The 122,846-nt window shown below is 39.2% G+C and overlaps 1 protein-coding gene and 1 long non-coding RNA gene across 3 annotated transcripts in view; one reads left to right on the top strand and one right to left on the bottom strand.

Annotated features, from left to right (window-relative positions):
- The first annotated feature begins 13,296 nt into the window (after nt 1-13,296).
- SLC44A1 (solute carrier family 44 member 1) lies at nt 13,297-113,125 on the top strand. 2 transcript variants are annotated; one of them, XM_034410663.3, is made up of 16 exons: nt 13,297-13,935; nt 36,361-36,450; nt 37,824-37,966; nt 49,953-50,089; nt 66,008-66,101; nt 81,119-81,288; nt 84,301-84,390; nt 90,119-90,258; nt 92,420-92,606; nt 93,800-93,965; nt 95,514-95,670; nt 97,675-97,758; nt 99,054-99,191; nt 103,840-104,076; nt 105,399-105,479; nt 108,219-113,125. In XM_034410663.3, the coding sequence occupies exons 1-16, from the start codon at nt 13,906-13,908 to the stop codon at nt 108,240-108,242; spliced, it is 1,968 nt and encodes a 655-aa protein (XP_034266554.1). In that variant the 5' UTR covers nt 13,297-13,905; the 3' UTR covers nt 108,243-113,125. The 2 variants fall into 2 exon arrangements, with proteins under 2 accessions (XP_034266554.1, XP_034266553.1); XM_034410662.3 differs by lacking the exon at nt 108,219-113,125 and having other exon boundaries at nt 13,445-13,935; nt 105,399-105,752.
- A 5,560-nt stretch (nt 113,126-118,685) lies between these two features.
- Nucleotides 118,686-122,846, bottom strand: part of LOC117661625 (uncharacterized) — an 8,116-nt gene continuing 3,955 nt past the window's right edge. The window contains exon 3 of the long non-coding RNA XR_004590080.3: nt 118,686-118,829. This is a non-coding gene — a long non-coding RNA (uncharacterized LOC117661625). The remainder of the gene's footprint in view (nt 118,830-122,846) is intronic.

Below are 122,846 nucleotides of genomic sequence, written 5' to 3'. Positions count from 1 at the left end.
TCTTGGACAACTGCTTATATATCTTTGATACCAAAAGAACAAGTTGGTCCTAAAAAACCAGAGAACTATAGACCAATATCTCTTTTGAACACAGACTATAAAATTTATGCGAAGGTATTAGCCAACAGGTTGATGCCAGTAATCCAAAAGGTGATTCATGCGGACCAAGCGGGATTTATTGAGGGCAGATATATGAAGGACAATGTAAGGCAAGTAATAGACTTATTGGAATATCTTGACAAGAATAAACAGATTTCTGCAGTGCTGGTTTTTTTGGATGCGGAGAAGGCCTTTGATAGAGTGGATTGGAATTTTCTACTAAAGACTTTAAAAAAGATGGGCTTTGGGGACCAATTTATACAGGCGATCTCAGCAATTTATCAAGAGCAAAAAGCACAGATTATTATTAATGGAAGTTTGACGACAGAGTTTAAAATTGAAAAAGGAACAAGACAGGGATGTCCGTTGTCCCCACTTTTATTTATTTTAACATTGGAAGTCTTGCTAAATACAATACGGGACTCAAAAATTTTGAAAGGCATAATGATAAGGCAAGAGGATTATAGAATAAAGGCATTTGCAGATGATCTGGTGGTTACCCTATCACAACCAATGGAATCAACAATCCTGATGAACGACATTATACAAGACTATGGTAGAGTTTCAGGTTTTAGAGTGAATTCAAAAAAGACTAAAATGATAGTCAAAAATATGACACAAGATCGTAAACATGAGCTTGAAAGGAGGGCAGGTTTTGAAATTGTACCTAAGGTAAAATATCTTGGAGTTCAGGTTGCAGAATCAAACATGAAATTGTTTCAAAATAACTATGAGGTGTTGTGGCGAGAGGTTCAGAAAGACATGGAGACTTGGAAAAAGCTGCAACTGTCTTTACTTGGAAGAATAGCAGCAGTTAAGATGAACATTTTGCCAAGATTTCTGTTTTTGTTTCAAATGATTCCGGTGCTTAAAAGTGATAAACAACTGAAAGTTTGGCAAACTGGACTTAATAAGTTTGTCTGGAACGACAAAAAGCCGAGAGTGAAATTGAAAATTATGCAAGATGTTCCAGAAAGAGGAGGCCTTAAACTTCCAAACCTACAGTTATATTATGATGCAGCAGCTTTAACTTTAACAAGTGATTGGTTTGGAAGTAAAAAGGCTGGAATATTGAATGCAGAAAGTTTTGATCTTGAATTTGGATGGCATGCTTACCTATTTTATGATGACAAAGTTGATAAAGTATTTAAAAGTCATATACTTAGAGACTCTTTGATGAGAGTTTGGAAGAAGCACCGACTCAAATGGGATTATAAAATACCGCTATGGCTGGATCTTGGTCATACCTTGTGGAATACAAATATAATGTCACTCGGGGGGTTTTTATACAAAGAGGTTCTTTTTACAGATGCGGGTAGATGGCAGCTGAAGACCTTGCAGACACTGTTGGACGAAGGGATTAATTTAACTTGGTTACAATATAATCAATTACAATTGAGATGGAAAGAGGACCAAAAAACTGGTATTATGTTGCATGAGGAAGAATTGGTTAGACATATAAGACAGAAAGGTCCAATGCATATTAAAAGGCTTTATAATGTTTTGCTAGAAAGGTATTCAGAAACGGAATTAGTTAAAGATTGTATGATTAAGTGGGCACAAAATTTTGAAGAACCAGTGATGTTGGAAACATGGGAAAAAATTTGGGTTCAGAATGTTAAATTTACACAGTCGCAGAATCTGAGGGAAAATTTTTATAAAATGTTTTATAGATGGCATTTAGATCCTAAAAAGCTGTCATGTATGTACCCTAATGTTCAGCCAAAATGTTGGAGATGCGAATGTTTGGATGCTACGTATTATCATGTTTGGTGGACCTGTAGGAAAGTTAAGGCTTTTTGGATAAAAATATGGTGGGTCATGCAGAATGTTTTGAAGAAAAAAATTCAATTTTCTCCACAATTGTTTTTATTGGGTATAGTTAAGGGTTTTACACGGGGTGAAATAAAATTAATATTGTATATGATAACAGCAGCAAGATTGTTGATAGGTAAATATTGGAAGAATGAAGCTTTGCCTACTATCGAGGAATGGACTTTGAAGATGGCCAGTTTTGCAGAGATGGCGAAGATTTCAGCATATTTAAAAGATTGTTCACAAGAGACTTATGAATGGGAATGGAAAAGGTGGATAGAATATGTTCAGAACAAATACCAAACTAGAAAGTACCAAATAGCTTTTATTTGAAAATAATGTATTAGAAATATCTTAATGTAAAGAGATAAAGAGGGAAGATAATATAGGGGGAGGGATGGGTTCAGGTATATATATCAGTATTATTAGTTATGAGTACATAATAGGGAAGTCTGGGGGGGGAGGGTTAGGGAGGGTTAGGGAGGATGGGAAGTTTGGGGAGGGAGGTGGGGGGGTGAAAAAAGGGGTGAAAATGTAATTGTAAAACTTTTGCAATAAAAAAAAAAAAAAGAATGCTTCAACCGATCCATCAATGGAGAGGCTGCTGTAAATCAATCAACACCCAAAAAAAAAAAAAAAAATACAACCAGAATGCAGCTTGGCTAAAGGAGGTGAAAATGAATAAAAATGAAGTTGAAATAACTAGTAATAACAACAGAAATGGTGGAGAAAAGAGCAAGGAATATATAAGAATATATATATACAGCAGTGGTGGGATTCAGCCAGTTCGCACAATTTCGGGAGAACCAGTTGTTAACTTTCTGAGCAGTTTGGAGAACTGGTTGTCGGAAGAAATCATTAGGGCAGAGAACCGGTTGTTAAATTATTTGAATCCCACCACTGCTATACAGGTAGTATATGTGTATGTATAGGTCTACATATGTATACTGTACATCAACTTACAACCACAGTCGAGGCCATAATTTCTGTTGCTAAGTGAAACATTTGTTAAGTGAATTTTGCTCCATTTTACGACCTTTCTTGCCACATTTGTTAAGTGAATCACTGCAGTGGTTAAGTTACTAACACGGTTGTTAAGTGGCTTTGACTTCCCCATTGACTTTGCTTGTCAGGTCGCAAAAGCTGATTATCTGACTCCAGGACATTGCAACTGTCGTAAATATGAGTGAGTTGCCAAGTGTCAAAATTTTGATCACATGATCATGGGGATGCTACAAATGTTAAGTGTGAAAAATTGTCATAAGTCATTTATTTCAGTGACATTGTAACTTTGAACAGTCACTAAATGAACTGTTTTAAGTCAAGGGCTACCCATGTAAGTATGTGTATGTATGTGTGTATCTCTCTCTCTCTCTCTCTCCCCTCCCTCTCTCTTGTTCTCAAATATAAGAATGAATTGTTGATATAACTTATCTGAGTACCTGGAACATTGGCTGTTTTTCTATGCACATATGCACTTTGTATATCCATTAGATCTATCTACATGGGTAGAATTTGGCTGGCTGGTTTTTAGTATCAAAGAATTCTTGCTTATAATCAGTAAACAGTGAAAGATCTTACTGGGACATAGCTAGCATAAAGGTTGTCTTATTCTTACTTGATTTTGCCTGATTTAGTTAAAAGAACCTAGCAAACATTGGGATACTTGAGTCCACTGTGTTTCACAAGGAATGGAATAGAATGGAATGGAATAGAATAGAATTCTTTATTGGCCAAGTGTGATTGGACACACAAGGAATTTGTCTTGGTGCATATGCTGTCGGAGTACATAAAAGAAAAGATTCATTCATCAAGAATCATAAGGTACAACACTTAATGATAGCCATAGGGAAACAGTCAATATAAATCTTAAGGATACCAGCAACAAGGTTACAGTTATACAATCATAAGTGAGAGGAGATGGGTGATAGGAACGATGAGATGATTAATAGTAATGCAGACTTAGTAACTAGTTTGACAGTGTTGAGGGAATTATTTGTTTAGCAGAGTGATGGCGTTCGGGGAAAAAAAATACAGCAGTGATGTATTGGATATCAGGTGTCGCCTTTTCATGCTCTCATGAAAAAAAATGCTCATTATAGCTTTAACTGAGCTAATTACATGATGTAGATCATGTACACTTTTCAGATCATTTACAGTAAGTCTGTGGGATGAGCAATGAATAAAGGTTGCCTGGGAATACTTGCTGTGCTCAGATCGCACCTTCTTATTTGGCCATACTTCAATAGCTATCATAGTCTCTAAGCATCTAAACTGCTGAGATCCAATCCCAAATTGAAGGAAAGCAGAAAAGACTTTGTTGGCTATGCCTATTACAAGTTGATCTCAAATTAAAATAAACCCAAGACATATGAATATTGTCATAGGATTTTATTTCTCTTTTCTTCTTTGTGCCATTATACAAAGTTCTTAAAGGCTTTAACAAACTTCCTTTGTATACCCAGTAGGAAAAAAAATTATCCAGGTCACTTTCTTGGTTTGTCATTTATATTTCTTTTTTAATTTTAAAACCTCAGCCAGACTTTTTGGTGGGGGGGGGGGTAGATCCAGTGAAATATTATTTTCTATCATTCTCTTGGCCTATCAGATGTAAATCCACATTCAATAGCATCTCTATCTTGTCAGATAAATTTCTTTTACATCCAACATTTCTTCAGTAACATCCTTTGGATCTAGTCCAGGGGTGTCAAACTTGCGTTGTCATGGCGGCATTATGTGACATATCAGGACTTTTTCCCTCTTGCTAAACTGGGCTTGGGCGTGGCACATCCAGCCCGCAAATTTGACAGCCCTGATCTAGTCCATCCATAGAGGCAGCAATCATTACTGACATTGTTGACAATGTCTGTACTTACTTTCTGATTCCATTCTTCAAAAATCTTCTTCAGTATTTTTATTGTCATAACCATCTTGCAGGCCTATATATCTTTCTTCTGCCTAAAATCTTGACTCCCCCTTGCTATCCAGTTTTTGAAATTATCAAATTATTTATCTATGCTGTGTCTTGTAAAATCCAAAGCAGGATCTATTTCTCATTTATTCTTTGTAATTAATTCCAAAATCTTATTGTAAGAATTTCAATATCCTAATTCTATCTGGACCTAGTCCAACCATAACTTTCTAAGATCAAAATCTTATTTAACTTTTTGCTACTTATTTCAGGTTGTTTAAATCCCTAGCAATAGCACTTAGATTTATATACCGGTTCATAGGGCTTTACTGCCCTTCCTAAGCAGTTTACAGGATCAGCATACTGTATGCTCCCAACAATTTGGGTCTTCATTTTACCGACCTTGGAAGGATGGAAAGCTGAGTCAACCTTGACTCAGGATCGAACTCCTGGCAATTGGCAGAGTTAGTGTGTAATACTGCATTCTAACCATTGTACCACCACAGCTCTTAAATTTATAATTAACGTTTTATTTTGTTCATGATTAAAGGCACACTCTCTTGATATTTCAAATTTGTCATTCTAAAAGTCTCTAATTGCTTAGAAATAGTTAATGGGAAATTTTCTAAAGTGATTAGAACATGAGTTTTGCAAATTTAGTTTTCTTTAAAAGTCTCCATTCAGTTGTGAGCAAAATGGATAATCCCATTGTTCCCTAGCACTAAAACCAGCAGAAAAGCACTCTTCTATGATCTTATGGGGAGCAGTCATCCGGAGCACATGTGGGCAATCTCCCTTCCTCTTCTTATCTGGAGAGATCCCAAGGGACTAGTCTACTCATTGGTTTATTGGTTTTTTGCTGTGGTCATTGGTTTTGCTTTCATAGCAAAGTGTTCACATTTCAAGGTGTTGGTCATCACCTTTAAAGTGCTCCATGGCATAGGGCCTAGCTATCTTCGAGACCGCCTGCTGCTACCGACGACCTCCCATCGACCCATGCGCTCCCACAGAGAGGGCCTCCTCGGGGTGCCATCAGCCAAACAGTGCAGGCTGGTGACCCCCAGGGGGAGGGCCTTCTCTGTGGGGGCACCTACCCTCTGGAATCAGCTGCCCCCAGAGATAAGGAGAATCCAAGACCTCAGTGCCTTCCACCGTGCCCTTAAAACCCATTTTTTTCAGCAAGCCGGGCTGGCTTAAGAAGAAATTTTTAAATGTTTTAATTGGTAGTGATTTTAATTGTTGGGCCAAATTTTTATATATTTTAATTGTTTTTTTAATATTTGTATTGCATGTTTTTAATTCTGGCTGTACACCGCCCTGAGTCCTCAGGGAGAAGGGCGGTATAGAAATTGGAAATTAAATTAAATTAAATTAAATTAAATTAAATTAAATAGAACCATCTTCAATTCACCATAACTTCCCTTGAAGCCATAAATTGACAATATTTTGGATATATAAGCCTATACAACATTATCCTCCCTCATAATTTGCTCAAAGAAATATTAGTACATTCTATATCTTTGTGGACGGTCCTTTCCTAGAAAATAAAAAGCACTTTTTATATAATTTTTCTGAAGCTCCCACAAGGGATTTATAACTTGTTGCTTTAATAATCCCCTCAACACTATCAAACCAGTTACTAAGAATGCATTACTATTAATCTTCTCATCGTTCCTATCACCCATCTCCTCCCACTTATGACTGTAACCTTGTTGCTGGTATCCTTAAGATTTATATTGACTGTATCCCTATGACTATCATTAACCTTATGATTCTTGATGAATGTATCTTTTCTTTTATGTACACCGAGAGCGTATGCACCAAGACAAATTCCTTGTGTGTCCAATCACACTTTAGTCTATTCTATTCTAATCTATTCTTGACACCATTTTCCCATTCATAATATAGACTACAGATAGTCCTGACTTACAACAGTTCATTTAGTGACTGTTCAGGTTTACACTGAGAAAATCGACTTATGACCATTTTTCAGTTACAACCTTTGCAGCAGCCACATTTATTTATTTATTTATTTATTTATTTATTTATTTATTTGTTTGTTTGTTTGTTTGTTTCAATTTGTATACCGCCCTTCTCCAACAGGACTCAGGGCGGTGAACAGCCAGAATAAAAACAGAACATACAAAATTTAAAAACAATTTAAAATAATTAAATATTTTTGGCCGCAGTTTAAAACAAACCCAATTTAAAATCAATTAAATTTAACCCAAAACTATGGGATCAAGCCAGCCCGGCTACTTGATCATGTGATCAAAATTCAGATGCTTGGCAACTGGCAATTCAAATGCTTGGCAACTGGTTCATATTTATGATCATTGCTGTGTCCCAAGGTCATGTGATTATCTTTTGCGACCTTCTGACAAGCAAAGTCAATGGGGGAGCCAGTTTCACTTAACAACTGTTACTAACTTATCAACTGCAGTGATTCACTTAACAACTGAGGCAAGAAAGATTGTAAAATGGGGCAAAACTCACTTAACAAATATCTCACTCAATAACAAATTTTGCGCTCAATTGTGGTCGTAAGTCGAGGACTACCCATACTAGCTGTAACCACATATAAACCATTGTGTCACCCACTTTTTGAACACTCTCCTGCAATTTTGGTAAAAATCTATATTTGGTGCAACTTTTGGTAATAGGAATGCTCTGTATCCCTCTTCGTATTTTTGACTGTCAGGATATAAGTAGAACACAGAAACAATATTCTTTCAAAACAGCATAATGTATTAACCAGTGCAAATATTTAGAAAGCCAAGCATGGAGAAATGCTCTTGGGCCAATATTGCCATGCCTGAAGTCATAATGTTCTGAAACAGTCCAGCTTTGTTTACATTTTGACATATTCCATTGGTGAAATCTTGGCCTGACAAGTTGAGGTCAAATCCTTTGCTGAAAAGCCTTGAGCCATCCGGATTTATTAAGTATCCTTGATTGTAAAATTGACTTTGGAGGTAGAGCGCTAGGTGAATTATTACATTAAGAACTGATTCTAATTATATTGTAAAACTGAGTTATGCCATTTTTATTTGGATTTAATCCATGAGCTGCTTAACTAACTCTTAATATGATTACATATCTGAACATTAAACTGGTTTCCATTGTTTGAAAAGCAATGCACTCCTTTTTTTAAAAAAAAAAATGTAAATGAGAGATTTAGGGAGAATTATCCATTTAAAATAAGCCAGTTTGTGTTATGTACTTATGTAACAAATCTGACGGCCTTCTTCAGGTTCTCATTTAGGATATAGCCGCAAATACTGTATGTGAGAAAGCTTTTTTCCCTTGGCTTTCCACCCACTGTTTCCCATTTGTCTTCTTCCTTCTAGATTAAAAATAGGTGGGCAGTGGTTGAAGACATAGGAGGAAGGTATTTTCTCCCTCCTACTCTGCACAATACTGATCAAACTTAAAGCATGGAAGGCTACCATCCTTCTAAGTGTTGGTCTCATTGGTTTCTTAATATATCACACCAAATAATTTATCTGAATTGTTTTTTTGTTAGGAAACAACCCCCCCCCTCAAACAAATGAATTTGGTTTGTTTAGGTTGATATGAGTAGGAAAAGCAAAAGTAAGGAGGCAATAGCGGAAGCAGAATGCTCCATCCCATATTTGGGTAGACCAGGTTGCCCTGATAGACCAGTCTCACCGGAAAAAAACACAAAACACTTAAGGAGGCAATATTTTCAAGCATGTTAATATATGCTTGAAATAAGTGTTTTCAAGCACATTTCATAAAGCGAGAGTGAGAACTGCCTTCTCTTGCCTCCCATGCAGAAGGCAAGGCACTTTGCTTACCTTAAATTTACCATGTTATTTGCAATGCAAGCAGGTACGTTTTTTTAAAAAAACGTCAGAACTTGTTTTTCTAGCAATTTTGCAACAAGGTGCTAGAGCTAATTCTGTGGAAGTGAAGCGATTTGCTGTTAGCACCAAAGGCTTTTTTTTCCCTCTGTGATTCATCCATCACATGCAAATCTGTTCTATTTAAGATGACTGTGAACTGAACCAATTGTCTTATCATCTGGTATTCCTATCCAGTACTTCCAACTAGCCCCGTATTTATAGAATGGCTATAATGATAACCAATCTGGTTCTGAATACTGTATGCCTATTGCTGGTAGGTTTGGTTGTGCTGCCTTAAAACAAGATGCACTGACTTGTATTCTAGACCGGCTGGACTTTCATCGGCCATTAAACACATTCTGAGTCATGCAAGTAGCAGACAGGAGGGATCTAGCTCTGCAGAAGCTGGAGGAGATCCAAGAGAAAAGGGAGTGTTGTTTTGCCTACTGTTGTGAATCCTACCGATGTCTTGAAAAATAGGGCTGGGTTGATTTAGTGTTCAAAGCTCATCTTTTCGGTGAGAACTGGAGCAGTATCCTGTCTTAGAAGCAGGCTTCCAGGCATTACCAGATGCTCTGCAAATGCTCTTTCTTTCACCCTAGCTGGGAATTTACAGGAGCCTTGAAGGTGATAGAACTACAGATTTGACTTCATTATTTTATGAATATGAAATCCCAGCATGGGAACGAAGCGAGATTTAAAGCTGCAGTCATAAATATATTTACTAAGGAAAAAGCCCCAGGAAATACAGGGGAACTCATTTTTGAGAAAATATGCACAGTCGTAAGTCTTCTGACTGTCATGAACGCTCTTCCTCACAGCACTCTTTAAGGTAGCTTCCCTAAAGCCAAATGGAAAGAATACAGCAATCTTCTAATGATGTGTGGTTTGACAGCCCCTGAATTAATGTTGATTGATTTATTTGTTTGCAAATTTTACATGGCAGCCAATATTATATAAAACTACCCTAGGCAGCTTACAAATACATCATAAAAATACAGGATTAAGACTCTTAACACATCACCAGTGCTACTATATTGCCCTTTCAAGAAAAACACCAAACAATGCTAGGCTCCCCTCCCCTCCTGTCCAGTGTCTGAGGGAAAAGCCAGGCCTCAACAACCTTCCAGCTGAAACAGCCAGAAGGGTAGGTAGCCTTTATTTTGAGAATTTAATTGCCCTAAAAATGCAGATCAGGGGGATCTTCTAAGTAGAACAAATGGCTATTATTGGAGTTCACATTTGTATGCGGCAACCATTGGCTGAGTATATAAATTGACCACTAGAAGCAAGAAATACAGAAACAGAGCTTAACAGGCTGTTTACTTTGGTGTGAAGACTGAAAGAAGGCCATGAATCATCCTGGCTTATTCCAAGGTTAACCTCCAACTTCATATCAAAAATGTTTGCAACTTCTGCTGACATAAGGAGCTTTGAGGTCATTTCCAGCACTTTATTTCATTCTGGTAACGCCTCCACTCCACCAGTCACTTATCTTCATGGCCATTTTGTCTTGGACTGCTGCCTCCGTCCCATCCCTCCCCCAAAAGAAACTTCTCACATAAAGACTGAGTGCACTTTGCTTTACAAAGCATGCCTCAGGCCTTCTGTCAGCCCCTTGTGTATATGAAAACGCTGATGTTTTGGAACACAACACACAATGGTTCCTATACAGGTGAGGCACTGGTCTGCTAGCACTGAATAGTTCAAGACTTTCAGCTGCCATACACAGGTAATATAGTGGCTCCTTTCACTTGCATGTTAGTCATGCAGAGAACCATCCCAGTAAGTGCCAAAGAAGTAGCGCAACAGTGCCATATTTTCTGCTTTAATGCCGTATTTGGCCAGAGGTTTACCAGTCTTACAAAAAAGTGATGGATTGGTAAAAAGGTTTGCTATACTTCCTGTCATTTGGGCTTTCTGATCAATAGGCCTATGTTCAAAAATCATGACACGTTACTGGTATGTAGCACCTCTGCATAGCTTATTTGTTGCTTGGACATCATGAAAGGTAATTATAACTTGCTTATTTATTTATTTATTAAATTTATTGGCCGCCCATCTTACCTCAGGGTAACTCTGTTATATCCCATAGACCCACCCATACTAACCGAAGTCTACCACAACAAGGTTGTACTGCTGCCACCAGCAATGCCATCAAAGGAGGCATTCCACACTCAACCTTTCTCCTCCCCCTGTATGGATAAATCTTCTATTCTGCTTTGTTGCCAAAGCAGAGTTGAAAATGTGATCAGCACTTCTTTTAAGATATTATAATGTAAACTGGCTCCTCCACTGGATAATAGCATTTTAGTGCTATCCAGAAGAACTCGGCTTTCCTTGTCTAAAAGATTTGCTTTATTTGCTTTTTTGTAACGTGCCTCTTTGTTAGACTGATATTCTCATGGTTTTCATCACTTCTTCCTTCTCCCAGTTCAGCTCTTTCCCTTTCATTTTGACCCTGTACAGTTCAGGTTATTTATCCAACTCATTTTCCCTCCATAAAGGAAAATACCTTTTAAGCTCTTAACCGGAGATAAATAACATGTTTTTCTTATCACTGTTATCTTTAAAAAATCTTTAAGGATCTTCATATTTATTTCATTTTTGTGAGGGCCACAGTCTCAAGATGATTTTCTTAGAAAGTTTAGTCCAAAAGTTACTATTTCTCATCCATGCATTTTTCCCACTGTATGAAGCTTTTTTTTTTTTTTTTAATAAAAAAAAGTTTCTGCTATCCATCAGCAAGAAAGCTGCCTCCATACTGGAGAAAATTATTTTTGAATGAACTAATGCAGCATGTGTCTTAGCCCAAACCACAAATCTTTTGAAGTTGAATTTTGCAAACTATGTAGTATTGACTTGAAAAAACTGGTTGGAATAACATGTAGGATTCTCACAGAAATGGCATAATCTGTGCATAAAAGGGAAAGTGGAATGAAAGTTTAGGAGCGTGATGTACAGTATTTCTCTTCTCAATTCTTTTGGACTTCAATCCTTATCCTTTGTAACCACTGACAAAGAAATGCAGGATTTGTAGTCCAAACATCTGGATAACACCAGGCTGCCTACTTACATTTTAAATACCTATGCCATAGTATTAAAAGCCCAGATTTTGGTGCTGAAAAGAATTTATTCTTTAAACATTTTGTGTTTACTTGGGTGACCTTCCTATTCATTTCTGAGCTATTTCTAACAGGCTGTTCTGAACCTTTATTAGTTGCTATATGGAACTTAGCATTTCTCTAAAATATTCCAGTTTTGAGGAAACTTGATTATATGAAAAAGCAGAAAAAGGAAATGAAAAGGAGAAATATAATTCTACTGTTACAAAGCATTCATTGTACAGCAGTATAATTGTAAAAAAGTGACAAATACTGATGCCAACATATCTGAGAACAGGTCTGAGAGATGTTAATTCAGGGGTGAAAACTCATCTCTGACTGTTGCTGAGCTACAACTCCCATTATACCCTGCTATTGTACAACCACTGGAGGACTATAGGTTCCACAGCACTGTTCCAGTTGCTCATCTATGGTAATATATGTATTCAGAAAAAAATACTACTTTATTCATATTGGGTTATTCATAATATCTATCATCTATCTATCTATCTATCTATCTATCTATCTATCTATCTATCTATCTATCTATCTATCTATCTCTACCTACCTGCCTGATTGTAGCAATCATGTTCTTTCCTTTTTTGAATCCTGTCTTTCCGGAACTGTTTGTTTTTCAGGAAATCTTTACACAATTCTTATTGCAACTGAATTGTGCATGAAAATGAAATGCATACATGTTCTTCCCATTTATGCTTTACTTCATTTCTATCTCACCCTATTGGTCTGTCAGTCACATACTAGACATAATCTCCATAGGAGAGGCTCTATCATCTTGCTATACATTCAATCCTTTTCTTGGCAATAATCTTTTATTTAATCATATTAATAATAGCTTATCTTTATTTTATTGTAAATTCGTTGTTGTGAGCCATCCAATCATCTAGAGTCAGGCATGCAAGTTTAATCCTCATCGTCATCCTCTTCTTCTTAACCAGAACAATCTTTCCAAAATGAAAAGAAACATGTAAAATACATGTACATGTAAAATACCTACTGTTTTAATTTACCAGAAACAGTAACTCTGTCTCCTTTCCAAACCTGGTCACTGGACGAATTGCCGTATTTTGCTATAAGGTGTGTACGTGCAGCTATTCATGCTTGTTCGGTTATTCTGCAGCTTTTCCGAGTAGCAACAAAGGGTGATATAAAGGTCATCATATGATCAAAACATACAGATCTTTATGAAGGACAGGAAAAGGAAAGTGCCCAAGGTCACTGGGAGATTTAAACGAATAACAACGGTCAACAGAACAAACCCTGGCTATCTACTCAGAAGTAAATCCTATTGATTTGCCTGTGATTAAGTCGTTGATAAACGGAGACACGGTTGCAGTTTAAATAATTAAACTTTCTAAGTTTATGCGCTAATTACTTCGCCCTAACCTTCTCCACAACGGAGAGGTAAGAAGGGGAAGCACAAAAGAGAGGTACTACCAGCGAAATACAAACCGGAAGCGAGTCGGGCTCTTTTAAAGAGGGGGACAGTAGCAGGGAAGGTTTCCCTGACGGAGGTGCCAGCGAGTCCTTCGCCTGAACCGCAGTAATTTCAGCGGGAAGGTCGGCGTCGGTCCTGGCGCTCCTCCTAATTCAGCTCGACCGTCTCCCGCGACGCCGGCAGCGTCGTTCCGGGTTTGTTTCTAGGTCGCGCGGCAGCCTGGTTGGTGGAGCCCGAGCGAAGCGAAATCTCAGCGAGCCGGCTGCCTGCTGGGGGGAGGGGGAAGGGGGGCTCCTCCTCCTCCTCCTCTCCTTCCCCCGCCCCATCCCTAGCCCCGCCCTCGGAGGCGCCGCGCGGCGCTGCCGTTGGGATGCGGGTGGAGGGGTGAGGGACGAGGAGCCGTCGCCGCTGCCGTCGTCTCAGAGAAAGGGGGTTGAGGCGCCGCTGCGGACTCGGAGCGGCGGTTTGAGCTCACGAGCGGCCCCTCCGGCGGCGCAAGCAGACCTTCCTCGTCCCCCTCCCTTCCCTTCCCTTCCTTCCTTCCCTCCGTCGCCTCGCTGCCGCCGTTGCCCTGGGGCCGGGCGGGCAACCGGGAGACCGCGGCGCTTGGATGCCTGGAGCTCGCGGCAGAGACCTAGCCCCGAGCCCGCCATGGGCTGCTGCGGGAGCGCCGCCTCGCAGGTAAGCGCGGGAGAGAGGCTCTCATGACAGACACCCCCCCCCCATCACAGCCCTGGCATCCTGTTTTTTTTTTCCAGTCGGGGCTTCTCCCCCCCCCCGGCGTTTCTGTCCTCTTGGGGGGGGGCTCGTTTATCTCCCGACCGAGTCTGCCCCCCCTCCCCCTTGGCTGGTTTTGTTTATCCGGATTTCTCTCTTTTCTTACCCGCCTTCCGACGGGCTGCCAGTAACTTATTGCGACCTAAAACTAAATTGTTTTGGAAAAAGTGCCCCGGACTTCCTGAATCGCCACCCCCCCCTCCCTTCTTTATCTGCTCTCCTTTCACGTTTGGTTCTCTCCTCTGAGCCGCTTCTCGGGGTTGCAAATCTGGAATCGAGCACAAGATAATGAGTCGGATTGCTACCACCGCGGCTACTACCTTCGTTTTGTTTGATAAAGGTAGGCTCTGCTTGAGCTAGAAAACGGTGTGACACATATTAAAGAAAACGCTAGGAAAGCATTTGTCCCGCAGAGCCTTTGGGGTTCTTTTTTTCTTTCTTTCTCATAAACATTTTTTTTAAATAATTAGTAAGAGAAAGATGACAGCTGTCTGATTTCTTCAGCATCCTCCCCGTCTTCCGGTGTTGGCTTTTGGTATCCTTGTCTCTGCTCAGTTCTTTGTCCTTCATTGAACCAGAATCTGAACTTTTACTGGCCTGTTGCTCGCTTTTTCCACATTTGGTTTTCCTCTGGGTGTGGAATGTCTTAGAACATCTTTTGCTCCGTGGAAAGCCTCTGGTTTGGAATGCCTTATTTTGAATATGCTTCTGGATATTAAGAGTATCTTTTGTTTCTTCCTCCTTTCCAATCTTCTGCTCCTAGTTTGCTTTTTACATTATTGTTTAATAATGACCTAATATTTGATTTGGGTATCATTTCTGCAAGTCTTAAAAATTCATAACTATCTTTTCTTTAATTTGGGCAAATCTACTTCCAAATCTGTGTCTCATCGATATCCTACAATTCCTTTAAGTTCAATATGTTTGGTATGATATGACCATTTTATCTTTGCAAAAGTGTGATCAGTAGGTTACAGCTGTAACCCAGTGAGGATTACCTACATCCAGATAAAATATTGCAGTTCCTGTATCATATTGCTTTCTTCCAATATCCAGTTGTCTTGTCTTTTATGTGCTCTTAAGATCCCGGGAATGGCTATCATAATAATCTCTCTGTGTATAATTTTTGTAATAGTTATCTGCACAGAATAAGGATAGAAGTCATAACACATTGATTTGATTCATTTGTGTGTTGTTGGGGGTGCATTCATAGTTTTATTTTGATTCAGTATGAGGATGGAATTTGTTGAAATTGAACATTCGAAGCCCTCAATCACTAACATTTTCTTGCTGGAAGAGGAATTGCTCTAACTTCAAAATACTGAAAACTGTCCATTTTGTGTTCAAAACACTTTCTCACTCATCAGGATGGTTATGAAATGTAACATTAGAAAAAGTTCAAAACAAATATTTTACACGCACCTATTCTTAATTTGTATTAATATTTATGGGCACAAGTTGTTAGAAATGCACTAAAAACCTTTCCAGGAGAAGTAATCTCAAGTGAAATAATTATCTTTGCAGGTATGTTCTCTTGAGTTTTCCAGGCATTTTTGTAGTTTTACACAATGTTTTACTGAACTATGGGAAATTTTCTTTCTCCAATGATAGGCATAGTTAATTAGTTCCAGACTACCGTACTTTCTCTGTTTTTCTGTGCCTGTCTAAATAAAAAGCAGTTTGTCAGTGTTCTATCTCTCCCACTATCATTTTCCATTTATGGCTGTAGAGGGTGGCAGTAGAGAGAAACTTCAATCAAAACATGGAACTGGTAGTTTATTACATAATAACACTTCATATATTTGGGTGTGGTTGGAAACTATATGTACCGTAGTAGATATTCCACATTCCAAATTTTGTGGTTTTAAACATATAATGAACCAGCATTGTGATGACTACTGTGTCTTATTCGAATGGAGGTATGTGAGGGAGAGAAATCAGATCATCTCTGAAGATGAAGTCAAGCTATTGTGGTAGATCATAAAGTACTCTATTCCTTCTTGCTAATTTAAACTTTTTGTTTTAATAGATGAACAAATGAGAACTAGTCAGTAATTTTTGAGCTTGGTATCAAACGTACTTGTCTTTTATTTCTTCTTTGTCAAAATGCCTGTTGAAGTATTTTGGCCTTTCTTTTGTTATCATTTGATTTTTCCGAAACGAACTGCTTGTATTAGTGTCCATTACATAGTGTTCATGTACTTCAATAATGAGATTGTGCATTCTGTAGTTTTGGATTTTGCAGTTCTTTAAATAGTCATGCCATGTGGCAGCAGTAGATAATGAGCCATTAGATGGGGGTGGGGTGGGGTTGTTCACCTCCAATAACTATGTTCTGAGATGACTGAAAAACAGCAATGGCTTAATCAGCTTTAACAAATTCTTGATGGGTGTTGATTTAAAGCATAGCATCAATTCTTCAGACTTGTATTATCTTTTCTACCCCCCCCCCCCCCAATTCTTTACCTCCTTACCAGCTTATCAACACATTGGATTTTCTTTTCTTGTGGAGCTTTCACTTCAGGTTGAATTGGTTCTCTGTCTTTTGACCTATTTGCCAGTGTCACTTCTGTCAAATTGCTAGATTTTTCTTACTTAGACCACCACCATTGTAAAGAAAAACAGTGATCTATTCCGTGCATTCACTAATAATAACTGCATCCAGTTCAATCTTTGTGCTTAATACAAAGCTTTCTGCAGGTAGTATATGCTACATCAATTCTTGAACCTTTTGTTCATATGTTCTGTCTCCAAATGATTGTTTTTCTTTATGCTTCACTCCTTCAGTGTTCCATATATATTAATCTTGAATATAAAGAGCATAAAGGACTTTTCAAAATATCCTGATTTATATTTAAATATTTAAACTATTATCTACATATGAATTTAATGACTGCTGGGAAATTGTTGGAAAAATTGCCAATGCATTTAGAATCATCTGTTTACGTAAAGCATTTTAATAATTATCTCAACATACTGTTTTTATCTCTGTTTTTTCCTAATACTTTAAACTCTATCCTGATATTTTTTAATCCAGCTTCATTTGAAATATTGTCTATCCTACTCAATTCATTCTGTGGAAATAGTTCAGTCAAGTTTTGATACTGCCATTTTATTTTTCTACTTTGCAAAATGTCAAATCTCATTTTAAGTTTCCATGGCTGGATTTTTTTTCCTATAGTTACATAATCTTTAACAGTTATTATAAATTAATAATAAATTTTATTATTTCATTTCACCTTGCAGCAACATATTTGTAATGACTAAAATGAAAGGGAAGGTTCAAGCCTGTCTGAAAACAACAGTCTTCACTCTCACAGTATGTTTGTTAGGTGAAAAACCCAATGTATAAATGAATTAATTTAGCCACTGAAGAAAATCATACGTTGAAATCCTTGAAGGGGTAAGATATAGCCATAAATCTTATTCTTATTCCCTGATGAACAGGTACTTGTTTGCTTTCTGGAGAAATTTTGTATGGTACAAAATGATATGAAACAGGAAATTCAGGAGTCCCTAACTTTGTAGGCCCCATGAGAACATTTGAATACTGAGTGCCTGATACTTCATCAAAATTGCAATTCAAATGTCACCAATCACCCACAATACCAACATATTGAAGGGCAAACAATCAACTGAGCAGCACTCTTCAGTTTATTTGTTAAGAATACGGTATTTCTGAGACACAGAGGCATTGATAGCATTATAGTACAGGCCATGCTTGAAGCTTCCATGTTTTGCAACATGGAAGTTTGGCATTTGTTGCAGTTGTTCTGGTTGCTTTTTAATTGACTAAAAAATCAGGAAGGATGGAGAATTTAATCGTGCCAAGAAACATGTTTATAAATATATTGTCATACCCAAAAATCACATTGGAGACCCAGATAATAATTTATTATTATTGCCTAACAATTGGGATACTATTTGATTTAAGTTAACTAATTTAAGAGAGTTTGGTGTAGTGGTTACATCCCTAGGCTAAAAACGGGGAGAGTATGAGTTCTATTCCCGCCTCAGGCAGAAAGTCAGCTGGGTGACTTTGGGCCAGTCACTTTCTCTCAGGCCTAGGAAGGTGGCCATGGCAAACCATTTCTAAAGAACCTTGCCAAAGAAATTGCGGGGACTTTTCTAGGCAGTCTCTGAGAATCAGATACGATTAATTGGAAGCAAAAAAACCCCCAACTAAGTTAGGTCATTTAGAGCTTAAATTTATTTTTTTCTAGAAATCCCAACTATTTGTGTGTTTTAAATGTAAAAGTGGGGTGCATATGACACATACCTTAATAGTTGCACATTTTTCTAAAGTCCTTGACTGTGACATCTTTGCAGCATAGAGCTATTAGGAGCAGCGAAGAAATTATTTTATTATTTTAATATCTAAAGTTGTTTCCTGCAGAGAAAGACAGCATAAAGTTCTCATCTAATTTACAAATCAAATATTTTTTCTCAGTCTACTACCCTGGAAACTTCCTTTACTGGAGGGATTAGATACACAAGTGTGTGAGCATATACACAGTGTATATGTTTTGTTGTTTGGTTCTTATTTTTCTCTTTGCTACTAATCTATATTATTTAGTTTATTCTGCCAGCTATTTATTTGACTTCTGCCACTTAGGCATTTAGGACTAAAGATGGTGGAAACAGTGCAGTATGTGCAGGTCTAAGGATGCCATATATTAGTTGAAAGTGATGGCAAAAATTGCCTCATGGTACAAATGGAAACGTATGTTTGACTTAGGCCATTTTTCTGGCAGCTAAAAAAAAAAGAGTATTGTTGTCTTAAGTGGGAAGGGCAATATACAGAATGTATTATATAAACCATAGCTATCCAGGATACATGGCTAGCAGTAAGATAATTGAATTTGTTATTTTCAGAAGTAAAATTTTCATGGAAAGCTTATGAAATGTCTGGATTTCCAACAGAAAGTATGCATATTTGTTGGTTTGCTTATTCCTTTTCCATTTTTGCTAGCAAGTTGCAGGATCCAATTTTTGATTCCGAATTTGGAAATAAAACTGAACATGCAGAATTAATACTATAATAGCTGTATATCAATGCTGCTTCTGTAGGCTATTATCAGCAAGTATATCAGCCATACAATACAGCATATGTCTGGCTATTTTATAAATCAGTAAGGATTTCTGGTGCCTAATTATTTAACAATGATTATAGCAAATGACCCCATCTATCATTATATTATAAGTGGAAAAGGCTTGAGGTAAACAAAATGTAGTTGCTTTTTGTGTGATCAATGAATTTTGCTCAGAAAATGAATGCTGCATTTCAGAATTCTTAAACTGAATATAGAATCAGTGAATAATTCTTGATATTTTAAAGTAAAACACAGATCCCGTGTAGTGAAACGAAAGATCTCCTTGAATGTTGTTCAAGCTTTTTAGAGAAAAGATTGGATATAAATCTAATGAATAAATAGTGTTTCTAAAGTCTACTCATAATTAATCTAAACAATGAATCTACAAAGGGTATTCAAAATTATAGAAATATAATGTATTACTTCTGAAAATGTTGTACTGTTTCAAAAGCTAATAGGATTTAATATAGTTTTCTCATCCAATTTTCCTGAGAGATCTAGATTTATATTACGTATATTTATATTTACAATACATTTTTTTTCAGGTAAGCAGTTTGCCAACTTGTTATTTTTCTCCTATACTATGGTTATCATAGAATTATAGGATTAGAAAAGACTTTGGAGATCTTCTAAACCAACTGTCTGTGTAGCGCAGGAATCTTGAAAATCTCTAGTGATGAAACGCCGATGATTTTAGTAGATCGGCTATTCTACTGATTAATAACTCTCACAGTTAGGAAATTCTTCCTTGTTTCAACTTTGGATCTCTTACTGTAAAGGTTTCACCCATTGATTCTTGATTCCAGTGTTCTGGAAAATAAATCTACCCCTCTGCCCTGTGACATCTGTTCATGTATTGGAAGACTGTTATCATGTGTCTCCTCAGCCTTAACTTCTTTGTGCTAAGCATACCTAGATCCTACAAATTGTTTTTTTCTGGGACTTAGCTTCCAAGACATTTACTATCTTTGTTGCTCTTCTCTGCCCTCTTTCAAGTTCCCCAGTGTCCTTTTTTGTATTAAGGAGACAAGAGCTGGATACCGTATTCAAAGTGTGCTCTGAACCAGTGCAGTCACAGAATGGTTTTATCATTTTCCAATATCTTGACATTGTAAATCACTAGGAGTTGCTTGGCTCTTATCTGATTCGTTTTTTATTTTTTTTAAAAAAATATTTATATCCCACTTATTATTATTATTATTATTATTATTATTATTATTATTATTATTATTTACAAATAACTCAAGGATATGAATATATCCAACATAACTTCCTCCTCATATTTTCCCCTCAACAACAACTCCATGATGTGGATTAGGCTGAGAGAGAGTGACTGGCCCAAGGCTGGCTTTCATGGTAAAAGCAGGACTTGAACTCATGATCTCTTGCTTTCTAGCCCAATGCCTTAAACACTGGACCAAACACAAATGGGGCTTTCAAAGATACGGCTGGTGGTCAAAATCTAAAATTGTATTTAAAAAGGTGTCAAAAATTGCCCCAACTACAAATGGAACTGGAAAATATTTCTTGAGGATAAGACAATAAAAGTCTATGCTGTATTAAAGTATTTTACAACATTCACAGCAGGAATATAATAAATTAAGAATGTATGTTGTAAATTCAAGTATAAATTTTCATATTAATATGCAGTTTTTAAATATGTGAGCCCCCCCCCCTTTATATAAGTAAGATTTAAAGCCACATAAAACAGGGGAGCCATCAGAGCCAATAAGGTTTCCTTTCTGGATCCTTGTTATCAAAATACAAAGATGAATCTAATTCTGATAACTGTGAGACTGGACTTTAACACACTGCAACAGAGCAAAACACAGGAATTTGCTTTATTGTCCATTTATTTGAAATGGCCCTCCCCTCCTTATGTGAAAGGAGAGATATGAATGGTTTTAACTTCTAATAGCCATGACATAAAAATAGTAGAAGACATTAATAGAAATCATAGTCCACTTGAGTGGATGGCTATCTTAAAGTTAAATAATAACTTTAAATATGTAAAATACTTAACCCAGTCAGAGCACTTTTTCTAAAACACTATACTAAGCAAGTCATTATAGGTTCAGATTGTTGTCTTTTTTCATAGTATTATTTACAACCTCCTAGCCTTAAGTGGTAGTTTTTATTCATTATTAAACATGTTGATGGACTGTGTATGTTTCTCCATATGAAACCTACCCCAGATTTATATTTCCTTTACTTATAAATTACTTCTATAGTGTAATCCATGTTTTCTAAATTAGAAAGATGGATTCCTTTTGTAAATTAATCCAGTAAATCTATGGGACTACTTAGGGTGATATTTAATCCTTAGTTTTTAGAGAAAATTAAATAATTTGCAAATACAGAACATGTAGAAAATAACATTGTTTTATAAATTTTTACTGACTGCTAAAATTGTTCTTGAAATAATCCAGAAACATGAAAATGCACTATAAATAAAGCACATAAACTGATATGTTTTCCTGACTCGCTGCTCCGACAATCCTACTCATCGGTTCTTCTCTTCTGATTGGTTCCACTGAGTGCTCATTATTTTTTCTCTGCAGTCCTAGTCCCGCCCACTCTGCTTCAGACTGTCAGTCTTTTTCACTCAGTGGAGTGGATCAGACCTGAGTGCTTTGTTTGGATAGCCTACTATTGGAATTTTGCTAGATTTCTAAAATTTGATCACCTCTGTTGTTAATTTGGTTATTTTTATTAAAATTGTTATCGGAGGGCTGCGTGCCGTGGGAGTCTTTACGATCAGTTTTGAGTGAGCTGCGGCTTTGGGTTGCGGCCGCGAGCCGCCGATCCGCCATTTTTATCTCCAGCGGCCAGCTGAAAGGCGCAATTTACCTTATTAAATTTGATGTGCCGCGGGTGAAGGAGCTGATTTCCTGGCGTGCCGGTACAACCGCCCTCACCCTCGCAGCTTCTCCAGGTAATTAGCGGCTCCAGGGTCCCTGCCCGTCAGAGGCATACCCTGACGTTGGGAGGCAGCTTCGCGGCAGTTGAGGGTTCCCGCCACTTTGACTGACAGCCCTGATAGTCGGCTGGGGGTAAGCAATTTATCCACCCATTTTGCTGCCTTTTGCTTGCCGGTCAAATTTCTGTTTGCGTTTCCCTGCAATTAAGCGGCGTATGCGACTCCGCTGAAGCAGTTGTCATTGCGCCCGCCATTTTTCTGGCGCCATTTCTTCGGATTGCCATTTTGGAGGAGCGTTTCAATTGATAGCTCGGCTTTGATCATTACCGAGCGTACAGCAAAGCGTGGCATTGCAGATTGAATTCCTGCATCCATCTGCCTCCCTGACTTCTATTACCTGGACGTCTGCTGTACTAAAGGGAAGATCCTTTACAATTTTATCATTTATCTGCTACTTACTTGGGCTGTTTGGTCAGCGTTATGGCGGACTCTGCTCTGTCATCCGACATTGAGCAAGATGTTTCCCCTCCTAGAGCCCCATCTCCCAAGCCCGCTGGGAAGAGAAAGGCTAAAACCAGGGGCATAGAAAGGGCAGGTTCCAAATCCTCGTATCACGCTAAAGGGGCCATGGATAAGGACGCCATTAGACGCCATAACGCCTTGGAGAGACAGTTTAATAAGGCTAAGGTTGCTAAGCAGAAGGAGTCTCTTCCTGTCTTAATTGTTGAGGACAATGCGGCTCAGTCGTCAGCGCCTCCTATGTCAAACCCTGAGGTGCCTAATATAGTGACTTGGCCACAGGGCGATATTATCCTTGTCCCTCAGGGCCACGATCTAGGAGGTATACAAGGGGACACCATGACTCCTTCTTCTCTATCTCCCCAGGCCCCAAATGTGGCTCCGGAGACCATTCTCACTCCTGCTGCGGGGGGCTTATGAGATGGAGGGGGCCTTAGTTCAGGTCAGACCCTGGACCTTCAATCAATTCTGTCCCAGGCCTTTGCCAGTATTTTCCAGGCCGGGCTGCAACAACAGGCCCTCGTGAACGCTACAGGGGGTACGTCTAGTGCACCTCCTGTTGCACCCAGGGTTCAGTCATCCTCTTCAAGTCAATCTTACTACCACTTGGAGGATTCAGTTCAAGAGGAGGATTTCCTCGAGGACTTTGAACTTTCCGACGATGAGAATATGTCAGAAAAACTGGCATTTCCAGGGTTTTTCAGACCTGCCCTCTTTAAATCACTCTTGCACAAGGCGAAGGTGGCTACCAACATGGGCAAAGTTCTTGATTCAGCTTCATCGTCACAGGATCAGTCCAACCCTAATGTGTCATTATTCAAGTTACCTCAGCCTGAGATTGACTTTGTACCTTGTCCGGATTTGTTTTCTCAGGTGATTCAACGACCATGGGAACGCCCAGGGTCTCTTTCTGGACCAACTGGACATGACAAAAGAATGTATTGTGCTGCTCCAGAATTAGACACTTTTTTGCAGTTGCCTTCTGTAGATGATCCTGTCTCAGGTCTCATTTCTTCTTCTGTTCTCGCTGGTGATGTAGGAGACGGTCTTAAGATGGAAGATAAACGTGCAGAGATGTCCTTAGGAAAACGCATCAGGCGGCTGCCTGGGCCATCCGTGCAGCGACTTCTGCCTCATTTTTTAACAGGGCATCACTAATCTGGCTTCGCCAGCTTCGAGACAGATTGCCTCCAGAAGAGGCCCAAATCCATCAGGATGTGACTAAGCTGATAGCAGCAGCTGAATACTCGGCCGATGCCTCGTTGGACGCTGCTAAGTTTGCATCCAGGGCATTTGCCTCCACTGTTGTTTCCCGTCGTCTCTTGTGGCTTCATCATTGGTGGGCCGACATGAAGTCAAAATGGAGGCTTACCATGGCTCCTTATAAAGGGTCGTCCCTCTTTGGGGCGGCTTTGGACCTGGTATTGGTGGAAAGACAGGATAAAAGAAAGGTGCTCTCCACATCATATAGGTGACTGGATCTTACACCCGGCCGCCCTTTCGGGCGGACCCAGGACCCAATGGGTCCTTCTTCCAGCGATCTTCCGGCCAGGGACAATACTCATCGTACGACCGTTCCACCTTCCGTGAACGAGGCAGGCGTCAGTCCAGTTTCAAATGACCTTTCCGAGGTACCGGATTTCGTTCCTTCCGCCGCGGCAAGTGATTCGCCATCCCCTCCTTCTATCGGCGGCAGGCTCCAGGTGTTTTACCACCAGTGGGACAACTCGTCCACGGACACCTGGATTCTCCACACTGTCACCAACGGCCTTACACTGGAATTCCCTTCCCTTCCCCCGAACCGTTTCATTCAGTGCCCCTTGTCGGACTCTCCTCAGAAGAGAAATCTCATGGATCTCGAAATCCAACACCTGTTGGACATAGAAGCCATCGAGCCGGTTCCACACGATCAGATTCGAACCGGATTCTATTCAATTTTGTTTCTTGTCCCCAAGGGCTCGGGGGGCTGGAGGGGAGTCCTCAACCTGAAACAGCTAAATCTTCACATCTTATATCGCTGCTTCAAGATGCATTCGCTCCGGTCCATTCTCGGCTGCATCCGGTGCGGGGATCTCATGCAATCCATCGTCATCAAGGAAGCCTACCTTCACGTGCCAATACACCCGCTTCACAGGCGCTTTCTACGGTTCGCTTACAACGAGCGCCATTTTCAATAAAAGGCCATGCCGTTTGGTCTCTCGTCGGCACCTCGGACGTTCACGAAGGTCTTGGCCTTAGCGGCTTCGTTGCGGGAACTCTTTGTCCGCATAGTTTGTTACCTGGACGATATTTTGCTTCTCTCGGCCTCCCTGGACCAGGCACACTGAGACAGACGGACGGTGCTTCATGTCTTACAGAGTCATGGCTTTGTTATCAATCTGGATAAAAGCCATCTTTCTCCAACTACATATATTCTCCACCTGGGGGCGATAATAGATTCGGAACACGGCCATGTATTTCTTTCTCCGGACTGACAATCCAGTATCAGGGACCTTGTGCGCCAAGTGCTATCTAAGGACTCTGTTCCAGTTCTCTTGCTGTCCCAGCTGTTGGGGAAGTTCATATCTTGCATACAGATCGTACCGTGGGCACGCCAACACTCCCGTCAACTTCAGTGGTTCTTGCTGCCTTTCCAACGGACAGGACGAGCAGAAGTGATTACCAAAGTTGTAGTTCCTCTTCGGGAGACGGAGTCTCTTCGTTTGTGGATATCTCCCACCCTTCAGTCCAGGACGTTTTTTCTCGAACCCCAGCGTGTCACACTTACCATGGATGCCAGCCTGTATGGCTGGGGCACCCATCTGGAGTCGCTTCTTGTGCAAGGAACTTGGTCCCCTCTGGAACAACAACACAGTATCAACTGGTTGGAGCTCCCTGCAGTACGGTTGGCCTTGGCTCAGTTTCTCTCTCAGGTACACAACAAACAAGTTCTCGTTCTAACAGACAATATGGCCATAAAGGCCCATCTCAATCAGCAAGGGTGCACGCGGTCCAGGGAGATGATGGCGGAGACGGAGAGGTTGATGTCTTGGGTGGAACTGCATGTCCTCTCACTAAAAGCGGAGCACATATTGGGCAAGTCCAACGTTCAAGCGGACTACCTCAGCAGTGGCCACTTGGATCCATCGGAGTGGCAATTGAGTCCTAACCTGTTTCATGAGATTTCAGCCAGATTCCGCAGGCTCTGCAGCGTTATATTCAACGTACCTCATCATTTCGGAAAACGGAGGCTTTGCTCGTGTCCTTCTTGCCTTCCTCCATGGGACAGAAAGTCTCCTCTGCTACTGTAGGGCACTGGCTTAAAGCCTGTATTTCCAAAGCTTATGAGTTGCAAGGGGCTACTATCCCGGGTGGGATCTTACCACATTCAACATGGAGCGCTGCCACCTCGGCAGCCTGGGCTATTCAGGCCTCTATAGACGACATCTGTCGGGCGGCAACTTGGTCCTCCCTTTCCTCCTTTGTTCGACATTATCGTTTGGATGTTTTTGCTTCTGCCGATGCTTCTTTCGGCAGACGTGTTTTGCAATCTGTAATTTCCCCACATGCTCAGGGGATGGCTCCGGTTCCCTCCCAGGAGTCGTAAACTTGGGCATGTCCCACGAGTAGGATTGTCGGAGCAGAGAATCAGGAAAATGGACGTTGTCCTACCTGAACATCCCTTTTATGCTCGCTGCGACGACAATCCGGCCCGCCCGTCGGTCAGCCATCCCCAGCCATGGTCGGGTTTTTTTTCCTTTTCTCCCCTCTGCAGTATTGTTGGAGTTCGGAAGTATTATTCTTCAACTTATTTAGTCTTCGCCTATTCGAGATACTTCGTGAAAAAGACTGACAGTCTGAGGCAGAGTGGGCGGTACTAGGACTGCAGAGAAAAAATAATGAGCACTCAGTGGAACCAATCAGAAGAGAAGAACCCATGAGTAGGATTGTCGTCACAGCGAACATAAAAGGGACGTTCAGGTAGGACAACGTCCATTTTAATTGTATAGAAATTTATGTGTCTCTCCTCATTACTGTATTCATACATTGTCCTGGTCATAATTCTCTTTGAACTCAGTGAGACTGATTTCTGAACAATCAGTTCAAGGTTTTAAGAGATATGCGACATAAAGTGAAACACATATACCCAGACATTCATTTTCTCTTTTATCCACTCACTTGGAAACCCCCCCCCCAAAAAAAATACATGCTGAATAATAAATAAACATGGATGGGTTTGTGAGTTGTAGAAACTGATTTTATACATGCTTACCTAGAACTTTTTAAACGTTGTAGATATATTTTCCATTAATTACAAATTTTAGCATAGATCCCTAATAAAGAGATAATAAAGGGAGAGACAATTTGATCTAATGGTTAAGGCATCAAGTTAGAAAGCAGGAGACCGTGAGTTCAAGTTCTGCCTTAGTCATGAAAGCCAACTGGGTGACTTCAGACTAGTCACTGTTACTCAGCCCAACCCACCTCACAGGGTGGTTGTATGGAAAATAGTAGGAAGATTGATTGGACATGTATGCTGCCTTGAGTTAGGCAGGATATAAATAAAACAAAATAAGCATTTTTCATGTATTTACCTATTTTTCGGTGTATAAGATGCATTCCCCCCCAAAAGTGGGTGGAAATGTCTGTGCGTCTTATACAGCAAATGTTGCCAAAGCCCCACCTACCCACAGGCCCCCAACCTTTAGCTGTTTTCGGCCTCCTCATGCCCCGTTTACAGCCTGTTCCAGGCTGTGGGGATCACCACAGACCATCGCTGCCAATGGCTGCCTCCACGCGGCACGTTTTTGGCCTACACACGCCCCATTTTTGGCCTCTGTGCCTTGCATTTTCGGCTGGTTCCAGGCGGTGGGGATCAGCGGCAGCGATCCCCACCGCCTGGAACTGGCCAAAAATGTAACATGTAAAGGCCCAAAACGGGGCATGCTAAGGCCAAAAATGCAATGCGTGATGCGTGGAGGCCAAAAACATGGACGCCGAAAATACGATGCACGGAGGCCGAAAATGTGATGCGCAGAGGCCAAAAATATGGAGGCTGAAAATGCGTTGCACGGAGGCGGCAATAGGCAATAATGTGCTGTGACGATCCCTGCAGCCTGGAACGGGTCTAAAACGGAGTGTGCGAAAGCCAAAAATGGGACGTACAGAGCCCAAAAACGCGACACACAGAAGCGCTGATGGGCTGTGGCGATCCCCGCAGCCTGGAACAGCTGATTGGCGGTATTCTGGGATGTAGATCCAACCGCCAATCAAGTGCTCGTGCTGAATCAGGCTGCGATAACGTGCTGAAGCTGACCTGGCTGTTTGCTGTAAGGACGCTAGCCAGAAGAATACTGATGGATGCTGGTAGGCAGAGGCAGAATTTTTTTTTCTTATTTTCTGCCCCAAAATGTATACTCCGTAACGTCTTATACTCCGAAAAGAACATTCACCTTAACCAGTGATAACAACAAAAATTCTTCTTTGGAGCAGCTTTGTTCTCTCTCCCTTAAATTAAAACCCTCCTGTCAGGAACAAGACTATTTAGTTGTTTTGTAGAGAACATGTTTAGCGTTAAATATTAATATTCTGCAGTACATTTCATCTCAACCTCTATTTCAACCATATACTGTAAATTATTCTTCCAATATTCAAAAGACAGCATAAAATGTCTTGGGTTTATTCACTGCACTGAGTTATAATGAGTTCTTTAGTTTTTTTATTTAGTATATTGTATTACCCTAACCAATTTGATTGAGTAGTTTGCACAAAGATGTGCAAAATGGAGCAGTTTGTTTCTAAAACATTTTGGGTTTTCTTTCCTGGAATATTGTCCTTCCTTCCCAATCTTAGCATTACTGGATGGTTCGGTTCATTCATTTCCATGTATACATTTTTCTGAAGAGGAAATGTTTCATGATGTTTCAGACATTATTAGGTTCAATGGTTGTTCTGTTTTGCATATTTTTTTTATTCATTCTATAGCTTTTTTTCTTTTAATGACCCTGCAATCCCTTGCTTCAGGGTGGGGGTGGGGTGACTAATTGGAGCTGAGCGTTTACTAGCTGGATGCCCTTCCTGGTGCCTATGCAGACTTCTCAGCGGACAGTTACAAATAAGAAATGGTGCATGGTGCAATAGTAAAGACATGAGGCTAGAAACTGGGAGACCATGAATTCCAGTTCTGCACAAAGCCTGCTGGGTGACCTTGAGGCAATCATTCTCAACCCAGGGAAGGAGGCAAGGGCTCATCTGAAGAATCTTGCTAAAAAAACCATGGCCAGACAGTCCCAAGAATCAGATACAATTGAACTGAAGTAAAAAAAAATACTTCTTTGGATAATTGAAGTTCAACTAGCTGAAATGCTCTGTGGACACATTATATGTGCATGAAAAGGGGAAGGGGGAAGTATTTTGTTTCAACCCAAAATAAATACATTTGAGAGTTTTAGCAAATCATTCTGAGTTGGATGTGGTTTGGTAGAACTGATTCTGGAACATGTTGGTTGTTCTTGGGGCAAATCAAGATTCAGAGGGTTCTTGTAGGAGCAAGCAGGGTGTCACCCCTTCTTTTCTCCTCCTCTTCCTCTGCATGGCCAGCCTGCTGATCTTTGCAGCACCTTAATTTCCCTTCCTTCCTGAGCCACATCCTTGTCTTCAAGAAAGTCCATGCCCTTGTCTTCACGCATAACCAGCCAGCTTGCCTTTCCCACATCATCCCACTGTCTGTCTTTGCTTATCCCAAGGATACCAGTGGCAACAGCTAATAGCGGTAGGGAAAGGAAAGCACTGGGAGGATTACAGATGGGTAGGCTGATTGGATATGCTGCATTTGAAGCCAAAGACAGTGTCATTATCATCATCAGCAGTGGCAACAGGAACAGCAGCAATTAATTTGGCTTCAAGTGCAGCATATCCAATTTGTCCTTTCCTGTTTCTCTCTCTCCCCCTCCGCCAATGCTTTTCTCTTCCTGCCTCTTTGCTGCTGCCTTCAATGTCCATAGTTTAGGCGTGGCATTTTCAGGTAACCCTTCCATCCCTCTTCTAATCTTCCCAGCACTTTTCTTTTACTTTACACTCCCCCTCCTTGATGATGTCTTTAGCTTTACCCTTTTTCTTTCTTTCTGAAATCATCTACTTGACATGAACAACCCATGTTCTGTGCATGGAAGATTTTTGCATATCCCTTGCTTCTATTAATAGGTAACCAGGTGGGGAAACTTCAGATTAGCTATTAAGGTGATATGGTATTACTTTATCAATCTCTGTTACTATAATTTCAAATTTCTAAATTAACTCTCGTGGAGCATACTCCTTAATAGAATATAGTTTTCTGTAGCGTTTAATTGGGTTAGATAAAACTATGTTGATGATACATGAAGGATTTGTCACAACTAATTATCATGGTGTGAACATACTGACTCTATACCCGGATTGTGGGGGCAATAAGCTGACTTTGTATAAAAAAAAACACCGCTTAGGGCCCCCCGAAAACCCTACTAAGCAGGTATATATAAAAGTATGAAGGCTATTGCTTAACGCATTGTAAGCCACCCTGGTCTCCGGAGAAGGGCGGCATATAAATCGAACCAGTAAATAAATAATAAATAAATAAATAAATAAATAAATGGTACTTTGTAATCTACAGAGTACATAGTAAATACTAGGGCTGTGCAATGTTTGGAATTAGATTCTCTGTAGATATGTTAAAGAGTTTCTAGTGGCCCAAATAACCACATTTTCTTAACAGGTTTTGTCATACATTAGAGATTTTGGTTCTCCAAAGCTCCAGAGGGTAGAACCTGTTAGGAAATGAGTTTTACCTACCTTGTTGGGTTGGCAATATATAAACCATCAATATAGCTTTAAGACTGCTGTATTGCATCACACTGTGTCCTGATTGGTTAGCTCTGTAGCCAATCTCCTTAAGAGGGAGTTAGAAACATGGTTTGCTATTCTTGCTCTCTGATATCTCTGTATGCTACTGTTTACAAATCCAGAAGAACTGTTTATTGTGAATGACTACGACGACTGGTAGGAAGACTTTGTTATTGGATTATCCCTGGACTGTTGTTTTGCTATCTCCTGCTTTATATGTGTATGACCTGGACTGTTTATTGGACTGTGCCTTACTATTTCCTGAAAGTAAACACAACTCAGTGTATCTGTGTGTTGACTGTGTTTATTCGTACCTACTCTCAATTGCTTTCATGTACAGACCCTTGCTATTCAAGGGTTACTCTGCAAATTCCTTAACAGAACCAACTGGTTGAAGCTTTTCAGAGAGAGATCCAAACTAAGGAAGAATTTGACTGTGAAAGCTCTTAAACATTGGAAATAGTCTGTTATGGGGGAATCCATCACTGGATGTTTTCAATCATTTTTAGATAACCATTTTTATCTCCTTCTAAAAGTTAAGTTCCAAATAAAATAGTTCTAGAATTCAGTGTCATCACAGAATACTTTTGTATGAATTCACAAATGGTTACTTAAGGAGTGAATATTTTAGCTGTATGAAAAGTTTCTTATGCTGAGAGGTAATTCATTAATTCATGCAACGTCATACCCTCAAATTCTACTTATTTTCTGGGCAGCATTATCAAATTAATATAGAAAGGTGAGAATTTCTTTAAATAATAGGAACACTGGAAATGTTGTCTTATTTAATTCTTTTCTAAGGCAAGTAATCACAGTAAAGAATAAGGCAAGGCAGGGATGCAACCTCTGTGCAGAATTATACAAAGTTTAATACTGCATACATCTGATTTGATACAGCAGAGTAATTGATTGGATATAATTGGATATAACAGTCCTTTATGAGTCAGTGAGGTCAGCTAGGAGGTGGATTCTATGATATAATGGGGGCAGTACTACAAAGACAATGGTTTATTGAGAGAACAAAGACAACATTCTATGAACATACAGTAGTTACTTTCTAGGCTCTAGAGGCTCATTTTAAGAAGTTTATCTTAAACTTTCCTTGGTTCCCAGAGCATAGGCCTGCTCCTAGTATCTTCTAGGTTTATCATCATTCCTTGGCTTTCTATCTTTTATGGCTGATCTGACAGTTTTATTATTTTTAATTCCCTGGGAAAGTAATTAGGGAAGAGGGATGTTTTCCTCTGTTTTACTTCCTCAAAAGAACGCCATATTTTCTCCTACATAGAACTACAGATTGCACATTTATACTGTATAGTATGTCCCAAAGAAAATAAATATATGGACTGATTGCACTTAGATTTTTCTGTAACTTTTCATTCAGACAGAAATAAATTTCTATTTAATCTCTCTAATCTTTAAATGAAAAAAAAAACTATAGCATAGTGCTTGTCTTCTTTTTTGTGTTTCCGTTCTAGCCACTTGCTTGCATTATTTGTAAATAAGTATCTCTATCTTCCACAGTGCTTTTATTTCCTGACTATAAAGCAATCTCTTACTCAAAATATAATTATAGGGTAAAAACGTCCGCTTCATTTTGGATAAATATGATATTGTAATTCTTTGATGGCATGATGTTTTATAATAAAATGTTATATGAATTTGTTTTGTCAATAATATTTCCCATACAGTAGCACAGCAGAATCTAAATGTTTCTATCAAAGGAAAATGATTAAAAATAAAAGTAAAAATATGGTGCCATTCTCTGTACTATATATTGCAATATGCAGAGCTGTCATAACAGTAGGCACCTGAGCTGAAAAGAGAAATAAAACTTTTTATTTTGAACATAGGAATTCATCCTAATTTATTGAAAATTACTAAGAAGTAAAATTGTTGTAAATCCAGTGGCAGAAATTGCAGTAATTCATATTGAACTTTTATAACTGAAGAAAAGAGAAGTAAAAATGTGTTTGGAATAAAGAAAACTGTCAGACATTTAAGAACTGTCAGGTTTAAAAATTCTTGCAAATAACAAGTTTTAGACAGAAATAAATGGGCGAGTACAAAGAAAATTCTAAAAGAAAAACAACAAAGATAGGCATGGTTTTTGTCACATCTGTAATTTTGTCACGTGATCTGAGACAGGGTTTCCAGCTAAGTCAAAAAATTCAAGACAGAAGTTGTAGTTGAATGATCAAAGCCACACTGCTTTTGCACATTCAACTTCGTTTGCATGTAGAAAAGGGCAAAGCTTCAGTCCTGCTGTTGCAGCCACCATCTTGATTTTTATCACCAACACCTTGTGGATGCTGCTAATATGAACATTCTTCTAGTAGTGAAAGGTGAACTGTGTAGTAGATACATTGTTCAATTGTCATATGTTTAAGGTGGATAAAAGAAAAATGTAACGGCTCAGAGTATATCAGCACAGGTTTCTCGCTTTCTTTTTAACTTGCTTTTTCTCAACTATTCGACAGGATTAGGAACTTTAAAAAATTCTTAGCTCACTCCAATTCTAAATTGCATTTCTGAAGTTACGGATTTGGGCAGAGCAGCAGATAATGTATGTAAAAAAAAAACCCTGAACTCTATTTATTTTTGTCTCAAAAGATATTCTCAGGTTCTGAAATTTTTAATACTTTTCATGTTAGGTACCAGTTGGTAGATGCCAATGTTGTAAACAAACAAGCAAATAAAATTAGTTAGCTTGAGATTTTCCTGGTCTTTGGCCTTTTTTGGTTTTTGTCACTATTTATACTGTTAACTTGATTAGATTCTCTTTCATGTTTTGGAAATAAAGGCTAAAGTAATCTATTCCTGCATCCCCAATTCACTCTGCTTCTTACATAGAAGTAGGGAGTGGGAGGGAATGTGAAGAAAAAGATAAGGAGATAATAACAAGGGAGCATGAATGAGAGAGAGAGAACAATTGTCCTGGCTAGAACTGACATCCCCCCCCAATTTATGTACAGATGAATGTGGTCCTTGGGATGAAAGATTAATCAAACAGAAAACATTGAAGAAGCTGCAAGTATAAACGTGCAGTAGTTACTGAGTATATTTGTATCAAATTAAATGTTTTTTGTATTTGACATTTTAGTGAATAAGACTACAACAGTTTGCATATTTTAGTAATAGTGCTTCTAACAGAAAATAGTTACACTATGACAACTAGTTGGGGAAACTATCATGCTTATTCATGTTTTTATGCAGAGTGGGAAGGCGGAAATTCATTTGGGCTGCAGGCCAGGGTTGTCAGCTGCCGTTTTTATGGTGCTTCAGTAGTAATGGGGCAAAATGAGCTACTGCCAGACTGCAGAGCAAGTAATAATAACATTTGGATTAAAACTATGTGATGCTCATAAATGAAATGTTAAAGGTACTTCGGTTTGCATAATTATAAGAGTAAAAGTATTTTACATGCTTATCACATACATGATTTCATTTCAGTTCCTTAGTGTCTTAAAGAAAAAGTTGGTTAAATAGATTGGAAGAGAAGTATTATCTATAGGTTTAATCATAAAGATGGCTATGAATATAATGTGATATACAACATTGAAATTCTAGGTGAAGATAGTATGAATTGTTTTTATTTTATTTTTAATCCCCCCCTTTTTTTTGAACATGCCATTGTCTATTAACTAATCATAATAAAGCTGCTGTACTGATTGGACTTATCACTTAGCTTCTTGGATTCTTGTCCATTTTTCAACTTTTTTTAAAAAAAACTTATCATGATAGCGTTTGCAGTGGAATGCAGTACAAAAAAGAAGTTTACATATTTATATCAAGAGAGCCAGCTTGGTGCAGGATTTAATGTATCAGGCTAAAACCTGGGTGACTTTTGAGTTCTAGTCCCTCTTTAGGCAGAAAGTCAATTGGGTGACCTTAGGCCAGTGTCACACACATTTATCCTATGAAGGAGGCAAGAGTTTTTTTTCCGGGGGGGGGGGGGAACTTTGCCAAGAAAACTATAGGGACTTCTTCAGGCAGTAGCCAGGTGTTGAAAATATCTGGTTTTTGTCCTCCCCGTTTAAGACTTAACAATATTAAGATCTTGACATTGAGCAGAACAACAGAGACTACAGTGATAGAGAAGTAATAAAAGACAAGTAAAGAATGCTAATATATTACAGTCTTAGAGGAGCTGCTTCTACAATAGGAATTTTAATTCTAAAAACTATTTCTTTTCCTAATTCTTCCCATGCCAGTATTCAGCCTCATATTGTAAGCTATTTTGTAGCTCATTCTTGTTCTACAAATTTGAACTTGTTGATAACTATCTTCTTATGCATGAGTAGGGTCATTTTGCATAAATAAACAGAACATTGGAAATGGTGGGAACAGTTAGAATTGGAACCATTTCCCTTTGTTAGATTCCATAATGCTCAGATCAAGAATTCTGTGACAAAGTGGATGGACCATAATGGAGCCCAACATTTCTATTATTAAGCAAGACAGTTGTTAAGTTAGTTGTTTTGCTTCATTTTAATAATCATTTTTCCCAAGTTATTAAACGAATCACTGCAGTTGTTATGTGAGCCATGCAGTTATTAAGTGAATCTGGCTTCCCCCATTGGCTTCCTTGTGAAAAGCCAGCTGGGAAGGTTACAAACGATGGTCACATGACCCAGGACAGTGCAACTCTTATAAATACATGCCAATTGATAAGTGCCCAAATTTTGATCACAAGACTATGGGGATGCCACAATTGTAAGTGTGAAAAATTGTCATAAATCACTTTTTTCAGTGCTGTTGTAACTTCAAACAGTCACTAAATGAATGGTTATAAGTCGAGGACTATTTGTACTCTTCAAAACATCATAACTGCCAGTTCCTTTTGACTGTATGTCATGATTTCAGCACATACTACTTCTATAACATATGTAAGACATATGTTGACATATGCTGACATAAACATCTAATTTATTTATAAATAAATCCATCTATTTCCAAATGCCCCCCCGCCCCCGCCCCGGTCCACAATACACTTGGTTTACAAACCACTATGGCTATATTCATAAATATAGTAAGCTAAAACTTTTATTAGGATTTAACAGAATGAATGCCACTGCAGACTTAGCTAATAGGTTGTTACTGGATTTCACCAGGGCCAATTTTAATAGATGAATCACATGATTTGTATAGCATTACATGATTTGGATCAGATTAAAATAGATTTTAAATAATGATCATCCAATTTCCACTTGGAAAACAGTAAAAAAAAATAATAATCCTGTGGCATAAATAGACATTGATCACCTCTGTGATTGAAGAAGAAACTTGGTTTTTTCTTTCCTTTTGTTTTTATACAAAACATGGAAAGGTTAAATAAGTAAATTTTGTTTATTGTAGAAAAGTCTTGAAAATATATTCAGTACTTTTATGACATTTGACGATTAGGAAGCTGTGTTCAGTTTATGTGGTTCTTTGATATCTTACGGAGAGTTCAATGTATATGTATACATGAATAATAGAACACAGATGATCATGGACATGAAAGTCTCTTAAAAGTACTTCTACATGTTTATAACTTGGGGCAGAAAGCTAAAGAAGTCTGGAGTGGTTGAATTGAATATTAATTCTAATTCAGCTATTGATTGGTTGACAGATTTTAATGAATTTTCGGGGATTCACCTAGGGTGCAAATGGAATGGTTATCTTTTTGAGACTTGAACCATTTGCATTCATTATTGTATTGTATATAATAAATAAATAAAAATATAATATCTAAGTACTTTTAATTAATGAAACCTAGCAGAGCTAGAACCAAAACAGTGGGAAGTCTTCAGTAATCTATAGTAATCATTTGTATTCACAGTGGCCAAAGTATTTTATTCATGTTTTGTTCCAGATTTTCATAACCATTAAAATACAAAAATAAAAAAAAATCTTCATATTTCTTTTTCTTCCCCTGTCTCAATTCCAAACTTACAGAGTTCCAAACGAGAGTGGAAGCCTCTGGAGGATCGCAGCTGCACAGATATCCCATGGCTTTTGCTGTTCATTCTATTTTGCATTGGCATGGTATGTAACAAAAGACATATCTAAAGAAACATTTTTTTCTTCCCCCCAGGAACTGGATGATGATTTCACAACTTGTCAGAAGATTCATTTATTTTTATATATGTGCTGTATTAAGCAGCCAAGTTAAAATATTAAATTGACACTTTTCAGCACATTGGTGAGATTAATATACACTGCTCAAAAAAATAAAGGGAACACAAGCAGAAGACATCCGAGATCTGAATGAATAAAATAGCCTTATTAAATACTTTGTTCGTTACATACAGTAGTTTTGGGTTCCCTTTAGTTGTTTGAGCAGTGTATAAACTACTGCATGTAAAGAACAAAGTATTTAATAAGGCTATTCCATTCATTCAGATCTTGGATGTCTTCTGCTTGTGTTCCCTTTATTTTTTTTGAGCAGTATATTTTATCTGTATGTTAGTATTTGAGTTTAAGATTTACTTTCTGTAGACTATGTGTCTCTAATTATTTCTGGCCATCCCATGAGGACCAACAGAGGAGACAGCTTCGGATCGCTTTTGTTAAGTGTCATCTTATGCAGAGAATAGCATCCCTTTTGTTACTATAACTGCTTTAGCATCTCCTCTGAGATCAAATAGGTGCCGGGCCACTTTTATGATATATACGCTGCATATTAAAACAACAGCAAAATCACCAACAAAACACTCCTGTGTTTTAGTTTTTGTTGGTGATTTTGCTATTGTTTCAGCACAATATGTTCACCACCCCGAATCACATAGCTAGCAGGCAGTCTTGCAAAATAAATAACTAAATAAATTAAGAATAAATTGGTAGCCCCAATCTAAGTTACTGTAGCATGAACTAACAGCCCTATTTCTTTCAGATATATTCTGCTGTGGTCTTTTAATTGAAAGATCTCAAATGAATTCTATTCCAGCGTAGAATCGCTTAGAGTATAGATAAAAATGGTCAGATCCTTATCAACAATAAAGGTTTGGATCAGACTCATAAATGTGATTAATCAAACATTTTTAGTCAGTGTTGCCATCTGAGCTTCTGTATAGCACTTTGATTCAAAAACAATTTCAAGGCCATAATAAAGACATGATATCCTGGACTTATAAATCCATTATATCTATGGTTCTAATGCATGAATTTGTCTTGGATGCTAATTTTACAACATGCATGTCATACATATCATGATGTACACATCTGATTTTCCTATTTTCTCTTGGGCAATCATGCCTTTACTTTTAGAAAAATTATTGTATTTCAAAGGAAAGAGAATGAAATTGGAATAGAAAAGGGAATGAAGTTTTGTATGGCAACCTAACAGAAAGACATAGTTTTGAAAATGGCATTTCTCTTAGAGCATGGCACTGAAAGCTTTCTCAATTTATTTCTTCCAGGGTTTTATTTGTGGCTTTTCAATAGCTACTGGAGCAGCTGCAAGATTGGTTTCAGGATATGATAGTTACGGAAATATCTGTGGACAGAAGAATGTAAAAATAGAGGGAATAGACAACAGTGGCCTAGATCTTACAGAAAAAAAGTAAGTATATAAGCTAAGGACTACTATTTCAATTTTTCCTCCTTAATTCTTTCTTGAAGACTGCCTGGATAAGTGCTGCAGTTTTCTTGGCAAGATTTTTCAGAAGTGGTTTGCCATAGCTTCCTTCCTTGAACTGAGAGAAAGTGATTAGCCCAAGATCACCCAGATAGCTTTGTGCCTAAGGCGGGACTAGAAATTATGGTCTTCCAGTTTCTAGCCAGATGTTGTCATTTTGGTTCACAAGATTAAGTAAACAATAAGTAAAACATTTTATTATAAGTTTAGACCCTGCTGTTTTAGTCAAGGAATTCACTGTTTCTCGCATCTTTACTTTACATAAGCTGTCCTGGCTTTTTATTAGATGCCCTAAGAAATTATTCCAGGTACATCTGATGCAAGATCAGACTATTTGCATTCAAAGACATTTTGAATATTTAAAATGTAAGTTGACCTCTAGCGAACTATATTTAATTATGACTAAGGCATATTTCCACTGTAAATATAAGGACAGCTAATTGAAAATTAAGCCCAAAGAAAGATTGATGATTGAACTCAAAGCAGAGCCAGAATATTCTGTTTCTAATACTTTAAAAATTAGAATTTAGTTGCAACCTATACAGATGCTTATCATGTATCTTGGATTTAGCATAATGTGTGAATGACATCGTGACTTATCAACAGTGATAATAATTACAAAATATACAGAAGGGAAGATAGGCATTTTTAAAAAAAAGTCAGGCACCTTTTTTAAAAAAAAATTGGCACTGAGGTGATATGTGCACTCACACAAATGATTAGTTTTGCAGCATGTTAATAAAAGTTTGTGAAAGTGATGGTACAGGAGAGGAAAGTCTGATATCACAGCTGAGTTATCACTGAGTTGGGATGATATTTCATCACTTTGTGGCTATGAGAATTGATGAAACGTGGATCTTCTGGAGTAGTCTATGAGTTGATTGGAAAGTTGAAGCTGCTAGGATCACCAAAGCAGCAGCGGCACCAGTAACAGAACAGGAACAACAATAGCTGTTTGGCACTGGTTTGACTACTATCTAGGTACTGTTGCTCAGCTGATGAGGATTTGGCAGCGTGGAGATGTCAGTGGAACTGTGTTATGTTCTTTTCCGTTGCGTGCTTAGTCAATTCATGTCTGGGATTTCCTCGCCTGCTTGTCAGGGACTGAGCTTAATATTTCTTTAAATTTGCATAGGCCACGCCTCCTTTTCCCCCTAGATCCTCAGTTGTTTTCTCTCAGTCTTCTTGTAGGGACCTATTTCAAACTGCTCTGGCAGTTAGTTAATTAAGTGTTTAGAGAGGCTTTATTCTTGTATTATTTTATTATTTTTGTTATTTTATTTCTTTTGTTATTTTATTTGTGGGAGCTGAAGAAAGCAAGGCTTCTGGCTGAATTAGCAGCTGGAGCTGCTTAAGGCTGCTCGTGGTGGGTGAGTGGCTCTGGGGCTCCAAGTCACCACCCCCACACCTCAATTTAGCAGCAAGTGGAGTTTTATCCCGGCTGGGATACTCCAAACGGCGTTGAGCCGTATAAGTAGCCATCGGTGAGCTCGTTGGTCACCCGGTACGCTGGATAACTGCGGCCGCCATTTTGAGCTCCCTTTAGTGTAAAGGCGGCTCCAGAGTCACTGCTCGGGGCTCCGAGACAAACTCTGAGGTAATTTCTGATCGCTAACACTTGAAGAGCAATTAGCTCTAGCACTTTGGAAGCCTTGGGACCTGGCCACACTGAGGATTGGAGTTTGGTAAGAGAGGCTGGCCGCAGAGAAGCGCGACAAGCCAGTGGATCGTTTCGCGCCATTTTGATGCCAGGTTTGGAGGTCCCAGCAGCGTGAGGAGATTGGTAGCATCTTTACCGCTGATTATTAACTGCACTGAGAGGCAGTAATCAGAGGGTTTAACCCACGCCGAGATTTGAAGGCTGCTGGGTGGCAGGATTGGAAGGAGGCTTATTTAAGTATTTTACAGCAGAGCAGCAGAGCGCTGGGAGAGCTCTGCGCCATTTTGTATCCTCCTGAGGAGGAGCTAATGGTTGATTTGGGCGCCAATTCTGCTCTTTCTTCAGAGGCACAAGTATCTTGCAGAGACTCCTATAATGGCTGACCCAGAGTTCTCCTCAGACAATGAACAGCCTCAGACTCCCCCCAGAGCAAAAAAGACCTCTAAATCCAGGTCTAGGAGCTCTGCCTCTGTTTCCAATAGGAGAGAACCTGACCAAGGGGCTCCTAGGGCTACCATGGAGGACAGAGACGCCCAAAGACGGCATAATGCCCTTGAGAGACAGTTTGAACGGGCCAAGAAACAGGTCCAGCCTATTACTGCGCCAGCTTCTGCCCAATTAGGGAAGGGGAAGTTGTATTTTTTTTTAAAAAAATTAGATTTATATGCCGCCCTTCTCCGGAGACTCAGGGAGGCTTACAATGCGTTAAGCAATAGCTTTCATACTTTTGTATATTTTATACAAAGTCAGCTTATTGCCCCCACAAACTGGGTCCTCAATTTACCTATCTTAGAAAGGATGGAAGGCTGAGTCAACCTTGAGCCTGGGGAGATTCGAACTTGCAATAATTGCAGACAGCTGAATGTTAATAACAGGCTTTTAGTCTGTTGAGCTATCCAGGCTCCTATTTCAGCCTGTGGCTGTCAGGGCTCCTTCTGTTTCAGCCTTAGAGCTTCAGGGATGTCAGGAGAAAGATTCAGGTCCTGTCATGGAGACCCTGAGGGGATCACAAGCAGTACAGCCAGGGGCCAGATTGGCACCAGAGGCTACATTTACCCCGACCGCAGCGGGGCTCCACGTGGGGGATGGGCAGGGACAAAGCCAGTCCTTTGATTTTCAGACTTTACTGACAAATGCTTTAGCCCAAGCTTTGGCCTCGGGGCTTAATCCACAGGGTTCTATGCCACCCAATGCGGCAGGTTGTCAGTCTCATGTCCCCATACAATTGAGGCATCAACCTTTACTTGTCGCCCAACATGAATCAGTCAGTAGCGAGGATTCATGGTAGGCAGAAGGGGACCCAGAGGACCAGGAATTTTCGGAGACGAGGGAGCGCTGCCAGATAAACCGGCTTTTGCAACTCTCTTTCGTCCATCTGTTTTCAAGACATTGTTACGCAAGGCAAAATTAGCAACTAACATGGAGTCAGTAGCGATCTCAGGGGATCAGGTAGAGGGGTCGCAGGTGCCTCAGAACGAATTTTTTGCTGTTCCCGCCCCTGACTAGGAGTTTATTCCATACCCGGAATTATTTTCCGAGGTCATTAAGAGGCAGTGGGATCACCCTGGGGCTTTTTCTGCTCCCACAGGACACGACAAGAGGACTTATTGTGTGGACCCAGCATTAGACAGGTTGTTAGCTGTTCCCACGGTGGACCCACCTGTGGTGAGTTTGACTTCCTCTACTGTTTTGTCTAATGATGCTGCTGAAGTGTTAAGAATGGAGGATAGACGAGTGGAGGTTTCGTTTAGAAAGACACACCAAGCAGCTGCTCGGGCAGTGAAGGCAGCAACCTCTGCCTCCTTTTTTTAATAGGGCTAATTTAATCTGTCTGAGGCAGTTGCGTGACCATCTTCCTCCAGACGATTTACGTATCCAGCAGGATATCAATAAAATGGTGGCTGCTGCCGAGTACTCAGCAGATGCTTCCCTAGACGCTGCAAAATTTGCGGCTAGGGCGTTAGCTTCTAATGTAACATCTAGGAGACTCCTCTGGTTACCCCCTTGGTGAGCTGATTTAAAATCCAAAGGGAAATTGGCCTCTGCTCCCTATAAGGGAACAGATCTGTTTGGAGCAGCATTGGAACCTATTCTTGTAGAGGGGAAGGATAAATGGAAGGTTCTTCCGGTATCCTATAGGAGACCAGACCGCAGGTTTACCCTGTACCCTCAGAAACAGCCCTTTCGACAGGATTCAGGACCCAGTGGGTCCTACTTCACTAAGCCTTAACCCCAGGGTTTGACAGGAATGCAGATAGGCAGTCCTTTCGGGACAGAGGTAGATATCACCCTACCTCAAGGAGACCCTATTGGGGAGCAGGATCCAGACCCATTAGGTGAGGCAAGTGACTCACAACCCCCTCTTTCCATTGGTGGATGCCTCAGTCATTTCATATATCAGTGGGAGACTACTACGTCCGAAGATTGGATTCTTTGGACGGTGAGGCTAGGTCTCACCTTAGAATTCAGGGCCACCCCTCCCGACCGCTTCCTGTCCTGTCCAGTTGCCGGACAGCTAGAGAAACATCAGCAACTGTCCAAGGAAATACAGCATTTGTTAGAAATAGGAGCAATAGAACCAGTTCCAGCAGGACAGGAAGGGACTGGGGTTTATTCAATTCTTTTTTTGCTCGCCAAGTCCTCGGGGGGCTGGAGGGGCATCTTGAACCTAAAGTTCATCAACAAATTCATTCTGTACAAGAGGTTCAAGATACATTCTCTCCGGACAATATTGGCCTGTGTGAGACAGGGAGATGTAATGATATCTCTAGATTTGCAGGAAGCATATCTACATGTGCCCATACATCCGCAACACCGCAGGTTTCTGAGATTTGCCTTTGCCAGCAAACATTATCAATATCAGGCCATGCCGTTCGGCCTGTCATCGGCCCCACGTACTTTCACAAAGTTGCTGGCAGCGGTGGCGGCTACGATTCATCTCGTCCCGATTTGACTGTTGTGTTACTTAGACGATATATTGCTCCTGTCTCCCTCACATCAGCAGGCCTTACGAGATCTACAGACTGTATGCCGCATCCTCACTCTTCACGGTTTCTCCATCAACCGAAGAAGAGCCCACGACGTGCATTACTCACCTTGGGGCTTTGATCGATTCCATACAAGGCCAGGTCTTTTTGTCGCCCGAAAGGCAGCAGGACATCAGGGCTCTGGTGGGCCATGTTTTAGCCAAGAGGCAGGTAACGTTGCACACCTTATCGCAACTGCTCGGCAGATTTATTTCCTGTATTGCAGTAGTGCCCTCGGCGCGCAGACACGCCCGCCAGCTACAGTGGTTCCTGCTACCAGCGCAGAGAGCCGGCCGCAGTGCATCGAATGCCGAGGTGAGATTACCAGACAAGGTACGTGCTTCCCTCTGATGGTGGGCGTCAGGGGCCATCCAGAAAGGGTGCTTTTCCAGGAGCCCAGTCGGTTAGTGGTAATATCAGACGCGAGCCTGACCGGCTGGGGTGCTCATCTGGGGGATCAGATGGTCCAGGGACAGTGGTCACAAGTGGAGGCCAAGTTCAGTATCAATTGGCTGGAGCTGAGGGCTGTCCATCTCGCCCTCCGTCATTTCCAGGACATTCTGTTACATCAACATGTTCTGGTCTTAACGGACAATGTGGCCACAAAGGCCTACATAAATCGAGAGGGGGGCACTCCCGATCCCTAATGAAGGAGACGGACAATCTGTTGCGCTGGGCAGAGAACCACTTACTATCTGTTCGAGCAGAGCATATTTCGGGGGCCTCAAACGTTCGGGCCGACTGGTTGAGCCGGACACAGCTGGACCCATCGGAGTGGATGCTTCATCCGGACCTGTTCCAGGAACTGGTGAGGAGGTTCGGCCAGCCGTCTGTCGACCTGTTTGCCTGACCGGACAACGCACAACTCCCAAAATTCATCTCCCGTTTTCCGAGCCCAGGGGCAATAGTCTACAATGCTCTGTGTTTCCCATGGCCACAGGACTTGCTATACGCTTTCCCTCCAATCCCCCTCCTTCCGAGAGTAATTTGGAGATTGGTGACCGAGAGGGCGGAGATTTTACTAATTGCTCCTCATTGGCCGAGATGCCCATGGTTCGCCGACCTGGTGGGCCTGTCTGTGTCACAGCCCTGGCAAATTCTTCAGGACAGGATCTCTTTCAGCCAGGGGGCCGTATTACACCCAGAACCCCAGTGGCTGCAATTAACCGTGTGGCATTTGAGAGGATCCTCCTGAGAAAAGACAATTTGTCAGGGAAGATGATTCGCACCATCCAGGCTGCCAGGCGGCTTTCCACCACAAGAATCTATGAGGCATCGTGGAGAATATTTTGTTTTTGGTGTTCGCATAACCATGTGGACCTTACTTCAGCTTCTGTGCCTGTGCCAAATTTTTTGCAGGAGGGCGTAGACAAGGGACTGGCTCCAGCAACCCTGAGGCAGCAGGTGGCAGCCTTGTTGACCGTTTTGTCCCGGGACGGTTCCCACTCTTTGACTCAGGATCCAAGGATTCGGGGGTTTCTGCGGGAGGCCACTAATATCAGGCCTCCAGCAGTCCACAGGTTTCCCACATGGGATTTGACATTAGTCCTGCAGGCCCTTACGGCTTCCCCATTCGAACCCCTGGCGTCAGTTAGTCTTAGGCTTCTATCACTTAAAGTGGCATTTCTCCTGGCAGTTACATCGGCCAGGAGAGTTTCTGAACTGGCTGCCTTGTCGGTCAGGAAGGATTTGTGTATTTTCAGGCCCAACACAGTTGTTCTTAGGCTAGACCCTTCGTTTATGCCAAAAGTGAATTCCAGCTTCCATCGTGCCCTAGTTTTACCGGACTTTTGTCCCTCCCCCAGGCATCAGTTAGAGGTCCAATGGCACATGCTGGATGTTAGGAGAGCACTCTTGTGATATATAGCTAGAAGGGCCTCCTTTCGTAAAACAGAGGCTCTCTTAGTGTCCTTTAATCCTATCTCAATGGGACAGAAGGTTTCTTCTAGAACAGTCGCATCCTGGATTAAAGCTTGCATATCATTGGCTTATAGTTCCAAAGGCAGACCAGTCCCAGGTAGGGTGTGGGCTCACTCTACGAGAAGTGCGGCTACCTCGGCAGCCTGGGCTACGCAGGCATCGGTCCTGGACAATTGCAGAGCTGCTACATGGACAAAGTTGACTCCGTTCGTCAGACATTATAAATTAGACGCATCAGCCGAAGTTTCCTTTGGGCGTAGAATCTTGCAGCAAGTCCATTCGGATGCAGCCGTGGGGTGCAGTCAGCCTCCCTCTCCATAAAGTGTGTTGCTTGGGTATATCCCAGATATGAATTGACTAAGCAGCGTAACGGAAAATGGACATTGGCTTATCTGAACATCCTTTTTCGTTGCGCTGCGTCTCAATTCATCCCATCCTTTCGGCTGACTGGCCTTGGGGGCCGGGGAGTGTTCTCTTTCTTCTTCATATGTCACGTTAGTGGACGAAGCCTTCATGAAACAACTGAGAATCTAGGGGCAAAGGAGGTGTGGCCTATGCAAATTTAAAGAAAAATTACGCTCAGTTCCTGACAAACAGATGAGGAAATCCCAGACATAAATTGAGACTCAGCGCAACGAAAAAAGACATTCAGGTAAGCCAACGTTCATTCGTGGTTATGGGAAAGACAATGACAGTGAAATATTCCTGGACTGGCCTTGAGATACTATAGTTGGTTTGGACTTTTTTTTTTGATGTTCAGGGATGAGTGTTGATTATTGTGTGGTCCCCCATTCCCCCTTGCATGAGAGTTGAGGGAGAAAAGTGCACGCCAGCTTATATTACCCCATGAAGATTGTTATTTTGTTTACCTTTGATTACTTGGGTCAGTATGGCACAGCTAGGAGGAGTGGTATCATCTGGTTTTTGATGAGGTACAGATATGGTGTGGCACAGAATATAGGCTGCTGATTAAAATGAAGGCTATGGAGTCCTGGAAAAAGGTACCTTTGTAACATCTGACCATTAAGCTAATTGAATGGTTGGTGTGTTATGGACCCTTGGAGAAAGAGTAGGGGTGGGTGGTTGGTGGTTTGGGGGGCCCCAGAAAAATGGCAGGTGATAATATTATGGTAGTGACAGACAGAGGGAGATATGGCATGCTAAACCCCACAATGGTAAAAGACAAATGCAAAGAAAGGCAGTGTTACTCATTTACAATAGTTTGTGCATCCTTAAAAAGTTTACAAGGCAAGTTAGTATTCTGAATGCATATGCATTTGAATGCACGCCTCAAAGCAAAATGAAGAATGAAAATTCTCCACAGATTCCATAGTGTTAGCCGCTCTGCATTCATGGTACAAAACTGCATGTCCATTTCACACCTTTTAAATTGATACTTATGGTGACAATGTTTGAATAGAAGACATTTTATTTATCTTCAAGAAGGAAAAGAGGCTTGTTGTATTTCAAAGTACAGTAAGTCTTATTCTATTCATCTTATTCTATTTGTTATATGGACTAAATTGGTCTGAGCCCCTCTAGCTCCCTCTGCAAGATTTACTTATGTTTCTTGAAAAAAATCTTAGATAATTTTACTTTTTTCCTAATATAAAATTTTTTTCCTAATGTAAAAAATTCCTTTAAAAACCTAAAGATTTATAATAATCATTTAGAGAAAAAAGGGAGCATGAAATAATTATGTGTACAATTCATGAACCTGCACTAAAACCATCTGCTATCTTGGCTGCTGAACAGATGGAGAAATTTGTGTGGCAATCTCAGGGAAATGAAAAAAAAAATATGTGGAATGTAATAATAGTTACACTACATTACAGCAATACTATTCATGAGCCAAGATAGAATTCTAACTTTCTATACTTCAAAATATGACAGATGCATTGTAGGATGTAAGAAACAACGCATTGAACAAGCAATTATAATATCCTGTATCATATAATGGTATATTTTGTAGTTAAACCAAGTACACCCAAAGAGCTATTGTTACAAGGAGAGTATTCAGTTCATATGAAACAGAAATCCAAACTCATCAATTAATTCCTATATTTTGTTGTCTTAAAATTTCATTTTTCGTGAAATGCTTAATTAACAAATTAATAAATGTGTGTGTGTGACTTGGTCTAATGATACATCGATAGCTTTAATGAATCAACAGGAGCCAAATTATTTAGTTTAGGCTGAGATTTTATCTGCCTTGTCTTTTCTGCTTCTTCAAGACCTGAAAATAAAAATCAAAAGTGTGAAAATTGTATTTACACCTGGAAGACACACAGTAGCCTTTATCATTTTAATCCAGTGCTAAGGTTTATTGAGTGCAGAAGCAATGTCCATTAGTAAAGGATTGGCTAGTAGAAGAAAACTGATTTCCATTATAATGAGGTAGTTCATTCATATCAAAGTAAAAAATGGAAAGTTTTTTACAGAAAACTTTCATACTTTTATGGAAAGTTTGAAAACATGTTCAAAAATATTTTTAGCCCAACATTTTCTTAATATTTTCAAGTTTGGCATCTCAGTTTCTAGACACACACAGGGATACCTAGAAGATCCTTCATAACAACCCCATAGATGTTCCCATAGTTACACCTTTACCCCAAAAGACCTAGTCACCTAAAACAGCTTTCAACCTACTCTATTGGTGCAATGAGAGAAAAAGAAAAAAAAAACCTTACATTTTGCTTCCCTTATCGTCATAAGGTACCTTAGAAAGGCTCTTACCTCTGTTTAGACAGGCTTACTCTGCATAATACATACAATGTTGGCTCGCTCGTCCACAATTAAATCATGGATAAGGAGAGTGTTATTACAGTTTATTGTACTTTAAAATAGCAAGGGCAGGAAACCAGATCACTGGAGCACTGGTGGGCAAGCATTGGGGCAGAACAACAAGGGGCTGCGTTCCGTGCCAAATACTGAGGCAGCTTTCTCAGCATTTTGTTACTGTTAACATTCTTTGCTTAGCTCATTCTGGGCATTTGTGTCCCTGAAAACATGTCTAGAGTTTGTACTCTTTTCTAACCTGACTTTTTACTTTTCCTGGATGTGTCTTTTTTCTTTTTTTTGATCTTCACTAAACTTCACTAATGCAACCATATTGACTTCTTGTGCAGTCATACTGACTTTTTGAGCTGTCCTCTATTTTTTCCTCCTCTTGGGAATTGTTTGCAGACAATTGTACTTATCTACTGTACTTATTAAAACCTACATGTTACAGTATGTTTGACTTTGCTCAATTTTAATTTTCTTAAAATGAAGAAAGCCAGTGTTATGTCATTTTCCGCAACATTCTTGCTGTTTCTACTTGCTTAAATATCTTGCTTATTTTCTATATGTTGTGCAAGAAATAGACAATAGTTATGACTGTTTTATTTGCTTTTTTTGAGTATTCTTTGAAAATACGTATCCTAATCTTTATGGTCCTTTGTAAAGTAGGCCAAAAGAAAATGCAAAAAAGTTGGTTGACGGATGAAGGGATAATATTTCAGGCATTAATAGCAATAGTGATACTAATAATGGGTGGGTAAAGTAACTAAGATACCATTATTTCATGTGCTTTCTGTGTAGTTCTATAGTATATAGCATAAATCAATATAACATACTATATTCTGAAATAGCAAGAAAAATGCAGGTGTGATATCACTGATCCTAAGAGCCCTCATTTCTGCATTGAGATCACTTGGTTTTTTTTGGTTTCCAGATGTGTTGAGGATAGCAAAATTGCCAATGGAAAAGTTTCTAAGGTGAGCAGTTTGGGAACTCTTATTTCATCTTAGAGGACTACTTCATGGTGCTGATCACAGCTAAATAATTACTTTCCTGCAACTGTTACAGTACCCCAAACCATTCGTCAAAATGGCTTCCAAAGAAAAATTCTTGACTTTTAAGACCTTTGTCAGGGATGCTTCTCAGAGTTCCCCTTTCAGACAAAAACAAAAAAGAAGTCTTTTCAATTGTGTGTCAAGCATATCTGCAAGCCCCAAAACCTCACTCTATAAATAAATTGTGGACAATACAGGTAGTCCTCAACTTACAACTATTAGTTTAACAACTGTTCAAAATTAAAATGACACTGAAAAAAGTGATTTATGACCAGTCCTTGCAGCATCCCCATGTTTGTGAGATCATAATTTTGGCATTTGGCAACTGGCATGTATTTACAATAGTTATGGCCTCCTGGGATCATGTGATCACCATTTGCGATCTTCCCAGCCAGCTTCCGACAAACAAAGTCAATAGGGGGAGTTGGATTTGTTGAATGGCCACTTAATTCACTTAACAACTGCAGAGATTTGTTTAACAAAGGATATGAAAGGAGCCCCCAACTGGGCATCCCTGGGTAATGTTCATGTCACCAGCTAATCCTTTCAATCCGGAAGCGCCTCAGAGCTTCTGACACGCATGCAATGTGAATGATAATTGGAGTACTATATATATTGTGAATTTAAAGATCACATTCAGAATACAGTAGGCTCTTAGTTTCTCAAAACCTATAAACAAAGACAAGCAGTTTTTTTGTTGTGAGGGTTACATTTAAAAAATAATATTGCTCCTTAACTGCCTCAAAGTACATGATAGTGATGTAACTTGACAGTACAGGATGAACTTTGTTAAAGTTGGTAAATCAGGTGGGATGGTAATATATAGTATGATTATTCTGCAGCCTTTGATATGAAATTGCATTATGTTCAAAAGTGGAAATTGTGAAGCTTCCAGAAGTTAACATGTTGGGACCATTCTGTAACAGTGGATATATTGCTATGTTTCTGAATGAGATAAAATAAATACATACTTTAACAGACTTTCTTTCAATGCTTGATTACTTGTTCCCTGAATTTAGCTCTTATTGCATTCATTCAAAGGAAAATGCAAGGTGTTTAGCAAAAATATAGCCATAGATAGATAGATAGATAGATAGATAGATAGATAGATAGATAGATAGATAGAAAGTACATGGGCAACCAAACTTTTTGTTTATTACCTAGAAATGCATTTTAGGAATAGTATAGTCAGATGTAACTAGAAAAAATGCTGACTATTCAGAAAGACATATGTTGCATGTGAGTAGATATCACATGAGTTGCTAATGGTTTTCTTTGTGGTGATTCCATAATACTAAATATAGATATTTAACATCCATCATCATTACAGAGAGGCACCACTTTAATCTTAAGTGGAAGTGTATAATTAAATAAATGGTATGTTATATAGTGCTTTTACTTCTAAAATTTGAAAGTTCTGTTTTAGGTTCTTTATCTAAATCAACATGTATGTGCATTTTTTCCTTAAGGTTTGTGTTTTTTCTGGAGCCATGCAATGTAGATTTAGTACGTCGGAAGATCAAGTCCATTGCTCTCTGTGTATCAGCATGCCCACGTAGTGAATTGAAAACTCTGGCTGATGTTCAGAAATTTGCAGATATTAATGGTAAGGTGAATACAATTTTATTTCTCATTTTACTAAAGTATTATTTGGAAATAACTAATAACACATCAAAAAACAACCATCATGCATTGTGTTAAAACAGTCTTTTCTTTTTCTCAGAATGAAGTGCTTCATCTACAATAGTTGCAAATATATATGATCTTATAAACTTTACATCTTAAAGAAACAAAACAAGATGATGCTGTTTTTCTTAGGTGCTCTCTTTTCATATCCAAATGTTATAGATTTAATTGGACTAGAGGAATTAAAGCTCATAAAATTATTCAAATTTTCCTTAGTGGGTGACAAGCCCACACCAACCACAGTAACAATGTTGATACAATGTCCAAGTTTTTGTTCTGAGGCTCTGCACTGGTTCTTTGATGTTACACTTTATAAAATGACTGATTGTCCAAGAATGGGTCCGGCAAAGATAATTTTGATGAGAAAGATAGATTATGTATTTGTATTTATTAGATTTAGACCCTGCCTTTTCTCTACAAGCTCAAGGTCACCAGACCGAAATTCAGATGCTTGGCAACGGATTTATATTTATAATGGTTTCAATATTCGAGGGTCATGTGATCACCCCTTCTGACAAGCAAAGTCAGTGGGGAAGCCAGATTCACTTAACAACCATGTTATTAACTTAACAATTGCAGTGATTCATTAATTGTGGCAAGAAAGGTGGTAAAATGGGGCAAAACTCACTTAACAGTCTCACTTAGCAACAGAAATTTTGGGATCAATTATGTTTGTAAATTGAGAGCTGTCTATAAACAACATTTCCCTTCCCTCCCCTTCCTCTTTCCATCTTTCCTGGAATACTTGAGTGAATTACTTTCCTTTTACATTACTAGGTGCCAGAAATATATGTTATTAATAAATACTGATATATTCTGATATATATGGATAGACTGTTCCTAAAGTGCAAATATGTTTGGAGAAAAGTGCTTCTGAAAATTTATTTGTATGCTTTTATTTAAAACAAATATATTAAAAGAATTAACAGAATTTATAGAGGAATAGGAGTCTTATGTGGCATTCCCCAATGCATCATACTGCACTAGAATGAGAGCTGACAATATGAAAAGTTTTCTGCACATTAAAATGCCAGGTGCTAAGAAGAATTCTAGTCAGATTTATATTCCAGAATGCTGGTTTTCAATGTCTAAGAAGGTTTTTAGAAGTTATCAATAGAATATTAAGTGATGCATTAAAATCTACATTTCCATAGATGTGAGTCAATATGGTTTGATGTTTATGCCAGTTTGACAAAAATGTGCCCTAAATGATATCAGGTGAGAGGAAAGTGACACCATGGCAACACCATAGCATTATATGCAAACTGTGGTATACTTTGTAGTATTTTAGATAAAATACAAATCCGGAAAAATAGTTACCTTTAATTTTGCTTACAGAAATGGAAACTGTTTGGCCTCTTCAGGTAAACTTCAGGAGAATTAAACAAGCTATATTTCTAACCCTATTCCAATAAAAATATTCATTGAATTTAAAATAATACTAATGCTAGAGTTTGATATTTACATTTGTCATAGTTTTAAATTATTTTGTGTATTTATGAAGTTTAATTCTGTTGCACCATCCCATTAAGGCTTTTAAATTAGCATCATCTTCTTAATCCAGAGCATTAGACTTTATCCGAAAAGACAGTTCTAATCTTTTTTCAACTTATGCAACCTAGAGGAGCAGCTGCTTGTCCTCAAAGTAAGCATATTAGATGCTAGACAGAAGAACAAAATGGTATTAATAAGAAAAAAGAAAGATTATATTATTATGGGAGAAGATTCCTCAGTTGAATTTTTATTACACATTTTAAAGATGATACATAAACAAACAAAAAAGATAAATGAATAAATAAGGAATTAAAATACCATAAATATGATAATTTTCTAGCATAGTTAATTATGAATAATTGAATATATATCAAGATTAAAAATTGTTATTAAGTTCTAAGCTAAACATGAATATCAAAAAACATAGTCAACACAGTATATAATTTACCAAGATTATGTGCTGCAATAAATTCAATCCACTTTGCTAAGAATCTGCTCTAATTATCTTGTAAATTTAATTATCTGGTAAAAGTTATATATGGATTCTGTTCATGGAAAAATCCAAAATTTTGATGGGTATTGATTGATTGGATTTATAGGGCTTCGCAACTCAGCTAGTGTAAATGATGTACAGTAAGAAATAACAATAAAGCAAAATAATCACATAACATTAAAAGCATATGCAAGATATAAAATGAATGTGATAAAACATGCAAATGGAACAATCAGAAGGGGACTTCTGATAGCCAAATCTGGCCCTAGGTTCTGCCTCAGTTTACCTTCCCAATAAGAAACTGAATCAGAAGGTCATTTAAAAGCATTTAATTGGGGTACCCCTATAAAAAGGGGAGAGCCTCAAGACCCATTTTACATTCCTTTTTATAGTTAACACGAAGAAAATGCAAGAGGGAAGTTGATTGGATGAGATAAAAATAATCTCCCCTTTGCATAGGAAATCAGTTACATGTTAAATATTTGCATCCCATAATATCCCACATATTCATTAAAATAAGGTCTGATGTCAAAAAGGTTGCTTGGAGTTAATGAAGAGACAAACCAGACCCTCATTTGCACTAACAAACTTTTTTTTAATCAGATAGCCAGTTTATCTTTCCAGTTTAGGAAAAGCTATTGATCAATCCGTACAGCAATAGGATAAAAAGTTTTCCTACATTCCAGGCTGTAATTAGATGTAGTACCATTTTAAAAGAGAGAAAAATAAGTTAAATTAAAAGACAAAGTAACTGTGTTAGTTAACAAATTACAAAATCCATGTCATGCGCCCCTCACTTCTCTCAACTGGACCCAAGCACCTGGGGAAAAAGTCGGGTTGTGATGTATGGATGTTGCACAAACCCATATAATATAGTTGAGGAATGGTTTCCAATTTGAATTGAATTCTATTTCAGGTTTACTTTTAAGATTCTAAATACTGAAGCATACTCCCTCAACTTAGCTGTTCTTCCAATATTAAGATGAAACAACCATTCCAAATAAGAAGCATGATTGTAATACTGTGCAGCAATTTGCAAAACAAGCCTAATTCAGCATAAAGGAATTCAGTTTGAAGGACTATATAGTTTTGTAAAATACAGTAAGAATATCACAGGTTGAAATAGCAACTTAACTCAAAAACAAAAGTCTTGCCTTGCTGGGTACAATTTTGTATGTGAGCAAGCCTATCCTATTTGAATTTAGTTAAATTTTTGCTGTACACATATATAGTCAATTTCTCAACTGCTACATATCTTCCAATTTTGGTCTCACAATCTTGTATCGTTGGCACATTTTCTCTTTTCCAATGTTATGGTGAATTGACTCTTGCCATTGTCAGCATATATTTTTATAGGTTATGATATTTTTCATGTATACTTTTTGGAATCATTCTTAGTAAATATATTTGCAGTTTTAATTCAAATATTTTCAATATTCACAACATGTCTGTAGTATAAACCAAGATTAGGGAAAGCTGATTTGCCTTTCTTTTGAGATTTGCAAAATCATTTTTGAATCTTACTCTTACCATAGTTTCATCAATAATTAATTAAATTAAATTAAATCAATTGTTCTTTACCAGTCCTGTAAATTTCTGCTACACTGCCCCAGGTTGTTAAAGGCCTTTTTGCGGATCTAAAATTATTACTGCTATATTCTGTTTTTTATTATTATTCTCCTCCATTATCATCATATTTTCAAAGAATATAGTTCCTTGAAAAATTATGCAACTGCTATTATTTCTGATTATTTATTTCCTGTGATTATTATTTGTATAAATAATTCAAAATGGTTAACACATACAATACTCTTTCCTCCATTATTTTGTGAATTGGGCTGAGAGAGAGTGACTGGCCCAAAAATGTAAAAAGTATGTATGTAGCAGTTTATTCCCTTTCTCTTGCTTTCTCTCTTTTTTTCTGAGTTGCTATACCAAAGGTTTCTTAGTTGTTTGCCTTTTCCAAATGATTTTGACATTTTACTTTCTTTTGAAAGTTTTTCATATCCAATAAATCTAAATGTTATAATTTTATTTGACTTTGTTTAACTCCCTCAGTTAACCAGTCTTCTTGGACTGGTTTTGTGGATCTGTCCTGATTCTTTTATTTTTCTTTCAGTTGTGATTTCCATCTATTTTCACATAAAGAAGCTTCTGTTTGTTGTCCTAGCAGTTATTTCTTTTGTCCCTAACAGTCTTCCAATTCTCCATGTATATTTAATGTTTAGTTCTTTGTGCTTAGTTCTTAGGACTTTTGCAAGAAATATGAATTGTCTCCTTTTTTTTTTTAACATACTAGGGAAAACATTTTCAAATATTTGCATTTGCTTCCCTTCTACAGTTGAGTGTGCCTCAATCTGCTGTTTTAGAATAGCATCTCTCCTTCTCTTGTGCAAAAACCTTAGGAATATATCCCAGCAGACATCTTCTTTGTGCAAATATAACATTTATTCTGAAAAATTATTTAATATGTAGGAAGTATTTGTTTTTGCTGAATTTTTAATATTTCTATTGGTGGTTCTTCCCCCCCCCCCCCCATTTTTGCCCCTTTCACTCATGGGCTTCAACTCTCTTGTCCCTTGTCTTGACATCATTTGTTTCTTTTCTCTTCTTTCTTTGCAAGTAGTAAAAATATTTTCCATAGACAATGTTTTCTTGTTCTACTGCTGTAACCAACCATTGCATCTTTCTAATTATTCCATTTAATAATAAATCATGAATCTTCTTTGCCTCTTGTAATATTTCTCCTGTTGTTACCTTCTTATAACATTCTTAATTCTGTTTATTAACTTCTTTCTATGACAAGCTTCTAATGAACCATAAATTCCAAAAAAACCTTTTACTCACTTTTTTGCTTTCTGTCTGCGAACCACTCCATAATTTCTGCAAGTTTATCTAAAACTCTATCTTGTATGTAAATTCTGTTGTGCAAATTCATGATCAACAGCAAGGATATATGCAATCCTTAAATCCATTTAATCTTTTAATTGGAATGTGTCAATTTAATATATGTTCTTTGGAGCCATCTAGTAAATCAGCTTCTTACATGTTGGAATAGAAAAAATGAGCTGACAAGTGACTCAAGGTCAGCCTCCACCCAAACAGTTTCCCCCACTGTTGTTGTAATTCTTTATGAATCACAAGTACTTACAGTAGTTATTACTTGAAACCCACAACTTGTTCCATTAAGATATTAGTAATGCAAGTACAGTTCTTAACTTAGATCTAACTGCTATATAAAGTCAGCAGAATCTTGTTTTGTTACTGCAAACTCATCCTTTCTCCCTTTCTTTTCTTTCACCTCAGCTCAGGAGTCATTTGAAGTCGTCAAAATTGTAATTATAAAATCCAGTGTAAGAAAGTAATTGTAATTGTAAGATCCAAAAGAGTGGAACAGTACAAAGAAACAATAATTTAATGGTTGGATCCGTGAGAGATTTGTCAAATGTTTCTGTCAGGAGAAAAAAACTAAGAGAAGTTAACCATGGTTAGCTTTGAACAACTGCATCTATGTGACTGCTAGATGGTAAAATGTGGCCTTGACTAAGGCATCCAAGTATCCCCAACCTTGTTTTCTTAAATTAACATGTGGCTTAAATACTTAAATAAGTATTTAAGTATTAATAGTTGAATCTAAGAGGACCTGAATCTTGAACTTTCCATATTCTGTCTTATAGCCAAAGGAAGAAAGAATGACCAAGGATAATCCTTGAAATATAGAAAATTACATTCGGAAATGTAATTTATACAGTGAGAATCATAAAGAATGATCTTATGAAAGAATATGATTTAATAACTTCATACATTTTTATTAAATAATGTAAAGGAATACAAATATGAAAGTATTAAAAATAAATCAATGAAATTCAATATCTCAGGTATATTTATTTTGTTCCAAATATACGAAGGCATTATGAATACTCAATCTAGATCATGTTTATTCATGAACACAATTCGAATTAAATTTGTATTTATTAGTTGAGAATGCTTTCTAAGACTGATATCAAATGAAAAATGTTCTCCCTTCAGATTCTGTAGCAGACTCTTGCTTCAGAAATCTGTTGAAGGCCTATATCTTCCTACAGGACATCTATAGGTAAATATTAAATGAATATATTTTTGTTTCTCCCAATTTTTATTAAAACATCTGCCTTCATTTTTAGTATGTACTAGCTGATAACCTGGCTTTGCCCGGGTATTTATTTATCGCCAGCTCCCTCCACTCTGTGTGTGTGTCTCTCTCCTCTCTCCCCCCCTCTCCCCCTCTCTTTATCTCTCTCTCTCTGTATCTCTCTCTCCCCCCCCTCTGATTCTGATACGAGGTGTCATGAGGCACAGTGAACTTGGGCACAATGGGGGAGATGGGATCCCCTCCTCTTCCTGGAGCCCATTACGATGTGAAGCGACAACGTGATCCTGCCCCATTCGCCCCTAGCAACAGGACGCTTACAGCTCTAAGCCTGAAGTGGCAGGAGGACTGCCTTGAGTACAAATGTGGCACGAAGGCAAGTACAGGGTTGCTTCGCTCCTGCACTAAGGCTCTGGCCATTGCCTTGCTGTGTCCCCCGCCAGGCAGCTTTTCGGACGAGCGCGGTGGGCGTGAGCTCCAGCCCGAAGTGGCAGGAGGCAAAGGCTGCCTTGAGCACAAATGTGGTACGAAGGCAAGTATAGAGCCGCTTCAGTCCCTTCAGTCCTGCACTAAGGCTCTGGTGGCCCTCCTCCTCCTCTTCCTTCTTCTCCTCTCGCAACCCCTGGTTGGCTGTGGCAGGGCCGGTGGGTGTGCCATTACCATGGCAACTCCACTGTGCTGTACAGTAGAAGCCATTTTAAGGCACAACAGGCTGTATTTTAACAGAACACCCCCCCCCCAAGGGGTGTTAGGGGTGTCTTACCCCCACAGTATTTCTTTCCAGGGAGTAAGTCATCTATGTACCATGTTTGGTTGAAATTGCTCAAGGCGTTCCAGAGTTATGCTGACACACACACACACACACACACACACACACACACACACACACACACAGCCATTTTTATATAGAGAGATGTTGTTTGAATTGTTTTTAGTGTGTATTTTTCATTTTACTTACGTTCATTTTACTCTTTTTAAACCAGTTCAGAAGTGACAGAATCGCATATTAAATCTGTCTGTCAGTCGGTCGGTCGGTCGGTCTGTCGGGCTGTCTGTCTGTCTGTCTATCTCATCTATCTCTGACTTGTTTGCCATCCATCTCACTTTGAGGTGACTAAATAATAATAAAACAGAATACTTTGTGAAATTGCAATAACAATAGCACTCAAGTAATGTCAGGTATGATTTATCCTAATTTATTCAGTAACCAGAGAATATACCAAATTCTTGTATAAGATTAGAGAAATATATATATAAAATATAAGATCATATACATACAAAATTATCTATTGTTCTATCAATTTCTTTAATCTTTTCATTTTTTCTGATAATACAAGCAAAAGGTTCTAAGATCAAATAAAAAGGAAGAGAAAGGGTATCCCATATATCAATATAACTTCTAAAATGAAAAATCCATCATTTGTAATCAAGAAGCTGGATAAATTATGTCTTGAAGATATAAAACTTTGGAAGAATTCATAATAAATCAAAAAGCACTTCATAAAGTTCCACCAACCCATAACCAAAGTTTCCTCAGCTTCCCACATATTCCACCATTACGTAGTTCAAGTGATTGTATCAGTTAGAAATCCAATATTAATAGAACTGTGGTAGCCTCATAACTGTGGTATGTTCAAAGCAACAGGTCTTATGTACTAACAAACAGTACCTTTTAGTATTCATGTTTATCAAATAATTAACTTTATATTTGGAACACAGAATAAGATCCACTTTGAGATGAATCAGGATATGAATTCATTAAAAACTAAGAGTAAGTGTTAGAAAAGAGTTACTCGTAACACACCCGCTCTTAGAGGCAATGCCTTTCATCTCCAATTCTAGGTAGGTCATGGCTGGGTGGCTCAGTGGCTAAGACTCTGAGCTTGATCAGAAAAGTTGGCAGTTCAGTGGTTTGAATCCCTAGTATAGGTCTCCTGCATAAGCAGGGGGTTGGACTAGATGACCTCCAAGGTCCCTTCCAGCTCTGTTACTGTTTCTAAATGTATGTAGCAAGTAATTTTAACAATGTACAAAGGAAATGAGGAATGGGAAAATAGCATAGAATTGGTGGTCGAAATTTCTGTGGAAAATTGGCTTCATAAAACTTTTAAATATTTGCTAGATGTAGCCAAATATTACTACTTCAGTTGAAATGCAGTTTTGAAATTTATATATAGTGTTTGGTTTTATATTTCACACTTGAGTAGGTTTTTGAGTGGATACTTTTGGAGTGACCTTTGCAGTGTAGAATTATCTGCAGCTGACATAAGTGGATGTCATATCCACTTTTACAGTCCATATAAAATGGCTTGGAAAAAAACATGAAATAATGTTTTGTGCCTGACTTTTGGAAGTGAGAAAATCTTTGAATCATGAATTGTGTTTACATTGCTGTCTTTTAAAAAACTGGTAGTCAAAAAGTAAAACAAAGGATTTTTTTTACAAAGTCCAAAACAACTGTTATCTTACCAATGAAATTTTCATAGATTACAGCTAACTTTTTTCCATAGCAAAGTGTTATTGTGAACGTGCAATGGAAGGCTTGTGTTTTGGTTTGCTCACTTAGGAACAACAAGGTTTAGATGATATAAATATAAATATATAGGTTTGCAACCTTTTGGCTAAAATCAAATACGCTATCATTTGGAAATAGATAATGACCTTGGAATGAATTCTACTGGAGATTTATCTTGAAAGAATGATCGCAAAAAGTTACTGTTTGGAGATTCATTTAAAAATTATTGTTTATCAATGTTAGTTTTTAAAGCTCCTTAGGGCTCATTTGAAGTTACTAACATAATTCCTGTCTTCTCATGACATGCAGAGCTCCGTAGATAATGTGTCGTGTGTGTTGTACATTCTTTGATATGTCCTAAACACACTTGTAAATCTTTTTTTGTAAAGAATGCAGTGGTTCAAAAAAAGGATGCAGTGGTTCACAAAAGAAAATTTCCCCAAAAGATGGAAACTTTGGGTTTGATTGTTCTCCATAGTGGTGGAGATAGCAACCAGGAATGAGTTGACCTCGTCTGCTGGCTGTTTGGACTGAGTCTGTCAGAGCTGTGAGAACATGCCTCTGTTGCTAACATTCCCCAGCTTTTGACTCAGTCCTTCAGCTAGGACAGACGTGTCAAAATTCCTCCGGTTTCTGACAGGAGCATTTCTGAACTCCTTTTGACAGTACAGGATATTTCTGGACTTCAGATTTGTGAGTTCTTACAACCGGCTGACTCCCGATCCTCCGGTAGAATCGCTGGGTTTATTTCAGCGGTAAGGGCTTCAGCTCGAACCGCTGAAGCCCACCAAGCTCCGCTGAAGTCAGGGGTAGCGTGAACCTAGCCCCTGTAACTTGAAATGTAATGGAGCTTTAATGAGCATAGGAGCTTCGCGCTCCTTAATCTAGCGCATGAGATTTGCGCAGTCGCTGGAGCTTTCGCGCTCCTCATTTGACAGCTCAGGAAAGTCCAGCCGCCGCAGGAGCTTCGCACTCCTAAACTTATTGTGAGTAGCGTGAATGAGCTTTGCTTCACACCACTACCCCAGGGGCTCAGGATTGCTTGGGAGCTGTAGCGCTGCAGCCTAAAGAGCCCAAGCAGCTGGAGTTCTAGGAGCTTTGTGCTCCACTTTGAAGTGTCCAACTGACTGGTGCAAGTACTGCCTGAGAGCAGAAAACTGCCGAAACTGCCAGAGAGTCTAAAAAAGGCGAGAAAGGGCGCAAAAGGCTTTTAAGCCTCCTGATCACCAGAGCATTGGGGAAACGGCACAAACAATCCCACAATTGCCAATTTATTGCCTTTCCTCAAATAGCGAGCCTCCAACAGTGAGTGTGAGCGCAGAAAGAGAGAGAGAGATAGAGCGCCCTCTTTGACACCAGCCTGCCGTTACAACAGTAAAGGTGGAGGAGGCAGTTGCAGGCAGCAGCATGAAAGTGAAGGCTGCAGAGGCTTCAGCATTGCAGGTTGATCCTGTGGGCCCTGGCAAGAATACTTCATCAAGGGCAGTGGCAAAGCACACCTCAAAATCTGGAGGCAAGGCTGTGTCTGCCAGTAAGGGCTCAAAGGCAGCCGAGAAAGATGAGTGCAGGGGGCAAAAGGCTCTTGAAAAACTGCGCTAGAGCTGACAGTGAAAGAAACCAACTGTCAGAAATATGTGGTGAGCCAAGCCATCCAATATGTCCTAAACACACTTGTAATTTTTTTTTTTGTAAAGAATGCAGTGGTTCAAAAAAAACACAAAAGAAAATTTCCCCAAAGGATGGAAACTTTGGGTTTGAATGTTCTTAGTGTGGGAAACATAAACTATTGGGGTGGGGGAAGTACTGAAAGGTTTGTTGGAGAAAAAAAAGATCAGTCGTCTCTAAATGTGGAAAAAAAGTATACCAGTCTGAGCTGTGGATGGATGTTTTAGTTCTTCTGTGGTTCCAAGATTTAGAATTGTCTTAAAATCAGCAGTTTTCCAGTACGCTGTTCTGATAATCCATGCATGGGTCATCTCTCATCTATATGCCAGAGACTGAGTGTAAATTTCCCCCCCCCTTCTTTGACCGCACCTGTGCTCGGTTGAGCTTCAGTCTTTTTCACTCAGTCTAGCTGAAGAGACCTGAATGGCTTTCTCTAGCATTTAGCTGCCAGATTTCTCACCTTGGATTATCATTTTGGACTTTGTTTTTTTCTTCGACATTTTTCCTGAAGGAGCTGCACATTTGGACTCGGATAGGAGAATTGACATCACCTCCTCTGCTGCTGGCAGTGTTTTAGGCATCCCTGGGGCTCCAGGCAGCCTTCCACCGCCCTGGACTTCCTTGGGGCAGCATTCCAGAGTTCTGTCCCTTTTCAGGGCACCTCTGATGCTTGGATCTGCCGCCGGTGGGTGAGCTGATTTCCAAGTCAGCTGACACAACCGCCACCACAATCGCAGCTCCACATTTGTTGGGCGGCTCTTGAGTCACTGCACGGGGATCTGGGGCAAACTCCGAAGATCAGGTGAAGCTTTGTGGTGCTTGGAGGGCTTGAAATAGCTTTCGTGCCATTTTTTTGTTTGCAAATGGTCCGCAGTGGCGCAGGGAAGTGGTTTTGCCGCTTGTGCCCGCCATTTTGTTTGTGGATTCAGGCGTGGCAGTGCTTTGAGAGGCTCAGCTGCCTCGCACCTTGCTTGTTTGCCATTTGCCTTGCTTCCCACCTTCAAAGACTTCTCTGGACAACAGAGAAGGGAGCTTTTGGAGAAGCGGTGCTTAAGAGTTGGGTTTGACTCCAGTGCCTTATTTCCTGGAGTTCCAGAAGCCTGAGCCACCGCTGGGAGTCAGTGCGGTCTTTATCACCATTTCCAGAGGTTTGGATGCAGCAATGAGGGAGGACAGGTTTGTCTGTGTCTGTGCCGGGCCTTTATTCTTCTGAACTTTCAGTCCAGTTTCTTTTTAGAGCTGGCATTGTGAGGGTGGTGTCCTTGGGAGCTGTCTTTTACTACCTACTCTGTGGAGTGATAGTCTTCTGGGCCTGTTGGACTGCAGTTCCATCGTTGCCTTCTGCTTTTCGGCTTCTCAGCAGCCTTACTACGTGGCAGTTATCGTGTCTGACTCTGCTCTGTCTTCTGACATGGAGCAAGCTGTTAGCTCTCCCAAAGCCCATAGATCCAAGCACTCTGGCTCTAAAAGGGCTAAAAAATCCACCAGTAGTAAGTCAGTTAAGGCTAGGCCTTCATCATCTGGGTCTTCTAAACAGTCTGCAATGGTTGACAAAGACGCTAAGAGGTGTCACAAAGCCTTGGAGAAGCAGTTTGATAAGGCACAACTCAATGCTCAGGTTGCAGAGCATCACCGTGCATCTACCACTGAAGCCATCTCGGCTGATCATTGTTATTGTACCCCTACCACATGTTGGGGCTGCTGCGCTCCAGGGCTGGGCTACATCTGAGGCTGGTACTTCTTCTCAGCTATTGGTTGATATTACACAGGAAGACCACTTGGGGGTCCAGAGTACAATGCCAGTGGGGTTGCATAGGCACCCAATGCCCATTTGCCAGGCCCCAGAAGCTACGTTCCCCACAACTGCAGCAGGGGTGAGGGTCTTTTCCTGACCAGCCATTGGACATTCAAGCTCTGATCTCTGACAATCTGTCCAAAATGCTGGCAGCTGGAATTCAGCAGGGCAGTCAGGTTCCGTTGGTGGCACCCAACCCACGAATGCAGCTTCCGGCACATTCTTCGGGCAGGCTTGCTTCTCCCTCGCAACACGACTCTTCGCACAGTGATGATTCCTCATTTGGGGAGGGTTACTCTGGAGATTTGGAATTCGCTGAAAACGAAGGGTTGCTGCCAGATAGGTCAGCGTTTACGGGCCTTTTCCACCCCTCAGTCTTCAAGCCTTTATTCCATAAGGCTAAGGTGGTGATCAATATTGGAGTTGTTGAAGACCATTCTGATCATCCTCAGGGATCAGCTGCTCCTCATGATGACCTGTTTATGATTCCAAAGCAGGAGCAGGAATTCATTCCTTATCCAAAACTGTTTTCTGAGGTCATTCAAAGGCCGTGGAGTCAGCCTGGTTCGCTTGCCGCTCCTAGCGGCCACGACAAGATACTTTATTGTTCTGCTCCTGAACTTGAGCATCTTTTACACTTGCCCTCTGTAGATGCCCCGGTAGCTAGTGCCACGTCTTCCACTGTCCTTTCCACGATATAGTGGAAGGCCTTAACTCTGAGGATAGGAAGGCTGAACTGTCTTTCAGAAAAAGCACCAAACGGCCGCTTGGGCCATTAGGGCCGCAACAGCCTCATTCTTTAACCGGGCATCTCTGATATGGCTTCACTAATTACAAGAAAAGCTCCCGCAGGATATCGGGCTACATCAAACCATTAATAAACTAGTAGCTGCCACCGAGTACTTGGCCAACGCATCCTTAGATGCGGCAAAGTTTGCATCTCAAGCCTTGGACTCCACAATAACATCTCGCCGGCTCTTTTGGCTGTGCAATTGGAGGGCTGATATGAAGTCGAAGTGGAAAGTCGCTTTGGCCCCATACAAGGGCTCAGCTCTTTTTGGTGAGGCCTTAGAGCTGATCCTCATCGAGAACAAGGACAAAAGGAAGGTATTACCTTCCTCTTACAGGAGGCCCGACCGCCGATACTCTCCTTACTTGCAGAGGCAGCCCTTTCAGCCTGATACCAGACCCAGCGTGTCCTATTTTCAGCGCTCCTACTCGCAAAGGTTTGACCCACCCACTGACAGGCAGGCCTTCCAGGATCGGAGCAGGCTCCAGCCCCCAATGAAGAAGCCATTTCGAGGGGGCGGTACCAAACCATTTCGATGTGGCAAGTGACGCCTTGCCACACCTCCCCATTGGCGGTCGGCTCCAGTATTTCCACTGCCAGTGGGGGTGTTCTCTACAACTGACACTTGGATTCTTCAGACGGTGGGGTCCGGCCTCACCTTAGAATTCCGCTCCAGCCCTCCAAACCACTACCTACAGCGCCCGGTTTCTCACCAACCCATAAAGAAACAATTTATGGACACCGTCTTGTTGGATATCTGGGCCATCAAGCCGGTACCAAGGGACTAGGAAAGAACCAGCTTCTATTCCATCCTGTTTCTGGTGCCCAAGAGTTCAGGGGGCTGGAGGGGGATCTTGAATCTCAAGCAACTCAATCGCTTTATCTTGTACAGGCGATGCAAGATGCAATCCCTAAGATCGATCCTGGGATGCCTCCAGGAGAATGACCTTTTACAATCAGTGGACCTCAAGGAAGCCTACTTAAGTGTCCCGATCCACCCGGCACATTGCAAGTATCTGCGCTCTGCGTACTCCAATTTCCATTTTCAGTACTGAGCCATTCCGTTCGGCCTCTCATCGGCCCCACGAATGTTCTCCAAATTGTTGGTGGTGGCAGCGACTGTCCACATGGTTCCAGTACACATCCTCTGCTACTTAGACGACATTTTAATTCTGTCGTCCTCCCCTTCACAGGCCACAGGGGACAGTAAGATGGTGATTCACACACTTCAGAGTCACAGGTTTATGATCAACCAGAACAAGATTTCCTTAAACCTACAAAAATGAGAAGGGATGTTATTAAGATGTGCAGTGCTAACAAAAATTCTGATGAGATATGAGTTCTCTGACAAATTAAATAGTCTTCTAACAATCTTTGTTATAAAATAAAAGGGATCAGCTTGGGAAAGTCTACTGCATCCAGCTATATAAAGCTATATAAATAAGCTACTTAGTTTAATTTAGACCAGATGACAATATTCAGGAGAAAAATGTTGGTTTACTTCCAAAAGTAGTAGCAAAAGAGACCTAAATACAGGTAGAAAAAGGCAATACTCCAGAATCCCAGAATTTTTCATTGGTTTGCTTATTACAGGTCTTGATTATTGAAATATACATATACGTCTGTTCTTCATTTCATGAATCTCTCTTTCTTGGCACCATTATCCATGTAAAATCATACTAAATTCAAAAATAACTTTTCTACCTACCCAATCACTTCTCATATTTATATTCTACCAGTATTAATCATATGAGACCTGCTTGTAAGGCCTTCTGAAAAATGTCTGTTCCTTGTGGTGGTTATAAAATGAATAATCCATTCTCCGTAGGGTCAACGGGAGAATCCAGGTCAGCTTGGATTACTCTAGCCTTGTAGCTCTATTGACTGAGTTGAAATTCTGAGGACACGCCTCCCTGGTAACAGTCCCATTTTTCAACTCAGTCTCAGCTCTTTGGATGCTAATTTAAGATGTGAGAGCTTCTGAGGGAAAATTTTGATTAAAAATCTTGGATTTTTCACACCGATAGAATGGAGCAGTTTCAAGGGTTTTCCAGCAGCTCGCCGCACCTGATTCCTAACGCCTCAAAGCTGATCGGTGGTAGTAACAGGCCAGTAACATTGGCTCCTGGACTATCCGTAGTGGCAGAAAGGGGCCTGGAGTTCCTGACCGCTCCAACAGTCATACTTCGTTCAGCAGGGAGCCACGGCAGCCACATGGTTGCATAAGCATGCCTTCTTTAACATAGCGGCTCAGGGACTGCACAGGCACACTTCTGGCACCACCCCAGACTTGCATTAGGAACTGAGTCACTGGTCAATTGTTTGGCCACACTCTGGGTGGGTCCAATTCGCCGCAGCAATGCAAGCTGTTTAAGACTGCCTTGATATCAGTAGCGAGGCCAGCGTTCATTTGCAAGCTCAGGGATTCTCCCAGCTTGCCTGTGGATCCTGCTTAGCCTTGGAGCTTCAGGATCAGGGGCCCGGTTATAATCCGTAGCTGCGGTGGGGCCAGAGCTGCCCAACTTTTTGGTGCAGTCTCTAATGATTAAAAGCGACGCTGTGCCGGCAGCAGAAGATCTCCCATTTTGTTATGGTAGATGATATGGTTGAGGAACTACGTAGTGCTTTAAACTAGACTGCTACAAGGAGCTGTCCTCGTGGTGATCCTGTTCCAGATAGTTCCTAAAGTTTTTGTTGTAATTATATGAATATAAATTAGATTGAATACAGATTTGAATATGTAATTATTTGAGATCAGTCTAATTATTTCTAAATAATCACAGCATTTCTTTATTTACCTAAGTACAACATTGCTCTCAGAAAATCGATATTGTACATGGCATTTTCTATTGCAGCATGGAATACTATAATCAATGTTGTATTTTTTGTGTTAATGCGATGTGTTATATCACTTTTTATCAAGTAATGTTCTATTTTGTTTTTTATGCTTTATACAGGTTCTGCTTTATGTAGTTATGAGTTAAAGCCATCTGAATACACTACACATGTAAACGCTGCTAAGCTTTGCCCCAATCTCCCAGTTCCAGAGAGGTAAACAAACTACTCAATGTCTTACTTTGTGACAAAACTCTATGTATTGGTATGTGTGTATTAGTATGAAATTTAATCACCTGCTAATTTCTACAGGCAATTATGTTAGTTGTAAAGAATTCCCTTCAACTAGTAATGCAAAATTATGCAAAATATCCCATTCTACATTTCATATACTTCAAATCTGATACCATGTTTTCCCCAAAATAAGACAGGGTCTTATTTTCTTTTGAACCCCGAAATAAGGGCTTGGCCTTATTATCGGGGGGTCTTATTATTTCAGGGGTGCAGGAGGTCCTGGGTGGCCTGCGTACTCATAGCCCAGAGTCCGGCAGAGAGAGGCTCCCTTCATGCACTGCCATTATTATTTTTTTATTTTATTTTATTTATTTATTTATTTTTTAATTAGATTTATATGCCGCCTTTCTCCGGAGACTCAGGGCGGCTTACAATGCGTTAAGCAATAGCTTTCATACTTTTGTATATTTTATACAAAGTCAGCTTATTGCCCCCACAACTGGATCCTCAATTTACCTACCTTAGATAGGATGGAAGGCTGAGTCAACCTTGAGCTTGGGGAGATTCGAACATGCAATAATTGCAGACGGCTGAATGTTAATAACAGGCTTTTAGTCTGTTGAGCTATCCAGGCTCTCTATTTGTTTGTTTGTTTGTTTAGACTTATATGCCGCCCTTTCTCCGAGAGGACTCAGGGCGGCTCACAACAATAAAACAGAAAAATAAAACAAAAACTCTGGGTTAAAAGTTACACATAAAATCCCTAAAATCAGTTAAAATCCATTTTAAAACCCCCATCAGTCCAGGCCGGCCTGGCGAAATAGCCACGTTTTTAGTTCGCAGTGGAAAGAGCGAAGGTCCATCCGGAACTCCAGGGGGAGCTGATCTCAGAGGGTAGGTGCACCCACAGAGAAGGCCCGCTCCCTAGGGGTCGCCAGCAGACACTGCCTGGCCGACAATGACATTAAGCCCCTCCCCGCCAGCGGGATGTGTGTAAAGAATGCGAGCAGCCCGAAGGCACCATGCCATGCAAGTGCCTGTCCCCACCCCCTGCTCGTGCACCTCCCAGGCCTCACCATGTTGATGTGGCCGAAGCCGGTGAGCACCAGATCCTTGAGCTCGTAGCCAATGCCACTGGCACCCACCAGCAACACCCGCACAGAAGCCACAGCCTGGGCCAGCTCTCCCTGCAGGGTCCAGCTCCAGCCGTCACCATAGAGTGAGAAGCACATTCCCAGAGCGGCTGCTGCCCTGGCTATGGTTTGAGCGGCAGAGGCAGATTTTGGGGGAGAGAAAGAAAGACTTTTGCTGCTTCTTCTGCTTTCCTTGCATCCAGCCAAAAGCAGAAGCAGCAGAAATCTATCCCCCCAAAACTCTGCTTCTGCAGCTTCCAAACCCCAGCCAGGGCAGCGGCCGCTCTGGGAGTGTGCTTCTCACTCTATGGTGATGGTCGCCGGAGGCCTCCCCTTCCCCCCTGCTCTCTGCTCCAATCACCCTGCAGTCCCCCCACCCGAGCGCTGACTACCGGAGCCCTCACTGGCAATCCTGTGAAGCCCTTCTGTCTCGGGAGTCACCAGACTGGATGGCGATCATGCCAGACTCTTCCTGGGGAAGGAAGCCTCGCGGGACACTTGCCCACCCTCCCTCCCTCCCTCCTGCAAGTCCAGTTTATTCTTTCCAGGCACCCAGCAGCCCCGACAGACACAGCTCAGCCGGCCCAGCCATGGCCAACGCTCCTCGCCCGCAGCTGAGCTTGGCCGCAGGGGGGTGCCAGGCCTCTACAGGCAGCAACGGTGGCAGAAGCAACACCTGCAGCGCTTCAGCCATTCCCGCCGAGACCCGCGCCCAGCGGCAGGATGTGCAAGGCCTGCTGTTGTAGTCCTCTGCGACTGTCTGCTGCACATGGAGGCCTCTCTGCCACCAGTGGCTGCCCTGCCAAAGAAGCCCTGGGGTGGTGATGCTTGCGCTGTGGCTGCTGTGGCGGGCACTCGGTAGTGCGGGCTATGCGGAAGCAGCGTGCGGGGGCAAGAGTGGGCGGTCCGCCACCATGGCGTAGGAGCAGGTGCTCGAGGTGCCGCAGGGGGCGAAAGGGGCGGGGGTGCAGGAATTTGCAGGGATGTGTCTGACTTGGGAAGGTTGGGAGATGAGGGACCTGTGTGTGCGTGTATGTGTGTGTGAGAGAGGAGGGCTTATTTTCGAGGGAGGGCGTATATTTAGGCCCACACTAAAAATCAGGCTTGGCCTTATTTTCAGGACATGTCCTATTTTTGGGGAAACACGGTATTGAAAAAACATTGGAAAAAAATGTTGGTTTCCCTGATATCATTTAGCCAGGAACTCAAAGGAGTTTGGAGATACTAGGTTAAATGCTCTGGCATATCTTGGGCTGTGTTGGGTGCATGTGCATGAATTTTCCCCACCACCACCTTTTTTTTTTTTGTCAGTTGTGATTTTGTGGTTGTATTTCATTCAGTGGCACTCGATTGCTTAGTTGGAAAGTCATCCTCCTCAATATGTCAGTGAACACTCAATTATCCAGACAAATTAAAAGGTTGAATCATGGCAACTGGACCAAAATTTGTTAAACTCTGAGGTGTTTCGCTTCCTATCCAGGAAGCTTCATTGGTCAAAATAAAAAATTAAAAAAATAGTTAGGCAGAGAGTCAGAGACCTTTGCCATTTATTAGGATAGAGTATGTGCCGATGCAAGTAGTGTGGCTTTTATAATTGACAGATGGACATTTTGTCAATGCATAGATTTTCTAAGTGCCATCTAAGGTTTTTTGGTATGATACCAAGTGTGCTGATAACCACTGGGGCCAGGATGGCTGATTTATGCCATAATCTTTCAACTTTGATTTTCAGATCTTGATACTTTGTGATCTTATCCAATTTTTTGTCTTCTATTTTGCCACATCTATTATCCATATTTTTTTCTTTTCAGTCACAGTTAAATTTGGTGCCTTATGAGCCAAGACTTTTATCAGTTTATTTTTGGAAATTCCACAATATTTTAACCTCCTTTCTGTTTAATCTTTCTGATTTAATTCCTGGCAGGAAATATCAAAGAGGGACGCGTTGGCTCATTGGCTAAGACACTGAGCTTGTCGATCGAAAGGTTGGCAGTTCAGCGGTTCGAGTCCCTAGGGCCGCGTAACGGGGTGAGCTCCTGTTACTTGTCCCAGCTTCTGCCAACCTAGCAGTTTGAAAGCATGTAAAAAATGCAAGTAGAAAAATAGGGATCATCTTTGGTGGGAAGGTAACAACATTCCGTGTGCCTTTGGCATTTAGTTATGCCGGCCATGACCATGGAGATGTCTTCAGACAGCGCTGGCTCTTCAGCTTTGAAATAGAGATGAGCACTGCCCCCTAGAGTCGGAAACAACTAGCACATATGTATGAGGGGAACCTTTACCTTTAAGAAATATCATCTTAAATTCAGAGTTATCTTCCTAACCTGCAGGGGGAATTTTTATTTTCCATGATATTCCATATATTGTAACTCTTAAGACAGAATTTCCATTTTAAAGTTGGAATTATTTGAGAGGAAAAGAGTTTCCCTTTTTAAAGGGAATATGTATATGGATATTGTCTTAGTAAGGAGCTCTACTTGGCAAAGCCAATATACCTTTTTGACTGAATTTTCTTGAAATGTGAAGGGAGAACAGAAACATTTCTGTCAGTTGTCAATTTTTAATTTAATTAGACTTTAAAAAATGATATTGATGTTTTTTCTTTCCATGCAGGACTGTATAGCAATTCTGCCTTTTTTTTGAAGCTTATATTTAATACTGATAATGGTTTCTCTCTGTTTGAAGAGCTGTCTCCTCATTACACATTTTAGTATTGTTCTTTCCTTTCATCAGTTATAATCATTATTAAAGAATATAATCAGTAATCATTAATAAAATAACAGGGTGATTTTGAATACATTTATTATTCTATCTATCTGGACCCTTACCAGTTGGGCTTCAGACAGGGGTACAGCATGGAAACGGCATTGGTCACATTGGGGGATGATCTCTGGAGGGCTCAGGACAGGGGTTGCTCCTCTGTTCTGGTCCTATTAGATCTCTCAGCGGCTTTTGATACCATCGACCATAGTATCATGCTTCAGCGGTTGAGGGGGTTAGGAATAGGAGGCACCGTGCTGCGGTGGTTCTCCTCCTTCCTCTCCAACCGCTCGCAGTTTGTGTTGGCAGGGGGGCAGAGGTCGACCTCGAGGCACCTCGCTTGGGGGGGTGCCGCAAGGGTCGGTCCTCTCGCCCCTTCTGTTCAACATTTATGTGAAGCCGCTGGGCGAGATCATCCGTGGTTTTGGGGTGAGGGTACATCAGTACGCTGATGACACTCAGCTGTACATCTCCACCCCAGGCCACCCCAATGATGCCCTTGACATGATGTCCCGCTGCCTGGAGGCCGTATGGGTCTGGATGGGGAGAAATAGGCTCAGACTCAACCCTTCCAAGACCGAGTGGCTGTGGCTACTCGCGTCTCGGTATAGTCAGCTGACACTATCGCTGTCTATATGGGGTGAATCTCTACCCCCCACAGAGAGGGCTCGCAATCTGGGCATCCTCCTGGATGCATGGCTGTCTTTAGAAGAGCATATGACGGCCGTGGCCAGGGGGGCTTTTTATCAGGTTTGCCTGATTCGCCAGTTGCATCCCTTTCTGGACCGGGACGCCTTGCGCACAGTCACTCATGCCCTTGTTACCTCCCGGCTGGACTACTGTAATACTCTCTACATGGGGCTCCCCTTGAAGAGCACTTGGAAGCGCCAACTGATCCAGAATGCAGCTGCGTGGGTAATTATGGGTGCAACCCGTTGCGCCCATGTAACACCTTTCCTGCACGAGCTGTACTGGCTCCCAGTGGTCTTCCGGGTGCGATTCAAGGTGTTGGTTACCACCTTTAAAGCGCTCCATGGCTCAGGACCTGGGTACCTACGAGACCGCCTTCTGCCACCGATAGCCTCCCACCGTCCAGTTCGCTACCACAGAGAGGGACTCCTCAGGGTGCCGTCGGCCAAATTATGTCGGCTGGCGACACCCAGGGGGAGAGCCTTCTCTGTGGGAGCCCCTGCCCTTTGGAATGAACTGCCCCCGGACATACGCAAGATCTCTGACCTCCGAGTTTTCCACTGTGCTTTTAAGACCCTGCTCTTCCGACAGGCAGGGCTAGCTTCATAAATTGAGTTTTAAATTTGGAATTCTTAAATTTTTGAGTTTTTTAGTTAATTGGCCTTAAATGTAATACTTTTAATAATTTTTTAAATTTAAATTGTGATATTTGTATTGTGTTTTTACCTGGCTGTACACTGCCCCGAGTCCTTTGGGAGAGGGGCAGTATAGAAATAAAATTATCCTTATCCTTATCCTTACTTACTATTAAAGGAAAGATCTGTGCTTTTTACACCTATCAAAGCCAAAACTGCTGTAATAAAAATTGATCTTTTGTACTACATTCTCTGCGGTCTCATTTATTCTAAGATATCATGTAGTACCCACTGACCTAATTTTTTAATTCATTATAGAATTTGTCTTCCATGTATAAAACTAGATAATTTCAGAAGTGCTAGATAATCACACTGTCTAGCAAAAGACATTTCAGGACAATACTTAATTGTGTATAAATGAAGGAGAGGGAGTTGTAAATGTATTAAGTTTTTTCCAGGTTATAAAAGATGTATCTTTCTGGAGAGAAAGGATTGTTTTGATAAAAATCTAAGCAACCATAAGATAGTCCAGGGCCAGCCTTAGTCTTTTTTCTGTTCAAATAATGATCAAACCTCTCAGTGATGCAGAGCTAAATATTTTAAAGTGAAAGAAGATGCAGAGGAAAGCAGAACTTATCATGAAGCATCAGTTAGCTGTCTTTTTTTTAAAAAAAAACTACATCCAAAATTCCATGTGTCTAGTGCCAGTCTAGTGATTTTGATTTCTTATCAACTAATGTAAACTTTAATTATTCTGATACAAACACACATGTGGATTTGAAAATTATTCCCTAAATCTGGTACATTTTACAACAGAAAAGTGTTGGGCCTTGATTTTGGGGCAATCATGCTATTGATTGATTGGTTGGTTGGTTGATTCGATTTATATGCCGCCCTTCTCCAGAGACTCAGAGCGGCTTACAATGTGTTAAGCAATAGCCTTCATACTTTTGTATATACCTGCTTAGTAGGGCTTTCGCCCCCCCCCTAAGCGGTGTTCTTTTTTATACAAAATCAGCTTATTGCCCCCACAATCCGGGTCCTCATTTTACCTACCTCGAAAGGATGGAAGGCTGAGTCAACCTTGAGCCTGGTGAGATTTGAACTTGCAGTAATTGCAGGCAGCTGGTGCTATTTAACAGCACTTTAGTCTGCTGCGTCACTAAGGCTGAGGTTCAATTCTCAGTGTAAGTTTACAAACTGCTGTTTCTGTGTGTTTAATCCAGTATCTTCAGGTTAATATTAATTTTAAAAAAATATTTGAGAGCTTTATTCACATTCTTTAAGTATGGTGATTATAAAATAGCTCTTAACAAGTTGTAATACCTGGCTTTCTGCTACAGTCCTTCTATATGGAAGAAGTATTACAAATTTGCTCTCAATATCATTTCCATTTAATTGGGTTAAAGAAGAATCCTAAATAAGTTTTAGTGTCTGATATCTGAATCAGTTTGAAGCCATAATTTCATTAGGAAATCATTTACTTATTCATTCTTCTTTTTGTATCACCAAGTTATTAATTTACACTTTGTTAATTATTTGTATTCACCAAAAAGCCTTTCTTAGATGTGGTGCCAAGAGTTCTAAAAAAAAGACTTTTTGATCATGGGTCTTAATTTAATTTATACATTCTATTGTTGTTCTTTATAACATTGTAATTGGAGATTTCATTTATTTGATTTTGTGGTATAAACCATATTCTCATATTTACTGTATGCATATAGTTGGTTGATTTTTGTTTGATTATCAGTGCAAAGGAGATGGAAATTCTGGCCCCCAATTCTAAAAGCTGTGGTGTAATATCATTTTTACAACAGTTCACTTCTTCCTCAGTAAGAGTCATGGGAAATGGTGGTGGAGGCAGAGAAGCCAAAAAGAACCTAGTTGATCGATTCAGTGGAGTAGACACATTGTCTCCATCTCTTTCTCGGTTGCAGCCACTCCACTTAGCTACCAATAAATAAAAGCTAGTATTCTCAGCTTTTCTCCAATATTATGTAAAAATTGGTTTATTCAAGTTAAAATTAGGATACTGACTCCTTAAACCAGCATTTCCTTCTGATCCCTACATCTTGAAAAGATAATTGAAGAACTGGCAAAAGTGCTAAAAAGGGCATCTCAAATGGTGAAGGGAGGGCAGCAACTTCCCTATAAGGGAAAGTCACATTGTTTGAGATAATTCGAGAAATTAAGGAGCCTTGGTACTACAGGGGTTTAAGGCACCCTGTTATTAAGCTGCTTAAGACCAGCTGCCTGCAATTACTGCAGGGTTCGAATCTCGCCAAGGCTCAAGGTTGACTCAGCCTTCCATCCTTTCTAAGGTAGGTGAAATGAGGACCCAGTTTGTGGGGGCAATAAGCTGACTTTGTATAAATATACAAAAGGATGAAGGCTATTGCTGAGCACATTGCTGAGCACATTGTAAGCCGCCCTGAGTCTTCGGAGAAGGGCGGCATATAAATCAAATTAAAAAAAAAAAAAAAAAAAAAAAAAATATTTTAATAGCCAAGGAGTATCCTGTTTCCCCGAAAATAAGACATCCCCTGATAATAACCCCAGTGGGGCTTTTGAGCACATGCGCTAAAATAAGCCCCCGCTGAAAATAAGCCCTCCCCGAAAATATTTAAACATGTGCGCAGGCAGTCCACACCATTTCCTCTTGTTTCGTCTATGCACCCCCAAATAATAAGACCTCCCTGAAAATAAAGCCAAGCGCTTATTTCTGGGTTCAAAAAATTATAAGACGGTCTTATTTTCAGGGAAACACGGTAGTGATAAAGGCTTATGGAATCACATGCAGTATAAAAAATTTGAATAGGAAGATACCATCTTTCATAATGTTACAATTGTCCATTGAAACTAAGTAGAGAATTTGGGACAATGGGAAAAAAAGCTTTATGTACATAAATAAATGGGAGAGACACTGTCAGAAGATATGGGGGTGGCCATAGACTTCTACTATATAGCACTAAACAGGAATTAGATTGATGGGGGCATGATTATGTCCTAGATTTGTCACAGAAATCTAGTTGGCCACCATGAATCAGAATGCTGGGCTAGGCCTTTGCTTTGATTGGCCACAGTTCTATTAACTCATGGAGTTCTTAACCCCATAATAAATTCAAAATGCTTGTTCAGATTTTCCTGGGTATTGCTCAGTTGAGGAATATCGAGCAAGCATTCACCTTTTCTATGCAGCTTAACTCTCTGCAGATCACTTGAATTAGAACCTTCTCCCCTCAAGCCTGCAGCAAATATGGAAGTATTTGTACACCAAGACTGCCGGCCGACGATAATCATGCTGTAATCAGGGAGATTTTTCTCTTCAGTTGATGTCATCAGTAGGACTAGGAACTGAGACCACATATGCTGAACTGACCATGCTAAATGGTAAAATCTGAACAGGGTTATTGTTAGAATACTATTTAAAATTAGTTGTTACAAATGAAGCGGCTTCATGTTTTTTAAAAAATAACCATTCCATAAGAGACATAGTGTTGCTGGGTGACAACCAGGGTACAGTCAGAATTCTCAAGCTTAGCCATGAAATAAGCATTATGCAGGTGTATTCTGTCATTTCTGTTTGATCCTCCCTGCCAGCAGGTGTAGCTAAAAAAAACTTACACCAAAAAACTCAACCACTTATTTTAGAGGTTCCATTTTCAAAACAGCAGGAACATGTTGCTGGGTTTTGCCAATGGCTGTCAGTGGGATTTCCAGGGGTTGAAAAAAACATTTGGAATCAGATTCATCCCAGTTTGTTAACCTCTTCAATTGGCAAATATACACTCCTATATTGTGTAAAATCAATCAGATGTTTCTTAGAATTTTTCTGTGTTCATCAAGGGAAGGTTGAATTCTATAACTAGGAAGATTTAGAGCATTTACAAATTCAATTATAGCAGACAAGATAATAAAGTTGCTTCTGGACTGGAATGTTTTACTGTATATGAACAAGAGCTTTTACCAAGAAACAGAGCAATGTATCTCATTTTTTCTCAATTGAATAGCAAATAAACAGTTCCACTTGCAGCATTTTGTCACAAATGTTCCAAATTAGCTGTATTCCAGTGGGATAAAAATTGAATTGTTTTTAGTGTTTCAGCCATGGGAATTTTTTAAAAAGGGATTTGTTCTTTTGTTTGCACTTTAGATGAGATGGCAGTCCATATATATTGCAACTGCAGCAATGTACAGAAAATTGGCTTAAGGAATTGTAAAACGTTAAACACATTAAAAATGCCCATAAATAGTAAAGTCAGTTAACAAAAACCTTTTAGAATCTATGCCCATGTATCAAAAAGTTAAATGACTAGTATTTAAATCTACATTTAAAAAATACTATTATCTTTATATTTGCAGGTATAATAAACAATATAATGTTTATTGTAGTATTCAGTCTTCTTTAACTTGCAATATTTTGCCTTTTATTCCAGCCATAGAACAAAGCCTTGTTAATTTCAAGTGTGGAATACTTATGGCAGCAGTACTGAGGTCAATTGTTCAACTTGAGATGTTTTACACATCTCTAATTGAAAATGGCCTCCTGGAAAACTGGTTACTTGCTTATTTATTCATTTGATGTTCATTTAAATAACAAAAAAATCAATGTATATGGTTGCTCATCAATCAGGCAACTCTATGTAGCTAATACTATAAAAACAGTAGAAAAAAATATCAACAAAAGTTAAAAGTTAAAGACTGTCAACAAAACCTCTCAATGAGTTATCAAACCTTCCAACTGCCTGACCCTGGAGCATGTCCAGATCTTCAGTGCCTTGCAAAAGGCCAGCAGGATATGAAAACACTAGACATGGAAATGGAAAATGCTAAACAATCTCTCTTGTTTTGTGTAAATTCACAGATTATGATCTCTATAAACTTTCATTAAAGATAAGATAATGATACTTTTATTATTATTAACTTCATTGGTTTACAAGGGTTCACATACATTATTCCAGAAGCCACATAAATGAATGTAGTTTCATCAGCTTCCTTTAACTTCCTGTTAAAAAAGGATCATTGGCTCAAGCAGCCACAGTTTTAATTACTCAAAAGCTTGTAAACTGGAATATTGGAAGATGCAATAACTTTTAGGTCAAATAAACTAAATAACAAATGCTTCAATTAAATAAAATGTGAAGAAGCACTTTGTAACATCAAACTTGCTTTTAAAAAATTGCACAATTTTTAAAAACTGAGGTTTTTTTAGAATTGAATCAGTTCAAAGCAATAAAAGGTCTATTTTACTCATAAAGTAGATCTACCAGTATGTAATATTTTAAAACTGAGATCATGTAATGTAAGTTTTCAAGAATTAAAAGTAATGGAATTATATGGGTTATCCGGTATTTTCTATGAGTATCTTGGGACATTAAGTGTAGATATTAAAACTGATTTCTATGCAAAAAGGGATCCCAAAACATGCCAACATTTTAGTAGGATCAAAAAATCCTCTCAAGTCCAAAAGAAGTTGAATTCCGTAGAAGCCAGGAACTGAAAGTTAAGATACATGCCCAATGACAAGCTGAAAGTATGAAAAATTAAATCATCTTGCCCAACTCAATAAAAGTTACAGGATGCCTTTGTAATAAAAAATGTATACTGTTAATTCATTGAAAATAATGTATAAGAATAAATGTTAGCAAGGCCTCTCAAACCAATCAGTGTCAGAGTCATTATTAATCAAATTTATTTTACCCCTTTTAAAAAATTTGCTGGGTAGAACCTTTATTTGCAACTAAACAGGATATAAGTACAAATCTTGGAGCTATGAATTTTTCCTTATAAAATGAGGAATGTGAAATGTGTAAATTCAAGATTAAAAGTCATAACAAACAATTTATACTTGTATAAATTGTTGCTACAACTATTAATATCAAGTCTGTCTCCAAACTTTTATTAAAATAAAGTTTGGAATATAAATGTTCTCTCTAACTTTAACATATCAAATATTATTTGAATATATTACAGCCTTCTATTCTGTCCCCACTGGCGTAATTATTTTAGTGTTTCAATTATACAGGACAGAGATTTTAAGTCATTGTAAAAAGAAAAGTGATATTTCATATATATACAGTATCATATTAATGAGGATAGGGATAAGATGCAAAGTAATTTTTTAACTTTCTCCTCTGAGAAGTTAATTTTAACCAGTAGTTGCTTTAAAAAATGTAAATAATTCAGCTTTAGTTGAATGTTTTACCAATATCCCATATAAAAGACAGTAATGACAAATGAAGCAGTGGCTTTTATAGAAGTAAAATATAAATATAAATTTGTTCTAGAAAAGTGTGATCCAACCATATATATTTAGGACTGTTGTGCTTGCTCCTTGGAAGTTTTGTTGTTTTAACCATTGTTAAAACATTGTTGTTTTAACCATTTAGTCGTGTTCGACTCTTGGCGATTTTATAGGCAACGCGTGCACTCACAACCAGTGAACCCTTTGTTAAACTAAGTGCAGCCCACCTCTGCCTAGGCAGCATATTAAAAAGCAGAGACATCACCTTGCCGACAAAGCTTCATGTAATCAACACTATGGTTTTCCCAATAGTAATGTATGGCTATGAGAGTTGGACCATAAGGAAGGCTGAGAGTCAAAGAATTGATGCTTTCGAATTGTGGTGTTGGAGAAGATTCTTGAGAATCCCTTGGACTGCCACATCAAATCAGTCAATCCTAAAGGAAACCAACCCTGACTGTTCTTTGGAAGGACAGATACTGAAACTGAAGCTCAAATACTTTGGCCACCTAATGAGAAGAGAGGGCTCATTGGAAAAGATACTGATGTTGGGAAAGACTGAAGCCAAAAGGAGAAGGGGATGGCAAAGGATAAACTGGTTAGATCAGGGTTGAGGCTTGTGGCCCGTGGGCCAGATGCATCACACACTGGCCACGTCCACGTACAGTTTAGCAAAGGGGGAAAAAGTCCCAATATGTCATGTGATGCTGCTGTGATGACACGAGTTTTACACCCTGGGTTAGATAGTGTCATCAAAATAAAATAAAAATGAATTTGGACAGGACAGTGGAGGGCAGGGGATCCTGGTGTGCTGGGCTCCATGGGGTTGCGAAGAGTCAGGCACAATGTAGTGACTGAACAACAACAAAACATTGATAAAATCAAATCTGATAATATATATTAAAAGGTGATCTTTTAAAGATTTATATTTCTTCTATCAATTTAGAAAGTTGAAATAAAGTTATAGCATGCCTTACATAGTTGATAGGTGTCTTGTCAATTATTTATCCTACAGCTTTAAGCATAATTTGAACTTTGTTTATACTTACATTTCAAAGTGATTTTTAGTTATGTGGGAAATAGAGATTCTAAAAAAATTATCTAGATATATAGTAGACAATAATTTTCTTTCAGCTTGGAGCTAAAAACACAATTACTGTTTAACATTGACTCTGCAAGTGAAATGTAATATATGGAAAAAGGAGGTTGAGTATTTTCTTGTTTCCTTGATGTGAAGGCTTTTCCTTTTTGAAAGATATCCAGCTGAGAAGTAAAAAGGCATATCATATCCCACTTGTCACACTTTTGCTGAACTTGGCAAGTAAGATATCAAGAAGTGAATCAGAGAAGGGGTTTGAATAAAATTCCACTTAGATATGGAAATTGTTTCTATCATTGGAATCTCTAATGAATAAAATTGGAAAAAGTTCTGGGTCCCAAAGCAAATGAAAAATAGGTAAGTTTGACAGTTTCCTATAAATTTTGGCAGCAGTCATGTAGCTGTCTATTAAGCAAGAATGAAGAATAATAATTAACATGGTAGAACTTGTCATTTAATTAGCAGAACTTAACAATATATACACTGCTCAAACAAATAAAGGGAACACAAGCAGAAGACATCCGAGATCTGAATGAATGAAATAGCCTTATTAAATACTTTCTTTGTTACATACAGTAGTTTTGTGTTACCTTTAGTTGTTTGAACAATGTATAAACTACTGTATGTAAAGAACAAAGTATTTAATAAGGCTATTTCATTCATTCAGATCTCGGATATCTTCTGCTTGTGTTACCTTTATTTTTTTGAGCAGTATATAATGTGTTGAATGATCTGGCTATCAAGTACTTCTACCCAGGGTAGAGAAGCTTATATTGTTATTGTGAAAGCCATAACACAACTGCTGAGCAACAAAAGGAATTATTATTATATCAAAAGATCATCAAATTGCTATAATTTCCATATCTCTTTGTGGTTACACTGCTGTGATGCATTCTATATGAGACCATTTCTGAAGATGATGCAGAAACTTCCATTGGTCCAGAATAGAGTGCCTATTTAGCATTGATGCTATAATTACTGCTTTGGTTACTGTCTGCTTCTCAGCTAATGACCAGCAAGCTAGTGATGCCAGCAAGATTCAGCCCACCTTCTACATTTTTTAAAAGGGAATGCTAAAAATGAAGGGAATGGGGTGAGAAGCCAGTGATGCATCTCAGGACTTTGGATAGTCTCCTGAGGTTTAAAATGCCCCCTAATGTCATTAGGAATTATTCTGCACAATAGTTAAGCAGTAAGGATCACATGGCTGCCTTTAGATAATTATTTTAGGTTTTTTTTCATTTGGTATGTTAATATCATTATTTTGGGTTACTGTACACCACCTGAATCCAAGGAAGCGTTATGTATCCTATAGTATTTATGGGGTATTTACAGGGTATTTACGAGACTGCCTTCTGCCACCAATAGCCTCCCACCAGCCAGTACGCTCCCACAGAGAGGGACTCCTCAGGGTGCCGTCGGCCAGACAATGTCGGCTGGCGACCCCCAGGGGCAGAGCCTTTTCTGTGGCAGCACCTGCCCTCTGGAACGACCTACCCCCAGAGATACGCACAATACCAGACCTCCGGAATTTTCGTCGGGCCCTGAAAACACATCTTTTTCACCTAGCAGGGCTGGCTTGATCCCATCCCTTCGATTTTAATTTGTAATTGGTTTTAACCTGGGTTGTTTTAAATGGATAGCCAAAATTATTTAATGTTTTTTAAATTGGTTTTAAATTTTATATGTTATGTTTTACCATGGCTGTTCACCGCCCTGAGTCCGTTGGAGAAGGGCGGTATACAAATTAAATTAAATAAATAAATAAAAATAAATAGTGTACAAATATATAATTTTCTAGAACTGGTAACTCAACCATCAAATTGTAATATCCAATAAGTAGAATAAATTTTGAGATAAGATATGCATGTAGCATCTCCATAAAAATGCATCTCTCTCTCTCTCTTCCCCCCTCCCTCTCCTTCCCTCTCTCCCTCTCTCTCTTCCCCCCTCTCCCTCTGTGTGTATGTTTGTGTGTGTGTGTGTGTGTGCTGGCACAGATATTCTTGGGTACCTTCTTCTGCTACAAAATATTTACTTTTCTGAAGGGAGTTGAGGTTGTAATAGATTAGAATTCTAGAAATCTGAACATTTCTCTCTTACATTAAATGATAGAATATCATTTTTAAGACTCAGTAGTAATGGACTTTTATTATTATTTTAGATTGATTGATTTTTCTTTTTTGTGTTAAGATGATGTTTTGGGAATATCAGTATGTGCACTCCACCCTCTTTGTGGTTTTTTAAAAACTACTTCATGACCCATTACAGTCATTTTCATTTATAGCAGCACTTTTATTTTATCTCACAGCTTGTGGTTTACAGTATTTATGAGGGTGGAGTGTACTGCATCAATTCACCTTCCATTTGTGTGTTGATGTGGCATTTATATTACATAGGAGTAATTTTTTTTCTGATTTTTTTTCTTGTATCACCAGTGCACCTATTCCATTCTTCCATCGCTGTGCTCCTGTGAACATTTCCTGCTATACCAAGTTTGCAGAAGCGCTGATCACCTTTGTCAGTGACAGTAGTATCTTGCACAGGCTGATTAGTGGAGTAATGACCTGCAAAGAGATTATATTGGGACTTTGCTTGTTATCACTAGGTAAATTTTTTTCTCATTCTTAGCTATTTCTGTAGTATTGAAAAACTTCTATCCCCACAATATGAAAATGACGCATGCTCATTATTAACTTACAGAATAGGAAACTTTCAAAAAATGTTTCTTATCCAGCTTCTGACTTAAATGCTTTTTAAAACGTGTGCATTGATTCTCCTTATATTTAAGTAGTGTGGAGATTTTAACTCATGAAAGCGGAATTGTTTGAAGGCACAATGTTGCATTTCCATTGTGGTAATTATAGAAATCTGACTATATAAATATACATATAGCTATATACACCTATATAGCTATATAGCTTTGCTTAACGATAAAGAACCATACACTGTAGATAAACTGCTGTAAATTCATCAGATAAATAGCAGCTATAGGTATATTAAAAACAAATTAAAAGATTAATCCTTTACCCTAAAATAAATATCAGGATTGCCACTACTTTAATGCAAATGCCCAAATACTATTGTATTCAATAAAGGGAACTTGACTTTTTTTTGGGGGGGGGGGGTAAGATGTACCATTCACTGTTAGAAAAGAAACACTGGCTTTTATATAGCATAACTCAACTAACCACATAGTAAATAAATAAGCAGGCAAGCATGTTTTTGTTTTCCAATTTAAGTATCCTTTCACTTAAAATGAATTTAATTTATTAATTTAGTTTAGAATCAATAGGTGGAAGGAAGCAACATATCCATGGACATTTTTCACATGTCCCAAATTGGCCTCTTTGCAGGGACAAACAAAATATCCAAACAAACTTGTTGCAATGAAACAAACTGAAAGAATTAACCAAATGCAGATAAGAATACATAATAGACTGCATCCAAGCCTGAATATTATCTGTCGGCTCATTTTGGCATGATTATAGTTCAATAAGGAGTCCATAATGAAAGCAGTACAAGCTTATTTGTCTATATTGACATTATTTTGTTTATTTTATGGACAACAGTCACACAGTGAAATAGAAAGAATTCACACAGCTATAAAACACTACATCTCCTTAAAGTTTATATTTTATTTCAAATATTCAAGGGCAAAGATTTGATATAGTTTTAACTATACATTAACTACGCACGGTCACTCATGCCCTCGTCACTTCCCGCCTTGACTATTGTAATGCTCTCTACATGGGGCTCCCCCTGAAGAGCACCCGGAGGCTCCAACTGGTCCAGAATGCGGCCGCGCGGGTGGTTATGGGAGCGTCATGGCGCTCCCCTGTAACACCTCTCCTGCGCGAGCTGCACTGGCTTCCGGTGGTCCTTTGGGTGCGATTCAAGGTATTGGTTACCACCTTTAGAGCGCTCCGTAGCTTAGGACCCGGGTATTTACAAGACCGGCTGCTGCTACAAATAGCCTCCCACCGGCCAACTCGCTCCCACAGAGAGGGGCTCCTCCGAGTGCTGTCGGCCAAGCAATGTCGACCCCCAGGGGGAGAGCCTTCTCTGTGGGGGCTCCTGCCCTGTGGAATGAATTGCCCCCCGAAATGCGGAGGATTCCCGACTTGCTCACCTTCCCCTGGGCCCTTAAGAAGCTCTTATTTCAACAAGCCGGGCTGGCCTAATTTTTTAAATTTTATTCTTCTTAAATTATTTAAATTGGGTTGTTTATTTTAATTACGGGCCAAACTATTTAATACTTTTAGATTGTTTTTTAAATTTTATATTTGTGGGTTTTATGCTGGCTGTACACCGCCCTGAGTCCCTTTGGGAGAAGGGCGGTATATAAATTAAATTAATAAGAATAAGAATTAGAATTAGTGTGCATAGTATTGTTCAACCAATTAGCTGATCTTTCAATCATATAGTTGAGAGTCCAGTCCTAATTAAAAATTCTTAACTCTGTATAGACTTGATTGTTAAAGTAAATATGATGATAATAAGACAGAACTGCCCTTTGTATGGTCTTACATTGAGCAAATAGCTCTGAATGAAAAATATTCATTAAATATTCCGTATAATACACACCATACACACACATACCAGATGATAATAAGATTTAGGGTTATTTGCAATGACTCAGAATTCATAACTTTCTAAAGCCATTCATTTTGAGATGATGATAAAACATGTAGCAGTGTGATAATTACATTTGTTTCATCAACATAGTGGATTGAAAAAAACTTTTTAATCACTTGAAAGCCTTTACCTCTCTGCATATTTATGTCAATGGGAAATGAATATCCTCAAACTTGATGAATATTGATAATCTCAGCTAAATTAGCAAATGAGCAAAAGTGTATAACTTAATCTTCTCCACAGTATCAGTGCTTGCTTAAGTACATTAAAGATCACATTTCGGAAACAGTTCACCCATGCATTCCTCAGTTTGCTAATACTTGCTAAATATTACATATTCATTATGCTGCAATTTATGTTTATGTATTTATGTGCACTTGAACACACATTCATACATAATTTAATATAATTCATTACTTCTAATGTTAATTACATTAAAAGTAGTATCCCTGCCAAATGATACATGCAGTCCAGAAGGAGTTGCAACTTTTCATGTTCTTCTAAGCCACCCTATTTATTGTTGGCATTTTAGATATGTTTCAGTATGAAACAAAATACCACAAACAATATAGTGAAAAGGCAGGATTTTCACATTCCAAACAAAATATGTAAGAGTTAGCTAAATGAATCACCCTGATCAAATTGAAGCATAAAGTACTCCGTGCTTCTCCTCACAGTTTTTACATCCTTATTCATCTTTGACATGATGTTAAGCATGTGTGTCTGCATGCAACGTTTTGGGTTTTGCTCACCATGAGTTGTATGATGCTTTTGCAACTCATGATAATAAATGTGCTGTTCTATCATGTCATTAATTTTTTGTCATATGTGCCTGCATCTCTTTATCTTCACATTGTTGTACAGAAGAGTTAAAGATAAATGCAAAAAAAAATTTTTTTTTAATTATATTATGGCAGCCGTTATTTTTGGCTATTTGTGATTGGAGTAATTAATCTGCCTATTCTATTTTGTTTCTCTACAGTGCTTTCCATGATTTTGATGGTGATAATCAGATATATTTCAAGAGTACTTGTCTGGATCTTAACAATTGTTGTTGTTTTGGGCTCACTTGGTAAGTAAATGAAGGTATTCTGTCGTCTCTTCCAACTCTGTTACTGTTACATATGTGTGCCTTTCCTCATAAGTTTAAAACTTTTTTTGGGCTGCAGAATCATTTTGCTTTTGTTTCATCAGTTTTCTCAAAACCATTCTCTCTGCTTTATGATAATTGAAATAATCAGAAAAAGCCTCCACTTCCATGCTTCCTTTATCATGTGATCCTGACAATAAAGTAATGAAAGGGATAACTGTTCAAATGTTAGTTTAAAGGCCATATGTAATGGCCAGCATAGTGAAGAATATAATTGGTGTTGCTATATTGGAAAGTAACCCTGGAACTGTTTTAACTACCATCTGAAAAACAGAACAGGCTTTTTTTTTTTATTGATTTAGAGTAGAGGATATTTCCAGATAGCATTAAGAACAAGTTTAGGCATTACATTTGCCAGAGGAATCTATCCTCAAAACAAACCTTTTCCACTGCAAACCTTAGGAGTTAAAATAACCATTTCATGAGTTTCACTATAGACTACATCAGTGTTATTTATTGACAAGAATGAAAACAGTAACTTGGGCCCTGGGATGAGAAATGTCTCTAGTAGTTCCTTCTACCCTATCCATTTAAAATTTGGGGGGTGGGTGGGTGGGGGGAAATATCAAAACAATAAAACATATATTCTTACCTTTTTCACATACCATCACCATATCACTGCCTGTCTCCCAAGCCATTTTTATATGCTAGAAGATTTGGGGGTAGGAAATACTTGGTAGCAGTTACAAGTCAAACTAGATTTTGTGAGGATGGCTCAGTATACATGGTGAATTATATACATAGGATAGACATTTCAGTCCTGTTTTTGATGTATTGTTTTAATCTTAGACTTTAAAACTAAAGTCATGTCAATCATGGAGACTATAATGAGCTTTCAATATGTTGTTCTAATTTTCCTAAACATTACAGAGCCTATTTTCTTGTAGACAATTAGAAATAAAGTGCTTAAACATGGTGGCCAAAGAAAAATTATATATCAAATCAGATTCTAGAATTAGAGCATTTATGAACTGACATTTCACTGCTTAGTAAATTGGCAGTTTCTTTAGCTGTTGCATATGATCCAACTAGCCCATCTGTTGAAAACATACAGTTCAGATGAATGACCAGTATTATTGAGAAAAATAAAGTAAAAATTTACTTTATTGAGAAACAAACATTATTAAGAAAAATGAAATATAAATAAAACAAGATAAAATATTATAGTGGGTTGTGGGTATATCAGAAGTTAATAAAAGTTTGCCTACTTTTGTAAGCAGTATATACAAAATGTAACTATGTTCAAAGAGACAGAATCATATTGATCTGATAACAAAAACTACATATAAAAAGATCATAATTTCCCAAGATAATTTTTATCATAGAGGGTACAGTATACGGGGGATATATAAAGTCTACACACCCTTGTTAAAATGCCAGGTTTTAGAGATGTAAAAAAAAAAAATCAAACCAAGATAAATCACTTCCGAATTCTTTCTACCTTTAATATAACATATAAGCTGTATAGTTCAGTTTTGTTTTGTTTTTTATTTGATTTATATGATGCCCTTCTCCGGAGACTCAGGGCGGCTTACAATGAAAAAACTTTACAGTTGAAAAACAAACTGAAATCTTTTAGGGGGAAAATAATAAAATGCACAATAACATGGTTACATACTGTAAGTATGCCTATCTTTACTACTTTATTGAAGCACCTTTTGATTTTATGACAGCATTCAGTCTTTTAGGGTAAGAGCCTATCAATATGGCACATCTTGTCTTGGGAATCTTTGCCCACTTTTCCTTGCAAAAGCACTCCAAATCTGTCAGATTGTGTGGGCATCTCCTATGCACAGCCTTCTTCACCCCACTCCAGATTTTCCATTGGAATTAGGTCCAGGCTATACTGGGTCATTCTAAAACTTTGGACGACTTCTGGTCAACCCATTCTTTTCTTGATTTGGAGGTGTGCTTTGGATTGTTGTTATGTTGTTATATTATTCTACTTTTTATTGTTATTTTTCCTCTAAATGATTTCAGTTTTTTTTCAATTGAATTGGATAGCTTATATGTTATGTTAAAGGTGGAAAGAATTCTGAAGTAATTTAACTTGATCTGATTTTTTTACATCTCAAAAACTGGGCATTTTAATGGAGTGTATAGATTTCTATATTTTCAACAACTCCTTGTCATTGGAGCACAATCTTAAAGTCATAGGGGAGTTTTTTGTATTGGCACTCCAAAACTGCTGTGGGGAGAATGTTAAGGCCAACTAGCATTAGTGCTCTTCAGAATTTCAGGACACAGTTGTGTGGTGTAGGTTTCTACTGCTTTGTAAAAAGGGACTTGACTGCTGACAAATATGTTCTTAAGTAGAGCAGACTGAACCCATTGGGCTTCCAAGTCTTTGATACATTGTTTAAAAGTACTGAGTGAATTCCACAATTCATTATTTGGAAAGCCTCCACGGAGAAGTCTGAGATATTGATGTTTTTGTAAGATAGTCCTGAACCATATCTGTTTATAATTGCCCTCAGCAACGGAAGAACCCAAACCTGAGGGAAAAGAACTATAACTTCAACCATTGTGTTGTGATATAGGTGTATGCACCTCTTTTGATTAGATAGCTTTGTCTCCCTCCTTAATACTATGTTTGGAATACAAGGGGCTACGTGAAATATAGCCCTTAGGAATTTACATTGGATACTCTTAAGAGGAGTAAAGGAAGTGTAAAGTCCTAGTTTGCCACTAAAAAAGTAGCTGTATATGAATCTTAGCTGAATAAAGTTTTGCTGGGATGTACTGTGCTGCTTCCATGAAAATAAAAAAATTGAATAGCAGCCACTGCTTTTGAGCATTTTATATCACATAATGTTAGCGTGTCTTGCATTTGGTGTAGCTATGGAAAACCATGCACAAATATTTAAAGCATTTCACTTGTTTTGATATTCTGGCCATTTATCCTCCAGGTGTACAGTTTCAGTCTTTTTGCAAAGATCAGGATCTTTGTTTTTCTATAGTTGATTTATAGTGTTTCCTCAGAGCAGTATTGGCCAGAGCTTTCAGAGCTTGTGTAAATCTAATTAATGTCTGTTAATTTTTAGATGAAGCAAGAAAAGTCCTTCCAGATCTCAAGAGTTCATTTAATTTGGAAACTTGGTTCCAATTGTGCCAGCCAGATATTTTCCAAAGTCCCACAGCACACTGCTTTTATCCATTCTATTGCTAGAATTTTCTTAGTATAAGCCCTGAAAATTATCTCAGAATATATGAGAAAACAAGCAAAAATATATTAAATCAGTATTGTCTTCTACCTGCTGCTTTACAATTTGACTAGAAGAAAAATAAATGTTGAATCCTTTTCAGTGTTTCAATGTTCACATGTTATGCCTTCTTGATTGAGGTATTATCTTTTTTGAGTGCTTTTGGATACCTAGTACAGCCTAGTTAGTGACAAACAATTTCCTCTGATGGGTGAAATGTCTGGGTAGTTATGGTGGGCAGAGAGTTTGCTCTAACAAGCAAGAATAATGCAAAGGATCACATGAAAAGCTAGAAACTATTGTTTTATCCTCCTTTTTAAAGATGGTACAGTATATATGTAGTACTCCAGATTATTTACCCAGAATTAAAGAAATTAGAAGATACAGATTGCAAATCATAGACTACCTACCACCAGCTTTACCAATAGTTAAACATTGTTTGGATTCTAAGGCTATTAGTAAGAAACTTTGGTGCTCAATTTAAGATTTCAGTCATGGGTTTGAGTCTTTTTCCAGTCTTTTTGAGGAAAGATTGATTAGCTATAATTGTCATTGTTGTCAACATGGTGTTTAATGGTTCTTTATGATTCAAAAAGGCCTTGCAGTCTGTTCTGGGAAATCATCTGTCTAAGTAGTTTGTGTACATATAATTAAGATTATCTCAGAGATAGGAAGCTTTTCAGGTTGATGAGCACATTTGGGGTTTTGAAAGTACAGTATGTTGGGAGTGCTTTCACACAAGGCTGTCATGGGAGGAAGCTTGTATAATAATAAAAAAAAATCATTGCCATGGTGGAAATGGCAAGTCGCAAAACCTCAGTATCAATTTGATTAATCATCAGACTTTACATAAAGATTTATTAAACAGAATGAGGTTATCGCCAATTATTAGAAATCAGATGAAAATATTATAGTAGTGGCAATGCTTACCCTGCAGAAGCTAATATTTATATTGCAGAATGACTTCACATTGATGAATTCAGGGAGTTACACTTCATGGAATATAAAAGTACAAAAGTGAGGAAAGTAGTGATATAAGCTGCAAACTTAGAAACATTTAAAAGTTATGCAGATTTTCCATACTCTAATTCAATTGCCACTCTTTTTGCTTATGCACTGCTTAAAATATGTTTAATGAAATAAAAGGTAGTATTTCTAATATTTTTTTAAAAAATATTCTAATTTGAAATAATAAAAGACAGGAGATTAGCCATTTGCGGTGGTAATTGCAGTAGTGATGAGGATGATATTTTATCCCAACTTTTATAAACTGTATATAACTGAAGGGGCAAATTTACCTAATACTCCTGCCTATTTTTCCCACAACAACAACCCTGTGATTTGGGTTGGGCTGAGAGAGCATAACTGGTCCAAGATCACCCAAATGGCCTTGTGCCTTGAATTCACAGTCTCCTGGTTTCTAGACCAGCACCTTAAACAAATACACCAAACTGGCTCTCTGATACTCGGTTGGGATACAAGAAAATGAAATAGTTCAGTTAGTGGCAAAATATGTATTTGGTGGATGATGGGAAAATAAAATGGGTACTTTATTGGTCACAGCTGAAAATCTCACTTCTAGCCAGTGAAACGGGTGGAACAAGCTAAATCTGCATAGTCCAATCTATTGATTATTTTATCTGTTACTGCTTCATAAAACCAAACCAATTCAGACCAAACCCACCCATAAACAGAGACCAGATTTCAAACTTTGATTTCAGGCTTAGCAGGTAGAGGCAGCAACAAGCATAGTGTGTGTGCAGTTGCAGGCACCTCTCAGCAAAATTCCAAATGCACATAAGCTTGCCTGCAAATAAATTCAAAATATGAGCTGAAGTGTGGTCAGATCCCAGAGTTTCAGGAGGCAAAAAGGACATGAAATCCAAATAAGAACAGTTGTTCCCAAATATTTATTGCCAGATAGCAGTGGCTTTTATGTAGAGTGGCTTCTGAGTGGAAGGATGGGAACCAGGTGAGACAGCAGGTAGAGCATCTTTGGTTTGCTTGATACATAGAGACTGGAGAGTTGCCCTGCATCAGGTTCTTCATCATCAGATTCTAAGAGCAATTACTCTGGATGATTGCAGAGTCAGTCTAGGGGGCTTCATTTCTCATTCCTGGAGACACTCACCTGGTAGCTCCAAAGCAGGCTGCTCAGTTTCAGAGTCTCTCAATGAAGCTGACTGTGCTAATCCTGGCATAGAAAACTTCAATCTTTTCTAATTATGGAACATAAATATGTGCTTTATGAAGCCAAACCCTTTTTAATTAGTTGTCTTTTGGGAAATGAAAGTACCAGTCTTTTTTCCATATTTAAAGTCAGCCCCAGTTGTATCTCAATGTGGCCTGATGTAGTAGAAAATGAAACTGTACAAATTATTTGCATACATATTTCTTTTCTTTTCTGAAATTGACATGCACTATATTTTTTCCCTATGTGGACACAGGTGGCACAGGGGTATTGTGGTGGCTGTATGTTAAAATGTGGAAGTCTCCCAATGACACTCTTACTGTTGAACAGCTTCAAATAGCCAAAGACAATCGTCAAGCCCTCCTGATTTATGCCATTGCAGCTACCATCTTCACAGTGAGTATTTGAGGGCTGTCAAATTAGGGCACCTGAAGAAGGCCTCTGTAAGGGAGGATGAAATTTATATTTGTGCCTTCAGTTCAGTCTTGGCTCCTGGTGACTGCCTGAACAAGTCCCTGCAATTTTCTTGGCAAGGCTTTTTGGAATTGGTTTGCCTTTGCCTGCTTCCTAGGACTGAGAGAAAGTGACTAGGCTTAATCACTAAAAAAAACTGGCTCTCTTATCAGGGAAAGTGGGTAATCAGATACGGTATACACTTTTGGGGTTGATTTTATTATTATAAATAAATACAAAATACAATAAATACAAAAAGTCACCAAAAAAAAAGATAGATGGACATGCAGCACGCTGGTCATATATAACCAAGAAATAAGATTATTTCTTGGGAAATAAATATAAATATGGGGAAATGCCCTGAGACCAACTGTTATTAGTAGGTTGCTACTGGAGTTAAGATTACTTCATATGTTTTGTGTTGACATTTTTAATTATGTACTGTATTTTTCAGACTATAAGATGCGCCAGACTATGATGCACCTAGCTTTTGGGGAGGAAAACAAATCTGCCTCTACCTCCCAGCAATTTGCTTCCTTGCAGCAAACAGTAAGCAGCCTGGTCAGCTTCAGCACAGCCTGATTTAGCATAGGCAGCTGATTGGCGGTTGGATCTGCCTCCCGGAATACTGCCTATCAGCTGTTCCAGGCTGCGGGGATCGCTGTCACTGCTGTCACCCATTGCCCTGCCACCTATCATTGCCTCTGCGTGCCCCATTTTCAGCTTCCGCATGTCCCATTTTTGGCCTCCGCACCAGTGGTGAAATCTGAACCAGTTTGCTACCGGTTCACTGGCCGCGTATGCGCGCAGCGTGCACCAAATGCACTGCTGTGCACGCATGCGCAGTACGCGCCAATAGGAGGCTTGGGAAGGTAAGTAGAAGCAAGGGGGGATCAGATGTGTTGCGCAATTTAGCTTTTCCTGGATTTCCTGCTTTCTAGCAAAGCTAAACCCCGCTGCACAGCTGATCCCCCCCCGCTGTTCTACTTACCTTCCCAAGCCTCCTTTTGGCACGTGCTGTACACGCATGCACAGTAAATGCCAAAAGGAGGCTTGGGAAGGTAAGTAGAACAGTGAGGGGGGGGAATCAGCTGTGAAACGCGATTTAGCTTTGCTAGAAAGCAGGATTTCCTGCTTTCTAGCAAAGCTAAACCCGGCGCCACAGCTGATCATCGGAAATACTGGTTCAGAGGAACCGGTAGCTTTTTTTATCACTACCGGTTTTCCTGAACCGGAGTGAACCGGTAGCATTTCAGCCCTGCTCCGCACGTCCCATTTCTGGCCCGTTCCAAGCGGTGGGAATAGGCGGCCGCCTGGAACGGGTCAAAAATGCGATGCACAGAGGCTGAAAATGGAGCACGTGGAGGCGGCGATAGGCAGTGGCAGCAATGGGTGGCAGCGATCCCCGCAGCCTGGAACAGCTGATAGGCAGTATTCCAGGAGGCAGATTCAACCGCCAATCACCTGCTCGTGCTAAATCAGGCTGTTCTGAAGCTGACCAGATTGTTTGCCATTTGCTGCAAGGAGGCAAATTACTGGGAGGCAGAGGTTTTCCTGAACCGGAGTGAACCGGTAGCATTTCAGCCCTGCTCCGCACGTCCCATTTCTGGCCCGTTCCAAGCGGTGGGAATAGGCGGCCGCCTGGAACGGGTCAAAAACGCGATGCACAGAGGCTGAAAATGGAGCACGTGGAGGCGGCGATAGGCAGTGGCAGCAATGGGTGGCAGCGATCCCCGCAGCCTGGAACAGCTGATAGGCAGTATTCCAGGAGGCAGATTCAACCGCCAATCACCTGCTCGTGCTAAATCAGGCTGTTCTGAAGCTGACCAGATTGTTTGCCATTTGCTACAAGGAGGCAAATTACTGGGAGGCAGAGGCCAAAAGGTGGAGGCCGAAGGGTGGGTGGGGCTTCAGCAACATATGCTCTATAAGAGACACAGACATTTCCACTCACTTTTTTTATGGGGGGGAGTGCATCTTATACACAGAAAAATACAGTAATTAAGTATTTAAAAATTGGTGCTTTAAATAGGTGACATATTTTACCTTATTTTAATAAATACATTTGCCTAAAGTTTATTGTGGAATTTCTTTTCTTTTTCAGGTTATCTTACTATTAATAATGCTAGTTCTGCGCAAACGAGTAGCTCTCACCATTGCCTTGTTCCATGTGGCTGGCAAGGTTTTCATTCACCTGCCACTGCTTGTCTTCCAGCCATTTTGGACTTTTTTTGCCCTCGTCCTCTTCTGGATATATTGGATTATGGTCTTGCTGTTCCTAGGTATTACTGGTATGTGTTGTGTAGTTTTGGATTCCCCCCCCCCCCCCCGTTTCTTCACTTGCAATTCCAGAAAAATATTGTGCTCTTATCTTTATATTGGGTCAAATTAAATCTAAGAAACCTAAGGATCTTTTTTGAAATAAATGACATGTTTTGTTCCTATTAGCTCACCACTGACTGAGCAGTGATTCCACAGTATATGTACAGATGCAGTCAAAAGTATTAGCACCTTTCCATTTTTTCCCCCAAAGAATCCTAATTTGCCATGAAATGAGTTGAACTTGATACCAAAAGGCTCAAAACATATTTCATCACTCAGTCTTGCTAAAGTTGAGTTTGAGATTTTCCTCTCCATCCAAACCATTACAGATAGCCCTGACTTATGACCATAATTGAGCCTGGAATTGTAGTTATAAATCGTTGATATCATAAGTCAAGGCATCACATGACTGGACCCTAGTTTTGCCATTTTTTGCACCAGTCATTAAGCAAATACTTTGGTCATTAAGCAAATCCATTTTCCCCACTGGGCGTTTTTTGTCAGAAACCAGAAGTAAACACTGGAAACCCACAAAAAAGGTCACAAATCACCATAGGATGCTGCAAACGGCCATGATGGTGAGCCAGTTGCCAAGCGCTCAAATAAGAACACATGAACCAGGGGTGGGGGTAGAGATGTAGCTGTTATGATGTTGAAAGTGCATTGTAAATAGCTCTAGGGAGATCCATAGCAACATTGAATGGCTGTTAAGCGTCAGATTGTATATCAAGGACTACCTATGTAGAGCCTGTAGACATTGGGACTTGAGTGCAACAGCATTGCTTAGCCAAACCTGGAACCAAACAGTAAATGGGTTCTCCTCTCCTAAAGTCATGGGTGTCCTATCAGTGGTAATTTTCAAGAAAATATTGGACCGTCATTGTCTAGGGTGGTATGAGGATTTCTGCACTAGGCAATAGGTTGGATTAGAAGATTTCCCAGATTCCTTCCAACTAACCAGTTAGCCTTTTTAAAATTTTATTTGTAGTATTTTTATAAAAATATTTTTGTCATACTGGTGTTCTGAAAGGCAGCTTATATATTATTATTTTATTAATTACCAAAAACAAGCATAATTGTAACTCTTGTATGCAAATATTAAAAGGACAGCTTTCTCATAGAATTAATATTTTAAAGTCTTCCTGCCTTCCTTTCCTTCCAGGTAGCCCGGTTCCAAATGAAGAGGGCTTAGTAGAGTTCCGAATTATAGGGCCACTGAAGTACATGTGGTGGTACCATGTCGTGGGGTTAGTTTGGATCAGTGAATTTATTCTTGCCTGTCAACAGATGACTGTAGCAGGAGCTGTTGTGACATATTATTTTACAAGGTAAGTGAGTCTGGGCAGTCGAATCATGAGTGATCCAACTTCTGAAATTTCAAAAGTAACTGGATTAAGTGAAATGATAGAATGGAAGAAAAGCAAATTCTCACTTCAGCTAGTTTAGAACCCGGGTGGGGGGGGGAGAGGAGTTCTGGAGTGATGCTTTGTTCCTTATAGTCTTTATAGCAAATAAAGAGTGAATGTAACACAGTCTGCTCATAAATACATTATATGGAATTCTGAAAAACTAATTATTATGGAAGTATCTATAAGATTGCAGCTATATATTGGTGCATAGATGAGTAACATCTATTCCCAGTTTTTTTTTTATCATAGTGTTCCTATGTAGAGGATCGTATGAGAATCATTAGCAGGAACTATTGTCATCCAATTGGGTTCCACTCCAAGTCCAGGCTTCTATTCTAATTAGTACCAGTCAAAGGTTTTTGTATCTTGACAATTGGCACCAGTTGCTATTCAGTAGCTTTCTTGCTTAAGCTAATGGAAGTTATCTTTGGCTTGACCTTAATGTCTGTGGTTTCATGATTCCCATGATATTGAAAAATGTAATTGATCCAAATGCAATTGCTCTGATGCATGTCATTGGAGGAATCTCTAAGACATAATTGGCTCAGCAAATTTATCAGAAGGATATAAGATTTAATTTTCCCACTATGCAGGAAGATATCTTTGAAGATAGATCTGACTTTTATTCCCCACTTTCTAATCAGTAGCTGAATCTTCTCAGTGATTCAGAAGCCCCATTCCTTGTGAGGTTTAGATTATGTGTAGTTCATTCCCTGCCTGGATAAGAAAACAATTGAAATAGTCCCTACTGTGCAGAATAATGGATTTCTGCACTTGAAGTACTGGCTCGCAATCTTGACAACTGTCAAATGTCTGTTTACTCTCTGCAATGGAGAGAAGAGTGGAGCCCTTGATATGAATACTCTTTTGATCTTCACCTAAACTGAGAGCAATTAAGTAAACAGAAAAGTGGCTCGATCTCAAAGATGCAAGCTTACTGTGAACTTTCATCCAGTCACGTATGGTGGAAGCTCAGCCCCAAAAATTCTTTATTTCTCTGTGGAGCTTTTTTAAAAAAAAAATCTGGCCCAGGAGAAGACATATAAAATTCTTGCTGTAAGTCGGTTCAAATATAAAATCATATACGTATATTTTTCATAAATTGATGTATTTATTTTTAATCAGTGTGCTTTTCTATCTTCTTTGCTGAAGTGATCTATCATTTCATTGCTTTTTGCTTCTCAGATAAAATTCCTTTTAGTAATTTGTTGCCAAATATTTGCAATCATTTTGCTGGCCCAAGCCACTGCCTATTTTTAAGCAAAGGTCAGGACTACTCAGTTTCACCACCACTTTGTTTGTAAGAAAAGAATTAGTTCAATATAACTCCACCCTTGATAAAAAGCAACATTTACAGATTTGGGGCCCTACAAAATTTAGACTTGGAGCTCTTCACATTGCCATCTATGTTTGCCTATAAATGCAGTGCACTCTAATACTTCATAATTTTTACATTTTTCTCCACAGAGAAAAACGGAATCTGCCATTCACACCAATTCTGGCATCTATCAATCGCTTGATCTGTTACCACCTTGGAACTGTGGCTAAAGGTTCTTTCATTATTACCTTAGTGAAGATTCCAAGAATGATTCTCATGTATATTCATAGCCAAGTCAAAGGAAAAGTAAGGGGAAACTAAGTTTGATATATAATAAACAATATTAATACAACAGGAAAAATATGAAAAATGCTCTGGCAAATCAGAACAGAGACCCATGCAATCAGTTCATGGGCTATGAAATGGGAATGGGATGTGAACCAGCTATACCTCCCATATGTGTGAAATAAGCCTCCTCAAAAAAGGCACAGTTTTTTGGGGACAGTGCATTTGCAGATGACACCAAACTGGCAGGAACAGCCAAGACTCCAGAAGATAAGCTTAAGATACAGAAGGATCTGAACAGGCTTGTACATTGGGCCCTATCTGGCAAAATGAAATTCAATGGTGAAAAAATGAGGTTCTACATTTAGACAAGAAAAACCAAATGCACAGGTATAGTATAGGTGGTACCTGGCTCAACAGTAGTAACTGTGAGAGGGATCTTGGAGTCCTTGTAGACAATCACTTAAATATGAGCCAGCAGTGTGCTGCAGCTGCCAGAAAAGGAAACACAGTCCTAGGCTGCATTAACAGAGGGATAAAATTAAGATCACATGAAGTGTTAATATTACTTTTTAATGCCATGGTAAGACCACATTTGGAATACTGCATCCAGTTTTGATCACCACGACATAAAAAATATGTTGAGACTCCAGAAAGAGTACAGAGAAGAGCAACAAAGATGATTAGGGGACTGGAGGTTAAAACATATACAGAATGGTTGCAGGAATTGAATATGTCTAGTTTAATTAAAAGAAGTACTAGGGATGACATAGTGTTCCAATTTCTAAGAGCTGCCATAAGGAACAGAGTGTCAATCTATTCTCCAAAGCACCTAAAGGCAGGACAAGAAGCAATGGAAGGAAACTAATCAAGGAGAGAAGCAATCTAGAACTAAGGAGAAATTTCCTGACAGAACAATTAATCAGTGGAACAACTTGCCTCCAGAAGTTGTGGATGCTCCAACACTGGATGTTTTTAAGAAGAAATTGGACAACCATATATCTAAACCATCTATACCATATCTAAAATGGTATAGAGTTTCCTGCCTGAGCAAAGGGTTGGACTAGAAAATCACCAAGGTCCCTTCCAACTCTTATTCTGTGATTTCTTTTGGCCACCCTGTGCTACCTTATGCCCCTGCCACCCCTCACTGACCTTTGTTTCTTCATTTCATTGTTGACTAAACCTTCTCCATCTTCTTCCTTCCCCTTCACAAGGCCTTCCCGAAGCCTTGCAGAGCTTCGGAATGAAGACCTTGTGCAGCCAGAAACTGTTATGCGAAGGGCCAGGTCAGACATATCTTAATAGTAGCAGGAGAAAGAACATGGAAACAGTGGGCAGCTGGGATGGCAGAGGGTAGGGTGGTCAAAAGGGCAGAAATGACAGATGGATGAGGGAAGCTGAAGCAAAGGTGAGCCCCAGTAGGGCAGAAGATACTAGATCCTGGCTTAAGAGCAGTGACAAGGGCTATTGAAACTGCCATTATAAGTGATAGAGTCATGTGATGTTTCTATTAACAATTGTATTAGCAATGGAAATTCCAGTCCTAATTAGGGTCACTAAGTGAAGACTATCTGTTCAGCAATTCTGTTTATAAATTGTGAAAGACATTTGGATATTATCAAATTCTGAACAGTATACAAGGTAGATTCTTTTGAGCTAAGAATCTGGTATTAAGCTATAACCATTTCTTGGTTAGCAGCCATGACTTTTATCATCATTGCAATAATCGAAATGGTAGTGTTCCAGCAATCCCCACTTGTAGCCAAGTTTACCCAGAGATTTCTCCCTATAAGTATGTAAATAGATTACGTTGCATGGAAAGAAAAAGCAGGTGTCTTGCATATTTGATTTGGCTTTATATAACATAGTATAATAATGATTAAAATTAGATCTTATCTTCAAGAAAGTATTATGTAAACTGAATCCTATATTTGAAACTTCATCTAAAAAAGCATTCTGTGCTCTATTACAATGCAATTTCTTTTGTTTTCCTGATCATTGATATTAATATTATTACCTTAGGAAAACGTCTGTGCTCGATGTATTCTAAAAGCCTGCATTTGCTGCCTTTGGTGTTTAGAAAAGTGCCTGACTTACTTAAATCAGGTAAGATCATACTTAAAGCAGAGGATGAAATAATTATTCCTGTACCTGTGCACTAAAGACATAAATGCCTTTGTTGAAATTAAAATGCAAGAGGTTCCTTGGCAGAAAATAAGAACAAATATATTTTAGATAGGATGGCACTTGTAATAAAATAGCAAAATCACTTAGACTTATATACCGCTTCACAGTGCTTTACAGCCCTCTCTAAGCAGTTTACAGGGTCAGCAGATTGCTCCCAATAATCTGGATCCTTATTTTACCTGCCTTGGAAAGATGGATGGTTGAGTCAACCTTGAGCCCATCAGTAAGTGAGTTAGCCTGCAATACTGCATTCTAATAGCTGCACCACCATGGCTCAGATTTTAGTGCTGAAAGAAATTTGTGTAGAGATTGAATGGATTTCAGAATGAACTTGTAATAGAAAGAGAAAAAAGCTCTCTTTTTTTGTATTTAGGTATCATTTTAGAGTGGAAAGGATTATAATTAGAATCTCATGTTGTTGAACCTTCACAGACCTTCACTGAATTAAATCAAATATCCTTTGACTGCCATATTATGATTTTACATTTTTGCTCTAACTTTATGGTATTTGCCAGTTTTATGCAAATACTTGTATAATGAGTTAGTTATATAATTTATTACTTAGATCTATTCAACCTAGTTGTCCTCAATTTTTTTTTCAAAAACTAAATTCTTAAATAGAAAAATAAAGTTCAAATCAATATGAAAATATTTGACTACATTCTCCTGTGCTTCAGTTCTTTAAATTATTAATATCCTTCCCTTCCTTCCTAAGGTACTTCTTTTTTTAAAAAATCAGCTTTCAGAGACTAACCATTCTTATGCAAGAATTATTAACTGAAAACAAAAGTCTCTTTTTATTGGTCCCCAAAAAAATTAGTATAGGCGTTACACTAATTTATGGTTTATCCAGACATTAAAAAGTTTAACCATATCCCAGATTTATATCCATGCTATTTGCTTTTATCTCTTGCTGCCACAAAATACCGTTTCTGAAGCAAACGTGTTTATGCTGACATAGTTAACGCTAAGTACATTGGCAACCTTGCAGGAAAAATAGAGGGGATATTGGAAGTGCATCAGTTTGGCTGTTCATATCTTGCTAAAAACTAATTTGGTCTATTGAACAGATTCATATAGAATAGATCTTCATTCTGATAATGACTGAGGGGTGAGAGATATTTGTCAATGTAATGTTATAAAGATTTTAAACAGGAAGAGCTTAAAATTTGAGTAGAAGATCTGACCAATACTACGGTGTCTTTCTTGTCCAGAATGCATATACAGCCACAGCTATCAACAGTACCAATTTCTGCACTTCAGCAAAGGATGCCTTTGTGATACTAGTGGAGAATGCTTTGCGAGTGGCTGCTATAAACACAGTGGGAGACTTCATGCTCTTTCTTGGAAAGGTAGGATTGAGTGGGAAAAAAATGTCAAGAACCCTCTCCAAATAGCCTTCTTTATTTGAACCCAACGCAATACGAATGCTGTGATTTTAAAAACTAAATCATTAAAATTGCCTAGATGCCAAATTTTAAATGTGTACCAAGAATGGTTGGATGATATGTGAGGATTCTGGTTCTGATATCTGTTGGTACTCAGTGTGCTCTGCACAGTGACACTCTTTTTCGAGCTGTCTTCGCATGGAAAAGCAGGGTGCTCTGCCTTGATGCCTTCAGCCAAAAATGTTAAGGTGGTTGCTTTGTGGAAACAGTTTCAGCACATGCATTCAGAGACAACAAAGGCCAGTGAGGTGTCCAGGTTGACCCTAGTCAGTGGCTCCAAAGCAGAGAGTATGAAATCTGGATTGGAATGAAGCACCTCTTATATCTTTATAATGGCCTGGTAATAAGTATACATATAATGTTTACTTACCTGTGTGGCATAAAGTGCTACTGTACCTGCTTCCTCAGTTTGGAGGAGTTAAAACCATCTCTCATAGTGCATTTCAGCAGGTTATTCAATCAGTGTTCTACAGAACCTGGTGAGGTTCCATAACAATATAGTGGGGTTCTGATTCGAGAATAACCACCGGAAAATTCACTGGAAGAGAGACAATTTTTTATACAGAACTATTTCATTTTTTAAAAAAGTAACAGATTCTGTGCTTTGAAAAACCTCTGCACTAACTATCCCGTTACTGATATAGTTACACCCAAAGTATATCTTCTGTTTAAATGAAGCAATGTGAACAAATGTCTACAGCTGTTAAAAAGTATATCCACAGCAAGACTAACATTGTGAGAAACACTTTGTGGGCAAGATTCAGTTACCTGATTCACGTCAAATGAATTCAGCACTTGACAACACAGATGCCTGTGCTGCTCATTGTTGTATTATATTTTGAGTTCCTTTTTAATCAAGGACCCGAGGATTAGTGAGTAATCTCATTTCAAATAGGAAGAAGCTGACCAAGGTGTGTGGTGTAATGCTGATGTTACCGTAAGATGTGAAGAGTAGCTGAAATTTGCATGAACTTGAATGCTAATGATTTGGGCCCTTTCCTACCATATTTTTCTAAAATTCCAGTTGGATTGGTAATGGATTAAGATATGATAGTTACATAAATTGAGATAATAAATACAATAAATAAAATATGCTTACCATAATGTGCATTGGAGTATTAATTTAGAATTGGATTTGACATGTGCTAGAAAGGCAAAGAAAGGACAGGGAAGTTACATATTTCAGATGGCTGAAACCAATGCTTAAAAAAAAGAATAGACTCAAGATCATTTGAAGTGTTAGTACCACTTTATAAGTAAGACAATACTTGGAATACTGCATCCAATTTTGGTCATCACGACATAAAAAAAAGTTGAGATTCTAGAAAGAGTGCAGAGAAGAGCAACAAAGATAATTAGGGTTCTGGAGGCTAAAACATGAAGAATGGTTGCAGGAATTGGGTATGTCTAGTTTAATGAAAAGAAAGACTAGGGGTGACATGATAGCAGTGTTCCAATATCTAAGGAGTTGCCATAAAGAGGGGGTCAACCTATTCTCCAAAACACATGAAGTCAGGACAAGAAGTGATGGATGAAAACCAATCAAGGAGAGAAGCAACCTAGAACTAAGAAGAAATTTCCTGACAGCATAGATAATCAGACTTGCCTCCCATTTGTGGGTGCTCCAACACAGGAGCACCTACACAATGGAGAAGAGATTGGACAACCATTTGTCTGAAATGTTATACGGTTTCCTGCTTGAGCAGAGGGTTTATTTATTTTATTTATTTATTTATTAAACTTTTATACCGCCCTTCTCCCGAAGGACTCAGGGCGGTGTACAGCCAAATTAAAACAAACATATACCCAAAAATTTAAAAAATTTAAGAGCCTTGGTGGCGCAGCTGACTAAGTGCTGTTAAAGTAGCACCAGCTGCCTGCAATTACTGCAAGTTCAAATCTCACCAGGCTCAAGGTTGACTCAGCCTTCCATCCTTTTGAGGTAGGTAAAATGAGGACCCGGATTGTGGGGGCAATAAGCTGACTTTGTATAAAAAAGAACATCGCTTAGGAGGGGCTGAAAGCCCTACTAAGCAGGTATATACAAAAGAATGAAGGCTATTGCTTAAAAGCATTGTAAGCCACCCTGAGTCTCCGGAGAAGGGCGGCATATAAATCGAACCAATAAATAAATAAATAAAAACAATTTAAAATATATACAAATTTGGCCCTTATATTAAAAATTACAGACACCCAATTAAAATTCATTTTCTAAGGCAGCCCGGCCTGTTGGAACAAAAGAGTCTTAAACGCACGGCGAAAAGTACGTAAGTCGGGGATCATGCGGATCTCCGGGGGCAGTTCATTCCAGAGGGCAGGTGCCCCCACAGAGAAGGCTCTCCCCCTGGGTGTTGCCAGATGACATTGTTTGGCCGACGGCACCCTGAGGAGTCCCTCTCTGTGGGAGCGTATTGGCCGGTGGGAGGCTATCGGTGGCAGAAGGCGATCTCGTACATATCCAGGTCCTAAGCCATGGAGCGCTTTAAAGGTGGTGACCAACACCTTGAATCGCACCCGGAAGACCACCGGGAGCCAGTGCAGCTCGCGCAGGAGAGGTGTTACATGGGTGCGCCGTGTCGCCCCCATAATCACCCGCGCGGCCGCATTCTGGACCAGTTGGAGTCTCCAAGTGCTCTTCAAGGGGAGCCCCATGTAGAGAGCATTACAGTAGTCCGGACGGGACGAGGGCGTGAGTGATTGTGCGCAAGTCGTCCCGGTCCAGAAAGGGATGCAACTAGTGAATCAGGCGAACCTGATAAAAAGCTCCCCTGGCCACAGCCGTCACATGGTCTTCTAAAGACAGCCGTGCATCCAGGAGAACACCCAAGTTGCGAACCCCCAATAGTCAGCAATGGAGCTAGCTGGCTATATCGGGACGCCGGAAACCACAGCCATTCGGTCTTGGAAGGGTTGAGTCTGAGCTTGTTTCTCCCCATCCAGATCCACACGGTCTCCAGGCACCGGGACATCACGTCAAGGGCATCATTGGGGTGGTCTGGGATGGAGATGTACAGCTGAGTATCATCAGCGTACTGATGGAGCTTCACCCCAAAACCACAGATGATCTCACCCAGCGGCTTCACATAAATGTTGAACAGAAGGGGCGAGAGGACCGACCCTTGCGGCACCCCACAAACAAGGCACCTCGAGGTTGACCTCTGTCACCCTGCCAACACAAACTGCGTACGATCAGAGAGGAAGGAGGAGAACCACCGCAACACGGTGCCCCCCACTCCCAACCTCTCCAATCGCCGCAGCACGATACCATGGTCGATGGTATCAAAAGCCACTGAGAGGTCTAATAGGACCAGGACAGAGGAACAACCCCTGTCCCGAGCCCTCCAGAGATCATCAACCAATGGTTGGACTAGAAGGTCTCCAAGGTCCCTTCCAACTCTGTTATTCTGTTATTCTGCCTACCGGAACTAGCAATACTGATTAGAAATGCTGAAACTCGTCTTTAATTCCCGTTAACCACTGTAGCAGTATCAAATCAGCACATTTCTATGTTTCTTTTGCTTAAGCCAACATTCACATTGTTGTAGGATGCAAAGATCTATTTTTATAAGTATCTTTCATAAACAGCATGAGTCACACTTTGAAAATGCATTTGAAAATCCTCTTTTCAAGGCTTGCATTTCTTAGATAAGTGAAAAAAAATATTGAAACTGATCATACAAATATAGAATTAAATTAACTTTCCATTTTCAAACAGTTGGAGAGATTTGGGAATTGATCTGACTCTAGTATCTCCAGAGAATATTTCGGAAAATAGTGCTGTAGTTAACTAAACTCTCTGTCACACAAATTTTAAATTGTCACAGTGTGTTCTCTTGCTGTTATAGCGTTCAAGACTTCAGGTCAACTTTAGTTGGCCTTTAGTGCTCCTCAATTTCAATTGAGAGTATTTTATTTTTTAAAAAAAATTGTTTGGAAAAAATATAATGAATCTCTACACTGCAAATTTTAAGAAAAATAATTGCCTCCCAGGAAAATTGCCATCTGGGTGTATGTGTGATATATAGTTAGCACTAATTACTAGGAAAGAGCCATTATATTATTAGAATTAGAGCTTGGATTAAATAATTAATACATATATGAGAACTGAGCCTTTGCAAATAATTTTAGTTTTAGGCCCAGTCCTTACCAAGTCTGATACCTTGCTTTATTGGCTAGAAATGATATGAATAGAAGACAAACTGTCCATTAACGAAGAATTAAGACATTTAGTTTGGTACAACTAAACAGTTTATTTTTTATTATTATTGTACAAAAAAGGTAACACTTGTTCTGCTGTACAGTTCCTGATCGAAAAAGTTCCTGATTGAAATAGTAATTAAAAAGCTAGCATAATATATGCAAAAGAGAGGGAGAAGGAACAAATACTTCATTATTAAAGTCCATTGCCATTAAAAAAAACAATTTAGGCAGAGATTTGACAGACTTTAGTAGTTCAGTTGGTCACCTAAGACCTGAAGGCGAGGTGTCCTTGGGCAATCAGCAATGTCTTTGCTCTGTGCTTTCTCAACTCTTTGCTTTCTTGTCTCCCTAGGTCTTAATAGTGTGCAGCACAGGCTTGGCAGGGATCATGCTGCTGAATTACCAGCGGGACTACACAGTATGGGTGCTGCCCCTTATCATTGTCTGCCTATTTGCATTCCTGGTTGCCCACTGTTTTCTGTCTATTTATGAAATGGTAGTGGATGTCCTTTTCTTGTGCTTTGCCATTGACACCAAGTATAATGATGGCAGTCCTGGAAAGGAGTTCTACATGGATAAAGTCCTTATGGTGAGGCCCTTCTTCTATATTCCTCCACTCTCCTAAGTAGGAAGAATCATTAACTGCAAAAATACTAGCACAGTGGTTGTTGAATGTTGTTTCTCTTAGGAATTCTATTTTGAAATGTTGGCTAGTTTATTTGATGTTAATGGCTATTTATTTTCATCCCACGCATGTTGGAAGTTATCTGACAAGCTTCCAAATACTTTTGTTTTGTTTTCTGTGGTTTAATGAAAATAGCTTACATTCACCCAGATATGTCTTTTCCATGCTGCAGCTATCTGCACTGCTGAATAAGGAAACCAATCTTCCAACTCATTTTTAAAATGTAAACTAAGAAGTGCTGTAGGCTCTTCAGCATCAGCTAGAATTTTGGAGAAACCTATGGCTTTTCAGTGATTCTCTTTTGTGACATATATTCCAAGCTACTTGAGTTTTCAGGCCATATAGAATTGCTCAATGAAGGATATGTAGCAATAGCAATAGCACTTAGACTTATATATATATACCGCTTTACAGTGTTTTACAGCCCTCTCTAAGCAGTTTACGGAGTCAGCATATTGCCCCCAACAATTTAGGTCCTCTTTTTACCCACCTGAGAAGGATGAAAGGCTGAGTCAACCTTGAGCCTAGTGAGATTTGAACTGCCAAATTGCAGTCAGCTGGCAGTCAGCAAAAGTAGCCAGCAGTACTGCACTCTAACCACTGCACCACCATGGCTTAATGTGCACCTCTTCCTGTTTTCTTCTATAAACAATGTTATGAAGTAGGTTGGGCTGGGAAGAGAGTGAAAAGTAGGACCTGATGCAACTTAACCACTACAGCACACACTTCTCTCATTAAATATGTAATAAATAAAATTAATAAATGCTAAAAAGCGGAAAGCATTAGTGAAAGTGCATCAGTTATAGAATTTGTTACAAGAACATAAAGCTATAATTTGGCATTTCAAATGGCTTAACCTTTAACATGTGATCATCAGAAGGGTTCTTTTGGATAAATGTCAAGGATCCACTGACATTACTACTTCCTAGCACCCAAAGGGAAGAGAGTGTCCAATAAGTGCATTAGCAGCAGGCCATTTGCCCAGACAACAAAGCTAACGCTGGGAAGAAATTGAAGAGTGGAAAGTCTTTAGAGAGCAACAGCACAATTGCCCAAGCAGCAGAGAATTTTTCTTGTCCTATCTGGGAGTTGGTGACTTACAGGTTTGGGGTAGATATAATGCAATTATCATCAGTGCCAGCTCTTCTTTAAAACCATGGTAGAAAAGGATTTAGCATTTAGGTTCCAGAAAATAATGCAGTGAATTTTCTCCAACTATTTTCCAGGAATTTGTGGAGAACAGCAGAAAAGCATTGAAAGAAGCTGGCCGGGGGAGTGGAGGTGAAGGCAAGGAGCTCAAACCAATGGTAGGTCCAAGAGAAGAGATAGTTGCTCTTTTCCAAGAATTTCATTTGTACTTCTTATCCCTTTCTATTTTCACTGATTGTGCTTCTTCAGAAGAAGTGTTTGTCATTTGTGTCACTCAGGATGTTCTGCTTTTTCTGTTTGTGAGCTTGCCTATTACCTGGATGGCAGAGTTTTTGTCACAGCTGAGAGCGCCTCCCATAAAAGTAAGCTGAAAGGAACAGTATCTTCATTCTTCTCCTGTGTTTATGACACCAAGGCTACTAGTAGCATTCACAATATTCTAAGGGCTAAAAACAGAGGGAAAGTGCTTATTTTAACAGTAGCAACAGCACTTTGACTTATATATTGCTTCACAATGCTTTACAACCCTCTCTAAGAAGTTTACAGAGTCAGCATATTGCCCCCAAAAATCTGAGTCCTCATTTTACAGACCTAGGAAGGCTGAGTCTTGAGCCTGGTGAGGTTTGACCTGCCAAATTACAGGCAGTCAGCAGAAGTAGCCTGCAGTACTGCATTCTAACCACTGTACCATACCACTTCATAGTGCATTACAGCTCTCTCTAAATAGTTTACAGTGTCAGCCTGTTGCCCCAACAATCTGTGTCATTTTACTGACCTCAGAAGGATGGAGGTCCTCCTGAGTTAACTTTGAGCCAGTCAGAATCGAACTCCTGGCTTTAGGCAGAGTTAGCCTGCAATATTGCATTCTAATCACTGCGCTACCAAGTGCTCTTGAAATATTAGACCTACAAGTAAAGTGCCTAGATATTCTACCTCTGATACCTCTTCCACTGCTCTGTCCTGGGTTGCTAATGGAATTCTGCAAGAACCTGCAGCCACATCCAGCTCACATGACCCCTCAAAGCAAAGATGGCAAACATTCACCACCAGATCAGTGATTTCCGTTTGGTTGCAACTGATCTTCTGATATATTTGGTTGGAAATCTCAGGGGTGAATGGAAGTGGTCCTATCTAATTCACTGTCATATTTTATTTCTGTTAATATCAACAGTCAGGTTATAGGTGTCTTTGAGGGGATGTTCTGCTTTGATGAAGGCTTGAACAAACCATCTTAGTAAAGTAAATTGTATCACAGCTTTGCCTCATTGAGGCAGTGTAGAGCACCTCTTTGAAACAAATAAAAGCAGTCTTGTGTAGTCTAATACTATAAGCAATTCACTTAGGCTTCATTTTTAAGTTGCTATTCTCCCCTACCAGTAAGGAAATAGATACAGCAACTCCTTTCAACCTGCTAAAATATTATTTTTCCTAGTTTTGCTTCTTACCCCCTCCCCATCTCCTTTCTTACCATTGTTCTTCTATGTTTTATGACTAATGAATAAATATATAATGTAGGCTTCCTTGGTTTGAAAAACTTCCTTGCTTATAACTGAGTATCAATAACTCAGAGACAAGAGCAAGTTCATTAACATAGCATTATTACTGTAGTTTGTAGTTGGGTTGAAATTAAAACATATGGGTACTTGCTTTTTTTCTCCCTGAATCAAGCACCTGCTTTGGAGATATTGCACTGAGTCAGAAAGTTTCCCTCCCTGCTCTTTTCCCCTAACTGACTCACATGCAAATTTACAATTAAAATGCACAACCCAAAACAGCAGGACCAGTTCTCTGCATCCAAGCAAGAGCCTCAGAGGCTAAACAGTCATTTGTTGGGGATATTTTAATCCTGTACAGTTGGCATTAATTTTGGTGGCCCTGTTCTGTCCCCGTCCCACACGCACACACACCAACAGATGTCCAAGAGTTAAAAACCAAACCAGACGACAAAATCCTTTTCCTTATGATAATGGAACTTGGCAGCAACCTAGTGGCTGCCTGCCAAGAGTTTATTACTTAACGAAGGGAAGAGATAACTTCTCTCCGCTTCTGGTACATCAAAGTAAAATGCTCAATAATTACAGAGTAAATCAAGTCCAAATATAATCCAGCAAAGTCTATAGCAAAAGTCCGGCAATGCAGAATGGCGTGGAAGCTTTCAGCTTTGTTCGTCACAAGGCTTGACTGGCCACCACGCTCCCTTTTATACTCTGTGGGGTGTGGTCCAGTGACTCAGCCTAATCTCGTGCATGCCTTTTCTTCTGTTGCGCGCGCTTATCTCTGCGACGCTGGCGTGGATCCAGCCAAGACTCATTACTCTCATCACTGTCCACCTGTGGCTGTGTGGACGTGCTTGGCCCCGGCCCTATCTCTTGCCCTTCGGCGGACACCGAAGGCATTGCCAAAGAGGAGGGTCCTGGAGAGGGAGGCCTTGCCAACTCCTCTCCTTCACTTTCGGAGTCCTCTCCTGCCGATGATACAGGCTCAGGTAACGGAGCCACAACAGGCCCAAATGGCCCCTCCTGGGAAGAGAACCATAGAAGCTATCCTAAGCTCCTTGAAAGCAATGCAATGAAATAAATTATAGTGAGCAGCTACAGTCCATAAATATATATGTATAAATACTGTCTAAAGCTTTCAAGTTGAACTTCAAACATTTGTGCCAACGAAACAGATTCTTCTTTTTCTCTGTGTTTCTCTGCTATGATGCATGTGTGTTTGTTTTAAAAACCTCCAATTTCCCACATTTTTTTCACCAAAGAAATGCAGTACTGTGTCTGTTCAAAATTTAAATGCAGTTATAATTTAAAATTAGTATAGTTTCTTAATTATGCTCTTGATCTAGAAACGTAATGTTTAATTTTTAACATTTCCCCCTCAATTTATAACTTCTTTTCCAGGTCTCTGGAGCAAGTTCATCTTGAAGCTGGTCAGCCAATATGGAAACCATTGACATTCCAAAACAATATCTATTTCTCTCTTTCTCTAGCTATCTCTCTTCTATATATATCTATATCTATATTATTTAAAAAGCAGCCAAAATCAGAGAAAAGGAACAGGGATTTAATACTTTTTTAATGATTATTTTTGTGAAACATGTACTCTTTTCATACGGGTGGCTTTTACAAGCAACTTTTATCATTGTTCCATTTTTAAAAAAATCATTGTGATTCATGGTGATGTTATGATTGTAATCCGATAGAGATTTCAAAATTTGGAGGAGAATTCCACAGTATTTAAAAATAATAATGCAAGATTTTCAGATTTGAAATAACATAAGTAGGTCAAATAAGTTCCCCACATTTTTATTTTTAATTAACGTAACAGTTTAGAATTCAGTGAGTAATGACGGTTCTGAGAGGGAAAAAAGTCCTTTGTTAGAATTTTTTTATTAATTAGAATCAGAATGGATAATACATTAATCATGTTGGATTTTGTTGCTTCTTTGTAATGGGATACAAATAGGATCAAGTAAGTTTAGCATATTCAGATTTTTTGTATTATATAATTTAAGACATTTTTTAAAAAAACACACAACCCAACTCCTCAGGTATTAAGATATTGAGACAGCCCCTGAATCTGTGAAGGACAAACTAAAGATGTATGAGGAAGAATGAGTTTAATATGCAACTTCCGTCCTGTGTTATCTTATTTTCCCTGTTAGGTTTAATCTTGTCCTTTGCACATTGTTTTTTCTTTGAACTAAGCAGATTCTTCACTTAAACAATTTAATAACAATATTCTGATGCTCAGCCTTAGATATACTCCATTGTTGTTCATTCATAACAATATGGAAAGATTTTAAGAGTAGAGACAAACTGTACTACTATACAAAAAATAAGTACTGTAAATTGCTTGTGGTTTTTTTTTGTTTGTTTGTTTGTTTGTTTTGTTTTGTTACTGTTGACCCCATGTCTGGGACATATTTCATTATACATTTGGTAATTTAGTGGAGTATAGTAGGAAAGAGCACATAAACATCTTTTTGAAATGTCACTGTCTTAGTATATAATGTAGGTCTTAAAGTAGTCTCTGTATATTCATGATCATGGGACCTGAGAGCCACATGAATACTTCAGAAGCTTCCAGAAAGCAATACTTCTCTCCCATTCCATCTTCATTTTTAGAATAATTTTTTGTAATTGTTTTAGTAGCATTCTAAATACTGAGATTATTGCGCTCCTAAAAGTGTATGCCTCTTACAGTGGGATGTGGAGAATATCAGAACTTCTTGGGTATGTGGAAAGTGATTAATTTTCTTTTGTGCCAAACCAAGATTTGTTTGGATGGTAGTAACATTATTGTTCTAAGTTTATTTGGGAATTGATAAGTATGTTTTCAGTCTTTGGTACCAAAAATGCAAACATAGAACTCTTACATTGAATCTTGATCTTAAATTGATATTGTTGGCCTTTTTAATATCTTCTTTTCCTGATAACATAGTATCTTAAACTTGAGACAGAAAATTCATCCATTCATTCAGATGATAAATGGACAATAATCTATTCAAATGATATTTAATGACAAATTTATATGAGGAGATACTATTGGGGATGTTTCTGTTTAAAGAAATATATCAACAAAATTTCTTCTCTGTGCTTAATTGCCAAATGTTATTTCATTTGTCTTAGTAAATTACCAATCTTTTCTCCTCTCAGAAATAGGTATCTTTTTTTCTTTTGCATTCCCTGTTTTTACTCAGTCTAACCCATGCCTCTTACAGTATCCTCTATCCCCTTCCCAGTTTCATAAAATAGTTGTCAAGTTCCAAACAATATAAAAGAAAGGACACAAACCTGGTCTGTTGCTGCCTTCTTTTATTAACTTCCTGGCATGTACTGACAGTCTCTGTTTAATCTTTTGTTAGGGCTACATGCCCATGCTCCCTGCCACCTTTTATACAATAAACACCACCCCTCCCATCATCCAATCATGCGCGTCTTTCCTCCCACGTGTCCCAGAGTAATTACTCTCAGCATTAAGCCAGCATAATAGATACACCCCCAGCTTGCCTGCTTGCTAAAACCTCTATCTAATCGTCTGGGTTCTCCCTCCTCCAGCCCCCACACACTGCCTTTCAGGGCTCTTTCAGCCCTCTCTGCCATCCTGGGTGATGTCATCGCCACGCCCCTCAGCTGTTTGGCAGCTACGTGGCATCCCAGCAGTTCGGCAGGATTTCTCGGCTGGTTGGATTCCAGCTGCTTCTGACACAGGTGGGGTTTGGCGTGGCCCCAGAGCTTACATCTCCCAATGTCGTGGCAACGTTTTGGCTGCGCTTGGTGGGATGGTGACTGTGCTGGATGTTGGGCACGTGGATCCCTCCGAATGGCAGCTCCGGGCCGGCTGGCCCGCCGGAACTGACAGTAATGGTCTGATAACTCTACTTGTATTCTAATAGATTGTGTTATTCTTCCATCAGCCCTTATCTCTATCCCTGCCCCAACTGTAGGAAATATTATCTTGGGATTTCACTAGAAGAAAATAGAAAAGTAAGCACAGATAGGAGAATAATTCAGCAACTTTTACTACCAATCTATGTTGTACTTTAAATCCATTTGTCTTTCTGCACAACTCCCATTCAACATCCATGATAGTTGTTTGCTATCATATACAATTTGTCTCCTATTTGACTGGAAACACATGGAAGTCTCACTACGTTTTTCGATCTAAAGATGTTTAGGACCCTCAGGATACTCTCGTATTAAGCATGCATTTTGGAAAGCACATCTTGGTTTTCCTTTGATCATGTTGGTTTCTGAATAGAACTATGAGAAGGCATTTGGTACCATGTCAGATATTTGAATGATTGATCTGTAATGGAAATTGATTTTTGAAACATTCTTGAGAGTAGATCATCTTCATACCCTAATTTCACGAAGTTTCTATCTTCTAATAGTTGGGATCATTTTCTTCCATTTTATCAATAGCCTTTCACTTTTAAGATATTACTTACTTCTGATATTTTCTGAAGGCTTGATCCATGTCCCTCATTCATTAGATGGTTGACTCTTATTCTAGATCAGCTTTCAAGGGATGCTCTAAGATACAGTATAGTCCTTGAGATAATCAACTTTTATGTTAGTCAAGTTATAACTTTATAAGTAATTGAGGAAGCAATTGAGAAAACTGGCTGCTTCTTTTGCATGGGGTTCATAACCAGGAGACAAACTAGAAAGATTGTTCCTGGTCATCTCACCAAAAATCATTATACACCAAAAGCTAGCATGATTGGGACAGAACAACTATTTTAGATCTTTAGGGTGCAGGATAATATTTTTATGGGGAAACATCCTGTAGTTTGAAGTAACCAGGAACATGTTTCTGCTTCTGGTTTTTGTATTAGATCAAGCCAAAAGCATGATTGGTAAACCTTGCTTTCCAGAAGATTCCAGAGTTTGACAAGGCTCCTTCCCTATTAATATGAATACCAGAGACCTCTGGAAGAACTTCATTGCCTGTTGGTAGCTTTCATTTATCAAGTAATCAGTTTTGTGTGTTAAATTCCTTTCTTCATTCTGAAATTTACTATGTAATGAATGCTAATATTTCTCTGTTTGGCTTGATGTAACGATAAATGCTTATAGTGTAATTGCAGAGAATAATTTCATGATCTGTTTTATGCTATATATTCTTTTGTTACAATTTTTTAAAGAAACTATTTTTGTTAATATAAAAGTAAATATTTCAGAGTAAAATTTTTAAACTTTATTGCACTAAATGCAGATGTGGAGAGAAAAAAAAAGGAATGCCTCAGTAGTTGAATCACTCCAGAGAATCTTTTGGGAGAAGAGCTACTGCTCTAGGTAAGCTTAGCTAACAGTTATGAAAATAGGTGTAGAGACAAGGTGACTGGCTACCAGTGTTTTTATATATGGCTGTTTTGATTCTGTGCTTCCTTTCAAAGGATGAGACCTTTTCAAACTGCTGCTGAATGAAACATAGCATTCTGTATTAACTGGTGGTCTTTGCTGTGTAACTAAATGCTTCAGTTAATTTTTATAAATCATATAACATCTCAATCTTTTCAGGCTACTTGCAATAAAATTCAGGACAGTTTAAAAGAAGAATAATCTTTTCTGTCAGTCACATAATCCAATTATGAAACTATAATTTTAGCAAACTAGATTAGCCTCTGTTCCTGCTAACATGCTGATTTTACCAATGTGAATTATGCCATGAAATTTCATTTTAAGGTAGCTGACACAAATCAAGGTTTGAAATGCACGTCTTAGCAGGAACCAAGGTACTAGTCTAGGCTTAATCTAGAGCACTGCTTTAAATCTCTTTTAATGTAAATATTACATGTTACTGTAATGATATTGGAGGAGAATTATGAGGAGGAGCCTTAATATACAGGAGGAAGTTTTGTAGCTTTGCCCTGGCACTTAACTTCAGATGTAGATTGTTGTAAGTTACTGAGGTGATATTTATTGTGAAAGAAATCTGGATTTAGCAGATTGAAAACCACAGCAATTGGACCACAAACAGAAAAGGAACGGCAAGACACTTAAGTAGCTCCTCCAAGGTTATCTGCCATTGAGTTCTACTTCAACAATGACTCAAGATAGGAGACCTGGATTAGACTCACCACTGACATCATCACAATTCCTGCATTCCAGGTTCCACAAACTTGTGTTCCCTGCTTGCTGAAAGCCTTGAGAAAGGAGATGCTTTTGGGTTTGAACTTGCAACTAGAATTGTAAAGAGAAACAAATTTTTGTATTTTTGTATACCTTGATTGTGCAGCATTTTTATATACAGGTCCTGTTTTACAAATAAAATTGGTTTCTTAACCTGGTGTTTAAAACGTTTTATGGGTATTACTTCTCTTAGGAGCTGTGATCTTCAAGATGAACATGTCCCCTATTTTCTGGCAGAAAGATATACTTCAGGCTGGTAGTACCTGGAGACTTCTGAGATATTTTACCAAGCATGAAATGGCACCTGATTGGTCAAATTAATTGCTTAAGCAATGATATATTTAGGCAGAACTCAGTAAAATAGTGTTATCCTCTGGTAAGGGGGGGAAGGGGGCAATAAAATTTACAAATAAATAAATGCAATTGGAATTGCTTTTATGAAGATCCAAGCTAATAGCTTTGCAAAGCATAAGGATGCTTCTAACATTTTAGTAGTAACCAAGAAGTAGCAAGATTTTCCTCTAAACTATTTTTACTTTGAAATGCACATTTTCTCATTTGGAATAAATCTCATAAATTCATTAATAAAATTATTTCCCAGCTGGGTACATTACTAGTTCTAATCAGTTACAATTCCATTAATTCTGTTTAGTCTTCCATAAGACTAATGGAACATGATTTTATGATGACACGCTACAGTGATCCAGCAGCAAAATTTAATTTTCATGCATGTCCTGAAAATGTCCTGTCCCATTTTTTTTTTCTCAATTGGATTCTTAATTCTTGCAATATAACTAACTGGTGATACCAAAAACAGTGTATATGATTTTGTAAGTGATTTAATCAAGTATTACATTTTTTAAAAAAATCAATATTCTCAGTTAAATTAAACATTTGGTTTTAAATAATCCTGATATTAAGGAACTCTAGTTCCTTGGCTTATTTCTTTAAAATATTTTCTCATTTCTAGTGTTGTTTTAATGGTTAAGTCCCTGAGTTCACATTCTTCTGATTATTCTAGGAAACAAAATTGTTAGACAACTTTGTTCAATTTGGACTCAAGAGAAAGGGATGCAACTTCCATATTGTTTTACGCACACCACAGTACTTTGACACAAAGTTTTTTTTAAGACAACTCGATTTCTCTTCAGATTGTAACTATCTTTCATTCTTGCTTTGGCCAGATTACAAAACAGGAAATTTTGATTTGATTATCTTCCTACTTTGTTTCATTTGTCTGAATAATGCTTGTTTTAATAGAACTCTCTCTGCCCTCTAAAGGTCTCAGCATCTTCATGGGCTGGTAAAGGTCCTATCCCCTGTAAAATAACAAGCTCTTGTAAAAGCCATGGAAAATCATCTCCATTGTTTTAGATGGGATTTGCTGAAATTTCTCCAGCACTGAACATGGTTTGGATTTCGAAGCCAGTTGGAGGATTTTTCACTCTAGTGCTTTATGCTTTCCAAGTTACATTTGTCATCTCTTCCACTGTTGATTGTTTCTTTTGCTTCCTAGCTGAAAAATTGGAGCAAGGCAAATGGAAGTTTTTCCTGCTCCCTTTAAGAAGCCATTATGCATTCATGCATTTATGGGGATTATATACAAGCATTCTGAAAGATATCGTGAAATGGGGATGGTTTTTATTCATCTTGAGCAACCAAGATTTTTTTTTTTTTTTTTGCATTTGGTGCTGCACACTATGGAATCAGTTATTCTTAAATGAATTTATATTTCACCTATCAAATATTCTAAATTAGAACACACTATCTATTCTGGAAACAGGCATTTTGTACTGACTACATAGTGTAAACCAGAGATCAGAAACTACAACTTCACGTACCATTGGGAATGTTGAGTAGGGCTCCTGGAAATTGTAATTTACAAAAGAATAAAGGACCACTACTTCTTAATTTATTATGTATTTTTTTTATGCTGCCCATCTCCCCTATAATTTCTATTTTAAAGAAAACTGCAGGCAAGAGTAACATTCAATCAGGTGAGTAGACTTCTACTACAATAAAAAGCTTCCCTGTGTCAACCTTGAATCTGACCTGGCTGTGGGGTTGTTTCTATCATGGGTTATTCTCACATGAATTCAGGTTGACACAGTTTGGAGCTGAAGGGAAGAGAGCAGAGGTGGATGGAGTCTTCAGCAAAAAACAACAGTTAACCAATGAGTCAGATGCATTCCAATGGCTGGCTGGCCAGAGGAGGTGGAGAGAAGTCACCAAGCAATCAGTTCTTGTCACAATTGGACAGTGTGACATTGTTTTGGAAAAATGAGAAACATTAAGTAGGGTGGAAAGTGCGGGAACTTTTAGTACTGGCTTTCCACCAGTTCGTGCCAAGATGATGTATCTAAATAAATTTGTTCTTTGAGGAAACGGAATGCCTTGGAGTTTGATTTGTGATGGGTACATTAATTGGAAGCTGACACCCTGCTCTTGAGGTTACTTTGCCCCCCCTACCCCCCGGAAAAAAACACTGGGGGGAACCATGAGAAAACAACAGATTAAGAAAGCATCAACTTTACTTATGGATACCATTTCATTGGCAGATATAGCTGAAGAAAGTCCAGTAAGAGTATCGGTCAATGACCAGTAAAAAGAAGTCTATAAAAACACAGACACAGTTGGATTCCAATTGGAGAAGGATTTATGAGGGGGTCGGCTGTCACCAGGAAAAAAATGTACAACGGTCCTTCAAAATTTGTGAACCCTTTTGATTTTTCAATCATTCTGCCTAAATATGATCTAAAATGCTCTGTTCTTCACAGGAGACCTTCAACTAGATAAAGTTTTAAGACTAGATAAAGATACTTTTATGTTGAAGGTAGTGCTACCCTACTCTGCTCAAATCTGCAGTTTTTAAACTCTATTTAATCCTCCTCATTTTAATTATTTTTATAGTTCTATTTTTACTACATTGTAAGATACCCAAAGTCACCTTGGGCAGCTTGCAATATAATAGAAATAGAAATGTGAAAACAATTAGAGATGTAAGAACAATCTTAGTTATAAAGTGACTTATGAAGTCACTTTGGATAGTGAAATGAACAGCATATAAATTTAATAAATAGAACCCACTTAAGTCAAAATAATACGTAAGTCATTTATTGAGGAAATGATCCAAAGCTACATATATGTGTGGCAAAATTATGTGAACTTGTATTTTCACTAACTTGGGTGTCTTCCCCCCTTTCATTGTACAAGTACATTCACAAAGTCTGAGAAAGATTACTGCACCTTGCTTGGATCCATAGAATTGCAGCATCTAAATCTTAGCCACATCTTCCAAAAGATGTCCACCAAGAATGGCTCTTGAATTTAGCTTTGCAATAAGCAGCTAAAGGTTCTCATCGCAGAAGGCCCACTCATAGCAGCAATCCATCTGTGTGTGAGCAATTTTGCCTTCTAAGTGCCATGATAATTAGTACAAACAATAATGAAATGGCATGAAAACTATTTTGGTGGTCCAGGATAAAAGAGGAGTAATGATGAAAGGCCCAGATGACCAAGTGAATGTCACAAATAGGCACAGCTTCAAGTCAAATCTGACAAGGCTGGTGCACCATGGTGTTTTCAACTCCAAAGCATAATTTCACAGGTTTTTTGGTTTAGTAATCACAGGGTCTGATTATGCTAAAAATCTAGTAGAATTGAACAAAATCTAACTAAATTGCTCAATTAGCCAATCATCGCTTTCCAAGTGGGCATGAAATAAAGAGCTTTCAGCTTTTGATGGCAATTATTGCCCTAAAACTGAAGCAAGAAAGAAAGGAGAGGGAAGAGAGCAGTGAATACCTTTCGGAAAGGCTTCTGAAGTGCTGAGTCATACTGAAATATTTTATCGAGACAGATAGAAGGTAAACTATCCTAGAATGTCCAGAGAACATACCAACCAGGAAATTGAACAAGGACTTTTCAATCTTCCAACTAGGTAATGTTCTTCACCTAAATACAGATAAATTCAGGGCCATCTTGTGAGTAGACTCATGATGCTGTTCAAATTTTGGATTGGCTGGGTCGTTTTCCCCTTCCCTATTTTGGTATTAGGAAGGGCATGATAGTTCAGCAGTTAAAGACCCTGAGTTTGTCAGCTGGAAAGCTGACAGTCCGGAGACCTGAGTGCTGTGTGATGAGGTGAGCTGCCACTACTTGCCTCTGCTGCTGCCCACCTAGTAGTTCGAAAGCATGCAAATGCAAGTAGATAAATAGGTACCACTTCAGTGGGAAGGTAACAGCGTTCCATGCTTTTTTTTTTTTTTTGCTTTTTGCTTTAATTTATATGCCGCCCTTCTCCGAAGACTCAGGGCGGCTTACAATGCGTTAAGCAATAGCCTTCATACTTTTGTATATTTATACAAAGTCAGCTTATTGCCTCCACAATCTGGGTCCTCATTTTACCTACCTTTGAAAGGATGGAAGGCTGAGTCAACCTTGAGCCTGGTGGGATTTGAACTTGCAGTAATTGCAAGCAGCAGATGTTAATAACAGTGCATTAGTCCACTGTGCTATCAAGCTCTTAATGCGCCTTAGTGTATAGTCATGCTGGCCAATGCTGGAAAGGATCTTCAAACAATGGTGCCTCCCTCGGCTAAGAAACAGAGATAAGCAACGCTCCCTAGAGTTGGACACAACGGGACAGGGGAACCCTATATTTTGTAATGTTGGTATTATCCTGCCTGGTGAAGAGATCTGAAACACTGAAAGTTTTTCATTCTAGTTCATGCTGAATTTACATTGACTGATTAGATTTAGTTGCAAGCCTATCCCCACTGAATTTGAAGAAAGCTAAACTTGACTTATTTATTGCTTTATAATTATCTAGGATTTCATCCATGACCTGAACTCACTGAATAGCTTCTGCTTTTCCCCCCATTTCAATGTGGAATCAACAATATTGACTCAATATTGACTCAATAAAAATATGAAAAGAGAATATATATGAAATATTTTAAATACCAATCCCCCCGCCCCCCCAGGTCAAATGAACTTAACAAAATTTACCCACCACCTTTTCTTTCTGGACTTCAGTCTCAGAAAGAAAAAAAAATAGCTTGGAAAGAAAATAGCTATTTCAGTTAAAAACAAGTCTTACTTAAAGATTAACCCAATTTGGAGTCAGACATACCATGTTTCTCCGAAAATAAGACCCTGTCTTATATTTTTTTGAACCCTGAAATAAGCGCTTGGCCTTATTGCCATACGCTCAAAAGCCCGATTGGGCTTATTATCAGGGGATGTCTTGTTTTGGGGGAAACAGGATAGCACAAAGTCACACTGTAGTTGTAACTTACTGCTTACTAGTTATTATGATTTATAGTTATCATGATATACATATTCAGCCCATTACAGTTTATTCCATACAAATGGTCCTGATTTACAACCATTTATTTAGTAACCATTTAGCATTATGTGGCACTGAAAAAAGTGACTCTACTACTGGCCCTCACACTTGTATGATTGCTTTCCCAGTTGGCTCCCGACAATTAAAGACAATGGGCAGGGGTGAAATGCTGCCGGTTTGGACTGGTTTGGGCGAACCGGTAGTAATAAAAGCTATCGGTTTGGGTAGTAAAAAAATGCTACCAGTTCAGACGAACTGGTATTTCTGATGATCAGCTGTGCCGCGTGATTTATATTCGCTAGAAAGCAGGAAATCCTGTTTTCTAGCGAATCTAAATCACGTGGCACAGCTGTTCCCCCCCTCACTGTTCTACTTACCTTAGAAAAAGCTTTTTAAGCCTTCTTTTTCAGCCCTGCAGGATAGCGTCTGTGGTGCGCATGTTCACACAAAGCATGTGTTTGGTGTGCACCACGCATGTATGTGCACAGCGAACCGGTAACAGACGTCGGAGGATTTCACCACTGACAATGGGGGAAATGAGATTCGCTTAACAACCATACCAAAAAAGGTCATAAAATTGGACACAATTCACTTAACAAACTCATCACTTAGCATACAGTCTCAAATGTGGCTGTACGTTGAGAACTACCTGTAAATAAATCATGACTGATACATTTTTAACATGATCAGTTCTTTGTAAGGAGCACTCGCTGAGTTCTTTCATTGTATGCTGTCAAATCAGTGTCAACTCATAGCGATTAAAAATAATATGTTCAGAGAACATTTATGGTATAGATGGGGACCTCCTGTAGCTGGGCTAGCATGCTTTTTGCACACCAACACAATCCAATGCCGTCTTGTGTCTGCTTTATCTGTTCAAGTATGTTTAGTTAAATCTCTGAGTACATCAGTCACAATTACCATAGTGTATATAAAATGTTGTTTATGGGTAAATGAATGAGGGCAAGCTAGTTGGTGAGACACAGTTTTCTATGCAGGATTTTCGGAAGAACAGAGACATCTCCAATGTGTAATTATGTATGCTAATTATTCTGGAGGGAAATCTATAATCTTGTCTATATAGAATATGTCTCGGTTATCCAAGAAGGCTGGGTTGTTTTCGTGCCACCTGTCAGATCTGCAGGGATAAACAGGGAGGATGAACAAAGCAATGAACGCTAACAAATTAAGCCATAAAACAGCAGATTAGGAACTTCCTGAGTAGCAATCATTCAAGTTCTACCTAAGCTATGATAGGTAGCCAATGTGCAGCCAACACTGGCCGCTTGTCCTTGGCTCCCTTTTAAGATCCACTGTTCCTGGCAGTCTGCAGACAAGGCAAGCAGAATCTATCTTCTCTTTCTTTGCTTGTCTCAATTTAATAAGTGCAAAATGTGAGGCTGAGCCAGTCTCTTGTTCTAGCTAACACTTCACTGAAGGTCGTTTCTGGGCCTAATTGCAGACATTTGCATTTACAGCCTGACATGGAACACCCTGAGATTGTTTTTAGTGATAAAGCAGAATATAATTTGGTGTAGTGTAAAGGTGCTGGCTTAGAACCCAGGAGACTTGAGTTCTGGTTTCACCTCAAGCATGAAAGCCAGCCAGGTGACTGTGGGTCAGTCACTCCCTCTGAGCTTAATCCATCTCACAGGGTGGTTATTGTTGTGAGGAAAATCTGAGCAGGAGTATTAAGTACGTTCACTGCCTTGAATTAACCAAACATATACAGTGGTCCATGATTTATAACCATTCCTTTAGTGACTCTTTGAAGTTACAATGACAGTGAAAAAGTAACTTATGATCAGTCCTTGCACTTACAACCATCGCAGCCTTCAACCACAGTCACATGATCAGAATTCAGGCATTTGGCAATTGGCATATATTTACAACAGCTGCCGTGCCTTGGAATCAGGTAATTGCCACCTGTGACCTGCATCTGTGACCTGCAACCACATGATTCACTTAGCAACTGCAATGATTTGCTTAACAAAGGTCATAAAATCAAGCGTGACTCATTTAACAGCCGCTTGCTTAGCAACGGAAATTCTGGTCCCAATTTAAGTCATGAAATTACTGAAGCTACTGTTAGGTCAAAGAACAGAATATAGGTAGCCCTCAAAGTACGACTGCAATTGAGCCCAACATTTCTGGGGGATTCAACTGGAAGCATCACGGCAAGGCAGTCGGGGAATTAGCGGGCTCTGATGAGCTCCACGAAAACCCGGACTGACGAACTGCTGCTGAGGGGCCCTCGGACCAGAACCGTCCTGTAGGGATGGGGAAGAAGGAGAGGCACCTCGTAAGACCGAAAGGAACAGGCAAGTTCCTCGAAGGTCAGAGGAATCTCTCTTCGATTTGGCACCGGGGACGGCAGCCATTGTGGCTGTCAAAAAGCTGGGGCAACCGGACTAAGTATTGAGCAGGAGCGGTGAATGTAACAGAGTTTTTGAAGCCGGGTGAGTGACAGCCAACCCACAGGCAAAGTAACAACAACAACAAAAATATTTTTAAACCTGAAACCCCCAGAATAAGAACAGTGGCTAACAGGCATGGGAGGAGAAAAAGAGGATGCAAGCGGAATTTAAAGGGACAAAAACCTGAAAAGAAAATTGACTTTTGGATAAAATTATCTGGAAAATTTTAAGAATTAGAAGAAGTAACCCCAATTTTGATTAAAGGATTGGAAAGAAAATAAATAGATCCTTTGTTTTTGAAGGCTAAGAAAAATAAAAGATAATTGGATATTAAGCCCCACAACAGAAGTGCTGTATACCTAAAGATAAAATAAAGGAGGGGGAAAAAAGAGAGTGAAAAGTATGTGTTTAATTTGGACTGGACTATAAAATTGATTTGGTCAAAGTTAAAAAGAAGAAAAAAGAAACTAGATTGCAAATGAGGATTGATACAAAATGAACACTCTGTTAAACAATTAAGAGAATTGTGGATTGTGGAGAGACATCTTCAGGAGAAAAAAGAGCATTGCAATTTGGAATCTTTGTATTGGAAAATTTTGAACTACATCAGTGATAATAGTCGTGAGAACTTTTGGGGAGGATTGCTTTGTCTGCAAGCGGCTTGACTTTAGAAAAAAAAGGAAACAATGGAACTTTTAAAACTGGAACAATATTAACACAGAAAGAATAAAATGGCGCAGGAAATTAGAGAAATGATGGAAATGATGTTCTCGTCGTGGAAAGCGGAAATAAGAGAAATAATTACAATGTTACATGGTGAATCGAAACTTGAGGATCCAAAAATTGAGATAGAGCATGCTCAGGCTAACAAGGAAACAAAGACAGAGAAGCAAGACACAGAGACTGAATATAAAGAAGAAGGGTATAATATAGAAAGAAGGGAAAAATTGAATTTGATTAGGATTAAGATTAGAGATGAGATTGAAGGGTAATATTGGTTTGTTAAAAAAAAATAGATAAGGAATACCTATGGCAAAAAGGAAATATAGAAGTTGTAAACTTAATTGAAATGACTAAATATTGTTTAAATTTGTGAACCGGCCAAATACTCTGTTCAAAGAAAATACATTTTATGTTTGTATGTGTGTTTGTCTAAAAAAATAAAAAAAACTTTTATACAAGAGCCCAACATTTCTGTTGCTAAGTGAAACATTTGGTAAGTGAGTTTTACGATTTTTCTTGCCATAGTTGTTAAATGAATCACTGTGGTTGTTAAATTAATCACACTGTTGTTAAGAGAATTTGGCTTCTCCATTGGCTTTGCTTTGCAGAAGATCACAAAAGGTGATCACATGAGTCTAAGACCATGGGACACTGCAAACATCATAAATACGAGTCAGTTGCCAAAAAAAATCTGAATTTTGATCATGTGATGGGGATGCTACAATGGTTGTGTGAAAATTGGTCATAAGTCATTGTTTCAGTGTCGTTGTAACTTGGAACGGTCACTAAATGAACTGCTATAAGTCAAGGACTACCTGTACAACCTAATTCTGCAAAATAATTGGCACTAAGACTGACTTCAGTGCATGCACACATAGGCACAAACACACACAAGAGCCACTCTTATGTTTTTGAAAAGCACTAACTTTCTGTGTCATTATATATGGCTTTTATTCTGATACCAAAAGCAAAAAGGGGCTGATTTTAAACAAATTCATAAAAACTAAAAATGCAAAAGCAATGAAGCTCTCCCAAATAAGTGGCTCTCCATGCGTGTGAGAAAACGTCATGTGTGCTCTCATCCTTGCAATATCTGATTTTCTTAAAAGTTCTTTCTTTCTCCTGGGGGCCTCCAAAATAAAAAGACCATGCCTTCTCCATTTTAGTGTGTCCTTGGGGAGAGGGGGGGAGCGTTGTTCAAACTGGACCCTGAGGAGCTGTGATGAATGTCTGCAACCTCAGCAATTTCTTGCTTTGGATGTTGCTGGGAATCAATACCCAATTTCCTATCTACTGTGTTAGAAAGGGTTGACATTCCTGTCAATATTTGCTTCCTGCTGTTTAAATCTCTGACCTTATCCCTTTCCAAGCAATCTTGAACCTATGAACATTGGGAAC

Source organism: Pantherophis guttatus, chromosome 2 (assembly GCF_059756535.1).
Source record: "Pantherophis guttatus breed Tessera chromosome 2, ASM5975653v1, whole genome shotgun sequence".
Classification (NCBI taxonomy): domain Eukaryota; kingdom Metazoa; phylum Chordata; class Lepidosauria; order Squamata; family Colubridae; genus Pantherophis; species Pantherophis guttatus.
Note: the sequence above shows the minus strand (reverse complement) of the source record. Positions and strands in the feature narration are given on the sequence as shown.

What these genes read in the sequence shown, in the direction of transcription:
- SLC44A1 (XM_034410662.3), top strand. Translation starts at nt 13,906, where the DNA reads ATGGGCTGCTGCGGGAGCGCCGCCTCGCAG. An exon ending in TTGCAGCTACCATCTTCACA is followed by an intron (nt 90,259 to 92,419) that starts GTGAGTATTTGA and finishes TTTCTTTTTCAG; the next exon opens with GTTATCTTACTATTAATAAT. An exon ending in GCCTGACTTACTTAAATCAG is followed by an intron (nt 97,759 to 99,053) that starts GTAAGATCATAC and finishes TTTCTTGTCCAG; the next exon opens with AATGCATATACAGCCACAGC.